Raw genomic sequence first — 115,250 nt, 5'->3', positions numbered from 1 at the left:
CCCAGCAGCCCCATACCAAGCCTGTGATGCCCGCAGCGTGCCCAGGTGCTTGGGATGCAAGCACTGCAGGGTGGGCTGTGAGCCGGCCGTGCTGCCGAGGCATGCAGGCATTCGATACGATGCAGCTGCTGGTGCTCACCGAGCTGCTGCCTTCCAAGCAGTGCTCGTCCTCCGTGCTCGCTTCCCCTGGTACCCTGTTAAAAAAAATCCCCTCCTTCTGCTTTGCTGCAGTTCCAGCTGCAGAGAAACCAACTCAAGGGGTTTTGGCCGACGCTGTTGTATCTTGAGATGTTCGCATGCCGGTGCTGAAACACATTTTGCAATGGAGTAGTAAGAGAGCCACTGGTTTGACCCTGCGAGCGGAGAGGATGATGTGATGTTCCACACCAGCCAAATAGAGGCAGAACAATAGGGCTATTTTTGTGGATGGAGCTCGCAGGAGCCCAGCCCCCTCGCTGGCCCATCCTGCCGGAGGAAAACAAGGCAGAGCTCCTGCACCCTGGCTTCTCCGTCATAGGAATACCAGCTTGAGCAAGGGCATGAAAGAAATCTATTGTCTCCGAGGCTGCATTTCAATATGAAATGCTCTGCTAAGGCCAGCAATCTTAAACCCTCCACACGTGTGCCTATTGTTTGAAGTGCAGAACAATTGAGGGGTGCTCTCATGGGCTAAAGATAGCGAGGCAGCTGGTGCTGTCCTTTTCCCTGTAACTGAGAATAAAACAATACCCAAGTATTGTCTGCATGACTGGAGCGATGACATTGGACTCTCTGCCAAGGGAGCATCTAAAAGATCAATGAAACCCGAGTTATTTATAAATGAGTAGTGTCATTTCTTCCCCAAAGTAATTTCACTTCCTTAGCTCTTCCACCAGGCCTTTCTGTGCCATGGAGCAGCCATGGAGTGAGGTGTAAATAGCACTGAACCGGGCTGCGAGTGATCCAGTGGGACCCAGAAAACCAAAGCATCACCTTCCACCTGAGGTTGGCTGTGCTGTCACTTCCCAGAGAAGAGCACAAGCTCCAGGATGCAGATGTGCACACATGCCTCCCAGCAGCCTGCCCTGGATCATGGCCCCAAATGCTCATCGCCTTCTCCATGGCTCACCAGCAGCCACCACACTGGCCATGTATAGGATCATGGAATAGAATCATGGACTCACCAAGGTTGGAAAAGACCACTAAGATCTAATCTAACCAATCCACCATCACCACACCTCTAAACTGTGTCCTCAAGTGCCACATCTACCCTTTTCTTGAAAACCTCCAGCTACAGTGACTCCACCACTTCCCTGGGCAGCCTGTGCCAATGCCTCACCACTCCTTCTTAGTGGACCCATTGACCTATGGTCCCTGCAGCACCAGGATCTGCCCTCTGGGGTGCTTTCTGGGAGGTTTATTTCACTCAGCAGCCAACAAACAGGTGACAGTTCAGGCTGTGTCCACCTCTGCTGCTGCACCAGGTTGCTCAGGGTAGCCCTATAGCCCAAAAAGCCATGGGACAGGACTTTCCTGGTCCCAGGGGACTTCTAAGGGAAAGCTGCTTTCTGCAAGCTGCCGTCCTAACAGGGTGCATCCAGACTGGAAACCTGGAATTGGGCATACACACCAATCTGGAGAATTAAATGCTCAGCTTGGATCCCTGGATGGAGCAGCGTGCACCAACTGTGGGGGACAGCAGCAGCCCCTCAAAATGCTGAGCAGAAGCTGAGAGGTGCCACCAGACATTTTTGGGTCTTCTGTGACTCAGCCAAGATGCTGTGAATGTATGTTCTCAACACAGGACTGGGCAAGACCCTGCCACATCCTTTTGTGTGGGTCTGGGACACCAGCAGATGTGAAGGATCTGCTTCCCTGGCCAAGAAGGAGAAGTCCTGCCTGGTCACCACAATCTCCTGCTTTCACCAGGTCACAGCCTGCTTGGCAGCCTGGAGTGAGCCACTTTCTTGCTGTGACCATCTAATGGGCCACAGTGATGTAGGGAGGTCTGCCACAGCATGGGGACATTCAGGAATATTGCTCCCTTCCAGATGGCAGTCAGTCTTAAGGAAGAGCCAAGCCTACCAGGTCCCATGAAAAACTCCCGTGGTTGTTGCCACTTTGTTCTGAACAATCGTCCCTTGTCATAAGATAAGCTGAGTTTCATCAAGCAAGAGGCTTGCTGACCAAGCACAATAAGGGGGGAAAGAACTAAGCAGTGCCTGAGCATGCAGCAAACAGAAAACTGGGCTGATGGGCTAGGAGAGCAGAGCCACAGCTTCTGCAAAGCCAAGGAAACAAATGCTGAGGCCATGCAGCACATCCCAGTGCAGCATGCTCAATTCTGTCAGCTGTCTCCTCAGCACGGCTCTGATGGAGCTTCCCATGGAGCAACGAGGATGTGAGAAGTGGAGAGAGCAAGGGCTGAGCAGCTGGGTGCTGTGGGCTCAGCATGTGTCCTGTCCCACACTGTGCAGAAATGTGTTGGAAATCACGACTAAGGCAGCTCATGGACCTGATTTCTAACAGCTGCTGTGTGCCAGGACCTGTCCTTGCAGCCAGCTGCAGTTGAGGTGTTATTAAATGTTCAGATGACTGGGGCAAGAGGCTCTTTTCTCTCTTTTTGAAATGCATTGCCAAAACCCCAAGCATCTTCACTGAAGTCAGCTCACACATTCCTGTGATGTTTGCAGCATTCAGTACAACTCTTGCTGCTAAATAGATGCTGGGTCTTTCAGACCCAGGAGAAGGAAGTCCCTAGAACCTCAGAGCAGGGAAAATCAAAGTGAACAAATAAAACTCTCCAGTTCTCCCCACCTCCAGGTGATCTGCTGTCCGTGCCTGAATGGGAACTTCCCAGAACTCTGCTTGCAAATTCTAGCCAATTTATCAAGTCTTGTTTCCTCCAGATACATTCTCAGTCCTGATATTCATCTTGGATATTCATTTCTTGCATGCACTGGAAGTACAGTGCTCAGGTCCTCTTGCTGCCCAAGCCTTTTGCCACAGCGAGCAGCAGCAATTTCGCATCTGTTCCCAAAGGCTTTTTGGTGAAAAAGTGCTTTGCAGAGCAGGCATTTGCTTTGGAGGGAGCCTTGCAGCCCTAGGCTGACTGGAGGGATGCTGTCGGATGGCAGTGCTGGGCTGTCAGCCCCGCCTGTGTGCAGACATTCCCGCTGGATGGAAATATGCCCAAAATAGCCCTTCTGCAGATTGTCTTTATCTAAACAGCCGCCTTTGCACTCCTCTCCTGTGCATTTCAGGGAGCTGATAGCGGTGATATGTTAAGTGTGAAAACCTCTAACAAACTGCCCAACACGGAGAGTAATTCTCCTTCCTGCCTCTTATCAGCGACCGCTAACGGGAAGCATTCCTCCCATGGGGTCAGGGAGCAGAAGGGGGATCCCTGGGAGTGGCTGAGTCCCCCAGCACCCCATGGATCTCTGGGTCCAGCAAGGAGCTGATCTGACTGCAAAACACTCAACAGTTGGGTGCTGGTGGTGTCCCAGCCCATGAGGAGACACTTATCCAGCCTTCAGGGGCACAGCTGAGGAGCCCCATCCTCATCCATCATCTCACAGGATGCCAACATGTCAAGCAGAGAGCTACAGAAGGAAAAACAGGGGAGCCTCAATGGCTGGAGAGATGCTCACAGTGCTGAAGATGGCTGTGGAGAGCTGTGGGCTGGCCAAGCAGGCTGATAGCCTAAAGCAAATCCTCTCTGCTGCAGATAAAACTGTGGGCTCCCTACTGTGCTGGTGGGGTTCCACCCTGCCGCCCTGCAGAGGATGCTGCTTTGCACCTGTCTGAGCAGGGCACAGCTCAGGCCTGGCCAGCAATGTGAGGATGAGCTTCCTACCACTCTTAAAACCACATCACAAAGGCCAGCTCTGAAAACACCCAAACCCACAGGAAGTGCATTTCAGCAGCTGCCAGTGACCATTCCACATTTTCCTTTCTACAGATCTGCTCAGCCTTTGATGGACCCTGCTGGAACATCTTCAAAGAGGGAGAGAAACTAGGGCGAACAGAAGGAACTGCAGAAGGAATCTCCAAAAATAAAATCTCTTTAAAGATAAGGCAGGGAGGGGGTGAGCAGAGCACGGGACGGGTACGTGCCCTGAGAAGAATGTACAAGGCTTGGGCAGCTGGTAGGCCTGGGCCAGGAGCTCATCCCACTGCCGGGGCACTCATGGCAAAGGTACCAAAGGCCTTGGGCCCCTCCAGGGTGTGGGTGGAAACCTGACTCCGAGCCCAGGACAAAGCAGAAGACCACCAGGGTGACCTCAGAGGAACCCGTGGTCTACAAACGCCTGCTGCTCTTCCTGACATGGCAACACTGCCATCTTGGCAAGGTTTAATGCCTCTGTGACACCGTGGCCAAATGGGATCTCAGGGTCGGTGTTTCCTCGATGGTTTCCCCAAGGGAGGTGCAGTAGTCGTATCATGGATTCCAGCTCTGCATCAGCTGCTCCCAAATCCTGACAGAGTCATGGGCTTCTGGTCCACCAACCTGGTGGGAGGGTGTCCACATGGGACAGGGTGGTGGGGGCTTGTAGACTGCTCCACCTGATGGGCTCCAAGTCATCTCGTTAGTGCCAAAAGAACATGCCTACAGACTCCTCTCCATTTTAATTCATGGGGAAGACTGGTACCTTCCAAAGCCTTTACATTATACTGTGCAGTCAATGAAAGCAATGCCAATCCCTCCCCTCCGCTGGGGCTCAAGCCACAGGGACAGGTCTGCAGTTCTCCTCCATCACTCCAGAGTCATTTAAATGGGTTTGTTTGTCATTTCTGCATATCCAGGACATGACCACTGGAGTGGGGAGCCAAGGGACAGTTCAGCATTGATGTTCCTCCTGCTGAGGAGGGGAATAGCAATCAGCTGTCCCCAGCCAGACACTGTTCCCATCACTTCTCTGGTTAGACTCACTTCTTTCTTCAGAGACTGCCTGCTACCATGGTGGCAAGGCGTTTTGAGCTCATGGTGGTGCTGTCAGGACAGAGCTGTGCTTTGGGTGGTGATCACTGCATTGCCTGTGGAGTCTTTGGAGCCAGCCTGGGTAAAATGATATGGGGGAAACTCAGCAGCCCCTCTGTACAGAGGGATTTTTAATCCTTCCTAGACAGGAAGCAAGCTCCCTCACTGAGGTGTGTATGCTTTGGGAGCAGGGTTTGGGTGTTTAGTGATGGACAGAATCCTCTCAGAATCAGTTCCTGGCAAAACCATTACATTTCACTTACCAGTAAAGCAAATTGTGACTTTTGGTGCTAAATGGGAAGGGTCTGTTGTGGCTGGGTGAACCAGGCAAACCCTTGGGGAAGAAGGCAAGTGGGTAAGCAATAGGGGCCAGCCCTGAGCCCCTTGTCTTGGTTCTCCACTCCTGGGCTGTTCGATGAGGAGCGACTGGACCAGTGCTCAACCAGAGGTTCGGGTGTGCTGACCCAGGGAGGCAGAAAGCAAAGCTCTCAGTGCTGCACTCCTTGTTGGTTTGCAGAGCTGCACTGCCTGCAGGGACTGCAGTCCCTCTCTCTGCCTTTGTGTTCGCCTGACAATACAGGAGTAAAAATAACCAGGCTGCATTTGCAGGGAGATAAAAGCGAAGTTTGCCTTTTGTGTCTCTCCGGGCAGTGGGACAGCAGCACCAATGGAGCTGTGTGGACATGACACATGGGAATTTCTGACATATCTTTTCCCACTCTGACCTTGACAGACACAATAAAAAGGGGCTTTGCGGCATGCACACAGCCACTCAGTCCTATCACTAAGGTTAGTAATAAAGAGCATGTCTGTGTGCGCGCTTCTCTTCCGCTACTAACCCTCCTCACCTCCGCAGGGTGGATGTTTCTGCAGGACGGGGACTGACTGTGGGCACAGGGTGGGATGACGCTGAACCAAGAGCATTTTTCTATAATTTGTGTGCTTTGCCAACATGCCTGCTAGCAGCACTGGTTTTGCTCCTGACAGTGCTGGCATTTCGGCGTCCTGCTGCGGGACGTTGCATTAGATGGATGTTAGAAAGCAATGTTGTAAAAGTGTCTTTCCAAGCAGCTGTCAGCACGGTCCTCTAGAATAGGTCCTCCAAGGGAATCATGCCTCCATTCTTGCTTTTATCATCCTGCAAGATTGCTCGGCAGCATGAACATGGCTCCTTTACAGAGGAGCCTTGTGCAGAGCACCAAGGCTCCAGCAGGTCTGTAGAGCTGGAGTAGCTTTTAGCTGGCTTTGTCAAGAAAATAGGTGCCACTAACGTCTCGCCAAGCCCTAAACACAAGTGTTGATTTTGACACCAATGTGATACAGGCTTGCACAGCAGGGCTGACAGCAGCAGAAGGGAAAGCATGCAGTGATTGTGTTGTTATTATGGTTATTGTTTGCTAGTATTGTCGCTGTCTTCTCTCACTCTCTAACATCAAGAGCATGTTTGGTGACTGCACATCGCTGATAGCAGCCCAGCGGTAGGTGCCTTCTCTGTGCACTGACTTCTTGCCCCTTCCCTCCTTTCAGCGTTCAGGTATCTTTCATTCTTCTTTTGCTGTTGGCAAGTCCTCCTCCAGCCAGACAAGATGTCTATGCTGGACATGAGCGAGTTTGGGGAGGCTGCTGAATACCTCCGGAAAAGCTACACAGAACAGCTGAAGCTCCAGACAATCCCATTTGATGGTAAGCACCAAGCCCTTGGTTGTGGCTCTCAGTGGAGATATTCCCATCCTTTCCCTGGGTCTGCTCCCTGAGATGTTGCAGGTGCTGCAGAATTGCCCCCAGCACCCCAGAGAACAGAAGGATCTCAGAAGGTTTCTGAGTGTCCCCTTGCTGGCTGAGCAGTGGGAGGAGGTGGCCCATCATCTCCTGTGACCCTGTGAGGGGTAGGAGACTGAGGGAGATGGGCTGAAGGACTGGTGGTGGCAAAACCTCCTCCACCTCTATTGGAAACTTGCTCTAAGCCATCCCACTCTGCCCTGTGCCTTCTGACACAGCAAACCAGGGGAGTTTCACTTCTTCTCACCTTCCTTTTTTATTACAGTTTGCCTGCAAACACATGGGAAACAGCAGACTTCATTCATACATTTGACCCAGGCAAAATAAACAGCTGCCAAACATGGAAAAGGCAAAGAAATCCTCACTCCTATCACCAAGAGTGTAGGAAGAAATAATCACTGTTCTTCCACATTATTCACACAGCATTCAGTTGACACTTTAAAATAGTTTTCTACACATCAACATATCTTTTCCCTTCCCTTCCCTTCCCTTCCCTTCCCTTCCCTTCCCTTCCCTTCCCTTCCCTTCCCTTCCCTTCCCTTCCCTTCCCTTCCCTTCCCTTCCCTTCCCTTCCCTTCCTTCCCTTCCCTTCCCTTCCCTTCCCTTCCCTTTACCTCCACTCCCTTCCTTTTACCTCCATTCCCCTTTTTCTCTCTGCTATTCCCTTCCTTCTCTCTCTGCCCTTTCCCTTCCTTTTCTCTTCTTTTCTTCTTCCTTCTTCTATCCTTTCCCTTCTTTTCTCTTCCTTCCCTGCCTCCTCCCCAGGGAAGAAGCGTGCTTGGATCCCGGATGAGAAAGAAGCTTACATTGAAGTGGAAATCAAAGAAAGCACCGGTGGCAAAGTCACTGTGGAAACTAAAGATAAGCAAGTAAGCAAAATACCTTTCCTTTTCCAAGGGCTTGCAACTATGTGTGGAGGGGGGATATGCGTGACAAGATCACGTCTGAGCCCAGCCAAGATGTCCATGAGAACCCATCCCCACTCGGCACTCAGTTGTCCCCCGAGGGCTGCCCATGGGTTTGTCACTGCACAGTGTCAGCACACTGTAGGCCAAGGACTTCCAGTGCGTGCCAGCCGCTCAGCATCCCCCACCAAATGTTTGCTTTCAAACCCGGGGTACTGAGCCAGGAGGGAAAAGGGGACAGCAGTCAGCTCCAGCACATCCCGTTGCAATGCTGAACTGTTGCCTTGCTAATCTTGGAGGTAAAAATCAGAGGTAAGGAGACAGATCTTGCTTGTTTTAGCCTGGATTTGCAGTAGATTAAGCGGCACTGTTTGGGGAACAAAGAACAGGCAAAGAACAACATCCATTACAAATAGCTGCAAATTAATATCTCCTTCTCAGCTATGCGAAGTGCATGGCAACACTGCTGCCATGGAGAGACTCTCACTGGTATAAAATGGGGAAAAAGAACCAGGTGCTGACCTGGCAGTAACCGGTAGATGTGGTTGTGTTTGTTTCTCAGCTACATTTCGTGGCACCGAGAACTGCTTGTGCCTGCCTAACTTAATTACACCTAATTGCCTTTGAAATGTGCCAAGGTTTTGAAAAGGTTTTTGTCTGAAATTGGAGAAAAAAAATAATAATAAAAAATTCCTCCTATGAAAGGTAACTTACTGTGGAGGGGAACATCAATTTGAAATCTTACTTTGCCTTTTACATGCTTTGGTTCAAGATCTTCAGATTCTGCAAACAAAGCAGTTTCCAAAATCTCTGAAAATGTTTGTGTTAAAATTTGTCATGGATTTGCAAAACCTGAAGCTGTACCTGCTGCCTCTGGATCTCACTTCCAACAGAAACAGTTTCAAGAGACCCCACTCTTGTCCTTCTATCTATTTCCCTTCTTTTAACATCTAACACCTTTCAACACCCTGTGCTTAATGCTCACCTATTAAAAAAAATAATAATCTCAGAAAGATTTTGTTTCAGATGCATTAACAAGCCCATTTGCTAAATCCAGGTCCTTGCATCCAGATATGTAAGGTGATAGTTCCTCAAGGCTGGGATTTGCAGGATTAAATGGATCCAGCTCAAAGTGGTGGGGTATGCACTTCAGCTGTCTGCCCAAATAACCACAGACCTCTCTGATGGGACAAGGGGTGCTGAGCACTATACAGGGGCTGTGCCTGTTCCCCCGTCCTCCCCTCCAGGAGGGCAGAAGGATCCCGCGGGGCAGAGGTAGCACCTGCAGGGAAATGTCTCCATAGTGGAGCTAAGATGATGTAGGGTTGGAGGCCGTGCTGGGTCTGAGCCCAGTGCCGCCATGTCGCTCTGGCAGACGCGGGTGGTGAAGGAGGATGAGCTGCAGGCCATGAACCCCCCCAAGTTCGACATGATCGAAGACATGGCCATGCTGACGCATCTCAACGAGGCCTCCGTGCTCTACAACCTCAAGCGTCGCTACTCCCACTGGATGATCTACGTAAGCCACTGCCGCTGGGGGGTCCCCACCTCCCCCCCCCCCACTGTGAGGAGGAGGGCTGCCGGGGCTCCCCGTCACCTCAGCCACCCTCTTCCCACCCACAGACCTACTCGGGGCTCTTCTGCGTCACCATCAACCCCTACAAATGGCTGCCGGTCTACACTGCGCCCGTGGTGGCGGCCTACAAGGGGAAGCGGCGCTCCGAGGCTCCACCGCACATCTACTCCATCGCCGACAACGCCTACAACGACATGCTGCGCAGTACGGGCGGGGGCAATGGCGGCACGGGGGGGGCACTGCCGCCAGCAATGCTGGAGGGTTGGGGGGCAATCCCCGCTGACCACTGCCTCCTTCCCTTGCAGACCGCGAGAACCAGTCCATGCTCATCACGTAAGTCTCTCCCCTCACTTTCCGCCTTTGTTTCGCCCCCTGCTGCCATCTTGCTGCCCTCATCCCGCCCAGTGGTTGTCAGCCTGTCCTCCAATGCCAGGCTCCCTCACAGCGCCCGTCCCTCTGCCACAGATGGCGGCTGTGGCCAGAGGAAAATGGTGGCGGTGGTGGGCGGAGGGGCAGTGGGCGACGTGGGAGGGTGTAGGCCAGGTTGATTTCAAGTGACATATAGATAAGGGCTATATAAAGGACTCGAAAGGACCCCAGGCTTCTGCCAAGAGCCATGGACATTTTTAGCAGCGGCCATAGCCTAATTAGGTAATGCAGGGGCCGAGGAGAGATGCTTGGCTCTGGTCCTGCGTGCTGTGCTCCCCGGCTCCCCCCGCTCTTTGTCATCTGGGATTACAATAGGGAGCAGCTATCTATAGGGATGAGCTCACCGGGGCCTTCGCAGCCTGCGAGCCACCCAAGCCCCTTGCTTACCCGGCCCTGTGTGGGCACAACCTGGGCAGGATCAGCCATGCCGTGCCGCCCTGGCCATCTCCAAGCAGCCAACAAAGCGGGCTGTTCTGAAACCAGCCAGCACTGAATCCCAGACAGCTGAAGCCCTGCGGCAGGGCTGTGTGCCCACCAGCACAAAGCTCAGCACCGCCTCAGTGTCTGCAGGCACCTCCTGACAGCTGTGTGCAGCCCTATAGCAGAGGGGCTATGATGGCAGGCTTGCTCTGAAGGACGCAGTGCAGGTTTTGCTCCTTTCCACACCACATTTGCCCTCCCTTTGAGAACTGCTGCCTAGGATGGCAGGGTGATCATCCCATCCTTCCCTCGTGCTTCACTTACCCTACCTGGCACAATGAGTGGGGTGGTTGGGCAATGCCGGCAGGTTTGCAGAGTCTCTGTTTGAAGTTTTGCCTGTTCTTTGCCTCATATTCTTGATCTGTGTATTTCTGTTACCCTAAGCGGAGAATCTGGTGCTGGTAAGACTGTAAACACCAAGCGGGTCATTCAGTACTTTGCCATTGTCGCAGCCTTGGGCGACACACCGGGCAAGAAATTAGTAAGACCTTCTTTTGAAAGAAATTCTTGCTGTTTTCTTCCTTTCTTCTTCTTTTTTTTTTTCTTCCCCCCCCCTTTCTCCCTTCCCCCTTTCTTCTTTTTACTTTTTTTTTTTTTTTTAAATTCTTCTCTCAACTTTTTGCATTTGGAAACGTGTTTTGGTCTGACCCGCCCAGGGCTTGGCTTTTCCCTGACTTTTGAACAAGCAAGGCTTGAAACTATCTTGCTCAGGGGGGAATGGATTTTTTTAAGCATCTGCTCAGTCTGAGCAGTCTGGAACAGGCAGTTCAGATGCCCTCTTTATCTTCTCTTCCTTCTTCAACACCCCACAGATCTTCTTAAGGAGCTCAAAAGAAATGGAGTAAAACTGCAATTTCCCACCTTGGCTCTTTTAAGCCTTGCTTTTCGTCCTTTTCTCCTCTTTTTTTTTTTTCTTTTGTTCATTTTGACCCTTCTCTACCTTGTGCTTTTCTTGCTCTTGTTTTGATTCTTTGGTGCTGGTTATTTTTGAGCTGCTCTTGCAATTGCTTCTTTCTTCTTGATACATTGAGGCTCCAGCCTGCTTTCCCCTTATAGAAGCAAACTGGCTGCTTTAGATATCAGACAAACAATACTTCAATATTTTCTTTACTCTTACTTGGTTTGGATTTAACTGTTCTTGCTTTTTTATGCATTTCTTCATTTTCTTGAGCTAATCTATTTAACAACTTTTTGGCATATCTTAAAAAGTTTAATCCTCCCATTTTTTCTTGGGCCGTTTTTGGCACTAAATGGCCATGTCCTGCTTTTCTGATCATGCTTCTTGTGGTTCTTGCCTGGCTTTTCTGGATTTCTAAAGACAATTTTCTTTCCTTTCTTTAGGCATCTGTCGCCACTAAAACTGGGGTAAGTGTTACAGACTCTTAATTTTTAATGCTGAGGACAGGGTTCTGCTGCAATGGAGCTATGGGTGATAGGGTGATAGGAAATGCCAGTGCCAACAGTTATGGCTCAGCCATTGGAGCAGCTCACACGTATGCCCTTAACTCCCAGCTCCTCTTTTGGAGCACCAAGGGGCTGCATTTAACTTATACACATGGCCAACTGCATTCCTGCCATTTTGGGTGGGAAATACTCATTAAAATATGAAGCTCAGCCCATTCAGGAAAGCTATGACTAAGAGCAAAACAGTTGGAGGGCTGCATGTGTGAATCTTGGTGTGGCCCATGGGCAGGCAGGGCAATTTTAGATTGGAGGGCTGCATGTGTGAATCTTGGTGTGGCCCATGGGCAGGCAGGGCAATTTTAGATTGGGCTAAACTTAAGAATAACAGATCAAAGGATATCAAAGGAAAAATGCAGCTTGCCACTAAAAACCATGATTCACAGCTGCTCCCTATCTCTTTTGCCCTTTACATGCCTGGAGCTGCAGAGGCAGGGTGCAGTCATGCCCCAGATGTGGTGGTTGGCATCCAGCAGCAGAGCAGTGGGAGATGTCATGGTGTCAGGGTGTAGGCACTGAAAGGCTCTCTCATGGAAAGTGCCACTGTTGTCAGACCCCACTGTCCTTCGTGTGGCTTGGCACAAGTCTCTTGCATCTCTCTTCTAATTCTTGTCCTGCTTTGCCTGTGTTAGGTGGTGCCTGTCTCTGTCTCTTTGAACTACATGTATGAAACATACTATGAACTACGTGTATGAAGCATGGTTATGGAGCTGTTAATCTTGAGGTTTGCTCCAGAGAGATGCAGAGAGGCCAGCAGATCATGCCAGCTGGGAGCCATGATGTGTCCCTGTCACACCGTGGCCCTGCCACGCATTTGGTTGGTGCAGGGAGCTAAGCCTCTTTTCTGCATCTCTTCATTCACAGTGCGCTGACACTTGAACTGTCCAAAACCCTGGTTTGGTGGAAGGGGAAATGTCTGGCAGAACCTAAAATGTTTGGACTGTTGTGACAAGTGTGCTTGCTCTTGGTTTGCATGTTGTAGCAGCCTAGGAGAGGAGCGAAGGACTTCTGGGTGCAGTTTAGGCAAGGGGAATCCCAGAGGGAGCATTGCTGCAAAATCCAACTCTTCTGACCCCAAACCCAGCTGCATCCCCTCGTGAGACAACATGAGACTTCAGGAACAGCAGGCTCTAAAGACATCTAACGAGTGCAGCAGGCAGATGGGCACGGAGCATCATGCTTCATTTCCCTGTGACACTGATGACAGATCCCCTTTGGCTGAGTGGGAGCTGATGCATTCTTTGGTTTTGTTTTCCAGGGCACCCTCGAAGATCAAATCATTGAGGCTAACCCAGCTATGGAAGCTTTTGGCAATGCCAAAACCATAAGAAATGACAACTCCTCACGTTTTGTAAGTGTCTTATAAAGACACTGCTGATGTGCAGGATATACGTAAGCTAAACGCATCATCTATAGCATAATTGCTTTTGTATGGTGTAGGCACAGAAGTAGCTCTTCTTCCTAGCAGGGCTGGACTGCCAGGGCCAAACTGGCTAAACTGGTGCAGTGGATAGCATGTTGGTCAGAATGAATTGTCCCTGTAATGACAGCCTGGAGCTGAAAAGGTCTTTTCCAGGACCAGCACTAAAGGGCCAGCAATCAAAGCTCAGAGTGCTTGATAAACATGTGTCTTTGAGGCAGCTGCATCCCTTTTATAAGCCCAGCCTGGTTCTGCTAGGAGCTGATTGACCACAGGTGGCTTTGCTGTCTGTTCTTGTGCCTTGTGGGGGATGGGGAGGTTGTGGGGCTGAGACTGCTCAGCACAACATAGCCAGGGGGCTGTGGGCAGACTCAGTGTCATAGTGCTCTACAGGAGTGCTTAGCTTTCAGAGCAGGCCTGAGGACAGGGATTTATTTGCTGTGAGCAGCGTTTCTGCATACCAGTGTTTAAAGCCCCAGGTGATACCACCTACCTTCTACCAGAGAACTTCACCCACTTCTCTCTCACAGAGCACAGAATCTTGCCTAACATCAGCAGAAACCTAAGGAGTGGGAAATTGCCAGTGATGCTTTAGCTGTATGAGTTTACTAGGAGCTGCCTAGATTTGTGCCTGTGTAGACAAGCTCGGTGTTTACCTCCCTGTAAATGCTTTCAGGGCAAGTTCATCCGCATCCATTTTGGCCCCTCAGGGAAGCTGGCCTCTGCAGACATCGACATCTGTGAGTAACACGTGCCAGCTGCAGGGGGTGGATTTCTTTCTCACTGTTTCTGCTGATGGTGGGTCAGCTCCAGAGAAAAGCAAGCTCTCTTGTAATCTCTCTGCCTTGTTTGCTTCTAGATCTCCTGGAAAAATCAAGAGTGATTTTCCAGCAACCCAAAGAGCGAAGCTACCACATCTACTACCAAATCCTCTCTGGGAAGAAACCAGAGCTGCAAGGTAAGGCAGCATAGCCTTTACAGTGTGACGGCTTGAAAATAGCCAGAAGGAGCTCTGTTTTGAGTATCAGAGTCCTGCTGTCCACAAGGGCTGAGCAAACCCAGCTCACCATTCAGATCTGGCCCTCAAATGCTTTGGTGACTGTGCAGGATTGTAGGATCATCAGATAATTCAGGGTGGAGAAACCAGTCACTTTGGTCTGAAAACTAAAGGCCTTTCTGAGCTGTCTGGGAGTGGGATAGTGGTCCCTGAGTATGTCTGCAGGGTGGGAGTGCACCTTGCTAAGGTGCCTTGCACAGAAACTCCTTGTTGAGTGATTCTGCACTGACTTCAGCACATGCAGGTAGGATGTATACTCATTTTGGGGTAGGGGAAAGTGTTTTGCAGTCCATTCTGAGCTCCTCCTGCCACCCTAGACGGATGATTTTCTTTCAGGTGAATTTGCTGCACAGTTCTCTTGCTGCAGCAACTCAGGCATAGATGTATCCTAAATGTGTTCCCCAATACAGTACCAGCTGACCCCGAATTTGCCCTGGAGCCACTCTTGTGTGCTGGGCAGTCCTGCCTTCTAGATGCCAGGTTGTACAGAGTGCTCAGGAAACCTTTCCATGCTGCAGAAAGATGGGTGGCACAATGCCCTGGGGAGGTCAGCCACTTGGCTGCAGGCTCTTGAGCCCTCTGTTGGCTCCAGAACAATACCTTATTAGGCAGGTCTGGATTGCTGCACTGTGCAGTAATCTTATCTGGTGGTCACAAGGACATGGATGGCCACTTCTAAATCAGTCTGCAACAAAGCCATCTCCCAAGATAGCAAGCAGGAGAGGTGGACCCATGGGAAGGCCTGCCTAGGCTTGCAGAGATTGTCCTGCTGATTGGTGCCACCTAGTTGAGGCCAGTATGGCTTTACCTCTTCATCTGTGTCCAGCGTTGGCCCTTTGGCACCAACTTTGTCACTCTGGCCTCACTGCATATGTGTCTTCTCACAACAGATATGCTGCTGCTCTCCCTCAACCCCTACGATTACCACTTCTGCTCTCAGGGTGTAACAACTGTGGACAACTTGGATGACGGCGAGGAGCTCATGGCAACAGATGTATGTGCACTTCCTTCATGCCACAGAGCCAGAAGTGGGGGTTTGGGGGAGGGTATGGGCATGTTGGGAGAGCTGGACTCACAGTCAGATTTTCATGGAGCGGGATTCCTCAGCCGGATGTTCACAAACTAGAACACCCTGTCCCACTCAGCCCCAGAATAGGAAAAACACGCTGGGAGACAATGGGAGCACCCACCCTCACCTCAGGGTGCTGATTTTGTTCTGCCTATGCTACTTTGTGTCCCCTCAGCATGCCATGGACATCTTGGGCTTCAGCAATGATGAGAAATACGGCTCCTATAAAATAGTGGGCGCTATCATGCACTTTGGCAACATGAAGTTCAAGCAGAAGCAGCGGGAAGAGCAGGCAGAGGCTGATGGCACTGAAAGTGAGTTTTAATCTGTGCTGCCAGATTCACCCAACCTGAGCTTGGCACCCAAACTCCTCTGAGGGCAGGCTGCGAAAGCAGCCCTGGCCTGGTTTGTGAACGTCAAAGGTTGTGATCCCGAGCAGCTGCAGTGTTAGGACCTGCTCTGGGTACACAGAGGAATGTTCACCTGGAGGCAGGCCTTGTTGTGGTAACACTCGTGGTGGAAGAGTTTGTCTTCATGAGGAATGTCAATACAGGCTTCAGCTGCTACATGGTAATTAAAAAAGACTGTGATCTAGTAGAAATGATTTCTTACAGAGGTGATTTCCTTGCTACAATCTACTGTAAAGAGACAAAAATTACCTCATCAGTCCAGATTTACAGCATGAGAATCTAAGATCCCAGCACTTCTAAACTGTGACTTCTGAGGCAGGAGGTCCAGCCTATAAGAACAGCATGAAATATCCACAATTGGAAATTGCAATTCAGCCATTGGAGCAGACTCTGAAGCAGTCTAGTTAGCATTGATCAGCAAAATAGCTGGTGATTTTTTTTCTTTTCCATGGCTTACTTTCTTGTTTCCTAATGTCTTGTTGTGGTTTTACAGGTGCTGACAAAGCTGCTTACCTCATGGGGATCAGCTCAGCTGACCTCATCAAGGGGTTGCTCCATCCTCGTGTGAAAGTGGGCAATGAGTACGTGACCAAAGGTCAGAATGTAGAGCAGGTGGGTGTTTCAGGACGCAGGCTTCTATACTCATGCTGGTATGCGACTCCTCTGCAGTCAGGCCCTTTGTGCAGTGTTACTTGCTCAGGATGCCTGGTGCTTCAGTTAGGGAGGAGACTCTAGAGCACCATGATAGGATGTATCCACACTTAATGGTTCCCGGTAGTTGGGACAATTGGTTTCAGGGTTGGCAGATAGTTTTGGATGGTAACCAAGGTTTTGGTTACCAGTATCTTTGAAATGTGAGTTGGATCATAGCCAGAAAAGGTTTGGTTTGTATGGGTCTGCTTCAGACAATCACAGTCCCATGAAAGGTTCAGTTCTGGACAATAGAAATATCATCTAAATAAGTGATCTTGTGGAAGACTGTAATGCAGCAAAAATGTATCTGCTCAGCCACGTCATGATTGAGTAACCAAACCTGGCCTGGATGGTCTCAGCCAATTCTTAAGTAAAATTTAAGAGGACCTCAGATATTGACTGGAGTCCTACCCAGAGGCAGTGAGGTGTAGGCTCCTGCCATGCACATCTGAAAATATCACTTTGGACTTGAGCATATATCCTAAGACGTTGGAGGCTGTCTTGGTGCTCATTGGACCAGAGGTGCAGGAACATGCTTGTGAGCTTGTGAAAGCTTATCAGAGAGAATGCTGCAACCCTGAACTCCCTGGATCTGTCAGTCTCTCCGTTGTGCACTAAGAGGAGTGCCCTTCTGCAGCCTAATCCCTGCAAAAGCAGTATGATGCATGGTGCTCACAACCTGCTCTCTGGTTTCCTTTGGCAGGTTGTCTATGCTGTGGGAGCCCTGGCTAAAGCCACTTATGATCGTATGTTCAAGTGGCTGGTGACTCGGATCAACAAGACCCTGGACACCAAGCTGGCCAGGCAGTTCTTCATCGGAGTACTGGACATTGCAGGCTTCGAGATCTTTGAGGTGAGTTTTGTAGTTCCCCTGCAATGGGCTCAAGGGAACGTTGTAAGAAGACAGCTAGGTCCACTACTGTCTTAACAGCTCTATCTCTCCCAAGAAACTGTTGGTCTTGATAGAAGGAGCTCTTGTCTGTATTTATTTGTCTGAAATAAACGGGCAGCTCCACAGCTGCTGCTCTAACACTGCTGTGGAGCCCCTGGTGAGCTCCTGGCTATCTGTTTTGGTAGCTACATGTTTGAGACCAGCAGGGGTTGTTCTTCACATCCAGACAAAGCAGTGACTCTCTTCATCTCTGGAGCTTTACTTGCTGAAGCAGGTTGGTTTTGTTCTTGCAGTTCAACAGCTTTGAACAACTGTGCATCAACTTTACCAACGAGAAGTTGCAGCAGTTCTTCAACCACCACATGTTTGTCCTGGAGCAAGAAGAATACAAGAAGGAAGGCATTGAATGGGTCTTCATTGACTTTGGCCTGGACCTACAGGCTTGCATTGACCTGATTGAGAAGGTAAAGCATGAACCAGGACACAGAATTGGTACTTCTGCTGGACAGCTTGTTTGTAAAGACAGGAACAGTGAGAAGTGCTCTGCTACCAGAAACAGAATTAGTCTCTTCCCAATCAGTGGCAACTGGACAACTTCATTTTCCCTACATTTGTAGCTCAGAACCTTCAGCTCATTCTTTGGACCTTTTTTTTTTTTGACACAAATTTTGTCTTTGTGGGGAATTCTGTTCTTACTTACCAGTGAGCAACAGAACCTGGAGATGGGGGGGAGAGAGTAAAATGTAGGGAACAGAGAATTTTTCCTCTTGAGAATGGTGATCTCATTGATTCTGAGCACCTCTTATAAAAGATTTCCACAATTTCATGGAGGAAACCCACTTTTTTTTTTTTTTTTTCCTTCTAAATGAACAGGGTACTGGAGAGGATTTCCCCTCTCCTGACAGTAGACCACATCTGGGCAAGACCAATGTCTTGTAGGCCTGGCCAGTCCCACTCTCACTGGGTGGAAGAAGCAGCCTGGTGCAAGGGGAGCAAGGAGAGTTTGCCCCATGGTAGATGTCTTGCACTATTTGCCTGAGTGAGGACATGACCTCCCAGGTCAGGCCTTGCCTCACCTTGCCCAGCAGCACAGAGAGTCCTCCATTCTGGGATGGCAGCTGGCAAGAATTAAATCAGGCTTCCTCATGCCACCTTTTCTCTGCAGCCACTGGGAATCCTGTCCATCCTCGAAGAGGAGTGCATGTTCCCAAAAGCCTCCGACATGTCATTTAAAGCTAAGCTCTACGACAACCACATTGGGAAGTCACCCAACTTCCAGAAACCCCGGCCGGATAAGAAGCGGAAATACGAGGCCCACTTTGAGCTGGTGCACTATGCTGGTGTGGTATGTCTCTGCCTGCTCTTCTGCAGCACTCGCACTCCTCTTGCAGGGCTGAGCTTACCTTTGCCTTTCTCCTTTGCCCACAGGTGCCGTACAACATCATTGGGTGGCTGGACAAAAACAAGGACCCCCTGAATGAGACAGTGGTGGCCGTCTTTCAAAAATCCCAGAACAAGCTCCTGGCCTCTCTCTATGAGAACTATGTGGGCTCCAGCTCAGGTGAGGAACAATCTCATCCTTCTTCAAGCTGTACTTTGATCCCTTAACTGCAAAGCCTCATCATACACACATGCAGCTGTAGATGGAGCAGCCTGGGCAAAGGGAGGACCCACACCAGCTCTTAAAACCTCTCACCTGGGTGGGTACTCTGGATGTGCAGCACTAGCCTAGGGGCTTTAGGTGGCTATGCAGAAGCAGGCTGAGCCTATGCGGGGGACTATGTACTGCTGTCCTGGTAGACCTGCAAGAAATGACGTAGGATGTGTGAAGGACTGACCTGTTGCGAAGAGATGGGGGACAACACACAGAGCTGGATGCTGTGGGAGGAGTTTTTGTCAGGCTAAGTCTGCAGCTGGGTGTTACTATCTCTGCTTTACAGAGAGCAGGGGCTGTGGGCATATCACTGACACTTTCAGTGCAGAGGTGCTTGGAGATTCTATGGAGTCCTTCAAAGCAAGCTGACACTTTGCTGATGTACTTAATCCATATTTTAACCCGACAGAGGAACCTCACAAACCAGGGTCCAAGGAGAAACGTAAGAAGGCAGCTTCCTTCCAAACAGTGTCCCAGCTACACAAGGTAAGAGCCAACCCTTCATGTGTGGCCATGTGCTGGGATGCTCTGTACATAAATCCCTTAAGTTCCACTCCCCTTCCAGAACTCCAGGCTATCTTACACATGAGCTCCTTGGTCATGAAGGACCACAAGGGTTCCAGAGAGTTGTCCTGGCTAGGCAAAAGCTCCTGGCATCTTCTACTTGGCCCTGTGCCTGGCAGAGTCCCAGCCCTGTCCCCGTGCTGCTAGGGAAGGATGTGAGGCTCCAGGCTGGGAGAGCCATGGCTCCCTTTGAGCTGGGGCTTGTGCTGCTTCTGCCCACGTGATGCTTGTGCAGCTCCTTCACCCTTGAGGGAGCGGCAGTTAAGACTTGTAGTGATGTTTAGATAATGTATTACATGAACATCACTTTAAGTCTGTGCTACTTCTCTCCTCATTCTTGTCGGCGGGAAGGACAGCCTTTGGGCAGAAGAAGATGGAGGAGGCTGTAATGGGTCTCTGAGCATGCAGCTCTCTGCTCTCCTGTCCATGGAGAGCTACGTGACAGCTCAGGATAACTCGTGCCCCTGATCCTATGCTCACCATGGCATTTATTTGTCCATCCCAGAGTTCAATCAACTTAAAAACAGCACAGAGAGGTGTCTGTAATCCCAAAGCTGTGGTCTGCTGTGACAGCCTTATGGTGGCAGGGTGTTCAAAGAGTCTTACTGTCAGATCCACCCAGAGCTCTAGTAGCCAAGGAGAGGTTCCTCGGGACAAGGCTCCTGAGCAAACCTCATTCAGGGAAGCATGTGGTGCTCTTTCTTCTGCATAATTCACAGTCCCTGGGAAGTGTCTGTGGTGAGAAGTTGCCCCATGGTAGGGCTTGCCAGAGCTGGTCTTGGACTGGCTGAGCCTCTGAGGAAGGGAAGGCAGCCTGGGAAAAAAAAAAACAAGGATGCAAATGCTTTTCCCACAAGAAAAGGCAAGACTGTGAGTCATCCCAGGATTCGGGGCCTCTGACAATGCTCTACTGTAGGGCCTTAATCCCAGGAGCTCACCTCCACTGTCCTGCCAGGGCATGCTGGTCTCCAAGCAGATATTCACAGAGCATCCCTCATGAGCCAGACCCAACACAAAGCTGCTGGAAGAATGGAGAAGGCTCAGACTGGCCTGGCAGGGCCCTCTGTTACAGCCAGAGGGCATGGGCAGCACTCTGGGGTACAGGGTAAACCCCTATTGAGATGAGGGCTGCAGTTGGTATGGATGCCAGCATTGGATTTGTAGAGTGCTGAGGGCAGGGCTGATGGACACCAGCGGAGCTGTATGCCAGAAATGTGCTCAGTCTTGTGTTTCTGGCTCTTCCCTGTAGCAGAACTTCACTTACAAACACTTGTGAGGCACCTGATTCCTGTCTGGCGCAGCAAAACCAGCATGTTCTGGTTGGCATGTCTGCCCACCGTGGTTTCTCTGCTGTTGCACCCACCTTGGCCATGGGCAGTGTCTGCTCTCTCCCTGCCTGTGAGAGGAAGGAGCTGGAGAGAAGCACTGTGGGAGCAGGGACATCACCTCATGCCTCGTCCCCCATGTCTGCCCTACAGGAGAATCTTAACAAGCTGATGACCAACCTGCGCTCCACTCAGCCCCACTTTGTCCGCTGCATCATTCCCAATGAGACAAAGACCCCAGGTATGCATGGACTGAGACAGCACCCTGACTCCTTCTGGCAGAGACTCCTGCCCTGCTCCTGTACCCACGTGCTACCCAGTCCTTTTCTCACAGCGGTTCTGCTGCTGCTGAGACCTGGCTCCATTTCTGTGGAAACCACTGAGACCCTTGTCAGTCTCCTCTACGAATGAAGAAGTTTTGCCAGGCTCCCAGCTGGGCTGTGTGCTGGCTGCTGGGCTGCCTTGCACTTGTTTGACATCAGGCATAGATGAATTTTTCAGACTGACTTCTATCCTCTTGGGCCTGGGCTGCAGCACTGGTGCTCAGTATAGGCTTACAAAACAGCTTAACACCTGTGTTCCCAGAACAACCCCCATAGGCTGTTTGCAGAGTTGAGGTCATGCTTCCCCCATCCTCGTGGGCTGAGTGTTTCCTCTGTCCCTACTCTCACCCTAGGAGCCATGGATGCTTTCCTGGTGCTGCACCAGCTGCGGTGTAACGGTGTCCTTGAAGGTATCCGCATCTGCCGTAAGGGATTTCCCAACAGGATCCTCTACGCAGACTTCAAACAGCGGTAACTCCCTCTTCTCCCCTCCCCAGCATGTGTTCTGGGGAAGCTAAACTCCCAGCTTGTGCAGGGCTGCTCTGAAGCCCACATTATGTGCAGCGTGTGCACAGGTCAGGATAGCTGTTCAGTTGTCTCTGTGGTGCCAAATGATAGTTTTGTGCCAGGCACAATGAGACAGCAGGGGTACTGATATTTAAGGTGCTGAATGCAGGATTGATGCAGTGATTGATGGTAAGGCACGGGACCTTTGGTCCTGGTTCTGATATGCTTCTGCTTTGGGAATCCTTACCATTCCCCAAGTTGACTCCATCCATCCTGCTCAGCCTAGGCCTGAGCCAGGCAAGGTGAGGCCAGTGGCCTCCTCCTGCACAGTCCTCCTCACGTACAGGGACTAAGATATGGCAAGGTTTCCTGGGATCTGCTCTGCAGCAGATCCCAAACTGAAGCCTGGAGCTCCTGGTCCATTCGTGGCTTTAGCATGTGCTGTAGTGATGCGCTGCCAGGGGACTGGCACGACTTGGATACAGGGACAATGATGGAGCCACCAACTCTGTGCTGAGGTTTTCTTGAATGCCCTCCCTCTGCTTTGTGCTTGCAGCTACCGTATCCTGAACCCTGCAGCCATTCCAGATGACAAGTTTATGGACAGCAGAAAGGCCACAGAGAAGCTGCTGAGCTCTCTGGATCTGGATCACTCCCAGTACAAATTTGGTCATACCAAGGTGAGACCAGGCAACTGCTGGTCCTTGGGGGGGTGATCTCATGCTTCCCATCTCTCTGCAACCCCAGCTAGCTGGCACTGCCCAGCCTGCCCTCTGTCTTACTGCAGCTCTGCTGAAGCCCTGTGCTCTGCAGGCTGAACGTGGCTTTCATGAGACTGAGGGAAGCGAAAAGAAGGCTAGGAGGAAGCAGGTCTGGGTGCTGCTGCCTGAGCTCATACCACCCAGTGCAGCAACTGGTCCTACTGGGAATATGTGGGGATGGATGCAGGGCAAGGAGAGCTGGTGTCCAGCTGTTCCCCTCTCCGTAGAGCCTGGGTTCATGCCTTGTTGCTCTGAATATCCCCACTTTGGGTTGCACACAGAGCTCAGACCTGTCTGACACGTCATGTCACCCATGGGCTCTCTGTCACGTTTGACTCTGTTCTCACACCTTTGCCTATAGGTGTTTTTCAAGGCTGGTTTGCTGGGCTTGCTGGAAGAGATGCGAGATGAGCGTCTGGCCAAGATCCTGACCATGCTGCAGGCCAGGATCCGTGGGCACCTGATGCGCATTGAGTATCAGAAGATCATCAGCAGGAGGTAGAGTTGTGGGGGGAGAAAGAGTTTTGTGAGTGCTTCTTTTTTCCTCTGTGCATTTCAGTGGGTTTGGTTTGTAGGGTTTGTCTGTGGCTGGCAGAGGATTAGTATGTGTCCTGGTTTCAGCTGGTACAGAGTTGATATTTCCTTCGTTGTGTCTGTTATGATATTGTGTTTTCTCTTTAGGAAAAAAAAATAATGTTGATAACACACTGATGTATTAGTTGTTGCTGAGCAGTGCTGTACAGAGCCAAGGGAGAGAGGGTGAATGACTGTATGGTGCTCAGCTACCTGCCAGGTTAAACCACAACAGCATGGAAGGGGTGGAGGCAAACCTACAGGGCCTGGCATAGACTTGACAGGAAAAGTCAGTGCATCTGGGCTGGGAAAGTGTTTGGTTTCCATTGGAAGGATTCAGTGGGTGTAGAAGGAGGAGATCTGAGAGCCACACCACCCATCCCACCAGCGCCACTGCAGTGTGATCATTCATACAACAAACAGGTTGCCCAAGGAGGTTGTGGATGCCCCATCCCTGGAGGCATTCAAGGCCAAGCTGGATGTGGCTCTGGGCATCTTGGTCTAGTGGTTGGCAACCTGCACATAGCAGGGGAGTTGAAACTAGATGATTTTTGAGGTCCTCTTCAACCCAGGCCATTCTATGATTCTATGATACTGCTATTTGTCCTGCTGGTGAAGAATGGAGTCAGGTCTCTGCTGCAGTTGAGAGTTGGAGGTGGGGCATCTACATCCATGATGATCCTTGTGCTTGTATTCCTTCAGGGAAGCCCTCTATACCATCCAGTGGAACATCCGAGCCTTCAATGCTGTCAAGAACTGGTCCTGGATGAAGCTGTTCTTCAAGATCAAGCCTTTGCTGAAGTCTGCTCAGACTGAGAAAGAAATGTCCACCTTGAAGGAGGAGTTCCAGAAGCTGAAGGAGGCTCTGGAGAAGTCAGAGGCTAAGAGGAAGGAACTGGAAGAGAAGCAGGTCTCCATGATCCAGGAGAAGAATGACCTGGCTCTCCAGCTGCAGGCAGTGAGTACCTCACCCTCTCCCTGGCAGCATAAACATAGTGCAGGGCCCATGGGGTAGAGGAAGGAGCAGAGAGTGCTAGATCCCTTCTCCAGACTCTTGAAGTTCTGAGACCCACTCATTGCCACAATCCATTTGAGATACAACGATGGACTCAGTGAAAACCTGAAGCTGCATTACAGTCTTGTTGTCTCAAGGCTGCCGTGGGAATTCATGATTCCCTGGCTCTGAAAAGGGTGATCTCACATGGAGGTGGAAGTGATGGGAATGTTTGCTGTCCAAGCTGTGGCTGATGTGTGGCAATTCTGTGCCAAAAAGCGTCAGTTCAGTGTTTCTTGCCTCTGGAGAGTTGGTTGCAGTTAGCTCTTTGGCTCTGGTCAATGCTAGATGTTGTCCCTTGGCCCTGCATGGATCTCCTTTCATTACACCTGATCACTTTGGGTTTGCTCTGTCTTCCACTCCTTGACTTTTGCAAGGACAGTGTGACTGCTGTATACTTTTGGGGCAGTGGATGAGCACCAGCTTTCCTGAATCTTTCTTAGGAGCAAGACAACCTGGCAGATGCAGAGGAACGCTGTGACCTGCTGATCAAGTCCAAGATCCAGCTGGAGGCCAAGGTGAAGGAGCTGACAGAGCGTGTGGAGGATGAGGAAGAGATGAACGCAGACCTCACTGCCAAGAAACGCAAGCTGGAGGATGAGTGTGCAGAGCTGAAGAAAGACATCGATGATCTAGAGATCACACTGGCCAAGGTGGAAAAGGAGAAGCATGCCACGGAGAACAAGGTGACTGACCCTTCCTGCAGGGAACAGCCTAATTGCCAAGATATGTCAGCCGTTGTAGGGGCATGTAAGGGAATTGTTGGGGACAATTGCTAATGTGTGGGAGCTGAGGCTGAGCAGAGTGCAAAAAGGTGTGGCAGAGAGCAAAACCCCACAGTGTCCTGCCTTACTGCATGGGATTGGCATGGGCAAATGATCCTGTGCAATAGCAACTATTCTGGGGTTTTGACCAAAGCCAGCCAAGGGAGGAAGGAGCTGGCTGCTGCTGTGGTACTGAGCTGCTGTCGAACATGGATTCCTGCCTTTCATAGGCCAACCTGCTGTGTTAGCTTTGCATCACCTGTCTCTAAGAAGATGCACTTAATTTTTTTACCTAACTGATCTAGGTTAAAAACCTGATTGAGGAGATGGCTGCTCTGGATGAGATTATTGCCAAGCTGACGAAAGAGAAGAAAGCACTACAGGAGGCCCATCAGCAAGCCTTGGATGACTTGCAGGCTGAGGAGGATAAGGTCAACACGCTGACCAAAGCAAAGGTCAAATTGGAACAGCAAGTGGATGATGTGAGTCATGGCCGGTGACAGTGAAGTGAGAGTGGTTTGAGTCACACACCTTTGGGAGAAAGCTGCCACTGAGTGGGGTCTGGAAAGCATGGTGATTGTTGATTCCCATGCAATAAGGCCAGCTGGTGAGCAACCTCATTGACAAACTGCCCCTGAACCAGAGTACCCCCATGGGGAGCAGCCCTGGGCTGAGGGAAAGGAACAGGAGGCCAATTGGGAAACAGCTATGGCTCTCAGGGCTGAGTGAAGTTCCCAAGCAATGGGCATGGGGGAGGTCAGGCACTACAAGGGCTTCTTTCCCTCCCTAGCCTGTTGCCCTTTGTTCTCCAGCTGGAAAGCTCTCTTGAACAAGAAAAGAAAATCCGCATGGACCTGGAAAGAGCCAAGAGGAAGCTTGAAGGAGACCTGAAGCTGACACAGGAGTCTGTAATGGATCTGGAGAATGACAAACAGCAACTGGAGGAGAAACTCAAAAAGTGAGTGTGTGACGTATGCTGGGCTGTGTACTTTATCAGTGCCTGCTTCTAAACCAGGTAGACACATGTGGGACCTGTTGGGATGTGGCTCTGAGCACTGCTGGTGTGATCAGTCCAAGCAAACGGAGGCCTTAGTTTTAATGGGCACTGTGCAGAGGTGCTGCAGGGGCTGCTCTCCTGAGGAGTTTCTCAGCTGCACAGACTGACAGATCAGGGAGCTGTAGGACTTCCTTCATACGTACTTGTTTGGCAGGATTCTAATGTGGAGCTGAGACCTCAGCTATAAGTACAAACTTCATCACCTTGTCACTTCCATCCTCAGCTCTAGTTGGGGAACTGGAGAGCAGGGAACTTGCAGGTAAAATCTAAGAGCCGGGCCATCTGCCACCTCTCTCAGAGCATCCCATCTGCTGCTCTTCGCCCTATTGGGCACTTTCCTATGAGGGTTAGTTTATTTTTCTTCTGGGCCTGGATAATACAGTGCAGGGAATACTTTTCCTCCGGCTTCAGGATGTGAAGGGCAGGATAGCGTTTGTCTGAGCAGAGCTCAGCTCTGCCTTCTTCTTTTACAGGAAGGACTTTGAAATGAGTCAGCTGAACTCAAGAATTGAGGATCAGCAAGTGACTGAGGCCCAGCTGCAGAAGAAGATCAAGGAGCTCCAGGTACTGTTGGAAGTCTTGTCCTCATAGCCCAGTGGTCCCAAATTCCCATCAGATGTAACGTGCTGGGGGCATCTGCGTGGGTTGTGGGGAGCAAAGATGCTGGAACTTCAGACAGTGCTTGGAGCATCTGCCCCATCCTGTCCCTTCTAGGCCCGTATTGAGGAGCTGGAGGAGGAGCTGGAGGCTGAACGTGCCGCTCGAGCCAAGGTGGAGAAGCAGCGGGCAGAAGTGTCCCGGGAGCTGGAGGAGCTGAGTGAGCGGCTGGAGGAGGCTGGAGGAGCAACGTCTGCACAGCTGGAGATGAACAAAAAGCGGGAGGTGGAATTCCTGAAGCTGAGGAGGGACCTTGAGGAGGCCACGCTGCAGCACGAGTCCACGGCGGCTGCTCTGCGGAAGAAACATGCAGACAGCGTGGCTGAGCTGAGCGAGCAGATCGACAACCTGCAGCGTGTCAAGCAGAAGCTGGAGAAGGAGAAGAGCGAGATGAAGATGGAGGTGGATGACCTGTCATCCAACATCGAATACCTCACCAAGAACAAGGTGGGTGCTCTGCACTGGGCATCTTCATCTCCTTTGTGAATAGGCAGCTGTGACTCTGTCATCAGTGCAGCTCACTGCACTGCATTCTGCACAGCCCTGTCTGTGCACACTTACTCGCTGTGTAGTCTGTCCTGTGTCACTGTGGCAGCACCTGCAGGATGCTTTGCTTGTCCTAGTCAAATCTGGAGGATCTGGGAAGACAGTACTTGTGCGAGTGACTTCAGAATGCTACAGTTAGCTTAACAGGGATGTGAGAGCTCTGCCAGGCTCCTCCTACCTGCACTGTGTGCATCAGGGATTTGCTGAGCAGGGCTGTAAGGTCCCAGGGCCGTGCAGTCACTGAGTCCCTCCTGGGAGGGTTCTCTTCGGGCAGAGCCTTGTCTCACGTAGGCTTTACTTGTTGTATGCAGGCCAATGCCGAAAAGCTGTGCCGCACCTATGAGGACCAACTGAGTGAAGCCAAGTCCAAGGTGGATGAGCTGCAACGGCAGCTGACTGATGTGAGCACGCAGCGGGGCAGGCTGCAGACTGAGAATGGTAGGTGGGGATGTGTGGCTGTTCCTGCACTGGGGCATGTGGGAGCTGTGGTTCAGTTGTGTAGGCTGTCCAGCTCCTCCCCGGGGCAGATATCAGTGGAATCTCCATCTGGAGTAAAGGCGAACGGATGTCCATGGTGTGCATCTGCTCAGACCTTGCAGTACTGTCGTATGGTGTGGCAAGGGAGGGGACCTCTGTAGCACAGCTGTTTTTTACAGGTGCTGGGGGGGTGTATGATGATCTCAGGCATCAGGAGAGGGTTCTCAGCTGTCACACTTAGCCATTAGCTTCTTGGGGACACCTCTGCTCATGGGCCACAGCTTGCCTGACTGGGGGTACAGTTGGCTTCTGAAGTCTCCATATAATTGAAGGCCACAAGATGTGAGCGGGTGTGGGCTCATGCATGGGTGCGCAGCCCCAACAGCTGTTTGGCTCTGTTTGAAACCAGGGGAGCTGAGCCGGCTGCTGGAGGAGAAGGAGTCATTCATCAACCAGCTGAGCCGTGGCAAGACCTCGTTCACGCAGACCATTGAGGAACTCAAGAGGCAACTAGAAGAGGAGACCAAGGTGAGACTGCTGGGACATGGCTGGTCTCTGGGGGGCTCGGAGTGGCAGATGTGGGCCAGTGTAGTACTGAGGAGGTGCATACAGACCTCCTCAGTATGCATATGAGACCTGCATACAGATGCACCAAGGCAGCTTTTAGCCACTGAAAAACAGAATTGCTTCGCTGCCAGCATCCCAGCAGGCATCCAGGGGTCTGGTGCCAACTGCTTATCTCATGAGCTGTTCCTTCCTCAGAGCAAGAATGCCCTGGCACATGCCCTGCAAGCTTCCCGCCATGACTGCGACCTGCTGCGGGAGCAGTACGAGGAGGAGGTGGAGGCCAAGAGCGAGCTCCAGAGGAACTTGTCCAAGGCCAATGCTGAGGTGGCCCAGTGGAGAACCAAATACGAAACAGATGCTATCCAGAGAACAGAGGAGCTGGAGGAAGCCAAGTGAGTCTCGTGCCAGAATTAGCTTACTTGTGGGTGGCAGGTTTCTATTTAAGGATGTGGCCCTCCCAAATCCGAGGCGTTTTGGGCAGGCCAAGGCCTTCCCTGCAGAGCTGCAGGTGGGCTGGCATTTGGGCTGGAAGCGCTTACTCCTTGATGCCGTCTGCAGGAAGAAGCTGGCCATTCGGCTGCAGGAAGCAGAGGAGGCTGTGGAGGCTGCCCATGCCAAGTGCTCCTCCCTGGAGAAGACCAAGCACCGGCTGCAGACGGAGATTGAGGACCTCTCAGTGGACCTGGAGCGAGCCAACTCTGCATGTGCTGCCCTAGACAAGAAGCAGCGCAACTTTGACAGGATCCTGGCTGAATGGAAGCAGAAGTATGAGGAGACTCAGGCAGAGCTGGAGGCATCACAGAAAGAGTCACGCAGCCTGAGCACGGAGCTCTTCAAGCTCAAGAACGCCTATGAGGAGTCTCTGGACAACTTGGAGACCCTCAAGAGGGAGAACAAGAACCTGCAGGGTAGGACTGGGATCAGGCCTTCCCCTCAGACTGTTGGCAGCCTTGGGCCCTGCTGTCATGGACAGCCCATAGCTCCCGTGTCCTCAGCCCTGAGGCAGCTGTGTGGCAGGATGGACATCCATCTAGGCAGGGAGCACTGTGATCCTTTGACAAGAGGGTCTTTGTGGTTCCTCACATCCCTCCTGTGCCCTCTCCCTCCTTTCCTTTGCACTGGCCACAGGGGAACACAGCAGGGCCCAGCAAAGGGGGCTGGTGCCCATTCCCCAGGCACAGCCTCAGCACCCAGGGACTGGGGGAACGTGGGCTCAGCTCGGGTGGGGTGATGAGTATGTCCTGCAAGAGGCTGGTACTGCAGACCTGCTCCTGACCAAACACCTTCTGCTCCTGCCAGAGGAAATTGCTGATCTGACCGACCAGATAAGCATGAGCGGCAAAACCATTCATGAATTGGAAAAGCTGAAGAAAGCCCTGGAGAATGAGAAGAGCGATATCCAGGCAGCGCTGGAGGAGGCTGAGGTGAGCCTGTGTTTCTCACTGAAGCTCACAGATGTCTGCTGCACCTGAGAGCCTCTGGACTCCCTACAGCTCTGGGGAGGTGGTGCTGGGGCAACTGGATGCACTTCTGGGTCCTGCTTGTGGGAGCTGAGGCCAGGCTGGGGTGGCTCGGGAGACTTCCCTGGGGGACTTTTCCCAGAGCTGCTGCTGTCTGTAGGGAGCCCTGGAGCATGAGGAGAGCAAGACTCTGCGCATCCAACTGGAGCTGAACCAGATCAAGGCTGATGTGGACAGGAAGCTGGCAGAGAAGGATGAGGAATTCGAGAACTTGAGGTGCGTGCGGCGAGGAGACAGACTGGGCTGTTACTGTGGGCTGAGGCAGCATCATGGCCACGAGACAAGCGTGTCTGGCTGAGGCTGATCCGGACAGATGTCCCCGGGAGTGGGGCTGACACATCATCCCTCCCGCAGGCGCAACCACCAGCGTGCCATGGACTCCATGCAGGCCACGCTGGATGCTGAGGCTCGGGCCAAGAATGAAGCTGTCCGGCTGAGGAAGAAGATGGAGGGAGACCTGAACGAGATGGAGATCCAGCTGAGCCATGCCAACCGCCAGGCTGCCGAGTTCCAGAAACTGGGTCGCCAGCTGCAGGCCCAGATCAAGGTAGGGGGGATGGGCTGGCTGCCACCCCTGTGCCACCCCTGGCTTCTCCTATCTCTCTCCTCCTCCTTCCTGACACAACTGACCCCATGCTGCCCGGCAGGACCTGCAAATCGAGCTGGATGACACCCAGCGCCAGAACGATGATCTGAAGGAACAGGCGGCTGCCCTGGAACGCCGCAACAACCTCCTGCTGGCAGAGGTGGAGGAGCTGCGGGCTGCCCTGGAGCAGGCTGAGAGGAGCAGGAAGCTGGCAGAGCAGGAGCTGCTGGAGGCCACCGAAAGGGTCAACCTGCTCCACTCACAGGTGAGGGGCTGCAAACTGGCACCTGGGGCACTGCTGGGACTGGTGAGCCACGAGCCTGTCGGGCATGGCCAGTCCTTGTGGCACTGCCTCTCTGCCTGCAGAACACCGGCCTGATCAACCAAAAGAAGAAGCTGGAGACCGATATCTCCCAGCTGAGCAGTGAGGTGGAGGATGCTGTGCAGGAGTGCCGCAATGCTGAGGAGAAGGCCAAGAAGGCCATCACGGATGTAAGAGGGGGCTGGGCATGGTGCTGAGTGGCTTGGCAAGGGCATGCAGCTCTGCTGGATGGGTGGGTGAGAGGAGAAGGTCTCAGAGCTCTTCCAGGCAGGGCTGCCCAGTGATGTTTCTGTGCACTTGGCCTTGCAGGCTGCCATGATGGCAGAGGAGTTGAAGAAGGAGCAGGACACGAGCGCGCACCTGGAAAGGATGAAGAAGAACATGGAGCAGACCATCAAGGACCTGCAAATGCGCCTGGATGAAGCTGAGCAGATTGCTCTCAAGGGGGGCAAGAAGCAGATCCAGAAGCTGGAGGCCAGGGTGAGGGAACAGGGGCAGAACCCTGGTAGTATGGGCTTTGCAGGGCACTGGAACTACACAGGGCAGGCCCTAAGGACTTGTAGGCCTGGAACTATCTCCCAGCCTTTGCCTGGAGTAGCTCAGCCTTAGCTGCAGCTGCTCTGAGCTGGGGAAGTGGCTGGGGCTGGCTGTCCCTGCCTGGGCTCCCATGGCTGAGGTGACCTCTCCTGGCTGCAGGTGCGTGAGCTGGAGGGAGAGCTGGATATGGAGCAGAAGAAGATGGCAGAAGCCCAGAAAGGCATTCGCAAGTACGAGCGGCGGATAAAGGAGCTGAGCTACCAGGTATGGCAGCACCGGGCACAGCTCCAGCCCCACACTTCTCCCCATTCTCTGACCCTCATGTTACTCAACATCCCCAACATCTGTCCTCCTGCTCTGTGTTGGTGGCATGGCCTCAGCTGAGGGCTGGGACCAAACAGGGCCAGCCCACGTGGCATGGAGTTGGTGGATGCAAAGGGCCCCTGAGAGCACGGAGCTGCCTTGGACTGGTGCAGCAGGGCTGAGAGGTCTTGCCCAGCAGCGGGGCCCTGCTGACTGGGGTGGGGGGCACTTGCAGACAGAGGAAGACCGGAAGAACCTGACTCGGATGCAAGATCTGATTGACAAGCTGCAAAGCAAGGTCAAGAGCTACAAGCGCCAGTTTGAGGAGGCGGTAAGTGCATGTCTGCTCTGCTGCTCTTCTCCGGGGGTACTCAGGTCAGTCTCTCACACCTGTCCCTGCCTCTCCCCCCAGGAGCAGCAGGCCAACTCCAACCTGGTGAAGTACCGCAAGGTGCAGCACGAGCTGGATGATGCTGAGGAGCGAGCTGACATCGCCGAGACGCAGGTCAACAAGCTGCGGGCCCGCACCAAGGAGGTCATCACCTTCAAGGTAAGGCCCAGCCCTGCTGCCCACCCTCTGCAGCCAGAGGAGCAGCTGCACAGCACCAACACCCTTCTCTTTCATCAGCACGAGTAGGAGCCTGGCTGTCCGCCCTGCCACCTGCTGTACCTTGAAGGCAAATGGCTGCAACAGTCACTGCCAGCTTTGCACCGAGTTAATAAATGTAGCTGTGCCAGAACCGGCTCCTTTGTGTCTGTGCTGCAGCTGCGAGGTGCAGGGTGAGCTGGGATCTCTGGGAGCATCTTTCACAGCCAGGCAGCAGCAAGAGGCACAGGCCTTTCCTCACCCTGCACCTGTTTGCTCCAGGGGGGAAATAAGAGTCCCCCAAGCACACACTGAGCTGGGGCAGACCAGAGCTGAGGGACTGGGCAAGGCGGAGTGCAGAACAGACCTCATCAAACCATCGTAAGCACAATCCTGCGCAGCGCAGAGGCTGACCAGGGCTTTGGCAAAGGGACTGTGAAAGAAAAGACATCTCCACTAGTTTCTTTAAAATAGATTTCTTTAATAGTTTCCATTTAATATGTTTATTTGCAGTTAGTAAATTGGCATTCACCTGGGCAGCACACACCTCAGCTCTCCGTGGGGATGGTGCAGGCTTCCAGATGTGTTAGTGACCAGGCTCCCAGCTCAGTCCCCATCCTTACACCCACTGCAGCCTCTGCCTGGTCCCAATGAGGAGCACTGCCTGGGGAAGCTGACGGGGAAATGAGCAGCCCCACCTGTGCTGGCCCCTACAGTCCAGCACATGCTGTTGCTGGAAGCTTCCAGCCTGGGCCTCTGCAGCCAGCTCAGCCTGAAGGTGGATGTAGAGCCAAGCTGTCTGGAGCAGGCAGTGCCCAAAAAATGCAGGGCAGAGTGGAAATGGCCACCCTCCCCCATGAGGAGGAAGATTCACCAGCTGGGAGCACAGCCAAGGACAGACAGAGCCTGGCCCCTCACTGCTCATTACATAAATACAGAGATGTAAATGAGACTTTGCAGGTTTATAGCAGCAATCATTGGATACACCAATTAACTAGACTATGGAAAAGGCATCCCTTAACTTAAAAGCCTTTTAATTTGAAGCATTTATTTTAAGTGTACATCTATTACAGTTAAGAAGAAGCAAAGATACACCAAAAACACAAATACCCAAGAACAAAAAAGTACAGATGAGAAAGAAATTAGCTGGGGGGGGGGGGGGGGGGGCACAGGGTGAGGGTGAGCTGATGGAGAGCAGAGGAGCAGCTGCCATAGCAGCAGCACAGTGGAGCACAGCCTCCCCAGGGCTCACCCTGAGCAGAGACTGAATGCCCCAGCCTAAGCACAGCAGCTCTGACCACCCTGCAAGCAAAGCACTGCCTGCTGGTTGGAGCAGGACTCAGAAGTGGGAGATAAGCAAGGGGTGACTTCAGAGAGCAAGTCCGGTACGTGGGGCTGGAAGTCTCCTCCTCTCAGCCAGGTCCCAGCACAGGGACCCCTCAGAGGGGGCTTCATTCTGCTGGCAAGGGATCGAGACAAAACGTCACAGCTCAGGGATGTCCTCAGCCCTGGGCCCCAGAGAGCCAACATCAAATTGTCTCACGTAAGTTAAAAGATTTCTTTAAAAATTCAGATGCATTTTTCAGGAAACAGTTTCCTTTGAGCTGGAGCTGCAAGATGCAATGTTTTGAATTCAGTGCAGTGGTGCAGGATTTCAGACCGTATTTACTCCTGGGAATGTGATGTTCTTGGAGCAACACAATGAACACTGGGGAGCTGGCAGAGTGTGCACAGGCCTGGCAATCACGAACTGTGACTGCCAAAACCTGCTTTCCCCCTTTCCCAACAGATCCTGCAAAGTTATTTTCAACTAGGAGTGCTTATTCCCAGCATTGAACACGTTCTGATTAAAACAGATCCAGGAAAAACTGACGTCTCCACTCAATATTGCACTTAAGATTTATGTGTGTGTTGATATTAAGGACCTAAAGCAGAGACTGACATAAGACTTTCACGCATTGCAGGTTAGCATCAAGAGCAATGGTCCTGAAAGGGATTTTAAAACCAGATTAGTTACCCGAGAAGGGACAAGCCCCAAGTTTAAAAAAATTAGTACATTTTAATGCGAGCGCTCCATGAAAAAGCCAAGGCCTGTTGCAATTCCACCACTGAAATGTCTCTGTGCTCCACAGCACTGTGAAATGCCTTCAGGTGGGGAGGATCTGCAGGAAAGAGAGCAGGAGCAGAGGATCTCTCCTAACGCAGACAGCGGCTGAACAGATTTAGTACCAAATGATCCAAAAGTAGATGATAAAGAGGTGACTGGAGCAAGGGCTCTCAGGAATTAAAAGCACGCGCACACACACACACACACACACACACATACACACTCACACTCTGACCAACCCTAAACCCCTGATTCCAAACCCAAACAGAAGAGTTGCACCTGGAGGGAGCCCTCTGCATGTGGCTGGTGCATCCAGGTCCCAAGCAGACTGGCTCCTTGGAGCTCACATTTGGAGGGCAATTGCTGTGCTTTTCGACTTACTGATAGCCATGGAAAAGAACCATAACTGGTTGGCACACACAGACTATCCTCATCTGGCAGCTCAAAACTCTCCGACCATCCACATTTGATTGGGAGAGAGAGAGAGAGAGCGCGCAAAAAAAAGTGTAAAAGTAAAAAAAAAAAAAAAAGGGGGATCAATTTTTTGCAGGTGATTCTTTTTATCCCAGAACTGGAAAATACATCCCTGAATGTGAACCCAGAGAGCTTTCAAAGTCTCATCCATCAGAGGTCAGAGATAGGGATGGGGTTTGGACAAGGCGGTGACGCTCCGCGGTTCCGAGCCGCACACACACACAGCACAGCGTATCCCTGAAAATCCACGGGCTGAGAGGTACCCTCCGAGCGCTGCCCATCAGAAGCCAGAGCGAAGAATTACTCCTCAGAAAAGTCTCTGTCAATGTCCATATATGCCTCGTCGATGTAGCTAACTATGGCACAGGGGGACGTCCGGTCTGGACTGAGCAGTATAGATACAGTCTCTTTCCAGTAGGTAAAACTAATACATGAGCTCTGCAGGAAGAGATGGAGAGCAGTTAGTGTGGTCAGCAAGCGTGACGTGCAGCGAGACAGGCGTCACAACAAAGGCATTCAGCAGAGAAAACTGAAAATTGCTTCCTATCCAGCCCAGCTTCATAGAATCATTTGAGTTGGAAAGGGACCAGATGGCCTTCAGAGGTCAACTGCCCTGCATCAGGGAACCCACAGCTCCAGCAGTGCTCAGAGCCCCATCCAGCCTGACCTTGGGTGTCTCCAGTGATGGGGCACCCACCACTCTGGGGTTGTTGCCCCTCTGGGCAACCTGTGCCAGTGCCTCACTACCCCCATTCTAAAGGACTTTTCTTATATCCAGTCTAAACTTCCCCTGTTGTAGTTTGAAGTCATTTCCCCTTGTCCCATCACAACAGACCCCACTCAAGAGTCTGTCCCTTTCTTTCTTACAGCCCCTTTAGATACTGAGAAGTCGCTCCCAGGTCTCCCCAGAGCCTTTTCCTTTCCAGGCTGCACAGCTCCACCTCTCTCAGCCTGTCCTCATAGGGGAAGCATTCCATCCTCTGGGGCACCCATAACCCTGCAGAGAACAGCATGGGGTTGGGCAGGCAGAGCTGCCCAGAAGCAGGTCACACTCACAATCCCAAACTCTTCCTCTGCTGCCCAAATCAGGCACAGAGCAGGTCACTGTGGTGCTGCAGATGAAGCCAGAACTGGCAGAGGGGCTCCTGCTCGTGGGCAAGACACAGAGACGAGACATCCTCCCTGCTCACATCCATCTTGTAAAGCCAAAAAGCATCTCCTGCAACAAGCAGATACTAGCAGCCCCATTCTACACTAACCATTGTCTGCTATTTACCCACTGGACAACTATATCTGATTCTACGCACCAAACAGTAGCCCAAGACACAGCATGTACGTGCATGCAAGCACAGTATGGCAGACAACTTTGCTCTCAGCAGCATCTCCTGTCTGCAGCCCAAGAGACCATGGAAGCATCAACGCAAACCATGGCATGAGCTGCAACACACAATGCCTGGCCATTGCAGAGCCCAGGGCACACAGCCAGCCCTGCTCCTGCCAGGCTGTCAGACACTGCTGTAAATGATTCTGGCTACAGTCACAGGTCCACATACATTTTCTAAGCAGGTGCTGTCTTTATCCTTGTTGAGGTAATGCTGTTGCCAGAATCGCAGAAGACTGTGGAAGTTGTTCAGGATGAAGCCTGGATATTTTTCTGTGTATTCCATCTGTTGCAAAGTGCGCAGATAAAATGGTAGCTTTTCTTTCCTCCGGGCCAGCATTAGGATAACTAAACTTGTGTTCAAACAACTGACATTTTCCTAGAAATAAAAACAGCACAAGAATTGATATCTTGGTTGTATGTCTCCTCACAAGGCACGCTCACAGTAAACATGTGGAGGAAGTGCTCCCATTTGTATCAGGAAAGAAGGGACATGGATCTCCTCAAGCAAAGCCAGGTTCCTCCCTGCTCCCAGCCCAGCGAGATAACAAGAAAGTTACTGCCAGCTCTTTACCTGTGTAAGTGTCTGTACATGAATAATATTAATGAGACGGAAAAGAAAGGACATTCTCATGGACATCTGGGACATGTATGTTAACAGGCGGCACTCTGACAGGACTTCTGCAACTGCAGCAAGAGGAAAAAGACACTCATCAGGTGCTTGAAGTTTAGACATGCTGATCACACACCACAGCAATAAGAGCCAGTGGTTAGGCTGTAGGAACAAACATGCATGGCAACGTTTCTGTCTGATACTAAAATTTGTGGAAGTCTAGGCTTAAAATAACCACCATCACAATCGAGCACATTTCTTATCCTTTACCTTTAGCATCAGACTGGCTCTCAAATCGGTCCAGGGACAGCGTGATGCAGCGAACCAGCATGTTGGAGTCAACCAGTGAACTGTTGATCTGGTTTAAAAATATCTGGAACTAAAGAGAAATAATTCAGCATTCCATTAAAAAAAAAACCAAACAAACAGAAGTTGTCCTACTTGGGCACACATAGATGAGGTCACACAGAACAGCATTTCATACATTTTTCAGAATGTGTATGGCCTGCAGGCGTACCAAACTAATTACATCAGTACAGGGGAACTGTGAGCCTAAGCAGGAAGACTATAGAGTTGGGCAACAGTAAGCTCACCCAGATTCTCAACACTGAATGAATACAGTTCTTGAAGGTTATCAGAGAAAAGAAACCACCCTGGGTTCTGAGCACAAACACCTGAAGCATGCACACCACCAACACAGGCATGCACAGAGGTGGACAACTTCCTTTCCAAATGTAGAGCAAGGTTTGAATGCCAAAACACATCTGGTTATTTTCTTCTCACACAAACACTCATTATTTGTGTTAACCCCAACAAAAATAAAAGGAGATGTACAACCCTGGCATTGTAAATACATCTCTGCTTCTATTCTCCAAGATCTGCCAGACCTGACAGCAACCAGAGGAAAACTGAAGTCACATAAGCAAGAATAGGAAGCAACTCAAAACCTACCCAAGAGGTATGCATAAGAGCAAAAAATCACTTTGCAAAAGGAGAGCTGCCCATTCTTGATCTACATGTACAACTCCGTTTTCTACATAATCACATCAGGTGTGACTTAAAATGCCTGCAAGGTCAAATAATATCAAAGAAAATATCTGATAGTGCAAAAAGGCATACAGGCATTTTTAAGTCGTCTCCATTAAGGATGCATTCACTTTTGTAATCAAACTCCAATGAAACTTTTTTTTTTTTGGAGCTGACCGGAACGTCTGTAGTAGCAGGTTAACCCAAATGACCATGACTTCACACTAAGTGCTCTACCACCTCTGAGCCCTGACCTTGGCCCTGCCCCATCACATACCTGTGTATGCAGCAACATGTGAGCTCATTAAGAGATTCTGGCAGCTCGCTCTGTGTTTGCAGTGCACTGAGCTCAGTGGTCAGACCAAAAGCAGCAAACGAATCGGAGTTTCCAAGTGCTACGTTTGATTATAAGAGGGTGTAAGCTGACCTGCTGGTGACAGCTTTTACAAATATTTACCTTCTCATCTGTGTTGATGTACTTGTTGAACCTCTTGAATGCATCAATATTGAATTTCATCAGTTCTCCCAGAAGGTCAAAGTAACTCTGAAGCACATCCCGTGATTTGCACTCACTATCAACAATGCAGTAGAGAATATGCTGGAATGGGAGGAAAACTTGTTACTGTCACAGTGGAGCCCACGTTCTTTGATTTAGTCACTAATTTCAAACACTTTCCTGCAGATTTAGTTCTTAAATTTGAACTAAAGACAAAAATTCAGGAATCTCCTCTATTAAATGGAATTGCTAGTGATGCAATCTATAGAGCTGGCTGCCCTGTGCCTGGTTGCCACGAGAAGAACTCACAAACGCTTTGCGAAACTTGTTCTGTTGCTACAGAGCAGAGTATTTAATGTTGTATTTTTACCCCCATCTGAATTCTTTACAGATAAATCCTTCTCAATTGCTGCAGAGCACACACAGGCAGCTTGACAAGTCATTCATTACCTCTAGAAGTCCTCTCTTTAGCAGGAACATCTGGTCTGCATAGGAGGTGGTGCCTCGCAAAAAACTTTCAACTGCTCTTGCTTGCCAAAACCTGAGTAATGAAAGAAAAGAAGTTTTAATTTAGGAATAAGGATAGGAATTCTATCACAACTACAATTTAAATTTCCTAACCAGTTTCATTCCAATCTGAAGCTGGAGAGATATCTGTTGATCCTGCAGAAAACCACTGCCTGTACTGGGTATGAGGTCCAATGCAAGCTTTGGCACTCTCCCTCACCTGCACTGCCACTGTTAGCCAAGCACAACAAAGCCACATTATCTTCACAGCTTATGGTTTTTAAGCATTTTCAACTGCATTTTCACGTGAGCTGTATGAAAACAGAACAACCTTCCATTCAACTCAAAACAGCACGCTGCAATGCAAAGCCAGCCTACCTGAAGGAGGATTCAGCTGGTTCCTTCTTCATGACCTGAAGCAGTCTGGTCAACAAACCTCTCTTCCCATCACAGACAAGACTCCTAAAACATGGGAAGAAATGACAGTGTGACTGGGAGGCTGGCAAACACTGCACCTTGTACAACACTGAAGTGCTCCAAAAGATAAAGCCCACAGTATTCTATATGCATCGTGAAAATTCAGTAGCAGTTCTACCACTGGCAGAGTTCTCAATGGCTCTGGAAAACTTCTGCAAAACCTGCAAAATGACTTACAGATAAATCATAGAAGAAAAAAATACTCCTTTTCTCTCAACATTTTAACAGTAGGGCGGGTCAGAAGTTGGACAAGATGATCTGAGAGGTCTCTTCTAACCTTAATGATCCTAAGACTCTACACGAGGTAGCCTTCTGCATGCACCAATAACACTATAGAGGCTGAAAGGACTGCAGCACTACTTGTATTAAACAGCATCTCAGCGGAGTACTTTTGTGCAGAAGCAACGCCTTAAACTCATGTATCAAGAAAGGCAACACAGAAACAAAACACAAAGGATGGAAAAGAAACTCATTTTATGCCAGAAACCAAACAATGTTGCACATCTGGCTACACAAACCATTTGAAAGAGGCAGAGCAGGATGCCTCTCACCATGCTCTTACTCAGAACATCCTCAGCAGGTATTCATGCATTAACACGGCCATCCTACCAGCACCTCTGCTGGACAATCAAGTCTGTTAACCAAACCCTTGCGGGAAGTGGCTTACCTGGAATTGTAGGAGTACTCTGACAATCAACCCTGTGAGTACATCAAGTTTATATTGTGTTTGCATATCAGTGTTAAATATAAGACCTCGTTAAACCAAACCAGCAAATCTAACAAATACTCAACCACAGCACTAGAAATTCTGTAAGCAGTTCAACATATTAATCTAATCTTAATCTCATTTTTAGCCAGTCTTAAAATACAGAATTCAGGCAGACACTTTCAGAAATGTTTATTCAGCCCAAAAATTGACACTGTGTGCACAAAGTACTCCTGAATCTCAAAACTAAGATTTATCAGTAGCAGCAATTGATGCATTAGAGGGATCCCAGCTTAATTCCCAGCTGTATTTGCATTGCTGGTAGTGAGAAAAGCCTAACATGCAACCAAGCCGAGAACTTTGTAAGTTTGGGCTCTGAAATCAAAATCCTCATTTTAAATTGCTTCTGTTTTTAAGGAGAGCACAAGTACACCAAGCTTGCTAATGACCATAAACACCACACAAAGCTAGACACTTCCTGCTGAAAAAATGCGACTGAAATCAAAGCAAATGTGGTGGATCTCAAACAGGTGACATCAAATTTCCAGTGTAAGTGCTTGCAGAATGCCAGCAGCTGCTGTCCTTGAAGCCTCTGTCCCTACTCACCTGTCTGTGTTGACAACTGCATCAACTTCAGGGATGTTGGCTTTATGGGAGATTGCACTCAGCTCATTAAGTTCTTGGCTGTTTAGAAGGAGATATTTGTTCCTAAAACAAGACAATTGGGGAGTAGGGGAGAAAAATGTGATGTATCCATCCAAGTGGCAAGCAAACATGCAATTCTATGGGAAGTAATGCCACAGGCCTCTGAGGGCTGCAGAACAAGGCAATCAGTTTTCACCTCTCCATCTCTCACAGCCTTTCACCCTACTACCCTCCACCACAGCTCACTCCCACTCTAGGCCCACCAGCTGCTGTTTTCTGAGTGGTCTCTCACACAGCTTTCAGCACTAAGCAGCTTTGATGCCTGTTCTGTGCTGTTCATCATCATCATATGGATAGTTTTACAAATATTTGCTTCCAGATGGCTTTTGAAAATCTCAGCAACAGTTTGATGGATTTCTGCAGACATAAATAGTAAACTTTTTTCACAGCTTCCAACAGTTTTTCTCCTCCAAATAATGACTATGCTGCTTATCAGTAATTAGCCTCAATTGGAAAGCAGCAACTGCAGGAGTACTCAGTCTTCCTGGTATCTTAAATACCCTGGAATTATTTAAAGGCTTCATAAAATACAGAAAACTGGAATGGATACTGGAAGGAGGAATTTGCATAAATGCTTTAACAAATAGTGTTTTTTTCTTAATGAAAGCCACTGAGTTTCTCTGTGGAAGAGTTGTGCAGAACAAGTCTGACAGTGCAGAAATGTACTGCAACTCCCCCAATTCCAGCATGTTCTCTACTTCAAATTCATCAATAACAGATAACAAAGTGGTACTTTCAAAAAGCACAGAGGAGTACGTGATGCAGCAGTGGGTGTGGGGGGTGTGCAAAGGGAACCTATTAATCAAAACACAGCAATTAGAAAGAAAATAAGTTATTAGACCAGAAAGGTGATAGAGATGCCTTCTTGCTTCAAACGCTATCTTCCAGATTAGTGCCCAATGAGACTGCCATGTGAAGCTTCTTTTGATCTGCATCAACAGGTCTCTGCAATGAAAATACAGCCTCTCTCTCCATGCACAAACAGTTCTGCAAGTTCAGTTTATTCGCCATTTTATTGCAGTCAGTATCAGGATATAAATACTTCCTCCCATTGTGTCCTCAGCTAACTCCTCTAAACTGTGATTTCATAGAGTTCAGGCAACTGCTTGTTTAAAAACCCTAACCAGATTCCACACATACCATCTGCTCAAATGCTACAGATGAAAGCAGTTTTCTGCCTAAACAAGTCTGAGATCTTTGTAGTAGCTGCTTAAGTAACATCATCATCCAGAGAGATTTTATTGGAGAACCTAGAGCGATTCCTCAGCAAACAATGCCTTAATGGAGGATCTGTTCCTCTTAAGTTTTAAAGAAGTTCAACAAATCCCTGGTTCTTACAGCTAATGCTGCCAAATCAACAAGACTGCCACTTGCAGCACTCATATATAACAAGTTTAATGGTACCAGATAAAACCTACACACAAAATGCCACGGCTGGCTGTAAATAAGACCAGCGAGGCAGCAAGTGTAGACGTGCACATTTAGAGCAATATGCCTCAAATGCAGAAGTTTGTATGGAACTTGGAACCATCTTGTAGGGGTGAATTAGAGCAAAAGTACACTGACAGTATGCAAGATGCAATTTTTCAAGTCAAACTAGACCAACAATTATCTCTGTATAAGAGGAGGAATATCCCTTGGGTAAGCCTAAATTAAAAGTCTGTACCATCCCATAACTACTCCAGCAGAACCAAGCTTCATAAGCATGCCTTCTGAATGGAAGCAAACAGAAGCTTTTTTCCTATTTCCAGACTAGTTTCCTGATGACTAGCTTACAATTAATTTTCCCCTAACATTTTCTGATCAAGTTCAACCAGGTCTTCTCCATTGCTGGTATTTAGATGGCAGCGACATCTTCCCAGCATTTTGACAGGGAACATCCTGTCTTTCACCCTGATATTTTAACAGACTTATGTCCACTCACAGGGAAAGCGTCTGATGTGAGCACACTGCTTGACTACCGAGTCTCAGGAAAAAGGTAGGAACAGCACCATGAAAGCTGCAACCTTATTTCTGCAGCCAGAAGTGGTTGCTCATCACATCAATGTTTCACTTCATTTCAATATTAAGCAAAAATATTGCTTAGTTTTAATCATCAGACACACTAAAACCTGCCCACTGGAGAACACAGCCCTCGCCTTTTTGTGTCAGGAGCTTAAACATGAACATCTGAATAGATGTTTAAGGACAGCACAATATTCCATTCACACAGAGCCTGCACCATGCCCAGGACACCTGCTGTAACTGCAACCAGGCAAACAACACCACCGAGCCACAGTGCACCACAGCTTTTCATACTCACTCATGGTGATCACTAAAGCTCTGAAGAAGCCTCAGGAACTGTATCTTTAAAGTGATATCCTAAAAAAAAAAAGAGGAAAGAAACATCAACAAAACTGCTTCAGTATTTTTGGACATCATTAGGCTGACATGAAACAGCTAAATTGGAAGCCCACCCAAACCAAACCCATTTGGACAGCAGCAGAGCAAATGATTTGCATAAACAGGGCAGGCTGCACTTCTCAGGCTTCCCAAAAACAAAACAGAATTGGAGGCTTCCAGCAAGACAACGCATGTAACAGCTAATTCCTTGCTAGACCCATCAGCAATTATTTCATCTTCTCCTAGCTTTGGCCTCCAGGAACCACAGAATGAACATTTTCTTAGTTTCCAATACAGAAGAGAGGGGAGAAGCCAAACTGCCCTCTGATAAATGCTACAATACACCACAGATGAAGACGTCAGTGAAAACAATAATTTGAAGAACCAAAAAACCCGAGTCCTACTGTTTCACTAAGCTTATTATACAGGCATTCCTTTACTCAATACAATTTCTCAGATTTGTATGGTAAGTAACATCAAAATCTGGACAGAACTTAAGAATTTACTCACTGGGCTACAGTCACAATTTTGATTGTGTCCATGCAGAACAAGAGCAGATGCTGAATGCTTCCTCCAGATCAGCTTGTCAAACAAATTATTGAGGCCAGGAATAAGTTTGAACTCTGCTATCATTTTGTGAACCTGGAAAAGAAGAGAAGGAAGGATTCACTCACTGCAGCCTCATATACAGATACAGCACAGAAAACACATCATACTCTGAAAACAGAGAAAGGAAATTCTTTGCCAAACAACATGAGTGTGTAGTACCACAGATATTCAGCATGGTGTGCTGCCTGGTGGGCACAGACAGAACACATACTTTGGGAAAAAGCTGGGATTTGAATTAATCACTGTTTGGACACTGGGAGATCACTTGCAACCCACTGAAAATATGTTCATACATAACTTCTGCGTCACAAAACTAAGCTGCATACATTCTGCTGCCAGTCACCCTCTGAGCATCCTCTGCCTTTCTCGTTCACGCAGCTGAAGCTGAAGTTGCCCTCTGAAGACAACAGAAAGCATGGATACAATTTTTGTTCACACAACCTATAGAGCAGTGGGCAGCTTTCCATACCATCACACTGCAGTTCAAACATTGTGGTGTCCCACACCCAGTGCATCTGAAACAAACTACAGTTACTCGTGTAAACCAATAACCATGGTGTGAAGGGCTGTTAAATAACTATAGTCCAAGCTTTGATACTTCTGATGTAAGCAACCTGGATGATGATGAGGAGGAAAAATACAAGGTGAGATCCTCAGCAGCTGGGGGCCTACGACAAGCAGTGTCCCTTGGTATGTGTTGCAAAAGGAAATCACACAGGACAGCCAAGCCCAACAAGCTGTAAGAATGAAGTGCTCCACGCAGCAAAGACCTGTACAGTTACCTGAACATTAAGTTAGATTGCTCCTGTGACGTGGGATTGTAACTAGCAGTACTTAAGCAGAACATTCCAGCTTTACTTCCTCAAACACCTGAACAAATCAAAAGCATTAAAGCCAGTGCTATTTTACAGGTTTTTTTTTTTGTCAGCAGCAGAACTAATGGGCTTTCTGCATTCCTTTTGGCTATAGCCACAAACTCTTCCATCGACTTGGAAATTGCATTCCCACTTCTGGGAACCTCTGCATCACCTCACAGGAAGCGTCCAGCTCCTTCCCACCTCATCCAAACCACCCCAACAGACTGCAAAGCTCAGAGTCCCTCTGTGCTCCCTTATCTGAAGGCAAGGGATAATACCTCGACCAAGTCACAAGCTTCCAGCAGAAGTAGCTCTGAGGAGTCTGGACAAAGCATTTCCTGCAGCCTGTCTTTTGGCAGCCAGCATAACACAGATACAACAGGGTGAGTGCAAGCGTGGGAGCTGCCTGCAAGAGCCTGGGCCCCTGCTGTGGGAGGAGCTCACTGTGCTTTAACTCAGGAACCTGCTCCTTTCCACGCAGAGCATAACTGCTCATTCCAAGTGACACCTTCCTGATTTGAAATGCATTTGGTTTACTTTCAGTTTGCTGACTTTTTCCCACAGACTCAGCTGGACAAAGCTCCCGAATGACAGCCACTGCCCCTCAGAACCAAACTCACATAACTACTCAATGCAGAGATGCCAAGACAATCCTTGTTCTACACTCATCCTTCAAACTCCTTTGACTTTCCCCCGACGCTGCCCACCTCACACAAACTGCTCTGTTGCTTTCTGCTGCATGCAGTTTGGCTCTCTGTAGCAGAAGTAAAAGAGCTGATTGCTTGTCACAATAGGAACATGCAAGACATGCAATTCAAACCCAGTCCTGAACAATCTCCTGAGAAGAAGAAACCACAAGCCAGTTTTACCCCAACACTTCCCATGAGGGCAGAGGAGGAGTAAGGAGTTTTTCTAGCAAATAAAAACAGGAGTCAGCTTCAAAGCTAACTACTTCAGCAGCATACTTCCTCTGGTTACTATCATGTAGAATTTCTTTCTAACGCAGAGTATCCCTTTCTAGGGTCACAGTGAACAGACAAGTTACTTTGCAGAACTGGACCACAAATACACTTCTACTTTAAATTCAAATTGATATATTTAAAGGATTGTCTATGACAAGCATTTATGACTCCTACAGGGTAAGAGGTTACTAGCAAAGAACAAACTGCACAATAGATGTGCTCAAGCAACAGCCCCCAACACAGCTAACTCTTGCTTAATACTACAGCCCATCAAGGACACAAAAACAACCCTGGATTCTCCCAGTTTTTAGGGCATCCCAATGCCCTGCTATTCCAAGCTGCTCAGCTAAGCTGAGCAGACTGTCAGCATTGGAAATCTGTGAAACCTGCACCAATAGATTGCTTCTCCTTTCCCTCCTTAATATGCTTTCGACCTGTTTAAAACCCAACTACAGCCATGCTGTGATGATAGATTCTCCAGGAGTTACATGAGATAGGGAACAAATTACTTATTTTTCATTTCAAATGCAAGAAATGCAAATGGAATGAACAGGACTGCTATGAAGCACCTAGAACTGGCAAAACTGAAGTACATCTTCTCAGCTTTATGCCTTGAGCTTTGCCCTTCATGTTTCTGTGTCCATGACCTAATTAATGAGTGCTTCAGTCTAAAGGGATATCGACTTCTGCATGTAACCATCCACAAATACTCACCTGATTCCTTTGTCTCCCCATGAGCAACACACAGAGAACATACAACACCTCCAGTTTATACATGATCTCGTGCATGATCTTCATAGACTGTGGAAGCTGTGTTCGTGTTGAGGTGTTGGCCAAACCACTCTCATCGGAAGACTCTGAACAAGATGGCAAAGATGTGAGCCTGAGGCAGTTTCAACAGGAAAGGATTTGATACAGTTATTACTTTTACACTCAAAACACAGCAGTTGTAAGACCAGCGTGCCTGCGTGAATCCTCTTCTCAACTGAAAGCAGTGGCATAAAACAAATAGCCAATTTAAATTAAATGCAAGGGAAGGAGAAAAATACAGCTGAAATTTTAGGAGAAAGTCTGACTTTTAAAATTTAATTTTTCCATAAGCTAAATAACAGCATATGCATTAAAATAAGCAAGATCAACTAATATGAATTAGTATACCAATGAATCAGAAAGAACATGAAAGAAAAGGTAATAAAAATAGGGGTGAGAGCATCAAAATATTTACTATTAATCTACTTGCATTTTGTACCTCAATGCCATTATGTACTTAGGACACAGTTAAGCCATTTTCATGTCCTGTTATACTGCTAAAAGCAGAAACTGGATGCCACAATTTCAAGTGGAAAACACAGAAGTTGTGAGTGACACAGATAAAGTAAATAAGGACAGTGAAACTTGCAGATTGCAGTTCAAAAAGGAATGAGGTCTTTATAACATTCATAACTAAGCTGCAAACCAGCCTGCTAGAGGATAGTGCGAGTGCTTTTTGAAGCCATGTGAAGAAACATTCAGTAGACAAGAACATGGAAGAAGGAAACCATCAAAGGCTAAAAAGCACAGACACCACCTTTGACTCATACATCCCTAAGCCACAAGTCAGTGAAGACTGAGACAGTATTCTGGGAAAGTATGTCTAGCTTTGCCTGCTAACTGATGTTGTGGGTCAAGAGCTGCAACTGAGCACGTTTATGCATACCTCAGCAAAATCGCTCTCTGAAGCTCATTTCAGACTACAGAGCAGTCCCAGTTTGCACCAAAGGGTATAAAGGTACGTACAAGTTGCTGCTGGAACATTCCCATCCTTCTCTTGTGTATGTCTCAGAATTTTTAATAATTTCTACAAAATTAACGAAGCTGGATCGTGACAAAAGCCTCTAAGGCTAAGCTTTCTAAGCACAAAGGCAAATATTTAGATACTAAAAGCTGGAAATAACTCTGATCTCATTAGTTAGTGCTCTGAGTTAAATAAGACATACCTGGCATTTTTGTAACACTGAAAAAACAAACCAGGCCCTTATTTCATAGCTTACTCTTAAGGTTGCACTGACACTTAAGCAGAGCCCCCTGGAAGAAGCTCCCCCACCAACTGAGCCCACCTTGCTGGAGCTACCTCTCCTTCTGAAAGAGGGGGTTGCTTGCTTCGTGTGAAGTATGAAATGAGTTCCATGTGCATAAGTGTTAGAGCAAACCCTGGTAAAGTCACTTACCCCACTTATCAGACGTGTTCTTGTCACCGAGGGAGATTAGTTATGGGGGTGTATAGGATTACAGATAAACGGTGTGAAAAGGAATATTTTTTCCCTTTTCACTAACTTTAGCTCATGAATACTAAATCAATGCTACCTGAGAACAAAACAGGAGTTGGACCAAAATGCTGATATTTCAGTATTTCATGCAAGAAAAACAGAATTGGTACTATTTGAAAGGAAAAGCACCAAATGACAAACACTGAAGATGACAAAATACGCATTAGTTAGTGATGGCTAGAGGAATGCAGGCCAGATACCTGTACTGCTCTGCTCTGCCTCTTCATTTGCCACTCTCATCAATGCATCAAGGACGAGGGCATTGTCCAGCCAGGTGTACCATTCTTCTAGCTCCTGGAGGAAGCTGGAGGTGCCTGTTGTTTCAGACACCTTCCGTGTTGCCAGTTTGCATAATCGTTCAATGAAACCTGGTATATTCAGAAGCGTAGCTGGAAAGGAAAAATTGTTTTGCGGTGATTCAGGATCAGCAATACAACAGTTGTCAAATCCTTTATACCATCAAGTATCAAAACATCTGCATTAGTAATATGGAGGAGACAGAGAAACATATTTCATCTAGTTGAAAAGATCCAAAGATTGAAGACTGATTGCACTCTCCTGTTAAGGACTGGAAGACAGCATTCACACCCTAGGCATAATTCAGCACTGACCTGGTTTATGTAAGACTTACAGTGGATAAAAAGTAGCTCTACCCTACTCTGACTGCTTCTTTCTGGCCAATTCCCTTTTGCCAGCACTGCTGCTTTCCAGCCCACAGAGAGCCAGTATCAAGAAATTAATCTGGCTGAAAAATAAGCAGGAAGAAACAAAGCAGCAGCCCTTCCAGGGCCAGCTCTACCTCCCCCTTCCTCTGCACAATGCCACCTCCAAGTTTTACCTCCTGCAGTCCTTTGCCTCAGAGCAAACTGAACCAACTCAGTTCAGTACCTGGTTGGGAAAGGCTTTGTTCTTTATGTATTAGTTTCCTGAGCTAATTCACCACAGAACAGAACACAAGGGGAGCACATGACACCTGCCCCAAGTTGGAGGATTATAATCATTGCAGAACTGCACCCTTAGAAAGAGCAGTGAGTCCAAGGCCAGAAGTCACCAGTCTGCGAAATCTTTGGGGAAGGGCTTGGAAGGTGTCAGGAGGTACATTTTGTCCCAGTGTTTTCAAAGAATCATAACTGCAGGACCTGTTCATTACAGACATATGTCTAAGCCTTTGCACTTGCAAATAAAGTAGAAAAACACAAAGAATTTAGCCATCAACACTATGCTAAGAGCTGTGATTCTGCCCACTGGTACCATCTTGAAAAGAATAAACTCCCTGATAAAAGTTTTAAAATTGAATATGCTTTATAATCTTACACACAGTTCTGACTGTGCAAACAAGAAATGGTTAGTTAAACATATGCTTGGGTGAACTCAGCTCTGCAGGATCCAAGCTTATTGTTCAAATAATTTAAATTAATCTTTGCACCCACACCAACATATGTCCACTACTGTGTACAAGCAAGCTCTGGTGATCACAGGGCAGAAGACAATACACTCCTCTGAAGTTTCTCAGCTTCTGTCTGCCATATTATGCTCTCCATCTCTCACTATGTGCTCCAGATCAGGCAGTGGTTACAAACAGACTCTATCGCTCATGGCTAATGTGGAATGCAGATGAGAGAAACAGCTCCAAGCCCTCCCCAAACCCCTCTTTTATTTATTTATTTATTTATTTGAGTCCTGAGATGGCCTGACATAAGCCTACAGAAATGCCTGCTTCAGAAGCTCAAAAGCTTTTCAGTATATGAAGAGCTGAAAACATCAGATTCCATCTTTGAGGATATTTTAATTCAAGTATCTTGCCTGGAAGGTTCAGGACTTGCGCCTCTAAGCAAGGCTTCTGCATCTCTACACAGTAAAATGAGAAAATAGGCACTATGTCCCAGGTTTAAGTTCAGATTACACCCACAGATCTCAAGGGCTGGGGTGGTAATTGTAGACAACGTGACTAACATCAAATATACTTTCCTTGTTGATAAAGACAGACATCCTGCTCATGACAACGCCAGAGAAAAATCAGAGAAAGGACTGCTCTGAAAGCAGCAACAAAGCTTGTAGAGATTCAGTTCAGGAATTAAGGGGGACATGAAATTAATGAGATGCTAAAGGAAAGGCCACGGCAACAACCAAGCAACAGAAAACAAATCCAATTATCTTAAGCCAATTCGGTTGATCAAAGAGGGCTAAAATGACAGAACTCAACTGATCCAATTACTGATCACATACAAAAGTGAAAGCTACAAAGTTTCATTACCTGAAAAGACCATTTCTAGGAGATTGGTCAAAGAAAGGAAATAAAAACAAATGCTTTTAAAGATATATCATTCTCAGCATCTGCTAAAAACACACTACAGATCTGACATCAAGAACAGCTACATTTTAAATGGTTGTCATTTTTCTGCATTTGTTCACAACATAACAATTACCTTGATTAACTTCAGCTCGAGAAGGACCCAAGTTTTTTTTCTGCTGGGCATTTTTTGCAAGAAGTGTGTGCTTGTCATCGCTTCCTGTGTCAAGTTCAGAAATTGTGACAGCAAGGATCCTGCAGAAGTTTGCAAGCTGTTGCTGATCAAAACTGGACACAAGGCTTGCAAGATTAGGAATATCATCCAGTTGTATCATTTCCTGGAAGAGACAACATAATCTGCTGAGTAAATCACACATGATATTCAATAAGGGAACATGTCATCTTCATGTCAGTAAAAGAGAAGCAAACAGGCAATGACAAGAGTTTGAAAACAGCTGTGCATCTGCAACTGGCATCACTTATGTTTATCAATTCCAGAAGGATACAAATGCATCCTTAAAGCCTTCAAAGAACCCATTCTTTCTGCATCTACATTGAGCTGCGTCGACTTCTTCAAAATTGTTTAATAAATCACTGGCATTCACAAATTAAGTTTCAAATTTGTTCTCTGCTTCTATCTGCAGTCCCTTGAAGGCTCACAGATGACAACTGACTCCTAGTTTTCTTTTCCCCCCAGTCTTCTTCATTAAAAGACACAGAAATGACACTGAAACCATTTTCAGCATTAACTTTTAAGTTCGGATGAATTAGCATAGTTTCTTTCCTAGGGAAATACAATATCCTCTTCAGTCAGAAAACAAAAAAGCAAAACCAGCAACAGCTACAAGGCCCTGACCCTCTCCACATTAACAAATAAGGTACATTTCCTCAGGGTTACACTCCAGATGTTTTATTTGCACCACATCAAGGGACTAAGTTGCAATGACAACAGCAAGTATTTCAGTGCAGGCTCAAAAACCTGTTTCATGCAGAAGATCTCACTGCCTTCCCCCACTTCCTCACTGTTCCCCCAGCCTGCAGCAAACAATCTCAGGTAATCTCAGAGACATGACAAAGCCCATGGCAAGAGAGAAGTACAAGAAGTCTTCCAGAAGTCAGCAGAAATAATAGAAATAATCAATGTGTAATTAGAAGGAAAGGGCTATCATCCCGTGCAAGTCATGCAAAACCATTACAAGTAGCCACATACATAATTTGGCTTCTGTCTGAACTGTAATTAAAGATAATGTTGGTATAAACAGTCATGCTGCAAACAAGCTACAGGCAGCAAGAATGCTATCTTAAGAGTGCTATTTTCAAAGAAACTGCTGCGTTTCCCCACTGGTCTGAAAAGCCACACAAATATAAGAAACCAGTAACAAACCTTTTTTACTCCCAAGATATCTTCAATGAGCGTTGCAGTTTGTAGGAATGTCTTTTTGTTTGTCATCAGTGTAAACAGGAAGAGCACAAAGTCATTTCTTTCTGCCAGTCGCCTCGTGACTCCCTCCGTCTACAAAGGAGAAGCACAAACAGACCCGGAGTCAGAACCCACCTTGATGAGTCACACATGGCACAGGCACTCACAGAATAGTTTTTTAGAGGCTGTGTTACCAAATGAGCTGCTCCTGCGACCAGAAAACACTGTGTTTATGGTGATCAAAAGTAACTCCAACCCTTGTTTGAAGTTAAAATGGGCTGTGCAAAAACTACAGACTCCAGGATGGGAGGCTCTCAGAACAGAGTTGTTTACTTGCTTAAGCCAAGAGTAAACACTGCATGCCTGGAAACACATCAGAGAGGCTTGCCTCTATTTTCCCATACAAATTATTGTCAGCTCCATTTTACAGTGTGCAAAATTCAGCCCTCAAATTCCTCCTAAACAATCAGCATTGCTTTCAGCAACCAGAATCCAGTGTCAGCCATAACAAATCTAGCAAAGAACAGAAAAGTCATACTAAAGCATGCTGAAGGGTAACTTCTGGGGTCCCCACACACTTCATTGCAGTTAGTTTTTGTGCTCTCAAACTGCTCAGTTTGCAAAAGTTGCATTAGCTTTGGTTTAAGAAAAATAAAATTAGTGTAAGTCAAGTGAAGTGTCATTCCCTCTGTTCTCCTTTCTGTACTCAGATACAGAGTACTCAAACTCTCGAGATAAAGCTGCTGTCTTTGGAAGAGCTCCAGCCCAGTAACCACGTTCTTGGTTTGTTTTTTTTCCATTAAACAATGCTCCCTAGGTTATGACATAATGAACTGTGTGATTAAGTAAACAATGCTGAGGATGTTTCCTGTAAACATAATGAGAGGCAATGCCCTTCTATAGCTGGCACTGATCTGCCATCAACTAACTGGCAATTGAACTGATATTTAGTATATGAAGAATTTGCACAATTGAGCTTAAAGTGTTTGTCAGAAGTGTTACTGAACAAGATGCAACATAGCTTGGGTTACACTGCAGGCTTCCATCCCCAGTTTCAAATTTTAAGCTTGAATGCATGATATTAGGAAGCTTGACACAACTTTCTAATGGGAACATGGATACTCAAAGATCTAAACAAGAGAAGTTAAGCTTGACAACGTGCCTAAGAAAACAAAATATATGAATAATAATCGACAATATAGGATAGTTGTGTCTTTATCAAAAGGAACTGCAATGAAAAGTCTCAGAGTAAGTTCAAATTAAGCCTAGAAGGGTCTGTTATCAAGTATAAAACAATCCTTTCATATAAAACACAACTGGTCAGGCCAGAAGAAACTTTTTTACAGCAGTTGTACTTACACATATACACGTGTTGTACAGTATGCTTAAACAGTCCTTGATGAGGTCATCACTTACTGCAAAGGAGAAAACAGACATTTGCTAGCCTCATGCTGACAAAGAATACCAACATCCAAAGCAGTGATATGAACAGCAATGAAAAGACCAAGAATTTCAGGCTAAGTGCTGGCTTACATCATACCTGCAAATGCTTGGAGAAGAAAAAACAGAGGAAGAATCACTACCTACCCTGCTTGCTTGCTTTCTTCCACAACCACTACTCACCTCTGCCTTGGACTGCAGACAATAAGATGTACCTGAGGTCTAGTGCACAGCTTAGTCACACACGCAAGTAAAAGATAGGGTGTAAGCAAGATTTCAAAAGGGGAGATGGAAATCAGAAATTAAAAGTCTGTCAACTGAAAAACTGCTGACAGACTATTAATTCCAGTTATTAAACATGGGAAAAAAAAAGTGCCTCTTCATGTGGTTTTCTTCATGCAGCACCAGGAATTGTTAGAAAAACTTTCAATCTTATTTATTCCAGCACTTCAATATTTAAGATGTATTTTTGGTACAGACGTACAGGAGCTGCCTCAAGCTCAAGTCATTTCACCTTTGAAGTTCTCTGGCTGATGGGCATGGCACATAGCATGACATTTCCTCAGAAGGGATGCGTGGAACCAACAGAATCACAGACAACATAAATGAAAACACTAAATTCAAGCTGCTCCAGCAGGAAAGCTGCCCTGAATCCATTGCTCCTCGTTAACAAATGCTCTTTACAACATTTTGGAAATTACTAGTCACTATGTCTAGGTTAGGAAAACAGCATAGCTTTCATTAGCTTACAACCCATACAAATCCTATTACATAAATAATGTTACTGGGTTAATAATTGTTAACAGCAGCCAGTTAACAGCCACAGTAAGATGAAAAGTTTCCAGTGGTTGTAGATTTTCTGCATTGAGAAAAGTTATGCTGATAACATGAATACTCCTGAGCTTCATTTTGCAGCAGATGAGTATCCTAAATCCCAATGTGAATCAGCACTACAGAAAATAAAGAAACCAGTGATTCATTTTGGAACAGGAAATCCCTGGCATGGAGAAAAGAGCAACAGAAAAATGGAACAGCTCATGTCTCAGGAAGGGTACACAGCAAGAACGAAGGAAAAGGCAGCACAACTATTTACTTACTTTTTTGTTTCTTTTTCTGTGTCATAAGAGTTGGTCTCATGAGAATTTCTACTAAAAGCTGAAATGACAACAGACACAGAATAAAGGGAGTAATAGCTGGGATACAAACAGCCAATTAATCTGTCGGTGACAAACCCAAACTCAGTCCCACCTCTGCTGAAATCACTAAGATTCACTGTCCAGAATAAAAAAAACAACACTTGTGTCAAAATTAACAGAAATAGCTGTGTTACCCTGAAGAAAGAATAACAGTTATATAAAACAGTCTTCCTATGGCAAACTATTAAGCATGTGATTCTACAAAGAAAGTAATTTCACATACCAGGTAACATGAAGGATGGGTATCACACATCCCCCAAAATAATGAACCTTTAGCAATTTTCAAAGTATTAAAATAAAAGTGCTTTGCATTCTTGTAGCAAATGTACTTCAACAGGAAGCACCACGATTTCTGTTTTAAAAATAAAAAGTATCATTTTAAGCAGTTTCATATTATGCTGCAAATTCATTGGGTAGCTGAAGAACTTTGTCCTCAGTTGACAAGACATTAGCAAGTAAGCCAGCGTTGTTTCCAGAACAATCCATCCTAAATAGATGTTTTTGAAACAAAGGCACGCTGTTGTAATAAGAGTGAATCAGCAAAGAGACTGCAAAAACCAAAAAGTCAGTCCTCTGAAAAACACAAGCCAGACATTTCTAATGAAAGCTAAGATCACAGCGGCTGACGACTGTGAGTTTGAGTAGACTCAGGTATCTGTGTAACACCAAATTGCAACAAACAGAACAAAAGATAAATTGTCAAAACATCTACACATAAACCTAGCAGCCCTTAGTTTTGTGGGTTTTTTTTCCATAGATGAAATGGTGTGCATTGCATGCCAACAATAAACACAGATCATCTTGCTAACAGAGCACACTTAATGTGCTTAAAAAGTCCTCACACACATCCTTCAGTGGTAAATGAAATTCTCAGTAGTTCTGAATACTGCAGTACTTAATCTTACAACTAGAAATCATTTGAAACCATTTCTTAATATCCTACAGGTCTCATAGCTCATTAGGCTACCTGAAGAAAGAATCCAGTCTTTTATGTAAGATGAGAAGTGTCTCTCCTGCACTGAGGACTCCATATCTGGTCACAGTACTGCAGGTGGAGCCTCACCAGCACAGGGCAGAATAGCCACAATTGTAATGGTTAACATCAACACAGTAAAATCATTCTGCAGATTGCATTTAGAAGAGTCTCAAAGATCCCATTTATGGACATATCAATGGCACAACTATTTTGCAGAAATCTTTGGAAAAACAACCAACCTCCCCCCCAAAACCCAAAAAACACAGCAAAACAGACCAAATAAACCATGCTTACATCAACTCCTCCAAACAAGTCAAACGTGTATGTATTGGGGAAAGTGGACTCTTGAGCAGCTTTTCTATCTTCTGTCACGAATGCCATGGCTTCCATTGAAAGAAGTGGAGAAATTTCCTGCGTGCAAGAAACAAAAACAAAAAAAGATGATTCATAAAGAAAAATTCATCTGCATATACACAACTTCCACAGAGCATCCATGTGATCTAGTGGCTAATAATTACATGCATTCCTAGCTCTTATCTACATTCAATTCACAGGTACAATCAGAGAAACAGTTCCAAAAACCACAGTTAGTAAGCATATTTAAAGTAAGCCTTTAAAGAAAGTAACAACAAAACAGCACATGGACTCCAGAAGAACACGTGGTAGACACTACCTTTAAGATGCTTTGGCACTGGGAGAAATCGCTGTTTGGGTGGCTATGCTCATATAGCTTTTGTAACAGCAGGGGAATCCCATTCCACTTTGCTTGTTTATCTCTTTCCTTCAACAAGGCCTCTGCGATCTGCAACAAAGGAAGAATGGAATTCCCACGTGTCCAATGTGTAACACTCAGGAAAACAATCCGTCCATAATAACAATACAGGAACAGCACAAAAAAGTGTGTGCTGTAGACAGTACCACAGCAAAACGCGGCCCCTGTCTCCAAGCAGGGATTTATCCGGGGCTGGCAGCAGAACTGTACAGATGGTTAACGTATCTGAAGTAGGACAGGCCTGAAAGCAGATGTTACTATTTTGAATACTTACTCCTACCCCACAGTTTTATATTGATCACGTTTTTCAGAGGGATCACATTCATCTAGTTCCACAAGTAGACCTGTGACTGACAAATCACTGGAGGAGGAAATTGGTGACCTTGACACTGTCAAAAATGATATGAGACTGAAGTAGAGAGCATGCAATGAAGACAGACTCCATCCCTCTTCCCATTCAGTGTGTAATGAGTACCTCCTCAGCCAACTCCCTGAAGCCATTACTGGTCATAGCAATGTCCCAGACCAAAAGGACTGACAAGCATGCTCCTGAGGAACGTATCTACACCACAGTAAGAATTCCTCCCGCAGTCCTGGGCTGGCCATAAGTGGCAACCAGCACCTCCACCAGCAGGGAAACAGCACTGTGTTATCACTCAGGAAGAAGGCTGCAATCACCAAGAACATCTCAGCATTTGCTGCTACATTTTTGCCAACAACTCCAGTTTTCCTCCTTCTCAAAACATACAAAAATCCTCAATATTTATCACAGTGTTTTACACCTGAAAAAAAAAAAAAAATCAAGCTGCAGCACAACACTGATGAACATTCCACTCAAAGAAGCTGCAGCAAACGCTGCAAAGCAGGAAGGCTTCCAAGGTGATCCAGCAGATGCTCTGAAGGAGGAACTCCTCTGTGAAGTCCCCCAGTCCAGTTAATGCTAACCAAAATGTAACCCCTCTCCTTAACGGTGCTTCACCAGAACTACCTGACAAACCTACAACGAGGACTGACTTTTGTACAGAGAGTAATGGCCAACAACGACAAGATGTCCAACCAGCAAGACTTCTGGCAAAATGTTTTACACACCAATCCCCAGGGAGAGCAGGGCCGTATTTCAGTGCAATGCTAGTGGATTTTCTCTTACCCCAGACCCACACTGGAAGCTGCCCTTGCTCTGTCTTGCAGTCACTCCCTGATCCCTGGTTAACTCCACGCTTCCTTCCATGCTCATTGTTCCAAGCTGCAGCCAGGAAATCTCCTTCCTTATTGTTTCAGCCCAGGCATCCTTCTCAGCCATACCTCAGAACAATTCCAAAGGGCTGCTCAGTTCCTGATTAGACACAATTATATGCAAATATACTCCTATTTCTGAGAATTTAACTCTTTTCTCTCTGTTTAAGACAGTATACAATACATTCAGAAAATTGTCACGATGAACTCAGACTGGCAGCATCTATGAGTCCTCCCCCTTCTTACCTTCCTAGATACACAGGGCTTGTTTGTTTTTCCTTAAATCAAATACTCAAATTGGTACTTAAAGAATCTCAGGGCTCTTAAGGGTCTGTTTTTCTTGTTACAAGGGGTGATCAAAGCAGTATGAACAAGCCTGGCCCATATGCTGCTCTCTTCAGTTTTCAACTTTTCTCATATTTCCAACTTGGAATAAGAGCCATCAACCAGCATTGCTGGGGAATGACGCAGAGCTCCTTCCATGGAGGCCGTTCCTACAAGAAACAGCAGGGCAAAACCAGAAAGTCAAAATGGCTTTGCGTCACTTGGGCTGTGAATAATGGGTCAGCTCCTTTGAAGCCACAGATCCCCATCCCTCCCCCTGCAGCACCCAGAGCACAAGGAGCTCTGCCACTGCCCCATCTCAGCGTGGGAGGAGCACACAGCACCGAGCTGTAGGAAGAACCAGATTAATTGCTGGGTAAAGCGCAAAGAATGGCAGGGAAAGGCTCCAGCTGATGGAGAAGACACTGCAGGCAACACTGAGGGACACGGGCTGCAGCACCAGGTTCCAGGGTGCAGCACAGCACACAGCACCCAGCCCTCAGAGTGGCCAAAAGCCCTTCAGCGTTAATAAAGCCCAGTTCTGGGCTTAGTGTTGCATTTGTTAACCACACACATAATTCTCAGTTTGGGGCAGGATCTCCACTCTCATTTCTGTCCTAGCAGCTCTTCCTCTCCCCAGCTGATGTATTTGTGCTAACCTGCAGAAAACTTCAGACTTGAAATTCTGAAAGACTGTAGTAAATGTTTCCTTGTTCTCATCTTCTGCTTTGCAAGAGAAATTTTTTCTTCTCTTGATTTAAAATCCATCTTTGGTTTTGCTGCAAACTCCAGCTTGTGGTCCCCATTTTACGAGGCTGCCCTGGCTCTGAGTATTTCCATTGTGGCGGGGCTATATTTGCCAACACGAAGATTTTGGATTCCCTGGATGGATTCAAATTCAATTAAATTGTTGGAGTTGTCTTCCTTTGGAACCATTTTGGTTAAGACGTGCACCTCATGATTTCTGTAACAGCAGCAAGTCACCAGTTTTCCCTTATAAGTGAAGTTGGTTTTCTCCTCACTGTCTCTGGGTAGACATCAGTGAGCAGCCATCAGGATTAGTGGTGCTCCATTCCCTTCTCCAACACATTTTTGGTCTCACCTAAGCAGGTGAAACCCAACCAAACATGACTCCTCGAACTCTTCTTCACTTGCTGGACAGTTGCAGAGTATACCTGAGGGATTCCAAAGGAAAGCTGTGAAGTTAGACCTTATCTGAATCTGCCAACCATCCAGCCTGGTGGGATTGTCCCAGCCACCTCCTGCTCCAAGCTGAGGCAGCCTGGTTCTGCTGGAAGGGCACAGACATTCAGGAGGATTTAGGCACTGAGCTGAAATGCAGCATCAAGCCCCCCCAGCACCACAAGGGAGGGCATGCACAGCACTTCTCTTCAGCCTCTCCCAGAGAACTTCAGCCCAGCAGTTCCTAGGAGATCACCCAAGCACCTACAGCTACAGAAGGAATACTCTCCCATTATACAGTTATATACAGGAAGAATTAAACACAAAGTCAAAGAGACCGCAGACAAATCTACATACTTTTTCTCCTTCTTCCTGCTAGAAATCTTTCTGGGTTTCTTCAGGGCATCCATTAGCAATTTCTAACATTCCACAAATACTAACAAATTCCTTCTCTTTCACCACACCATAAGCAGCCCTGTGCTCCTATCTCCCTGAACGCACACCCTATCAGCCTAGCTCCCCTTTCCCTTCTCCCCAGCACCGGCTGCTGCCGTGTCCATGCAGGACTGCAGTGCTCCAGGCACAGTCCCTGCTGCACCACGTGCTGCAACACCTGTTACCTGTCTAAAGCTTCTTGCAGTGATGATAGCTTCGAAGCCTCTGTATGCTTTATTTCCCATTTTACACTTCAAATGTTTCAGTCTTACTCAGCAGTCATTACAGGAAAGTGCTTTCTGTGAGGCTGACATCTGAAAAGGCAAAACCAGTTAACTCAGGTGCCCAGGCATCCTTCACACCACTAAAGGACTCGTTCTGTGACAGATGTTATTATTTGTAGGTTTGGGGTTCTTTTTAGTCCCTTTTTTTGGTCGTTGCAACTGCGGATGAAGCTAAGATTGGAAGTCTCTAAAAAAGCCAAATTTCCATTCCCAGTATTTGTCTCAATCCTTTGTGTAAATGCACATTTCCCATGTTCAGAAAGTTTAAGAGAAAAAAAAATGGGCAAATATTGTGGATCTCACAGGACAGATACAAGCACATGGCCTCTATGCATTTAGAAGGAAACCAAATCCTTTCTATATCCCTTCTGCCAAGCCTTTTAGGCTGCATCTTTGTAGAACAGGAAACTAATATTTGTGCAATTAAATATTTAATTTTCCTCCCCACAGTACTGACTTAGGAAGTTCTTTCTGACACACTGCCAGGAAAATGATTATTCACAATTTTGGTGACCGTCCAGTCATTTCTTCTCTTTATTGCATTTTCCTTCCCAGTCACTACCAAACATTCCTTTGGCCAATCTGTTTCTTTCCTCCTGCTACTTTGCACACCCAACCACCAGGCTAACCCCTGCCCCATCTTTGTTTTCACAAGGCAGCATTACAGACGTACAACCTCAGGCCCGTGCAGCAATTCTGGGAAGTGCTTTAGGAAAAAGTGCTGAAGCCTGCAGCTGCCAGTTATCTGTTGGGCCTTTGGCACACAGCTCTGGGTAAGAACATGTCAGAGGCCCCAATGTTTTATTTGTAAAGGCAACTCCCTGCAGGTGGCACGAAGCTGGCAAAAATCCCCACTGCCAGCCTCCCTGCAGCCCCGAGGTGTGGATCACTCTTTCCAACACTACGGCTCCTGCAAAGCCCAGCCCAAGCCTGCCACCTTCCTCCTGACATCCCAAAAGAGGAGACAAACCTGGAGGCACAGTGACAAGGACAGGCCCTGCTGCAGCTTCCAGCTTGGTGCAGCCATCCCTGTGAACCCCAAAGCAGAGCTTCACCCCGTGTCTGCAGGAAGAGCTGTTCTATGAGACACACGTCATCTACCTCCAAAATCCACAACCCCCTCTGAGAGCAGAACAACTCCAAAGCAGATCTTCAGCAGCAGCTCTTCAGAACTAATACAGGGTACCAGTGTTTATTCTGATGATTTCATGCTCAGAGAAAAAAATAAATCAATAAGATTGTAAAATATTAACTTTTCAGTGATCACTCTTGCCTTGAAACTGCCAGTTTCTTAATCCATTTTGAAAGCAAACAACATGTAAAGATAGCTAGGAAAAGGCAGGAGCAAGGAACTGTTTTCCTCCCACTCACTTTTAGTCAAGCAAAATAACACTCCCAGAGACTAACGTTGCCACTTCTCAACATCATCTCCAGCATATGACAGAGCTCTGCTCCCTGTTACGTAAAAGCCAGTGCAAGCCGTCCAGCACTAGCTGGCTGTGCTCTCCTGAAGAGGTGTAAGCCTGCTCAGAGCAATACAATTAGAGCTGCTAGAGTGGATTATATTCACGTGAACGTCCACTTGTCGTCGTTGTCAGGAGGAAACAAAATTGGTTAGAAAACAAAATATATGCAGAGATTTCACAATAGTAGGAAATGGAAATCTGCATGATAAGGTAGAAAATGCTTTCCTTTCACAGCAAAATAGTTCAAAGTGGATACGGACTACACTGCTAAGCAGAACCTCAGAGCAGCAGATTGTGAGACAGAGCTGGAAAAATGGACTCTCTTTTCCACTCTGATTGTTTCAGCTAAGCCTGGCAGTCCTGTGAGTGTGAGACCAGTGCTGACGATCTGCTCTTGGGACTGCACCAGAAGCATGCTAATTTGCCAGCAAATCTCTGGCTAATCCATTATTATACTGCTTCTCTACAAGGATTCACACTGCTGCATGTAAATATCTTCTGCTTTCATGTTACAGACATGCTTTTCACAGCCTGCTTGCAGCAGATGAGGTGTTTGTCCTCTTGCAGATGGCACGAAGCTTTGCTTTGAGCCTGGTCAGGTGAACCAAAACATTCACTGCAACACAAACCCTGCCATGTGTTATTTACAGTGCCTCTGTGCACAGCACAGCTGTGCCAGGACAGGCACCACAGGCCAACCAGTTCACAAGTAATATTTTCCTTATAAGATGCGTGTCACTTCTGGAAAGTCAGTCTACTGCTTGTTTACTGGCACCTGAAAAGCCCCTTTCACTTGCTCAGTGCTCAGCACCAGGGCAAGCCTTTATATGAGATTATACAATCTGAAACAGAGACTGGTGCTCACATCCAGGGCAGCAACTGATGCTAGCAATGTGGCTACAAAGGAACAAATAATGGCAATGTTTACTAAAACCTGTTTCATTCATCTAACATCTTAACAATAATGCATACAGGCCAGCTGCCAAGAACACGGTGACTTCTGGTAGGTGAGAGCAGCAGGAACACGTGGCAAAGATCCAGACTGTAGAGATTCAGCTGGCCTCGGTGCTGCCAGATATTGACGTAGCTGTTGTCCAAATTATTTTCACGTCCTTGTAAGATCAGGCCGATGAATTTCCAGACATATGCCTGTCAATGTTATCCTTACCATCTCAAGAACCAGCCGCTGCTTTCCTCATACAAAAGAGATTTTGAGATCACCTAAAATCAGTACTCAAAGCTTCATTACAAACAAAGCAAGTCTGCTGTCGCCCACAGAAGAAGAATAATTGCTTCCCAGAGACCAGATGCTGAAGTAGCACCAATCTTGTGGGAGAACAGGGCTCAGATGGCAGGAACCACAACAAGCAATGGCGTTTCCCAATCTCTCTGAAGTAAGTGCTGGAAAAGAGTTTCTCCACAGGACACCAGATGTGCAGCTCACACAGCCTGCAACAGCTTCCCTGCACAGAACAGTAAGGGCACTGTCCTGACTTTTCTTCTAGACCAAACACAGCAGCTCAGAAGCCTTGTGCTCTCAGGCTTTTCAAAGCAAATGAGCTGAGAACCCCACTCAAGGGCTCCACACTGCTACTGAGGAGTCAAAAGAGGAAAACGGTCTGATAAACACTGATAAAAATAGGACTTAAAGTACCCCAAACTGCCTTGTGCTTCTTTAAAGGTTAGGTTAAAGCGTTTTAAATTTAGATCTACAAACAAAAGACTTGCTTCAAGGTAACAGTACAAAGGCACAATTCACAGAGTTGAAAATCATTCAAGAAGTTTTGTTGGTTTTTTTTCCCCTTCAGTCTAAGTAATTCAAAAATGCATTCCTACCACATTTGTGAAGCACTCGGAGCCCTACGGCCCAAGCCTGAAAACTTCTCAGCTCAGTACAGACACAGTGAAATGTATAAAGTAAAACAAACTAAAAAGCAACAAAATCCACCCTGAATTCGGGCCTTGAGAGAAGGAGGAAGTAACTGGCAGAAGCCTCCTTAATTTCTTCAAGTCTGGTCATTTGTGGTCATTTCAAACAACTGCTAACAGCCCTGAATTAAAACACGGTACAACACTGTGCTTCTCAAGTTAAACGAAGCCCAGAGCAGACACAACAGCCCAGCACTTCATGTTGGTGCACAACATGGTTACAGGTTTATTTGGCTTAAATTGCTATGGGAGCCTAGAGCACAGAGGCGGAGACGCAGGTTGGTGAGACAACATAGCCTGTGCCTGCAGAATGCTTTCCTAACACAACCCCAGTGAAATAGCTGCCTGTAAAACAGAGAGTAACAGGGTTAAATCCAAGCAAGCAGTGTGCTTTTTCTCAAATATTAACCAAACTGGCATTCGAGCAAGCAGTAGAACCAGGACAGAGCAGCAGTTTAAAATCACCTCCTGCCTCTTCCACCTACCTCATCTACAGCTTTAAGGATAGATGCTGATTCGAATGAGCAAGTATCCTCCCAGTAATTGCTCAGAAGCTTACTTAATCAAAGAAAACACCCTGATGGCTGAACTAATGAAAAATCACTTAAATCCCATTTTTACCACATTTTAAAACTTAAGATACTGTCAGCTTAATAAAGCGACCACCAAAAAGCAAGTTCTTTACGCCACGTTTCCGTTTCCTACCTTTGCACCTTTAAAAGAAACACCGACTGCTGTTTGCAACAAGAAACGAGCAGTGCAAAACCCGGGGCGGCTCGTTAAGAAAGCAGCACACGCACACACACACACACACGATAGGCAGCAGCCAGGGTGGAGGAGCTGCTTTCATTCTTCAGCGTTTCCCACCATCATCAGCTTCCTCGCAGAACCCAGCACGGCTCTGCGGCCTTTCCCCACTTAGACGAAGGACGGGATAAGAGGAGCCCGCAGGCGGCCTGCCCTACCCCTACCCCTATCCTTACCCCTGCCCCTGCCCCCGCCCCGGTACGAAGCCGATCCCCGAGCGGCCCAGCAGCCGCAGGAGCGCAGCCTCACGGCCGGGCCCCGTGCAGGCCCACAGCGGCACACAGCTCCGCCCGCCCCACGGGGCCCGCGGTCGCGCAGCCCGCCCCCCCGCCCCACACACACACAGCCCTCCCGGCGGTACCTGCGCCCCCCGCGTGAGCCCACGGCCGCTAAGCTGCCCGTGGCGGAGCTGCTCCAGGATGTTGGTGGGGGCTCCGCGCCGCCGGCGGCCGCCGGGCCCAGGGCCTACCGCCGCCATGGCCGCTGCCCCGCTCGGCCCGAGACAAACAGGAAGCGCCCCCTCCCCCGCCGCTTTGTACGGAGCGGCGCGAGGGACGTTCGCAGCGCCCCCTTCCGGGCGCGGCGCGCTTTGCGGGAAGAGGCTGAGCGCGGAGCATGCTGGGAAATGTAGTCCGGGGCGCTGTACGCATGCGCGATGTGCCGGGAAGGAGCGTGGCAGCGGATCGGCGGGGGGGTCGTGTGTGGGAGCGGGCGTTTGCCCCAGCGTGCGTTTGTAAATGCAGCAGAGGCGGCTGTGCAGATGCCGCAGCGAGCCATCAGGCTTAGCTAACAGCCCTCCTCCGCTGCGGGCCTAACAGGCGCTTGAGTTAAGCTCCAAGGACGTTTGGTAAAGCTGCCACGCGTCGTCACGTGTCTGAGTCATAGAATCCTTAGGTCGGAACGGACCTCTGAGGGCCATGGTGTCCAGCTCCCCTGCAGTGCACAGGGACACCTACAGACCAATCATGTTGCCCAGGAACCGATCCAGCCTCCTCCTTAAAGTCTGCAGAGACAGGGCACCAGCCACACCAGATAACCTGTTCAGTGCATCCAGCCTCCCCGTAAAGGATTTTTCCTTGTATCCAACCTAAATCTACCCTCCCAGAGCCTGAAGCCATTTCCTCCTGTTGTATCACCACAGACCCGCTGAAGAGTCTGTCCCCTTCTTTCCTGTCGCTTCCCTTCAGATGCTGACAGGCTGCTCTCAGGTCACCTCACAGCCTTCTCCATGCTGCACAACCTCATCTCTCTCAGCCTGTCCTCATAGGAGAGGTGTTCCATTCCATGGATCATTTTTTTGGCCCTTCTCTGGATGTACTCCAACAGGTCTACGTCTGTCCTGTAATCACTGGCTTGCAGCCCTCAGAACATCATCATCATGAGCAGCGGGCAACCATGCCATAAATAACAGCAGGGAACCCTCAGGTGTAGCTTAACTCATATACTCAGCCAAGGTAATGGTGCAGATGTCCAAAAACCTTCCCTGACCATGCTGTGCAGGCTGCTTACCAGCCCTGCTCCCAGCGCCCTGCTCTGTGCAACACCACAACAGTCAGGACAGAGGAAACAGCTCCTTGGTCAGCACAGCAGCCCAGTTCCCTGTGAACTTAGCTGAGGTGAGCAATTCAGACACAGAACTAAAATCCACAGTGCAGCACGCAAGGAGCTTCTTGAATCAAGTCTAAGACAAAACAGCAACTCACAACCATATGAACAGCACAGACCACAAGACAGACTTTTGTGAAAACCTGCTCTGCCCCTGAAAGAAAAAAAAACAATTGCATTCACACAAACTGCCAAGAAAGTGCAAAACATTACAAATACTTGAGGGCTAATAAAGGAAACAAATCAAAGAGGTCACACCAATTTACAAAGGCAGACACCTAAGAATGAGCTCCTGATTCACATACAGGCAGCAGCTCCTAGAACTTAACCATCACCAGTAGCTACCTTCATCCCTTGCTTGCTACAGCCTGTTTTAGACTTCTAGAGCTGCTACCTCTTGCCAAGCAGAGCAGCCCAGATGGGGTTCTTAAAGAGACAGCCAGGATTGCAGCACACAATCTGGGTGCCAAAATTGCAACCACTTTAAACACAAACCTCAGTTTATATTCTATTTTAACTTGCCCTTGTCATACAAAAAACAATGGGTAGAAAGGAATAAAGACAACAGAGATTAACAAGATGCTTAAGAATTCTGCCTAACCAGTATTGTCTTGAGATCCAGGTGAAGTATTTTGAAGTTTTATAGCATCACATCTTATATCACTAGTCACCACTATGAATAACGATGAAGCATGTGTTGATCACACTTATTTATAGAAACCATGATCTGCTAATGGATGACTTGCTGTTCAGATAAATTGCTGTTCACAGAAAACCATTTAAGGAAATGCAAACATGGCACTCTTCTCACTTACTCACTACTTTATAGGTACAAAAGGCTGCTCTCAGTCTGCTTTGTTACTGCTTTCCCTGCTTCCCTCCCCCGTTGCTTTTTTAGCAAAGGTTTTTGCCATTTGGAATTCATGCAGAGATCTGACTCATTTTCCTCTCTCTTATCCTTGCTTACATCCACTAAAAGATGTTTGTCAGACCTTTTGTCAATCCAGCCACATCCACAGCCTCTCCAACTACAAACAGTAACTTCTGAAATATCTCAAAAAGGTCTGGCCAAGGCTCTGGCCTTTGCAGGCTGCCTACAGTATAGGAAAAAAAAAAAAATAGAGGCAACATCAACAGCAAGTGCTAACTCTGGTTTCTATGCTATTTTTCACAACTCAAACCAAAACTGCAGGTTCCTTCCAGCATTTGACAGCTGCCAGGAGTCCCAGTAGGTAGGACCCAGTTCTGACCTGCCTCATTTGGAAGCCATCAAAAATTTCTACAACCCCACCACTGTGTTTTATGCTCACCTCATTTTGGATTCCTGACAAAACCCCGCATTCTGTTAACACGACTAAGTGCTCACCATATTGTTCAACTGGAGAACTGGAGTTCTCCCTTCTGCTGGAAGATACTGGAAGAGACCTGCCAGCTCTTTGAGAGGCAGATGTCCTTCACTGTGAGGCTCCTGGAAGGAGTGGCAACAGGACTTGTCAAAATGCTGGAGCAAACCAAGACTAAGGTTGTGTTATTCTGTCCCATAACTGATGACAATCCATCTAAGTACTTTCAGCAGAACAGCTGTGTCCAGGTTACTTCTTCCAGCTCCAGCTGTGCTGAGGTAAGGTCTCACCTCCTAATGCTACTACCACATTTCTGCTACTGGAACCTCAGGTGAGGGCAACAAAATTCCGTGGTTAGCATCCATCCACCGTATTAGTGAACTGCAACATATCCTGAAGGTCTTCATTTTCATCTAGCTTGTGGGGGGAGCAGTGCTGAAAGAGAACAAGGACCAAGCACCACGTGCAGCTATTGGAAAACACCTGTATTTTGTTTTTCTGGAAATGGACAGAGAATAGTGTGAGTTATGAACTGCTGGAAAAGAAAGGAAACAGCCTTATGGTTGCAATGAGGAATCACTAGCCTAAGATCCAACAATGCCTCAGTTTTAGGGTGCTCTGCTCTTAATACCTGCATGCCAACAGTTGCATGCACTGTTTCTAAAGCAGCAGCATTCGCCCCAGAGAAACTGAAGAGAGAAGTACACAGCTACAAGTGTCTGTAGAGGTCACTGATGCTTTCAGCCTGTCTACAGATGGAAGGGCCTCTTAGAACAGTTTATTCACAACTGTAACAGGATTTCCATCATCGGGGGTAGAAGTTCAGGCTTCATGTAACTTTATAGCACTAGTGATGGAGAGAAGAGCTCCTCGAATCAGTGTTCCTACCCCAGCAAAGTCTGAGCCTTGATTCAGTTGCAGTTCAGTATTTTACTAGCCAGTTGGAGGCCAAACAGGATTTATTTGTCCTGTACCTCTGGCTCATTTAAATGAAGAAAGCCAAGGCTCCAATACAACTCAGAAAACCACACACTATGTGCCAGATTGACATCATTGTAACAGACAAAACATGGAGGAGGAAAAAAAAAAAAAAAAAAAAAAAAAAAAAGATGCAAAGCCAAACCAGTCATGTCCCCAGGCTGCCAGGGGTGCATTTTAGTCACTTGAGAAACAGCTGTAATATAAACAGCACTGAGGCAGCAGTGGCTGCCACACATGGGGGAACAATTCTTCTGGCTGCTTTAGGTACAATCCGTGCAAAAGCTTCCATACAGGCCAGGAGACACCATTTCATAAGCCATCCACACATCCACTTCAAACTGCCAGCTTAGAGCTTCTCTGAGACAGATTCTGGCTTCTCAGTGCTTGCTGCTGACTGCTCGCCACCCAGCAGGCTTAGAGAAAGCCCAGCATTTTTTCTGCCCTTTTAAAATTTTTTATTTAAAAATAAAAACCTCTTTGCAACCCTACTGCATTTGCTCTTTTTGCTCGTCGCATCCATCTGTTCAGACACTAGCAATGGTTTGAGTTTGCCAAGTCAGCCAAACACCAAGGACTTTCATGCCTTTCACCTGTTGAGACAACAAAGGAAGTGCAGCTTTGTTGCCAGTGCAGGAAGGATCACAAGAAACTCTCACTTCCTGTTCCAGGAAGCAGCTTAAGAACTTCCTGCACCATGAGAGAGTTGCATTTCATTCTAAACCAAGTCACCTCCCACTCTGCCCTTATTACACGCAGAACTCAGCAGGTCCACCTGGAGGCCAACTTCACTATTAGAACTGGCTGATGTGGAGTTAGACAAGCGAGGCCCCAAGGGGAAGTTTAAAAGAAGAAGGAAATGAGGAAATTTCATAGGAAAAGCATATCAGGTTCTGAAGAAGAGAGCACACACTACTGCAGGGTAAATGGAGCCTTTGCTAGTCCACATTACACCTCAGTTTGCAGGTGACATTACCTGGATGCTTACTAAACCAGTTTCAGGTTGGTAGTACTGACTCATGCTGATTCTACACATGCAGGAAGCAGTTCCCCATATCACAAGTGCCCTCCTTCCGCTGAGCCATCCTTTATGCTTGATAGACATGCTAAATCTACAAATCTGAGCCTTCACCTCATGAATCACAAGGTTTTCCTACCAAATCACAGACCTTTCAGGCTAACCACACATGTATAATGAGGCCAGTGAAAAAACGCAGAGTATATCACAGAGGAGAGATTTGTAGTCTCAGTGCTGCAACTAGAGCTTGTAATCCAGTGCTTCTTCCTTATCGACCACTTAGGCTCACTTTTATGGAGCACATAAACACAGTACCTCTCAACCTGGAGAGCCTTTTCCTTCTGAACACCTGCTTGCTATTCAGGCAACCGACAGTTTTGAGGTTAGCAACTTCATAGCATCAACAGCTAACGTGTGAATCACATTTATGAACCAGCAGCAGCAGAATTTAATGTGAAGTTTTTTTCACTTCATACAATTCACATTGTGAGGTATGGCTTTTTCCATTACGAAACTATAAAAATACATTCCCAGAGTCTGGATCAAGTTCAGTAATTTATACTGATAATAAACACATAATCAAGTGTTGTCCAGGAAGACCTGTCCCAGTACAGCAAGTTTAGAGTTAAAAGATTGATTGGGGCAACTCAAAAGGGAGTGTGAGCTCTTCTTTGAGTTTCTTTTCTTTCCACCTAAAGATGCACCTGCGGGGTCTTTTGCACATTCCCCTTCACCACAGTCAGAAGCCTGCTTTAAGGGGAATTTCTTATTTTTCTGAAGTGAGTAAAACTCCCTCATTAAGTCTTCTACTTCCCACTGCTCTTCTTTCCGCTTCCTACAGCAATGCAGGGCTGCAGGGTCAATGGGATGAGCTTCGGTGTTGAAGATGTACCCTCCAGCACTCAAGACGCATTCGCCGTAAGGGGTGATCACAACATCAAAGTCTGATCCATCGTTGTGAATGAAGTTGTCTGGGTCAAACAGTAGGTACAAGTATTTCACTGTTTCAGCCAGAAAGAAGGATTCCATGCGGTTATCCAGTCTGTGATCTCTCAAGTCTTTGATCTACAGAAGAAGAGAGCCAATGGGTTATGTTTATATCAAATTCAAGAACTTGGGGGGAAAAAAGAAGAAAAAAAAAAGTAAAACCAGCTTGCAATTCATCTACATCAAACAGCACAGTATCAATACACCCCATACTTTAGATGGTAATATACAGTATACCAACAAATTTTCATCTGTTTTGAATTAATATGATCCGGTGATTCGAAACAGGAAACTAAGTCAAGAGAAATGTACTTCCTATGGGGGTAAGGAGAATAATCTTCCCATCATTTACCTAACTAAAAAAAACCAAAACCTTTACATCTTCAGAAAACTTTCAGCTGTTTAATGAGTGGATGAGATCCACTAGGAAACTGACTACAGGGACAGACAAACTGATCAGAGCTGGCAACTCTTTAAGGATGCTTTTTTTAGTCTGCAAGAGCTCACATCCTCATGTGTAAGAAATGAAACAAGGAAGGATGAAACCAGCTTGGCTAAGCAATAATCAGCTGGACAAACTGAGATGTTATAACGAAATGTTCCTGCTTCTACTGCCTGTACATGTGGTCTGGGAAGAGAACGTGATGGGATTAGGAAAGCTAAGGCACAGACAGAACTGAAGTTGGCAAGGGATGCAAAATAAAACAAGAAGGGATCCTATAGGGTCACTGGTCAGAAAAGAAAGGCCAAGAAGAGAGTACTGTCTCTGATAAATGAGAAGGGAGAACAGGCTGTAACAGATATGGAGAAGGCTGAGCTACTCAGGGTTTTTGCCTCAGTCTTCACTGGCAGTCAGGCTTCCTGTGTCTCTCAAATCCTGAACTTCTGGGTGCTTTTTTCCATTTGTTTTACAACTGACAGGCAGAGGCCCATTCACTTCTACAGAGCATATGAGCCCTCCTGCCAATGTGGGACTCCTCATACCTACCAAGATACAGGAAAGCTGAGAAGATTCTGATGCTTTTCTAGGTTTTAAGCTCTGGTGTGACAAACTGTTAAAAGAACTTGGCCCACTTTTCAGTCTGTAAGGAAAGTTACTCCCAGAAACACGATCAGCAGTTCAGCTTTAGAGAAAAACAAGGGTTTTATTTGAAAAAGAAGTCATGCTTTAATAGATGTGATCATTTGACTCAAAGCACAACATCACCCCTCAGTACACTCCCTATACTAAAGCTGCTATTTAGCAGCCACACTTACAGTTGCAAACCCACAGTCCACCTTGCTGATCTTCTCTATCGACTCCACTGCATCTCTTCCCAGTTCTAAGAGTATGGGATCTCGTGTGGCACGGTACAGATACATTGCACTCTCAATCAGCTCTGCAAAAAACAAAACAAGACCAACCTCAAACCAAAACTAATTAACACACGGTTGCAAGCATGAAGATTACCAAACCATGCATATGGCGAAGAGAAGATGTTCTCTGAATTATCAAACTGTTTTAATATGACCACGTAAGTAGCTTAGCTTGTCCTGTGCTTCCTCTGGCTAAAAATGCACAGACTTGCTTCTAGTGAAGATGTGCTACAAAGAAATTCACTGTAACCATGTTCCATCAACTCAGGTAAGATTGAATAGTGCTGCCTTCCACATTGAAGAAGAGGAGCACACAAAAGGATAAAAATTCAGTTGTCAAAATAAGCAAAGACAGACGTTTCTAGAAAGGACTACAAATAAAATTGAACCTCTCAAACATAATCTTTAGAGAAAAAGCTGTAAAGCTTTGGAACACAATGAAAACTGTCAGTATAGGAACACTGTATGTAGGCAACACGTGCACTCAAAAAAGTTTTTGTTGTTGCTATAATAGACACTGAAGTTAACATTGGTGTTTTTGGTAGAAGTGTAGGATTTCACCTAAATGCTCTGACCAAAAGGCAATTTATTACTTACAAAGCTTTACTGACCTAATAACCACATGTGAAATTTTTGTCAGGAAAATAAAAGCCAAACAGAAAGATTTTAATAGGAAAGAGATTGCATTGCAGCATTATAAACAACATTAAACCTCTTATGTGTTGATGTTTACTCATATAACTGGAATTAATTTGATTCAGGAACACAGCAGAACTAGAACAGTCTTTCACTTCCTAAATCGAAGGGAATAAGCAATCACATGAACATTTCACATAACTTTAAAATAAAACTACCCTACGTTAGAGAATCTAACACAAACCTGTCATATCTGACACAGGGAACTCAATTCATTAACGGGGCCCCTTTATATAATAACACTACTGTCTGCTTTTTTCAATAGCCCTGCCTTTGTGAATGGCAGAAAGCAAAGCATTTGGCTTTGACAATGGACAGCAGTGGTGAAACCCATGCAGGAACCAAGTCAGAACAAAACTGGGCAGGAGTTTTTAGGTGACAGTTACTGCTAACATCTGGTCTGATCTCACCACTAGAGCAAAACCAGAACTTCATGTTCCTTTTTATTTCATTTCTGCTTACCTGGCCTGAGCGGGTATCCTTCTCTCTTGTCCACTGTATAGCCCTGAGGAATGTTGTAGAACTCAGGCAGCCCACCAAACTGCTTCCAAACAGTGTAATAGTTGAGGAAGGTTCGCATGGCATTATCTACATCCCCAATTAGGCTCTGAGAGAGACAAAAGAATTAGCAAAGCAATGGCACAGTGAGAAAGAAACAGTAAAAAGGTTGATTCAGTAACACTCCCATAGTCAAAACAAGAAATGAGTTGCTCGGCAAGTCTAAATGGTATGATGAGCATTTAGGCACGATGCCTTAAGAACAGGTAGAACTGAAGAGGCACTAGATACTGCTTTTCTCTTGGATAACATTATTTCAGGTGTGCAGAATTCAAAGTCGCCTTGATTTTCAGTTAACAGAAGGCTGGGTTTCCTTTGGAAAAAGATCCAGTTTGTTCCAGTAGGGATAACGATTCCCAGACCAAACATTAGTACTGATAAGAAAGCAAACTTCTCAGTGTATCTCTGTGGGAAGCATTCATGAGAAGAATGTATTTATGTGGTAGCAGCAGAAAAACTGTTTTGTTTTTCCTTCAGGTTCCCATCTAGATTATGAGATCACTATCAGCAGAGTTTGCTACAACAAAACCACCTTCTGTGCTTAGTAACTTTTTTTAATTAGACCACAGGTGGAGTCAACATTTACTCTTTCAAGAACTGAGGACTACTGTAGACATCACCAGAGATTAGAACAGAGCTTTAAACCAGCAGAGATGAGGGTTATATCTGTAACTTTTTATAGATCAACTTAAACAACATCACTGTATGCTACCAATATGACAGCCCTCACCTGCAGGCCTGGCCAGTAAGCCTCCAGAGACTGAAAAACAGGCATGGATACTGTTCCTTTGTACATCTGAACCCAGAGGTACCAGTCATCAAACTTTGTGTAATTTTTGATAGCTTTGTTATATTCTATGTATTAAAAAAAAAAAACAAACAAAAAGAACAAGCATAGGTGAGTAGGTAATAAAACAAATGTTCTTCTTTTTCAGAATGACTGAAGTCCCTGTTTCACCTCAGCTATGAGAAACAAATGAGTTGTGCTTTCCTCCTTGTCAGAACGTGCACTGTGATAACTCTTATCAAAGATTGGTCCAAAGTATTATAGCAAAGACATTGGGAACAGTCCCAAATGGAACTTATTAGCCTTATTCTCCCAAAGAGAACCTTTTACAGGTGAAGCCAAGGGCACATTCCTGGGACCCTTCAGCACAAGGAAAAACAGACAAAACAACCAACCTGCTTACCTAGAAACATGGACATCAGCTCCTTGTCCTGCAGGAGAATGGCTCCTTTAACAAGGTATTCAAAGTAGGAATCCACTCCTGCTCCAATGCCAGCATCTTGGGCCACCCATTTGGCAGTTACCACATCAATGTGGTTACCAACCTGGAGGAGGTGTGGGGAGAAGGAAAGAGAGTGTTAGAGTGGAAATAGAGCCCATCTTTTAAACAATAATTAAAATAATTCCCACAACAGCAACATCACACAAAAAGCCTCTAACCTCCTCTCAGAAAAAGATTCACGGTGACAAAATCAGTGAGTGTTTTCCCTAGTACAAGAGATGTCTGTCAGCACTAGAGAAGTACAAAGCATAGAAAATCATTACTTGCGGATTTTCTGCTTTCAGCACAAACATTGCAGTGGCCAAAACAAAATGTCATGCTACTGTAAAAAAACACAGTCTGGACATCATGTGGCTGGTACTAATTTCTATCTTATGAAAGCATAGAGAAGGATGATGAGGTACAGAGCAGGATGCCAACAACATCGGGGCATGAGAGAGCTGCCATGCTAATATTTAAATAGATCCTTCACACCTGGCAGTCTTCAGCCTCCAAAGAGTTGAAGGAGAATTTAAGAATAATCGTAACTAGCTTTGCGAAGACGGAAAAAAAGTTATTCTGTTTCTTTCCAGCACAACAATCAGGGCATCAAATAAAAATAAACAGACCCCAAAGCAAACAGAAGTGTTTCCAGCAGGCACCAGGCCTGCTGAAGTTCAATGTGGTTTGAATTTTGGGTAGTCTTGCGTGGAGCCATGAGTTGGACTCGATGATCCTTGTCGGATCCCTTCCAACTCAAGATGATCTATGATTCACATAGCATATGAAAACATCTATTATACTTCACATACATTCTAGCTCTGGAGAGCCCCAGAATGCTAGAGGCTAGAAATACCCTGGTGTTCTTATTTCCTTCCATAGGCCAATCTCACACCATGTATTGATAGATCTTTCGTGTAATGTTGTACAGTTGCTGTTACAAAAGCTGCAATGCCCAGCAGAAGGCATTTCTGTCTCCCAGCCACATCTGTTCTGGTGCAAAACAACAGCATTACGTTGAGTTGCACCACTAAAGCAAAGATGTGCATGCTGCATGTCTTCAGGAACAACATCAAACATGCGACTTTCAGCCCCGTTGTTAGCACTGTGGTTATTTATCCAATGCTTTCTCCTTAGTTTATACTTTCAACGCTTAGAATACAGCTTAGAACCCTCAAGCTATACGAAAATTCAAAGGCTATGTCCTCACTCACCAGTCCAATATCTGAGCGGTTTTTCCACAGTGCCTTCAGAGCCTTCCTGGCAACATCCTCAAACACTGGGTCACCAGTCAGGTGGCTTAAAGTGGCAAATTCCACTATAAAAGTACCAATTCCAGCAGTACAGGTAACCGGGGTCTCCCCAGGGTTTACTCCATGCAACAAGTTCACTGTTCCATAAGGCATCCCAGTGGGAGTCTGAAAAGCTGAAACGAAATCGTTGGTTCACATGAGAGCGTTCACTGTTACATCTTATCAGATTGATAAGAAGGTGCTCCCTACAATCCCAGGCACATACAGCAGCAACAAACTGGACTGGAGCCACAGAAGCTACTGCAGATCTACTCTCCCCTATCCAGAGCAGAGGCTGCATCCCTGCACAAACACAGCAGTCAGTGAAACATAACTACAGATGCTGGTCAGCAGCATGCAAAAACTGAGCTCATGACTGCTCAAGGGTAGCCCAGGGAGCATGCAGAGAAGGAAATGGCGTCATGCTGTCAGAGCACACTTCCTAGCATGGCTCACAGAGGGGCAGACGAGGCTGCATCTTCTTGTCTTTGCAAGCTGTTGTTTCACAGTCTTTACAGCATTTCTCATGCATATAAAATATTTCCCACAGCAAGCAATTAACAAATTGCTGCACTGAGCACATATAACACTTGGCACACACGTGGACAACTTGTGTCCTGAACTTACAATATGCCTTCCTGCAAACAAAGTTCACCTCCTTAGAGCTCAGGGAATGTAGGACTGTTTTGCAAACTCACAAATCAAGCAGTGCCATCTTCCTCCAGTGCACCAGTGACCTCAGGAACCACAGCAGCACAAAACAGACAAGTTCTCACCTGGCAGCAGTTTGCGAGCTGCTTCCTCTGCCATCCTCAGGAGAGGTCCAGAGCACGGCCATCCCACCTCCACTTCAACGCCAGCCTTCTTGGACAGCAAGTGAGCAGAAAGGAGGCCACCAACCACTGGAAGGTGCACAGTGAGAATCCCATTAGAAAATGCTGGGACAGAAGGAGAATGAAGTCCCAAAGCAGCTGTATTTTATCTTGACACAGAACAGCATTTATGAGGAAGAAAAGTCAGACGGCACATCATTAAGACTCTAATTCAATGCCTCAGAAGAGTTGTTTGTTCCTTCCTATTTGCCATAGGTACCTGGGTATATTTATTCCATTATATTAGGAGCATCAGATCCCACTTGCCCTCCTGTATCTGCAGTGCCCTGCAGAAAATTAAAAAGCTACAAGTATAGCGGCTGTGACATCCTAAAGTGGAATTGTGTTTCATTTCTTCCAGACAGCTTTATGTCATGTTTCTGTAATACAGCATACCTTACTAAACTTGCAGAAAAAGGCTTAGGTTAGAGTAAAGAATTGTAGTCTGACTGTCAGAGGCTGTGAGTTTTCAGTTCTTTTCACAGGTTTGCCTGATGTCACATAACAAGCATAAACACAGAGAAATTACAGTGCTGCAAAAGCTGGCTCAGTACTGTTTAATAGGAGAAACAACAACAACAACAACAACAACAAAAAGAGCATAACTAACAGCTATCTTCCTGTCTCTCCGTCTCACAGCACCAAAGCAGAGAGGTGCTCAATAGGGTACAACATTCCACTCCACTGAAGGCAAACATCTTTGTAATTTAAAACAAAACAAAACAAAACAAAACAAAACAAAAGACAAGTTTTATTTTACAGCACCAAAGCAAGAGATTAATAATCACAGAATGGCCAGAGTTGGAAGGGACCTCAAGGATCACGAAGCTCCAACCCCCTGCCACATGCAGGGCCACCAACCTCTCCATTTAATAGCAGCCCAGGCTGCCCAGGGCCCCATCCAACCCGGCCTTGAACACCTCCAGGGATGGACGGGGCATCCACAGCCTCTCTGGGCAGCTGTTCCAGCACCTCACCACTCTCTCTGTAAAGAACTTCCCCGACTCCCAACCTAAATCTTCCCTCCTTCAACTTCAAACCATTTCCCCTTGTCCTGCTGTTATCTACCCTCTCAAAGAGTTGATTCCCCTCCTGTTTGTAGGCTCCCTTTAGGTACTGAAGGCTGCAGTGAGCTCACCCCCAGCCTTCTTTTCTCCAGGCTGAACAAGCCTGGCTCCCTCAGCCTGTCCTCGTAGGGGAGCCGCTCCAGCCACCTGATCATCTCTGTGGCTCCTCTGCACCCTCTCCAACAGCTCTCTGTCCTTCTTGTACCGGGGGCTTCAGACCTGGACACAGCACTGCAGATGGGGCCTCACAAGAGCAGAGAAGAGGAGGACAATATAATCTTTCTTCCAAAACAGTACATCAAAAAGGAATGCATTAAATCCACACTGTTTCCATAGAAGACACATTATAGCAAAGCTTAAAACTTGGCAGTAGGATACTGAAAGTGACACGTGTAACTGTGTACACTGAGGCAGGAAGCAGAGAGGTGCCCTGCAAAGACAGAAAGGAGGTGACGCTTACTGGAACTTTTCTGAGCGTCTACACGTCCTGTGACACCACGTTACAGCCTCCCTGTGAGGTTATTACCTCTGCCTGCACCCCAGAGGCTCTCACAGCATCACAAAGCACAGAAAAACCCACCTCACCTCGGATATTTGTCTCGAAGACGGACGCGTTGACATCGATATCGAAATCCAGCCCTTCCTGCAGCACGGTGACCACGCGCTGGAACTCGGTGACATTTCCCAGGATCTGCAGCGTGACAAGAGTGTGACAGCACGGGAAAACTGGGCACGAGCCCACGCTGGGGGACAATTACATGGATACATAGCGGCAGGGGAACGGCTTTAAAGGAAAAGAGGTGGATTTAGGTTAGAGGCGAGTATGAATTCTTTGCTCATCGGGCGGCGCGGCGCTGGACACTCACCAGCAGCGTGTCCAGGGCGTCGATCAGCGTCAGTGAGAAGCTGCGGGGAAGCACGGAGCTGCAGCGCGGAGCCGAGGCCCGGCCGCCCGGCCCCTCCGCGCCCCTCCGCCCTCACCTGCCCCACGTGTCGTGCCCGTCGCAGGTGAGCGGCCGCAGCTCGTCGTAGGGGAACGCGCTCTCCAGGTAGTGCTCGTAGGCGTGGTAGAACATGGCGCGCACCCGCTCCCTGCGGCACACACAGCACAGCGCTCGCACCTCGCCGATCTCACTCTCACCCAGCCCCTCCCGGCCCCGATCTCACCGGTACGAAGCCACGTCCAGCCCTGGGGCGGCGGCACCGGGCCCCGCGGGGATCCGCAGCGCGCAGAGCCACAGCACGGAGCAGAGCGAGCGCGGCAGCGCCATGGCGGCGCCGCCACAGCGCATGCGCACAGAGCTCTGCGCCTCATCCGACCCGCGCCTCCCTGTGCCGGCTTAAAGCCGTTCCCCCTTGTCCTCGCACCACGCAAATAGTTGCTCCTCTTCTTGCTCCAAGCTCAGTACTGACCCGCAGCAAGCCCTCCCTCTGCGCCCGTGGCGCCTGGACGGAGCAGGAGCCAGCAGCGATCGGCTGCAAAGCAGCCATCAGAACTGTAAAGCAGCTATCAGAGCTGCAAAGCAGCCATCAGAACTGCAAAGCAGCCATCAGAGCTGCAAAGTAGCTATCAGAGCTGCAAAGCAACAATCAGAGCTGCAAAGCAGCCATCAGAGCTGCAATGCAGCAATCAGCTGCAAAGCAACAATCAGAGCTGCAAAGCAGCCATCAGAGCTGCAATGCAGCAATCAGCTGCAAAGCAGCCATCAGAGCTGCAAAGCAGTGCACTCACAGCAGTGCGGGCACCAAGCCGGCGCTCTGACAGCTCTCTGTTCAGCAAGACAAGAGGCTGCTGTTAGCGTTCTGCCATCGTAGAATCATAGAATCACCAAGGTTGGAAAAGACCTAAAAGATCATCCAGTCCAACCGTTCACCTATTACCAATAGCTCCCACTAAACCACGTCCCTCAACACAACATCCAGTCTTTCCTTGAACACTCCCAGGGTCGGCGACTCCACTATCTCCCTGGGCAGTCCATTCCAGTGCCTGACCACCCTTTCTGAAAAGTAATACTTCCTAATGTCCAGCTTGAATCTCCCCTGCCGTAGCTTGAAACCATTCCCTCTGGTCCTATCACTAATGACACGAGAAAGAGGCCGACCCCCAGCTCACCACAACCTCCCTTCAGGAAGTTATAGAGAGCAACGAGGTCTCCCCTGAGCCTCCTCTTCTCCAGGCTGAACATTCCCAGCTCCTTCAGCCTCTCCTCATATGGCCTGTGTTCCAGACCCCTCACCAGCTTTGTTGCCCTCCTTTGAACACGTTCCAGGGCCTCAATGTCTTTCTTGCAGTGAGGGGACCAAAACTGGACACATTACTCGAGGTGCGGCCTCACCAGTGCTGAGTACAGGGGAACAATCACCTCTTTGCTCCTGCTGGCAACACCATTCCTGATGCAAGCCAGGATGCCATTGGCCTTCTTGGCCACCTGGGCACGCTGTCGGCTCATGTTCAGCCAAGCATCAATCACTACTCCCAGGTCCATTTCCTCTACGCAGTCCTCCAGCCACACCGCCCCAAGCCTGTAGCATCGCCTGGGGTTGTTGTGGCCGAAGTGCAGGACCCGGCATTTGGTCTTGCTGAACCTCATCCCGGCTTCAGCCCAGATCTCCAGCCTGTCCAGATCCCTCTGTATGGCCTCTCTACCCCCAGGCAGATCCACACTTCCAGCCAATTTGGTGTCATCTGCGAATTTACTGAGGGTGCACTCGATGCCCTCATCCAGGTCATCAATAAAGATATTGAAGAGGACAGGCCCCAGCACCGACCCCTGGGGAACACCACTCACGACCGGTCGCCAGCTGGATTTAACTCCATTCACCACCACTCTCTGAGCCCGGCCCTCCAGCCAGCTCCTTACCCAGCCAAGAGTGCACCCAACCAGCTCAAGCCAGAGATGCTGCGCAGCCCCGCCGTGCTGTCCCGCTAGGTGTCAGTGCTCTCATTGAGGTTCTGGGGCCGTTTATCAGCGCGCTGTCTGCTCTCCGTGGCTCAAGGCTGCAGCGGTATCTCGCTGCGTAGCGGGGAGAATGAAAACACCGTCACAATATATTACCGGCGAGAGTTTTATTAAAGTTCATTTTCCAGACTTAAATTCTAGCAGCGTTCTGCACTGTTGTCATTTACCGCAATTTCTCTATCAAAGTCAGGCTGCGAATTCCAAAAGTTGGCTGAGTGCTTCTGAAGCTGAAGGGGAAGCAGGGCAGAGCCGCGTCCAGCGCGGAGGGCTGGGATGCGCTGCCATCAGGTGGGTGAATTCCAGGGGTGCCGCATGGTGGGCACTAATTGAAGCCTGGTAATTAGTCACTGTGCATGTGTAAGAAATTTTCACTGGAAAAAAACAACACCAAAAAACACCCACAAACATAGGTCCTAGTTATGACAGATTGGAGAAAAAGAGCTTTCTGCCCCTCCAGCTTAAGTTCTTTACTATAAGAGCGGTGAGGTGCTGGAACAGCTGCCCAGAGAGGCTGTGGATGCCCCGTCCATCCCTGGAGGTGTTCAAGGCCAGGTTGGATGGGGCCCTGGGCAGCCTGGGCTGGTATTAAATGTAGAGGTTGGTGGCCCCGCGTGTGGCAGGGGGTTGGAGCTTCATGATCCTTGAGGTCCCTTCAAACCCTGGCCATTCTGTGATTCTGTGATTCAGCTGCAAGGGACAGTGAGAGTTAATGCCCAACCTGCTCTGAGGGCAGTGCTGTCACTGTTCCTGAACACTGATGGACCAGGTGGGTTCTAACACTGTGGGCTGTGAAAAGCCACTGAACGTGTCAGTAATCACACACACAGCACACACAGGACAGACATCAGTTGGAGGTCTGGGTGGTGTCTGATGTGACCATAGGACGCACCAGAGGGACACCAACGCAGCATGCATTCCTCAGATCATGCAGTGATATCTGCACGATGCAACAAATTGCAGGTGGGGGGAGCGGTGCTTTCAAATGGACACAACGCTGCAATATTTCGTCTGCCTCGGAGTTAAGTACTGCTCCACGTGTCTGACTGGCTCCCCGGGCTTTCAGTCTTTATGAAAAGGCCACTGGCAAAATAATACCAAGTTTCACTTGGATGTGAGGGAGAGTGTAATTACAGGGGCGTTGAACACACAGGTTTATGGCATCTTTAGGCTGACGGCTTGTTTACTACTTGCTATTACGGTAAGTAGTGCTGTTGCCCTGCTTGCAATTTTGATGCCCATTAAGATGGAAACTATGTAAATCAGGATTAGCCATTAATATTTATTATTCATGGCGGGATGTAGGAGTTTGTCTGTTATGAGAAGAAACGTAAACAGGAGTTTTATGAACATTGAAAACTGTTCCTAAGGTGGTTCGCTTGAAATAATTTTCCTTTGCAGCCAAACATCAATTCTTAATTTCAGTGGCATGCATAGTGGGATGGAAACAATGATTGATTTTTCTCCAAGTGCTGTGGGCTGCTGCAGTTGAGATTTCACTATAAAAGACCAGACATTTCCAATTGCTTTTTCTAAGTTCAGAATTGATTTCATTTGGTTAGCACCTGACTAACATAAAAGACATACAGCCCAACAGAAGGCACGGCCTTCCTCTTGGTGATCTGGTATTAAGCCATGCTGCAAATTCAGAATGAAGCAACTGGGCTGCGAGCTGCATGGCTGTGGCAGGTAAAGTGTTTCAGCATTGCACTGCTCTGTGCTTCTGGGCAGGAAAACAGTGCATGGCCCACTCAGACAGCATTTGGAAGTGACAGCAGAGATGAGATGAGCTGCTTCTGCAGCACTCCACCGTGCAGCTTCCCCGAGTTCAACTCACTCTCTTTACATCTCCCCATCCTTTCTTTTTCTTTCACTATCCTAACTAACTTAACTAACAAGTAGTTGCAGAAGCTGTTGATAGGCAGCAACCAGAGAATTAATGCAGTGAGAGCTCCTGTAGCAAACAGGCTCATGCGGGAGCTGTTGTGCTGTGTTCTCAAAGAATTGTGGCTCCATATAGAATTGAATATTTTATGCAAGCCTGGCTTACTGTTGAGATTTTGACAAGTGAGAAAGCAAAAATAAAATGGAGTTAACATCAATGTGTCTTGGTTTTTAGTGCAGGGATTGATGGCACCCACGTTACATGACATCCATAAAGTCCAAAGCTGCCAACTGGTGTGAATGAGGTTTCAATTTCTTGATCCAAGTGCTAGTGTTTTCCCATAGGGATTGTGGCTTTGATATTCTTTTACCAGGAAGATTTAGAGCTGGTCGGATGATTGGTGTCTGTAGAATACAGATAGGCAAAGCAGAGGATGGGCTGCATTTTCCTTCTGCCTCAGTTCATCATGTTCTGTGGTCAGCCCCTTGGGCCACATGAGCCTGGGATGTCTGGGGAGGCACTGCTGCATCTTGTTTTTTTCTTGAGGATTCATGCAGAGATAGAGTAAAAAGAAGATGGGGCTTGGGACTATAGATGTTCAGCCCTATAGCATGCATGATGGGAAAGGGTTGAGAAATCCAGCTTGGTTCTTGGCTCCAGATTGACTTGAAAGTTCAAAAAACTTCTTTTTATTTTTCTCTGAGAGAGTAACCCAGCTTTCACATTCACATACTGAACATGGCAAAAAGATGGAGTTTATAGCTGGCAAGAAGCAATGAGTTAATCCTCCTGTGTCTGGAAACACAGAGAGATTGCAGAGACGTTTTATTCCCTAGTTTATGACTGTGTAAAGCAAATTCACTGAAACTTGTCACAGAACAAGGGTCTCCTGCTGCTAGGAAAAGGTCAGAACAAAGGTAAGTTTGTTTCTCGAGGCAGGAGACAAGGGCTGTGTGTATGAGCTGGTAATGCTGCCAAAGGCTGGGTTGTCAGGGCAGGCAGCAAAGTTTCCTCTCTCACTGGAGTTTTCTTCATGCTGCCTGCCAAAGCTGTGGATGAAGACAGATGTGATGGGCAGAACCCACACAAAAGTGGCAGAATTGGCCACTTCTGCAGCAGAGTGAACAGAGGTTCACTGGCAGTGACTTTTCAGAGCAGGGTTGGTGGATAACCACTCTCTCCGGTCAACCAAAAGGATCTGAATGCAGCCTGGCATCACTGTGCCCCAGCTCTTGTCTCCAGGGAGCTCCTGCCCTTCATCCACTGCGGGAGGATTTGGCAGCTGCCATTCATTTTATCTTCCTCTGAAGCACAGGAGATTGCTGAGGCATGATACACGAGTGACAGCGCTGCAGTTGATCTTAACATCTCTTTGGAGCAGTGCTTGTGCCCTTGGATGCTGGCAGTGACCACTGGGCTCTTTGTCTTTCTCTAGCATGCTCTGACCCACGGGAGCATCACTGCTGTGGCTGGGCCCTCGTGATGCTCTGGTCTCCACTCCCATGGCCTGTTCTGCCACTGGCTGTAAGCAGAGGGGTGACCACAGCACTGCAGAGAATGCAAGCAACCAACAGAGCTGTCAACGTGGAAATTATTTCTTAAAAAATCTTGCATTTCTTGTTACAATTATTATGGGTGGTCAGGTGGCTTCTGTGTCACCAGAGGTCTGTATTCCTAGCAGTTCTGCTGCCATCTGAATCCTCAGGTACCAGTGGGCTGAGGGGCTCCTTCATTTCTTATTTGAAGATGGTATTCGTTTCTACTCTTGATGTTTTCTAGAGCCTGATAGAGAAGCTTGGAGACAAGTGCTGGCTCTGCATTGAACCATCTGCGAAGCTCCTGTGAGACAGTGAGGTGACATGATGGCAACGGGCTTTGAAAGCCCATCCTCCAAATCTGAAGATGACAGGCTGGTGTGAAGGGATATGCAGAGCTCTCTGCCATGAGCTTCCAGCTCTACTGAAACAGAAGCAGGTTCCCACTGATGCCAGCACAGCAGAAGATCTGACACCTATGGACGGACCTTAGCTCTGGATGTGATTGAACAGAATGCAAAAGCACCACCTGCCTCTGAGCTTCTCATCCTCTGTGAACCCAACCATTTTGTTCAGCACATACAAAGAAGGAGCCAGCAGTGGTATGAGGGGCATCCCAGCCTCTCCTTGGTCATGACATGGGTACCTGCAGCTCAAAGCAGCCAGAGCACACCTCTCATCCCACACTTTGCACCCTTCCTGCAGCATTTTTAGCATGCGATGCATTTATAACCAACCAGTCTTTGCCTTTGTTAAGTCCCCGTGTCAGCATGTATTGAATCTGCTTTTCTGTGCCAAATGTATCAGTGCTGTGGCTTCGTCTTTCAAGTTTATAGCTGTGATTTCTCAAAAATTGGAAGAGTACCAACAAGCAAATAACAACAACAACATACCAGCCTACTGCAAGAACACACTGTGATTTTGGGACCAGGTTTCTTTGGATGCTGCCAACAGATCTGAAGTGAATTTTGCTTATTGTGAGACCTCGTTGTCGGGGCTCACTCCCTGTCTTTTCCTCTTTCTTATTTTCTTGCGATGTGTCAAAATCTGGTGGAGAATTAGAATTGGTGGGAATTAGAAATGGGTTAGGAATTTACTGAACAATACTTGCTTGTTTTAAAGGCATTTTGGAGAATTTCTTCTTGTACCATTCACTCACAAAATGTAGTAAGCTCAGTAAGATGTAGTTAATATTCAGATGACTAAGCTTGACTGCTTATCTAGATTTAAATCTAGCAAGTCTTTGAGGGCAACATCTTCTGCCAACACATAATTTCTGAATTCGTACACATGTATACAGATGAAGAGCAGCTTTCATAGCTGGAAGGGGAAAACATGACCTGTCCAAAATTCTGAAAGTTTCCCTTGCTCTCTGAAGAAAACAAAATCCAATGGAAAAAAAAAACTCTGAGAGGTTTCTTCTGCAGATGAGGGAGGGATCTATTAACCTTCAGTCAAAGGAAACTCAAACTGCGTTCTGCAAGAGTCCTCAGTAGCCCACGCAGGAGATGATAACTGATCTCTGTATTAGGCTTTGGGACTTTGAAACGAGGAGATGGGCTGCAAAATTCTGAGGTTTTAAAGACTCTAACCTCCTGTTTGTCTTCTCATTTCAGTCTTAAAGGGTCGAACACCAAAACTTTTTCAACTTTCTCTTGCTACCTCCAGTGCCAGAAGCAGAGCATTTTTCTTACTGTCAGCTAAGGTTTCTAACTCACCCACACTGGCTGAGGTTTTAGGAAACAAAGCCAATCTCCTGGGAGCCGTTGGCCTGAGCTTGGTTCTTCTTGAGATCTCAGATCCAGCCGGTTGCTATTGGGCTGCCACCAGAGCATCGCCATCCTGCAGGTCTAGCACTTGTGACTTTTCACACGCTGATGTTACATCCACCGCTCTGTAGCCGAGCTGCAGTGGTGCCTGGGGGTGCGGCAGGCAGCTCATCTCACAACAGCCATCACTGCCGTGCGATCGCGGAAGTGAAGCGAGCAGCGATAGCGATCAGAGCTGCTGGTGCTCCATGCACGAGGTGGTGAGGAGCTCTTCTTCCGCCCTGGAGCAGCCACCTTCCGTGATCTCAGCCACCTTCCTGTGTCAGCTTGAAGTGCAAACGTGACTTTCTGAGTTTTCTTGTGAGAATCGAGGCCTGCCTGCTGCAGTTGAGCACAGCTGGTGGTGAGGACGGGGCTGGGTCTCCTGACGGTGTCACGTCCCCCTCCCTCCAGACCTGCCCGGCCCCAGGTGGTCTTCAGCTGCCTACCAGATCCCTGCTCCTTGCTCTCCATGTCATGAACAAATAGAGCAAAATGCTCATTTTCTGGAGCAGCCAGTTCAAACCTGGTCATCAGCATCCTTATAGAGAGTCTCTAAGCACTGCTGGTTTTGTTTCTGGTTTTAACCAGATTTTCTTTCCAGACCAGAGAAACTGTGTTCAGTGCAAATTTCAGAAAACCTAGCATGTGGCAGGGGAAAAAAGAAGTCTGTTTCAACAAATCCACACTTTCCAAGACAGAGTAATGTTGTCAAATACTTCAAAACAGAGTACCTAGGAAATTCCTATTTAGCTCCACCTGGCTTGATCTTACTAAAAGAGAAAGTCTTGACTTTGCACCTTTACTCCACTAAGGGCATGGCTGCTGTCAGTCTTTTCCAACCTTGGCTTGCTCTTTGGCCAGCCGTGCCATAAACCATCCCCATAAACCGTGACACTGTAGGCTCTGATGCCATGACCTGCTTTGTTTCTAACTGTCCAATCAACTACATGTGTTTTCCTGCCTGAACTGGACATAAGAACAAGCCAAATTATTTAGATAGATACATTCAGTTGGTGGAGCTGCACAAAACGTCACCATCAGAGAGCTGAGAGGGAGGAAGTGAAATGAGGATGTTTTGTTCGCAGTGAGGCCCTTGTTCCTTCACATGGACTTGAGCTGGGCCATGTCCATAAGCTCTTCACAGACCTGACCTTGCTGTTCATTGCCAAGATTTGATGTAATCTATCACAGGTCTGCTTCTGCAGGGACCTTAGTTCCCATTTGCAATGGCTCATTTGGGGACCAATGACCAACCTGACCAGTTGAGAAAACCCTCACTGACCACAAAGAGGAAATGTCAGAGGGGTGAATTTTCATCAAAAGCCATGTGAAGGCTTTTCCTTTTTCCAGTCTTTGTCCTGAGTCTCACTGGACTCAGCCCTTGCTGCAAGACTGTGCTGCCATGGACTGACACTGGGAAATGTAGTTATGTATCAAAGCCAATAAATATGAAATTACAAACAAACAAACAAACAAAAAAAACCAATCTGGTTTTGAAAAAGGCCACTGAGGACAAAAAGCTTCTGGATCTTGTATAATCCCTTTTGTCTGGGCTGGCAGCAGCATGTGAGCTCTGGATCTTTTATCTACTATTATTAAGGCATCAAAGGAGAAGGTGCATTACAAAGTCACGATCGTGTAATCACAGAGTTACAGAATCACCAAGGTTGGAGAAGTATCCAAGATTATTTAGTCCAACCATCCTCCTACCACCAATATTTGCAATATCTGGGCAGGTTCAGCAAGGCTTTGGAGCCTGGTAATGGTTAGTCATTTTGCTATGGGGATGTTTTGCTTTCTCTATGCACATGTGCCCTAGTTTGGCTATATCACAAACCACATTGTGCATACACTAAGCAGGGCACTAGGTAATAATTTAGCAATTAAAAGCTCCAGAACTCCCATTTGCACTGGGCAACAGTGGGATGGTCTCCCCAGGGTGCTTCTGGCCTTTTCCTGGATACGAGCAGGAGGGCTGGGCTGCAGCAGGGAGGAGGGCATGGGAAGGGGTGGAAGACGAAGATCCCCAAACCTGTGGGGAATTGAGACTGGAGCTGGGCCATGGCTTGGGTGAGGGAGCTCCAGGGCTGGGAGCAGTGCCATTGAAGTTCTACGGGACACCCAGCTTCCTTGGCAGAGATCTGTGAAGTTTCCAGCCCTGGTATTGAACCACACAGGTATGAGTATAATGACAAAGGAAATAATTATTCTGCAGCATTTTATTCCTGAGAAACCCATTTCTTCACACCCCAGTACCTGTTTGCAGAGGAGGGCAAGGTTTGTACGTCCAGGCTGTGGGAGTGAACTCAGACTGCTGAACATGGGTTGTTCTGCTGTTTGTGAGAGCGAGAGCTGCAGCAGCCACAGCTTGAGTCCTGCAGACTGAACAAGGTCATCTTGAGGTCAGCACAGGGCAAGAAAATCCTAACCCAAATCCTGCTCTGACAGCTCTTTGATATGTAGTTATACCCTCAAGTCAACCAGCTGCCCATCAAGACCTGCTGAGCACCCAAAGACTTTGGCCATGGCCATCGTCACTAAACTTGCAGTGGGACAGCAGTTTCAGAGAGCTGATCTAGGCCTGGCCACAGGAGAAGCATCACTGAATATGCATCTATCTCAGCCTGCTGTTAGGTGCTGCAATTGTTCTTTGCTGATGGGAAACAAAACACAGCTTTGAAAAAAAAAAATATCCTGGTGATAGGCTTTGTTTTGCATGTCTTTGTGACAAAAGTGATTAAACTGCTAAATCACAGCTGCTTTTTTTTCATAAAAAAAAAAAAAGACAAAGCATCTTTAGATCCCTACATCATTTCAAGAGTTGCAGAAAGCTCAAGGTAGATGGAAGTGATTAGATCTATCTTGGTTTTATCGCTGTGCCTCCTACACCCACAGGCTCCTGAGCTGGGTGTATTTGCTGTCTCATGGCCTAATAGCTTCCTGTGTTACTCATAACTTAAACACTGTGGGAGAGATAAGGGATTGGGTTTGGTTTGTTTCCTATAAGGAGAAATGAACATTAATAAATATCTCGTTACCAGAACGTATCATAGTGAAAGTACAATGCTTTCTCCTGTTTAACAACTGGCTCTTTAATTTTCACCGTGGTCAAAGAACAACATGAAAGCCCTGAAAAATGATCCCAGTCACACCCAGCTGGGTTTTCAATAACTGCAGGATCAGATAGGGCTGAGGGCTGACTGTGGGAGGTTATCAGATAGAGGTAGCAAAATGCTGCAGCTTTTGCTCAAAGTATCTCTCCCAGTGATGCCCATTGAAGCTCTAAAAAACTGCAGCACCTGCAATCTCTGGTGCTTCAGAAAGCTCCCGAACCCTTTGGACCACGTGAGCAGTCCTGGTCCATCCGACGGGGAATCCAGAGTGTAAGAGAGACAGAAAACTGTTGGAGAGCATCCATAGGAGGTTTATGGAGATGGGGAAGGGTCTGGAGGGTGAAGCATGCAAGGAACAGCTGAGTCCCTGAGTTCGTTCAGCCCTGAGCAGTGGAGGGGAGGACTCCTCCAACTCGCGATATTCTGTGATGCTGTGGACTTTTTAACATGTGGGGTTGGAAATACTGTGGGTTATTTGTTACAAATGATTTACAAGCGCCTTCAGAGGGAAATAAATTTCACAAGGGCAGTGCCTTCAGGGAAAATAATATGTACTTGGATGGGTGATCCATCATTCTGCATTAAGCCCAGAAGCTCAGCTGACATTGAAGCATACCTGATAATCTCCTATCTAAATAATTTCCCCCTGAAATCTTCCATCTGTGCAGCTTTGTGCCGTTGATGAGAGGGTAAGCTCTTGGGACAGAACTTCTGGTGAAACTGGTCTGGTAATGGCATGGTTGAGATGGAGAGCTGCCAAATCACGCCCCAGGAGATCTCACTCTGCTCTTACTTTCTCCACAGGAGACACTGGTGGTGCCAGATGACCCCAGGGAGCTGCTAAATCAGGCAGAGGTCGTAGGTCAGACATCTATTCTGCACTTTCTGGAAATCTAGGTCACTACAGTGCTTGCAAGGAATACCCACTTGGTCATCTCCTGGCTTATGATCAGTATCAGAGGAAAGCTTGGAGCTTCCTACAGAGCCTTCACGATCTAGTTTGGCCAATAGAAAGTTTCACCCAGGCTTTAGGAGACAGTGTTTGTCTTTAGCCTGAGACACTTCAGCAAACTTCTCCAAATCTTTTCTTTGCTTCTCTTGGTCTGCTTTATACTTGTTAGCCATCCTGGCATGAGATTAGGCCAATTTATGGGCTTCCAATTTGTCTTCCACTGGTAATGCTGAGAACTATCAGGAAGACCCCAGCATTCTCCCCAGTAAGATCTGATTTTAACCTTCTGGCTTTACTTCTCCGTGGTCTCTCCATTGTGGGATATCCACGGTGGGATATGAAGGTTGCACCATGTCCTCTGGGCCAACTTTCCACGTGGTCTGCATGTGGTTGGCTGGTTTGAGAGAGTAATGTGATGATTGTGCAACAGAAGTCAAGAAATTAGTCACTAATTATAGCAGCCGCCCACAGTGTCCCCATTAATGCACATCTGAGCAGGTCACAAACCTCGTGAATCACCTCTGAATCCACATGTAACTCTGGTAAAATAACAGGAAATACAGGCATAACGAGATGTCACCTCAGTGCTGATGATGCTGATAGCATGTACCACACTTGTTCCTTTGCCATGGAAACAGGTTTGGATGGGACTCAACGGCGTGAATGCTCCTCAGCTGCCTCCCCGGGCTGCAGGTTTGCCTTGCGCCTGGCTTGCAGGGCCAGCAGGGGAGAAGTGTGCAGAAAGCTTCCAAACAGCTCTGAGAGCAGCCCCAGCAGCTGTGCTCAGCCTGCAGGCTCTCAGCTGGGTGAGGAGTCCTTTCTGTCCACCTCACCACGTGGGTGAGATCCAGGACAGAGTGGCAGAGTTGCCTTCCTGGTGTGGCTTGCTGCTGCTGACGCTGCTTCTGTGCCAACACCTGAGCAGCCACGGAGCATGGCTGCCAGTAGGCAGCATCACTAGAGCCTCTCAGATGAGGTTATTTTGTTTTCCTCCCTTCTTCTCCCCAGGGGAAAGCTGCAAGCAGAGCAGAGCTCGCCAAGGGCAGTTTGGCTGTACCGTGAGCAAGAGGTTCACAGCCCAGGGTGCACGAGCCAGCTCAGGTGCCTGCTGGAGACTGATGCTCCACCGGCTGCTCTCCTGCAGGTGATGGGCACCAGAGCTGGGTCTGGCTCTGTTTTGGGCCAACCCCCCACTCCTGAGCGCCACTGGCTCACATCCATGGGGCTGCCTGGCTCCCAGGCTCCCTCCATCCCTGCCAGGAACCCCTCACCCTCTGCCTCCCAGCCTCTCCTTCCTGACACCCCAAAACTGCCTCTCTCCTTTCTCCCTTTCTCTGCTTCCTTCAACCCCATCTCACCTTGCCCACTCCTCCCTGCCCCTCACCCTGTGGCACAGCTCACATGAAATTCAACAAAACCACTTTGGGAGGGCTGGAGGGATCCGTGAGTTTGCTTTGAATACAGCAGCGTGTTTTGGCTAAAGGGAACAGGAGAACATTTTGAAAATGTCAAAATATTGTGTTTAGGCATTTTTTAAACAAAATGTTTCGCTTGGTAGTTGACAAAGAAATAAAGCATGAAAAAATGTTTCCGAATCTCCAAAGTCAATCTCCCATTTGTGTTCTGAGACGGCACCTGCACGTGTGGGTTCAGAACTGCAAAGGCATGCAGACAGACTTCAGATAACGTCCAGACACTGCATGGGAGTTTCTTTGGGGGAAATAAAAATGTTTCCACAGGAGTCAAAACATTTAATTTTGGCTCTGTTTCACTGGGGAAAGAAAATATCCAGCAACAACCCTGTCCTTGTAGGGCTTGCATCAAGGACTCCTGCCTGCTTTTATGTTGGCCACTATGTAGGAGCACTTGTGACAACGGTGGGGCTCATGAACTCATCTCATCTGCTTCTTGGGCTGGAGGGGGAATTGATTCTGGGGCCAGACCCCCTGCTGCATCCCTCCCTCTTTGCAGTTGTGCTCAGTGTTGCTTCTTCATCCTTTATACAGGGTGGGCAAAGTCTCTTCTCTGCGTCCTTTTGCTCCAGCCTGTGCCCTGCCCTGCCCTGCTGGTTTTCCTCAGGTTGTGCTGCAATTTCTTTGGATTTTCTGAGCCCTTTTCATTTCTAACATGCCTGGCTCCCCAGCCCTTGTCCTTCCCTTCCCCTTGAGCACTGCTGATCCCCACAGCCATTCCCTCTTCCCAGATCTGCTCTGGCCTCATCGAGCCCCTCTGAAAAGCAGTGGCACTACATCCCATTCTTTTCTGCTTTTCTAAGGCTGCACTCATCCCAGCTGCCTATTTGTCTTTCCGCCATCTGTCTGTCAGTCCCCCCGCAGAGCTTTTAAATCTGACGACTGATTTCCAGCCAGCTTGTCCAAAGCCTGGGAGGTGAGAAGTCCCCACAAGCGCAGGGCTTTGCCACCTGCCTTGTGTTGCAGCCCGTGACAATATGTGATTTCTGAGCCATGTGGAAGGACGTGGAAAGCTCACAGTGCAGCCTTGTGGGGAGGGTGGGACATAAAGGAGAGACCTCTGCATTGAGGTGAGCAAAGCTCAAGTTTTGGGAACTTTGGCTGCTTGAATTTGTTTCCAGCCAGGTTTAATAATCACCAGACCATGAAGACCCACAGGTGTTTCTCCTCTGTCTCTTGTGGCATTCAGAGTTTTGCAGTGGTTTTGCAGATTTCCCATGGACCACAGTGATGTGACAGGAGTTCTGAGTGTGAACCACTAGGCAAAGAGCCCGACTTTCCTATCAATACACTTAGCCCTTCAAATTCTTGACCTGTTGGCACTGTCCGGTGATGCTCATGTATCTAATATTTCCCTTATAGCTGCAGCTCCTGCAGCTGCAAGCGTGCCAAACATTCCTGTGATTCTGCAGGAATCGGCCCAAACGAGCTGAATGTTTTCGGTGTTACAACTTCAGACCAAAATTGTTCCCATTTTCACATTCTGCTTTCCAGATATTAGCCAAAAGGAGTATGACATACATGGGATGTATGTTATATATGTGTGTCTTTGTATACATAAATGGATGAGCACACAGGGCCCCTATGGGTTCTATGGGGGTGCCGGCAGTCCAAGGGATGCTTTAGAGGTCATGAAGTCCTAAAAGGGCCCTATGGATTCTATTGGGTCTGTGGGAATCCCAGGGATGCTATAGGGGCCACAGAGTCCCAAAAGGGCCCTATGGGTTCTGTATGCACGTCTGTATCAACGCTGTCTGCGCCGTCTGTGCTGCCACCCGCCCCCGTACCGCTCGTTACATCGCACGGGGTTTGTCTGAGCGCCGCTAGAGGCCAGTGTGTGCCTGGAATACTGAGCCCAGCGCACTCATTACTGACTGCCGGTTGGCAGGCCGATGTTTCTCGCAGGATGAGCTCTTGTTGCACACAGGGTGCTGGCCGGGAGCCAGGAGGCAGCTGCCCATGGCTGGCACGAGGTGGATCCAGCCTTGGGTCCGACGTAGTCCTGGAAGCGTTTTGTTGCGCTGTCACAGCCTGAGCCTGGGCTTCAGCCTGTTTGGGACCCGCTTTTCGTTAGGAGGGATTCTCCTCCTTGCTCAGAAATGGGCATTTTCAGTGGGCTGCTCCGGGGCAGCCAATGACAGAGAAAACCAGGGGTTCCCTTCAGCCCTTCATGCCAAACCCTGGGTGTATTTCGGTAGGCATAGCGCACCCAACATTTGCCCCGTGCCAGGCAATTGCCTCTCCTTCCTTTTCTGGAGACCTATGAAAGGAAGATGCCCAGCAGCTCCAAGCGGGATGTGCAGCCCACCACGCTCCCTGTGCTCCCCCAGCACAGGAGGAAAAGGATCTGCAATGCTGTGCTCTGGGCCACCAGAACAAGCAGGGAGCACCACTGAGAGGAAGCAGCATCTCCTCCCTTCCCACCCCTCAGTCCCAAAGCACAGCCCTACAGCCCATCCAAGCCGTGCAGGCACTGCTAAGTGCCTCAGAGCAGTGCTGGCACACAGGGGTTAAGCAGGACTGTCCTTCATCTGCTGGAATCCGCTGACAGAATTGGCATTGAGTGTTCGTGCACTGCACGACGTTTGGGAAAAAAGAAGGCATGAAATATATTTAATCTCTCATTTTGGAATCGCGTTTCACATCTAAGTTAAATAAAATGTTTCTGAGGTCATTAAAAATCAGAAATAGTACAAGATTTGGGTTTACCATAGTTTCAGAATGAATCAGGTTTCTGAACTTGTTTTAATCTCTGTATAATTGCTTTTCTGTATACGGTAACCTTTAGAAAATGAGTTTAATAATTAGTCATCTCAGACTAGTTAAAGACAACATCCTGCCCTCTATTCAGTTTTATTTTCAACAAAAAACTAATGCCAAAGTAAATTCTTTGCCAGAGTTGGAAACGTAGATTCAGGCTCCATGTTCAGCAGGTAAAATACCTTTTGCTAACCTCCCTGAGAGCCTGGAAGTTCAACAGTGCTGACCTTGACTTCCAGGGGAAATGGCTTTTCCCTCTTTCTCTGCAAGAACTGGAAGTGGAAAACAAGTAGCAGCACTGGCACAGAGCCTGAGAGCAGAGGGAGGAGGGGGCTTCACTCTGGGGTGCTACAGGGACCCCTGTCCTGGACCCTCTGCTCCAGGATGGAGGGGCTGGGCAGAGGTCAGGCTGCTCCACAGCACTTTGCTCATCTGCATTAACACAGAACCATAGAATGGCAACTTTGAGTTGGAAGGAATCCTAACTGAGTTGCAAGGACACCCCCAGCAGATCAGGCTGCCCAGGGCCTCACCCAGCCTGGCCTCGGGCACCTCCAGTGGCACCCACACTTCTCTGGGAAGCTGCGCCAGGGCCTCACAGCCTTCTGATTAAGCAATTTCCTCCTAACATCTCCCCTCTTTTAGTTTAAAGCCACTCCCTCTGTGTCCACAAGCTCTGGGCCAGCAGCTCGGTGGAGCTGTGCCCTTCTGCCCACCTCCAGGACATATCAGAATAGAGATGGAGGGGCTGCCAGCCTCTGGGAAGTAGGCAGCTTATCAGAGCTCTTTTAAACCTGGGAACAGAGGAAGATGTAAACTCTGGCTGGTCAAATCTTTCCCACATCAGCTCGCTCCTGGCACACCTTTCACACTCAGCTGATCCTTGGGTGCTGGAAAGCTGATGCCTGCCCTATGCTGCACTGCTGTCCAGGGCTGCTGGGCAGTTCTGATGCTATTTATGAGTGCGATAGAATATATGTGGAACCATAGAAGGTCTGGGAGAGCAGAAGAAATGCTGCTCTCGGACAGGTACTTCTGTCCGTTCACCATCAGCATGAGCTTTTCCTTCTGTGTTGTCTTATGCTTTATTTAAGTTTTCAAAGTGATGAACCTGATGCTATTTCCCCAGTGAGCTGCTCCTCACTTCACACTTTCCTTTTCTTAACTTCATCTCATGATTCCCAGCTCTAAGCTTGTAGCTGATTGCCATCCCTGATGACAGAGCCCCTGGCTGGATTTGCAGGAGCTTTTGGCATCCCTTGGTCAGCTTGGTCCCAGTGAAGTCAGTGGTTTTGGTGGTGCACAAGCTAATGGCAAGTGCTCTGGGCTTGGAGAGACCTTCCTGGTCATCTCCTTCCCCTTGGAGGGGCAACAGCACCATCCTGCTCACCGTTTTCCTGCAGAATTGGGTTATAAGCCCACTCTGGGATCTCCAGGTTCCTGATTCCAGCCCTTAACCACCCACTGAAATGAATGGAACAAACTCACATCAGGGGTAGGATGAGGCCATAATCCCACCCCCGATGTGAGTTTGATTTTGGATCAGGGGCGTTCAGCTCCTTGCAGGCAGTGGGCAGCCCAGCCAGCAGCAAGGGGCTGCTCAAACATCCCTGCTTCTGCAAGGAGCCCTGCACAGCTCCTACTGAGACCAGAGCAAATCCAGGGGAAGAGGTCCACAGGAACCAGCTGCTTTGCTGCAGAAAGCAAAGAGGCTCAGCAGAGTGGTGGATGGGTCTCAGGAGTCTTCAGGAGCTGTGGTGCCATGTGTTTGGATAGACCTGAAAGACCAAATTTTTGCAGAAAATTTAAGGAAAGAAAGCTGATACCCCGAGAGGCAGCAGGAGCTTTCTAGACTTCTTGGTGTGAAACGGTTTCAAACCCTCAGTGAACGCTGAACATGAGGAAGAACAAAACACCCACAGGAAAAGAGCCAAACACAGCACTTAGTGAACATCACAGCAGGACGGCCATGAAGTTGGGCTGCCCGCTTATCTGGAGGACACTGTGTGTGGTGAGACCACTGCAGTGACAGATGTCCAATGGTCAGCATGGGCTGGGGCTCCCCATAGCCAAGGGTGAAAGTGCTGACCTCTTTGTACCCACGGAAGCTGAGTTCATGTGTGCTCAGGCACTTGCTGGTTACTTGCACCTAACATTGGTTTGTATGGTCAGCGGTGGGGATGGATGCACTGGAGGCAGGAAGGGAGAACAGGAATGCCACTGTCCTTGAGCTCATCGCTGTCACTGTGTGCTGGTGTGTTTGTATATGGTCAACGGGCTCCAGAGCTGTGGATGGGGTGTGCCATGAGGAGCTCAACAAAGCCGACGCCAACCCAAGGAAATAATGGGCATGTGCAGCACACTTGGGAAGTCAGTCTGTGGTGTGCAACATCAGCAGAAGAAGATCCCTTCCCCCCTCCTCTGCTACGTCAACATTTGCTTTCATTTTACCGCTGAACAAATGAAGACAACAGCTGTGTTATTTAACAGTGTGCTTTTTACTACCGACAAAGAATGGTCCTTTAAAACATGCAAAATGCTGTGTGCCCCTCCCGTGAAAAGTGGAATTGCAGGTTTGGAACAAATGACCTTAACAAGTGCAGCTGGAGCATTAAAAATATAGGTGGTAGCAGGGGTGGTTTGGCATGGTTGATCTGACTGATGATGGAAAGAATAATCGCATTGACTGAGAAGGAGAGCCATGTGTCCCATAGGCAAATCTTCAGGATTGATGATTATTCAAAGAAGTGATCCAAAATAAAAACCCCATATCTCTATTGCTACTACATTTCTAAAGGCCATCCTGCAAAGGTTGCTTTGTAATGAAGACCTTGGATGCAGTAGAACGGAGGTTGCCATACCTGCACTGAGTGAAGGAGATGGATGCCAGGACCAAATGGGACCTGGGCTGGAAACAACCCCATGGGTACCCAGAATGGTGAAACCAAGACAGCACACCACTTGGCACATGTTCACCCAATATATTTCCCTGTTTTCAGCCTACTGCTTAGGTGTACCTCCCTGCACTGCCTTAACCCCTACATAGCTGTGAGGCCAGGGACAGGAGTAAGCTTGAATATTCATGCTGCTATGGCATGGAAAGTTGTGCAGAGAATAACTCTGTGACATGAATGACACAACACATCCAACTTTTTGTCTGAAGCACTCAGAAATGAAGCTTGAGCATGCAGGGCATTTTGAAACCTAAGTGGGAGCGTTTGCTAAAGCTCAGGTGTCAGTCAGAGGAGATGTGGTGCATTTTTGGTGTAAGTCTGATGTAAATGGGCACTTGCAAAGAATCACAGAATCACAGAAACACCGAGGTTGGAAAAGACCTGCAAGATCTTCCAGTCCAACTATCCACCTATCACCAGTAGTTCTCACTAAACAGAAAGAAAAATGATGGTTGGCCAAAGGCCAAAGGCGAGTGGTAACGTGTGCTAAAAAAGCCACTGTATTGATTGAAATGCATCTAGAAAATATCAGTCTGATGTAGAACATGAGTAATCAGCAAAAGCTAACGGCTATTCAACACAGCTCCAAATGTGTGTTTCTGAATGCCCTTCATCAACAAATTGATGAAATGTTCATGGTTGCGGCGGGTTCAAAGAAGGCTATGGATGAGCTGCTGGGGGAGGTGGCTGCATGTGGGGCTGTGCCTCCAATGGGGTGGTGTGGGGTCCCACAAGTATCCATTTTAACCATGGATACCAGGGGCACAAGTGGCACCAGGGGCCCCCAGGGACACCCAGGGGCACCAAGGCCTCCGTGGTGTCCATCGCATGCAGGGTGGTGGCCCTGGGGTTTGGCTGTGAGAGAAATTTAGGAGACAGGTGCACAGCTTGCATCCAAGAGGGACCTGCAAAGCAGCCTTTAAAAAACGTAGGTTTTCTGATAAAAGTCTGAGCTTCCTTTGCCTGCCCTTGGTGCCTCCATCCCCGCTCCCTCAGTGTTTCTGCTGCTCTCGATGGACTCACACCATTTCTGCTGATGGAAGCATCCTGGGACCAGGCAGGCCCTCTGAGCCCTGAAGAAAGGGCAGGGTCCCTTCCTTTCTCCCGTGCTGGGATCACACAAAGTCCTCGGGAGCTCTTGGTTCCCAGGAAGGGAATTGGGAGTTAAGGGGAGCCCCAGCAGCAGGGTCCTGCTCTTGTGTAAAGCTCTGCATTTTGGACCTTCTGACACAGAAATCATTTGGGAATTGTGGCAAGAGCTCTGCTGCACACGTGATGCACGTGGCAAGGACCACTGAAAGCAAGGTGCTGAGAAACGAAGCAGTTTCCCCATGTTTGGTCCCCTCTTTCCTACCACCACCTATTTGTGCAGTGAAGTAAAGGTTTTACTTCCAGAACTGTGCATTTTTAATATTTTATTTATGTCATTTCTTCCATCTATTAAGATGGATTTTAAATGCATTAACTGCAGCATAGTTACCTCAGACCTTTGGAGAAAAGGAACTACAATAAAGATTCTTGCCTCTCAATGTTCTGGGTTTCAGGCAAAAATTATGCTGTAAGATAAGAATTCTTAAAAGAGAACCACCATAGTTCCACTGAACAAGAAAATCCAGTTAGAAAGAAAATGTATTGGAAAACATCTATTTGCCCAGAAAATAATGTAAAAATAATGAGTCCATATTCCTCTTTGATGTGTGCGGCACATGCTCCTTTAAGGAGAAATTCTGTATTTCAGAGATAGTGTGCATATCGTGGAATGAAACGGTTGTTATGGCAACAACTCTCAAAAGCAAGTACTTAACTGAGAAATGTGTTCCACATAGCCATAGAAAAATGAAAACATGAAAACAGAGACAGGAAGAATGGACAAACAGAAGCAGTATGAGACGACAAAGACATTTCGGATTTTCAAGCGCACAGAAATGCAGAGCTGAACCAGTCTTTGGACTTATTTACTTATATTTTAATTTTTAGCCCAAGTTTAAAGATGCATCTGTTCTTGGAAGGGTTAGTATGTCTTTTTATTTCATGTTGATGATTCAATAATTAAAAAGTGTCATATCATTTTAGGCCACCCTTCTTGCTATGGAGCCGCAGGATGGGATGCAGTCAGGCTGGTGCTTGTTGCTGCTGTATTCAGACAGCCCTGGACATGGGTAGCCTGCACCTCAGGCAGTGCATCCCTAGCATCCCAGCACCCCCAGCGTCCCAGCATCCAGCATCCCAGGATCTCCAACATCCCAGCATCCCAGAATTCCAGCATCCTCAGCATCCTCAGCATCACAGCATTCCCAACATCCCAGCATCTCTAGCATCCCAGCATTCCAGCATCTCCAGCATCCCCAGCATCCCAGCATTCCCAACATCCCCAGCATCTCCACCATCCCTAGACTAGGTCACCTACAGAGGCAGAATGCACCAGGTGTCCTGCTGCTCCTTTTTGCCTTTAAAAACAAGCATAGTGACATTTGGGGAGAGAGTGGTAAAGGCAGTGTGGGTGGGATCTCTGTTGTCCACCCAGCTTCTCTGCTCCAAGCAGAACACTTATAAAGACACAGGAGCCAAAAAGCATCCTGAGAGAAAGGTGGAAAAGCCCAAATCATCAATGGCGCTTGGCATCACCGGTATCTTCTGCCATCACACTCACACCATCTGGACGATGGACTATGCTACAGAGAAAACTCTCATGGTTCATCTGGGAAGAAACTCATTTCTGAGCCCAAATTTAGCTATGGGTTGAACCCGAAACAAGCAAGCTAGGCACAAAATACTGTGGTCCAGTCTTGTTTAATTTTGGAATCCTTTTTGGTTCTTCATTTATGGCGGTCTGGACTCCCTGAGTAATGGCAATACCTTCTGACTTCATAGACTCCCAGTTTCATAAGCACACACTTAACTTCTGCTGGAAGAGCCAGTCTGGTCCTGGGCAGCAGCCTGCAGCACTGCTTTCTGGGCTGGCAGCTCTTTGTGGCCTCCCTCGATCTGGACCCACATCCACTTGGTAACCGAGGTCCTTATTCCCAGAATCTCTACTGAAATAATAATTTCCTATCAGTCTGCGTATGCAATATTTTGTTTAAACCCAGATAGATGAGCTCCTCTGCTGCTGACTGTTTTCTTATTACAATGATATTAAATTAGTCTAATGTGATCTACTTCTGATAAAACCTCCCTGTATTTTTTTCTTTCATTTTGTATTTGCCTCCACGTCATCCAAGGTCCATGTCCTAACAAGGTTTTCTAGGACAAATGGGAGGGCCTAAAAACAGAAGGCAAAACAGCACAGAAAAAAAAAAAAAAAGATTAAAAAACCTCTAGCATTTGAACTAACCCAAACTGGTTGTCCTGATTTCTGCACTGGTGCACACTGCTTATCTGAGCACTTACAGAGATGACCGACGGATAGCCACCAACTGAGATACAAAAGATAATCCAGGGTGAAGCTTGACTTTCTGGGTCTGAATGATGCTGCTGAGCTTTGCTTTGACTCTGGGTACAGGTCTAGGAACAGGTTTGCTGCTGGTAGGTGGCAGCTTGGCTTAATGGCACCAGGGGAGGGCACCTATGGCAGGAGGAGCAGCACAGAACGGAATAAGTTTCCACTCCTCCGCCCCTCCCTGACCACATCAGGCCACGTTTCTGAAGGTGTTGATGTGCTTCAGGTTCACCTCTAGGGCAGGACTCACTGCAAGGCCTTTGCTCCTAGTTACTCATCCCTCTCCCTCTGTGCTTGGTGGGGTGAGGTGGCATCTTCAGAACATGACAGTCCCAAAATGGTGTCTTGGCCTCAGGGGAGGCTGCCATCCTGCTGGAGCACCCATTCCTCTCCACACATTCTCTACATCTCATCACAACCCCAGACTCCATTTGGGTTATGGATGTAGGCTGGCTGGATGAGGTTTATTCCACGCTGCGTGTGTGGTGATGGAAGAGCAGAATTTTTCCACCTAACCCAACGATGGCAGCTCTGCTGAATCCTCCTTTGTAAATAAGTCACTTACATGTCCCAAAGGCAAAGCAAGAATTTGTAAATGAAAACTTTTTCAGATAAATCTTTTGTAGGATTTACAAACCTTCTGATCGGATTTGTAACTCCAGACACAGATTTGTATACTTGCTGGGAGATTTGAAGGATTTAAAAATCCATCTCTTGACTTGTGAAACAATCTAATGTTTTAGAAACCAGGTAGCTAAACCTAAGACTAAAAGCACACAGCACTTGGGGCTGAAGGTTTAGTGACAGGATTTATACATTAGAACCGAGAGATAATGTAACTCAGGTGTATTAAATCCTGATTTATTAACAAACTCAGAAGTAATGGCTTTACAAATAACTCCCAAGACATTTGAAAGAGCTTAACCCTTAGAGCACTAGCATTTGTCAGCCTGCCACCTCCATGACTGCCAAGCAATGTTTTTAAATATACTGGGGAAAATTCCACAGCTGCACCGTAGTCCCTATCACTGGCGTTCCCCCTTCCCAAAAGACTTGCAGGGTGTGGAAAAGAGCATCTCTGAGTGCTGGGCACCTCTGGTGTGTTCCCTGGGGGCATTTTTGCTCCTGGTGTTCTCAGCAGCACCTCTGCCTGCCTGCTGGGACAAAGCATGTCCCTGTGCCACCACTGAGGATGTGGTGATTGGGCCCAGGGATCTCAGCCAGGGGGGTGCTTTGGTGGGCTGAGATTCACTGGGAGAGGGCTGGGAGCATGTGGGGACCAAGACATGCTGTCTTGGTTATTGAGGGCTCTGGGAAAGGATGCTGGGCTCTTTCTGGGGGTGCTCTCCCTGCACCATCTCTCTCTCCTTGCCAGCAGTCTTCTTTTTTCCCCACTTACCTCCTATCTAGACCACATGGCTTTGAGCTCCTCAAGGGATGGAGATGGAGATTTCCATTTGGGACGGTGAAGTAGGATCTCCCCCAGCTATTCAAACACTCTGTGCTCTCTGTTATCTTTCAATCTCATGGCAACCACCAGAACTGATTTCTTCCTGGTGACAATTAATCCTGCAGTAACATTGCCTCCACAAAATATTTTCAAACATAAAGTTGGTTCACTGCAGAACCAACTCTTCTCCATTCGTGTTTATGCCAAAAGCACCAGCATAACAAAACAGCATTTCCACGGCAGTTGTAATTTTTAGATAGAGAAACCGTAATTACCTGGAGGAGTCTGACAGGGCCGCTAATTCCCCTTTCCTCTTCCCTCTGGTGCCCTATTAGCTTTTGTTTAGCATAATTGAGTTCTCACAGCTGCCGTGCCCCAGCGAGCAGCGTGCCTTGGATCTCCCTGGGCACTTGATGAGCTCTGTGGGTATCTGAGCCCTTGTGCACACAGAGGAGCACTGTGTGCTTTCTGCTGGTGAAAGAGCTGGATGCTGTGCGTGTCCAAAGGTGCTTGCAAACAAAATGGCCATTCACAACAGCGTGCTCCGTTATGGTGTAAAGTGCACTAGAAAACGATTGTGAAAATAATAGCTGCTTCGTAATAAGAGCAGCAAGAAGGGCTGGAGTACTGCATGCAGAGAGCTGGAATGGGAAAGACACTTGACATCTCTCTTGGGTCCACCTTGCACAAGCAATTAAGCATTTTAAGAAATGTAACTCTTATTCCCTTTGGTGAGCTCTTCTCTCTTCCTTCTATCTTCCCCTTCTTCTGCTCTTTATTTTTGGAATGCTTTTCCCTCCTCCTTGGATCAGGACTTGTTATTTGTGGTGTGGGAGCACCCAGAAGCCAGGCATGAGGTCATCCACATGAACCCTGCTCTGCCTGGAGCATCTCCCAAGAGGGATTCAATGGACTCAACAGCCCGTGCTTCCATCAACCTCATGGCTTAGGTGACTAGAAGAAGGGAAAGGGTTAAAACCAGAGTAATTAATATAAAAAGACTGTTCATTATTATAAGATGTCTGTGGATCATTAAATTTCATTTGAGCTTTAATTAGACTCTCTCTTTTTTTTTTTCATATAAAAGTCTTTCTTGTGTCAATTAGTTGATTGACTATCATCTGGTTTCTGGGTTAGTGAAACCTGATCTGTTGTGAATGAATTTGTTTATCAGGGAAAAGGGGCCAGAGGATGGAAAAAAAATTCAATTAAATGTCAATGTGTGGAGTGACAAGCAGCATTCGATAGGGCTTTTAGTTTAATTGCTTGTATTTCATTAAGAGATTTATTTATCAAGAGAATTCTTCAATTTCAAAAGATCCTGGACAATTTCTTGCTTGCTTCTGGCTTTTCAGGTGCTCCTGTGTTGTTCACAATATATGGGGAACACTTTTTAATTAGAAAAAGTACTTAGTTGTGAGGAGTCCTAACATTGTCACATCACCGACATGCAGTGAGAGCCTCTTGATCACATCCACGTGCAAATTGCTGGGGGCAGGGTGGATACCCCTGCATGGTGAATGGCTGTCCTTGAGACTCTGCCCCTCCCTCAGCTGCTTCCCATGATCATGGTGTTAATCCTGAAAGTTTAGCGTGAGGAGAACTTCATCCATCTCCCAACCCTGGGAACGTCTTGGAAGATCTGTTTTAAATCTTCTAAATGCTGTACATCTCTTTGGAAAGGGTGGTTTCCATTTGTGTTTTATTTGGATTCCAGCTCATCTCTTGCGGTTGACAAATAAAAATGGAACAGCTTTGGGAGGGGGCTGGCAGGCAGGCACCCTGGCAGTGCAGTGTGCTGGTATTGCCTGCAGTAAGATACCCTCACAGTGAAGTGCTGAGAGCGCCAACGTTTATTCGATAACTCTCTGTTTATTTCTAATCCAGCCTGAAAACCATGAGTACAAAAGCATGCAGTGAAGTCCTCCAGCTACTGCAACTTTTCTTCTTGCGTGGACTTGGTGTTGTGCCCATCAGGGGTCTTTTTCCATGCATCTGTCACTGCACTGAGGACACAGATTCACTGCTGGAGATTGGTGGGGATGGATCCCAGATTGGATGCTCTGCTGGATGTAAAGCAGTGGGACCGTCAGCTTTTGTGAGAAGGGATATCTTTTGTGGGGTAGGTAGGTAATTACCAAACCAAATGATTGGTGTAGTACGTATGGAGGAGAACTGGAGAAAAAGCCCCATGAAACCAGGTCCTGTGTTCTTCTCATGCAGAAAATGCTTTGTCACATCGGTAAGCTGACCAACATCTATTTTAGAGCTGTTTAACTCCATACCTATGGGAGATTTCCCTTCGAGATGGCTTGGGAGCAGGGAAGCTCTCTCCATGGATTTGCTCAAAGCCCAGCAGAAATCCTGGCAGGGCCTCAGGGAGTATCTGTATGATAAGTAGCTCTAATGAGTACTAGGTACACCCAGCACAAGTGATGCAGTTCTTTTCTGAAGTACATCAGTACAGTTCAGCATTTTCTGTCGTGTCTGTGTTTTGTGCCCCCATTTGTTTGTGAAGTACAGCCAGGACAGGTCTGTTCCCAGAAACTCATTCTTTCTTTTATTCTGCAATGAGAACTCACTTTCAGATAAGAAGATGGGAGGCAACACATGAAACAACTGGCAATTACATCCTCCCCAAACATTTTGTCTGCAACTCTACACCAGCATCACAAAAGCGCAAGGGGAGCCTGAGCTGCTGCATGAGCAAATCAGAAGGGCAGGATGTGAGAAATTCTCCAAATTGTCCTCTGTGGGGAAGCTATCAATTTACAAATGTGCTTGGAGAGATCCCAGGTTTGGTCAGAGCAGAGGTGACATGAGTGAATAGTCTGTATTTCACCTGAACCTACTGAAGACGGAAAAGTAAAAACAGACTGGCCTTTCTAGGGAACCATTGTAGCAGCAGAAGAGGAAGAGGAAAGTCCGTGGTTTTTGGGAATGGTTATGATGTATGCTGCTCTTCCCAGCTCTTGGCAAGTGCTCCAGATCATAGAATCATAGAATCATAAAATCCCAGAATGGCCTGGGTTGCAAAGGCCCACAATGCTCATCTAGCTCCAACCCCCTGCTATGTGTAGGGTTACCAACCAGCAGCCCAGGCTGCCCAGAGCCACATCCAGCCTGGCCTTGAATGCCTCCAGGGATGTGGCATCCACAACCTCCTTGGGCAACCTGTTCCAGTGCCTCACCACCCTCTGTGTGATGAGCCAAGGGAGCATGCTATGAACATCACACACATCTCATGCTCCTCCACACCTTCAGCTGGGATGGGCTAGGTGAAATTGGTCCCTTTCTGGAGGGTGAAGGAAGTAGCTTGCAGTCCTTTGGCCTGGCCCTGCTTGGCATCTCACCCCTGTGGGCTGTACAACAATGGACCAAGGCAGCAACCTCCTGCACCCACCTCAAGCAATTTCTCCGGTGACTGTTGGGAGCACAAGGACCTGCAAGCTGCTTCTCTGTGCCCATCAGGAGCCAGATGTACATAGCCAGGGAGCACAGGTTTTGAGCCTGGCTGGGCAAATCTTGGACCTTGTGGGCACTTGTGTCTTCATGAACATCCAGGAACGGACACATTCCTTGCAATATTGGCCAAGGGAAGCAGGGCGACTTGTCATTTGTTAACTGAAGCAAAATGGGTTTTATAAAAAAGAAAAAATGGGAAAAATATCCTAACCACATAACAAAAGTGCTCCTCCTCACTTCCCCTGAAGTAGTACTCACTGGGACATGCCCATACCTTGGTGCTGGGAGAGGTCCCTAACCTGGATGCTGTCAGCTACAGGTGCCAGCACAGCCCCTTTGCCTCTTTGGCAGCATTAATCAAACTCTTGGGGTTAATATCTAGGGTTTTGGCTATTGCTTTTTGATGAAAAATGAAAACACTCAGTTGGGAGAATAAAGATCCTCTAGTTATGTCTCCTCGATGTTCCCAAGGATGTGTGCAGGGTGTTGGTGTTGCTCCATTGTCAGCCTGGGCAGTGCCTGCACTTATCCTTCATGGCTGCTTCACCCACCCTGGATCCTGGGACAAATCAGAGGTGAACAAAGGGAGATATCAGAGCTGCTACATGCTGTCAGTTTTTGGAGTCTCCCCGGGTGGGGGAAGGAGGGACCATATCCCACAGATCCCCTACTGTGTGTCCTCAGCTCAACTTTTGCTCCATAGAATTCCCTGTGCTGCAGAGCCTGTTGGCCTGGCTCCTGCAAGCCTGCAAGCCTGTGGTAGAGACAAGCAATGGAATGTTCTCAACAGGAAGCTATGCAGTGTGCGTAGCAGCTCCAGCCCCTCCATAGGCATTTTGTTTTCATCTCCAAGCAGCTGAAGTGTGCGTGTCTATCACTAAATCTCCATCATCCCAATTGCAGTGTGTTTCCTCAGATAAAGGTGCTGTGTGATGGCAATTATGTTTTCATTTGTTGTGGGAAAACTTAATGCGCAGAGTGGCAGAAATGTTATTCATCCTCCGTTAATTATGAGCTACTTACCGTAGGAAATCATGCAAAAACAAAACAAAACAAAAAGTGTAATCAAATAAAATAAAGGGGAAGTGTGCCTTCACGCTGGGTGGAATTAGCTCCTGCCACCAATTAACACTGATTTAATGGTGTTAATGGCCTCGTGTGTGACCCTGCCCGGGACAGGACTTGTACCAGCTCCGCACGTACCTGCTGCAAACTGCATCTCTGAAACAGAGACACAGGAGGGTCCCAGCATTTTGTTGTGCTTTCGCCCTCCAAGCTGTGTGATGCACCAGGGAAGGAAAAGGAGGGATTGGTCCTGGGGTCTCCGCAGGGTTCAGCAGGGCCAGGAGTGCCTGGGGGCTCAGAGCCAGGCAGGTGGGCCACCCAGATGTGCTCCCACATGGTCTAGCGGTTAGGATTTCTGGTTTTCACCCAGGCAGCCCGGGTTCGACTCCCGGTGTGGGAAATTATTTAATGCGTTGTGTTTTGGGGCTCCACTGGGTAAAATAACATCAACCTGGACAGGAGTTGGTTGCACAAGGACATGTTCTCATTAGCTACCACTGATAATTTTTCTCGCTAACCAGGTGCAACACTGGAAAAAGAGCTCAGAAAAAATGTAGGGATGTCCATTCATGGAGATGTTCAAAACTCAACCAAAAAGGCTCCGAGAAACCTGCTCTAGATAGACTTGTTTAGTGCAGAATGTTGCACTGCACACACGCAGAGCAAACCGCTGAATCGGAAAATTCTAAGATTCCCTATTTCACAGTTTCATGAGCCATCAGCATCCATCTTCTTACCACCAGGGCTTTCAGCACTCTAATTTGGCCAAGCACTCTGAGCATTCCAAAGAGGGAACTGATTAGGATAGGATGTGAGGATCCTTAGGAGGCAGGATCCCAAACTGGGAGGAGCGGCTGACGCAGCAGAAGGCCGTGCAGCCATCCAGAGGGATCCGGGCGGGCTGGAGAAACAGCTTGAGGGGAATCTCCAGGATTGCACCAAGGGGAAGTGCAAAGTCCTGCCCTCGGGGAGGAACGACCCGAGGCACCAGGGCACCTGAGGAGTGACCAGCTGGAAAGCAGCCCTGCAGAAAAGCCCCTTGGCCGCCAACGCTCTCCAAAGCGCACTTGGACGCGGCTTTGGCAAGGGACGTGAAGACTAACAAAGGCTTCCTTCCACAAATACGTTGGCCAGAAAAGGGAGAGGAATTAAAACATTCACCCCCAACCAACCAACAAATAAGACAGGAGATCTGATGACTGACAACTGACATGGAGCAGGCTGAAGGAAATATTAAAGTTCATACCCTGAGTAGGATAACACCCTCCAAGAGGAACGTGCTATAAACACACGACTGATGTTCATGACTCTCCACCCAAGACACGTTAAATGTCACCCCAAAAGGGAACAGATGAGGTTAGGATGTGAGGGAAAGTGCTGGAGGGTGCAGAGGAGGGGCGGGGAGAGAAATTAAGGAGACAAGAGAAACAGAGAAGCTGTGCTGCTCCTTCCCCACCAAGACAGGGATCCCTTCTTGCTAAGCACTGCCCCTTCACTTCTTGGTGAAAAATACCCAGGATAGCATTCACTTTGCTAGCACTGCTATCAAACACCAGCACGGTCACAGCTACAGCACTGATCAATGGCAACACCAAGTCCATTCCATTGGTTGCTTCAATCAATCCTTTATTTGTCACCGCTTGTGAAAATGTCCCATTGAAAGTCCTTGGGTGGACTCGGGCAGGCCAATGCCAACAATAGGAACGCCACGGCAACCGGACAGCAAAGCTCCACCTATGTGCGCACTTGGTGACGGCATCGCAGAGTCACAGTCAGCCCGTGACCTCACAGTGCGCCGGGTGCCTACAAATAGCCAGCGGGCCCAGCCTGCGTTGAGTCTTGCTGGCGACTCTCGAGGTGTGAGCGTCTTCCTGTGGGAGCACGAGACACTGAGACCTTGCCAGTGCGTGAGACAGAGGAGTCTTGCGAGCGATTTGCGAGTGGAGGCGCAGAGGCTGCCGACTGCTCCGCAAGAGGCAGCCTCCAGCGAATCCATCATCCTTGGGGCTCCAAATCCATCCTTGGAGCCCCACAGCGCCAGGGCAGCCGCAGCCATGAGCCAGGAGGCGGCTCCCAACCCGAGGCGCAAGGCGTGGGTCTGGCCGGTGGAGGCCCGCGAGGAGCGGTGCCCCATCTGCCTGGACCACATCGTGGACACCGTCCGCGCTCTGCCCTGCAGGCACATCTTCTGCAGGGTGTGCATCCAGCAGTGGACTGCCAACAACCCCAGCTGCCCCCTGTGCCGCCAGAGGATCTTTGGCAAACAGCGCCTTGACTGGCGCCCCTCGGCTCAGCCCCCGACCCGCCGGCCCCAGGGAAGGCTGCAGCGCACCAGGGAGCGGCGGGACACGAGATCTGCCCGGAGATCCCGCAGCGTCCCAGCACGGAGCCCGCCGCGCAGCCGCTCCAGGTCCCCCCGGCGGCTGGTGCGCAGCTCCTCGTGGCACGGGGAGCTCAACCAGCGCAGCCGCTTCGAGGAACCGCCGCGGGAGGACGAAGATCGTGAATGGCTGAGGCGGGTGGCGAGGGAGCGGCAGATGGGCGCCGGAGAGCACGCGCGGCACCCCGACGGGCCTCGCTTGTGAGCGGGCGGCCCGACCTGAGCCGGGAACCACGAACGGCACGGGGACGGAAAGCGCAGGCGGGGGAGAGGCTGAGGCATCTCTACTTCCCTACGAGGACGGCGCCGGGATGGCCCTGCTGCCACAGAGTGGGCGCGGGGGCATCTGGGCACTGTCAATAAACCCTTTCATGCACCCTAAAATGAGCAGTTGTTGCGTCTCTTTCTTTCTGGAAGGTAAACCATAAGCCTGGAATCCCAGTGCAAAACAGGGACGGGGAACGAGGAAGAGGTCGGCTGGTGAAACCGTTGACTTCCAGAGCCCTGAGAGCCCCAGCTCTGTGACTGCGTGGCAGCACGCACCAGGGGGGCAGAGGGCTGAGCAGGGCTCTGCCTGCTGCTGCAGCACAGCCCGGCCGTGTGGCAGCTGCACCTGAGGCCGCACGGCCACCAGCGACCAGGGAGGGGCTTTGGCACGGCACTTGGGGAGCGCAGAGCCCACCGTGCTGCTGCTGCCTGTCCTCCTCTGGAGCTGCTGCAGACGGGGCCTGTCCTGCCCGGCAGCAGCCACCCACCCGGGCTGAGCCTCAGGGCTGCTTCTGGGGCAGCTCCCCTTCACATCTGCTCCACGGAAGGTGCCGCTGGGGCTCTGCTTTTCAGACCAGCTCCGGCCTTGCCCTCTTGGAGCAGGTGGGGACAACATGTCTTCAACAAGGCACTGTTGTAAAAGAGCTGCTTTTTAAAAATGCAAAGCAGACGAGTTGCCACTGCTTTGAGATAGGAAGACTAAGGCATTTAACTGCAAATGATAAACACAGATATCAAAAAGGGCTCTCATTCTGCTTAGGCTGACCACTGCTTTGTGATGCAACACCATTAAGTCAGAACCACCACACTGTGATGATTTTGCAATCTGGGAACAGAAGAGCGTAAGACTGTCAAAAAGAAAACAATTGGGAAACCCAGATGCCACTACTTTGCAGCACTTTACTCCCAGAACCCTGAGACTCTTACCCCCAAGCGGCAACCACCTAACTGGTGCCAGCTCTCCACGTAGTTTGTCCTGCATGGAACTGTTTATTCTCAGCACCGTGACACCATCGGGCTCAACTCCCACACTAGGAACCCTTCCCTGGGTGCCCATCTCTCTCCTCTGCCCAGTGCCCCTGTGCTGGGCGCCAGCTCTCTGCCTGCAGCTGCCCTGTCGGGGCCGCTGGTGCAGCAGGGCAGCGTGGGGCTGCCACGGAGGTGGCCTTGGCACGGCCACAGCAGAGGCTACCACAGGCACCTGGTAAGACTGAATGTGCACAAGTCCACGGGGCCAGACGACACGCATGCCAGGGTCCCTTCCAACCCAAGTCGTTCGATGGTTCCCTGAAATTTCAGTGTTTTGCTCTAACTCACATCTCATAAGACAAAGCATCGGCAAGGCTGAAAGCAGCACGTTTGGTAACAGACATTAAGCTGGATGCAAACAGGTGACTCCCAGCTGCAACGTGGATGATGAGATTCAACTTCAAGCATGCTTCTAAGTTTTTACAGCACTTCCCCTGTGCAACCAAACGAGGCTGAGTGGCCCGAGCTCCCACCAGAGGCAAGCTGCAGTTTGGTTGGTTTGCCAGGTCCCAACTTCTCTAATCTGGTGCAGAACGGAATGAAATACAGCTCCTCTTTTCTTATAAATGCACGCTTACATGGCACAGAGGAGTACCATACTGAAGACAGAGCAGGTGAGCTGTGCCCGTGGCTTTGTGCAGCAGCACACAGACAGCAGCCCCTTGGAAGCAAGACAGTTGTGTCAGTCAGGGAGTGCTGACATGGCTTATGTTCCTCCCAGAAAACAGACAGAGGTGCTTCTGTAAGCCATAACCTGGATGCACACGATAAGCATTTAATCCAACACAGTGAGCACGAGGCCTGGCATCTGGTTTCCTTGGACAACTAAGAAAAAACTAGGACATGATGTTACTGCAACCTCTTTTTTAATCATCTATGTGTAATAACAGCATTTCCAAACACCTCCCCTCAATTTTTGCCTCCAGAAAGTAAGAAAAGTCGCCTACCCTTGCGTAAATCTGATCTCTGCTGTTGCTACAACACTTGGAAGATGCACAGTGTGAGTGCCACCCTACACACACTTTAGACTAAGCAAACCTCCCTGGGTTTTACTGCCAACAAGAAACACTACAGCTCGACCAACCTCTCACGCCACATTCAGTGACAGTAATTCCCACCACGGCTGTAAACAGCTTACCTTTGGCACTCCGACCCGCAGGCACACAGCCCAGCCCATCCTGCAGCCATCCCCTGCCATCATGGCACTGACTGCCCCACCAAGCGGCTCGTTACTGCTTGTAAGGCTCACCTGCCCATGCAGGCAGGCAGTCTGTACCCAGCTCTGCTTACAAGCAAATCTCATGCCTCTTGCTTCTGGATTCCAAGTCTCCCAGTACTTAAAGGGAGCTTAACAGGAGGGAGAGCAACTGTTCACGCTGCCAGACAGAGACAGGACAAGGGAGAAGAGTCTTAAGCAAAACAGAGGGAGATTTAGGTTCCATGCAAAGAGGAATCTCTTTACTCAGAGGGCGGTGAGGCCCTGGCACTGCTGCCCAGAGAAGTGTGGGTGCCCCGTCCCCAGAGGCATTCAAGGCCAAGTTGGATGGAGCTGTGATGCCCGAGCTGCCGCGTGGAAACCCAGGCCGTGGCAAAGTGCTGCAACTGAGTGGGCTCTAAGGTCCTTCCCAACCGAAGCCATTACGTGAGTCTAAGCATACAGAGAGATGCAGCTCAGAGTTACTACCAGGGAAGTTTGTTGGGAAGGGAAATCTTAAAGTGTCAGACTATTAAGCTGCAGTGATTCACTGCAGAGATCAGGCTACAGGAGTGAAATGCAAGTTTGTGACACGAGGCAGGGACCTGAGGTAGGGAAATGAAGCTGAGAGACAGGGCTGCAAGCTGGATGACCACATTCAGAGGGCAGCATGAGATGCTTACATGCTAGCAGGGCCATCAGCAAGCGTAGCCATCAGGGATACGTTGTAACTGTGCCATGAAACAACTTCACCTGCACCTGGAAAATGACTGGGGGCAATCTGCCAACAATGCAAAGCTGAGATACCTGTGCCCCTTTGCACCTCTACAGATCTGCTGCTCTGCTGAATTTGGAAGAACTGCAGCCACCCTGCAGGCTCTTTGCAGGGGTCAAAAGTGGGTCCAGTCCCCCAGAAGAGCCTCAAGAACCATCTGGGTGACGGAACACAGCGTACCCTCACAAGGCCGCGCAGGATCCCAAACTGGGAGGAGCGGCTGACGCAGCAGAAGGCCGTGCAGCCATCCAGAGGGATCCGGGCGGGCTGGAGAAACAGCTTGAGGGGAATCTCCAGGATTGCACCAAGGGGAAGTGCAAAGTCCTGCCCTCGGGGAGGAACGACCCGAGGCACCAGGGCACCTGAGGAGTGACCAGCTGGAAAGCAGCCCTGCAGAAAAGCCCCTTGGCCGCCAACGCTCTCCAAAGCACACTTGGACGCGGCTTTGGCAAGGGACGTGAAGACTAACAAAGGCTTCCTTCCACAAATACGTTGGCCAGAAAAGGGAGAGGAATTAAAACATTCACCCCCAACCAACCAACAAATAAGACAGGAGATCTGATGACTGACAACTGACATGGAGCAGGCTGAAGGAAATATTAAAGTTCATACCCTGAGTAGGATAACACCCTCCAAGAGGAACGTGCTATAAACACACGACTGATGTTCATGACTCTCCACCCAACACACGTTAAATGTCACCCCAAAAGGGAACAGATGAGGTTAGGATGTGAGGGAAAGTGCTGGAGGGTGCAGAGGAGGGGCGGGAAGAGAAATTAAGGAGACAAGAGAAACAGAGAAGCTGCGCTGCTCCTTCCCCACCAAGACAGGGATCCCTTCTTGCTAAGCACTGCCCCTTCACTTCTTGGTGAAAAATACCCAGGATAGCATTCACTTTGCTAGCACTGCTATCAAACACCAGCACGGTCACAGCTACAGCACTGATCAATGGCAACACCAAGTCCATTCCATTGGTTGCTTCAATCAATCCTTTATTTGTCACCGCTTGTGAAAATGTCCCATTGAAAGTCCTTGGGTGGACTCGGGCAGGCCAATGCCAACAATAGGAACGCCACGGCAACCGGACAGCAAAGCTCCACCTATGTGCGCACTTGGTGACGGCATCGCAGAGTCACAGTCAGCCCGTGACCTCACAGTGCGCCGGGTGCCTACAAATAGCCAGCGGGCCCAGCCTGCGTTGAGTCTTGCTGGCGACTCTCGAGGTGTGAGCGTCTTCCTGTGGGAGCACGAGACACTGAGACCTTGCCAGTGCGTGAGACAGAGGAGTCTTGCGAGCGATTTGCGAGTGGAGGCGCAGAGGCTGCCGACTGCTCCGCAAGAGGCAGCCTCCAGCGAATCCATCATCCTTGGGGCTCCAAATCCATCCTTGGAGCCCCACAGCGCCAGGGCAGCCGCAGCCATGAGCCAGGAGGCGGCTCCCAACCCGAGGCGCAAGGCGTGGGTCTGGCCGGTGGAGGCCCGCGAGGAGCGGTGCCCCATCTGCCTGGACCACATCGTGGACACCGTCCGCGCTCTGCCCTGCAGGCACATCTTCTGCAGGGTGTGCATCCAGCAGTGGACTGCCAACAACCCCAGCTGCCCCCTGTGCCGCCAGAGGATCTTTGGCAAACAGCGCCTTGACTGGCGCCCCTCGGCTCAGCCCCCGACCCGCCGGCCCCAGGGAAGGCTGCAGCGCACCAGGGAGCGGCGGGACACGAGATCTGCCCGGAGATCCCGCAGCGTCCCAGCACGGAGCCCGCCGCGCAGCCGCTCCAGGTCCCCCCGGCGGCTGGTGCGCAGCTCCTCGTGGCACGGGGAGCTCAACCAGCGCAGCCGCTTCGAAGAACCGCCGCGGGAGGACGAAGATCGTGAATGGCTGAGGCGGGTGGCGCGGGAGCGGCAGATGGGCGCCGGAGAGCACGCGCGGCACCCCGACGGGCCTCGCTTGTGAGCGGGCGGCCCGACCTGAGCCGGGAACCACGAACGGCACGGGGACGGAAAGCGCAGGCCGGGAGAGGCTGAGGCATCTCCACTTCCCTACGAGGACGGCGCCGGGATGGCCCTGCTGCCACAGAGAGGGCGCGGGGGGATCTGGGCACTGTCAATAAACCCTTTCATGCACCCTAAAATGAGCAGTTGTTGCGTCTTTTCTTTCTGGAAGGTAAACCATAAGCCTGGAATCCCAGTGCAAAACAGGGACGGGGAACGAGGAAGAGGTCAGCTGGTGAAACGGTTGACTTCCATAAGTCTTTTTAAATCATTGATGCGGATGATTTCTGGCTATCTTACCATAGCCAGACCAATAGACGCTGGGCAACAGAGGAGATTGGATGACTAGGGACAAGGGGACGGATAATATCTGTGGGATGCATGGAAGGGGACATGGGAGCAGGGATGGCTCAGGGTTTCCAAGTCATGGGATGTTCCTATGGTATGGAACAGTGCTATGAGCAGTGGTCACAACATGTGGTCTGGGCAGGGTGAGGCTTCTGCCCTTCCACAGATAATTATTTCATTAAGTTCATCTGTGGCAGGCATTAGGATGATTTAATTTCCCATGGGACATCTTTTTGATGGTTCCCCTTCCTGGCTGAGCTGCCTGAGCTCTCCTCAGCACACTGATGACCCAGAGGATGTCTTCATCCCTGTGCTGGATGACACTGGAGATTGGTGCGGCAAAATTGGCCCTCAGAAGGAGTGAGAATTACACAAAACTTTTACTTGTGGGGACAAGGGACAGACTGTCAAGGAGGCAATGCTTCAGCACTGCTTCAATGATGGATCTGCTGTTTTGGGGCTGTGCCTCTGCAGCTAGCACAGCACTTACAGAGGCCTGGGAAATACTCGTGCATGGGGATAGATTTGTCCTGCTGGTATGAAAAGAATGAACCAACAAGGGTGCAATCTGTACAACTGCTCAGCCACTGATGGGGGCTGTCAGTAATGCATTTTCTGAGCGCTGTAAGCTTAATAGCCTGACAAAATGTAGCAAGCACTTTAATTCCCAAAGCAAGACTTCTTTTCCCAAAAAGTAATAAATAACAACTGCAACATATTTAAAGGAAATTTTACCATAGATCCGTGCCACATCGAATGAGAAAGTTAGTCTGAGTTCATGTCTGGAAGTATGGGAGAAATGGGATGCTGCCTACGTTTTGCATCCCTGTAGGAACCTGTAAGCATAAAGGGAGATATCCACCCAACAGCCCCTGGCGTGTGACAAGACCTGGGCTTCTCTGAGTTCACCAACACCACCGAGCAACTTTCCCTTTGTAACAGAAGTATTTCAAGCTGAGCACCTCAGACCATAGCAGATGACTAAGCAGACCTAAAGCCCCATGAGCATGCTCAAGCCTTGAAATGGACACAAGCTGCAAATCGTGCTAATCGAATCACTCAGTAATGATTGAATCGTTGATTACTCGGATCTTTCCAGGAACGGCCAGGAACAAGAAAAGAATTGAGATTCATCATCTCAGCCCTCAGCTGTGAATTTTTTGCTCAGCTCTGTTGCTGATACTGAGAGCAGATGCTTCCTTACTCTGCAGAAACGCAGTGTGTGAAACAGTATTTTAACAGCTTTATCTGATATTTTATATCTCACTGTCAAACATAGCAGTGATTCTACTTCTATTTGGGTAAGTAATCTGAAAAGAAGGCAGCAATAATCTCTCAGGAGAGCCAAGCACGGGACTAATTATTCCAGCTAGAGATTTGTAAAGACACATTTTCAGTGCTGGGATTTTATCATTCCACAGGGTAATTAAAAGACAGCTCTGTCAAAGGAGGTTTTGCAATCTTAAGTATTCTTTTTCCTCTATGAAGAATAACCCTTTCCAAGCTCAGCAATGGGATGGCTTTATCCAACAGCAACGAAGCATAGTGCATCCTACCTGCCAGCTCCATGCCATGCTCTGCTGTGTGCAGTGGCTGGCAGAGCAGTGGTGGCTTCAGTCACCTCCGAGTGACAAATGTTGGGAAGGAGGGGTGCATCTATAATCCGTATGTGCTTCTCTAACTCATACATGCTCCTATAATCCATATATGCTTCTATAATCTATTTACGCCAGGAAGGTTTAGTTTGAATGTTAAGAAGAAGTTAGCCATTGGAACAGGCTGCCCAGGGACGTGGTGGTGTCCCCATCCCTGGAGGTGTTTAGGAGAGGTGTGGCAGTGGCACTGAGGGACATGGTTTAGAGATGGGACATGGTAGGGACATGTCCATCATGGATGGATGGACAAGATGATTGTGAAGGTCTTCTTCAACCTTGAGTTTTCCATGATTCTGCGCATTTTGTGGACTTGCTTCTCTGAAGCCAGCATCCAGGAGGAAATTGCCTGGTCACTTTGCTTGTGGATGCTGATCAAATTGTGAAGTGCTATTTCTTGACAAGTGCTGTCAAGAAATGGCTAGAGGCAGAATTTCTGCTGGAAGTTTGTTTCTTCAGTGAAGCATCTGCTGAAACCAGGCCGGGGAAACCTGACTGTTGTGGCTTATGGCTCAGCCACATTTTGAGCTGAGGTGTT

The 115,250-nt window shown here is 48.2% G+C and overlaps 3 protein-coding genes, 1 non-coding gene and 2 pseudogenes across 8 annotated transcripts; 2 read left to right on the top strand and 4 right to left on the bottom strand.

The window, feature by feature from the left end:
* The first annotated feature begins 5,614 nt into the window (after positions 1 to 5,614).
* Positions 5,615 to 31,971, top strand: MYH7B (myosin heavy chain 7B). Of its 3 annotated transcripts, XM_010722274.3 has the most exons (43): positions 5,615 to 5,752; positions 6,491 to 6,646; positions 7,508 to 7,611; positions 9,023 to 9,166; positions 9,271 to 9,427; positions 9,529 to 9,556; positions 10,517 to 10,613; positions 11,474 to 11,497; positions 12,852 to 12,944; positions 13,690 to 13,753; positions 13,873 to 13,971; positions 14,961 to 15,064; positions 15,315 to 15,453; positions 16,043 to 16,161; positions 16,946 to 17,095; positions 17,428 to 17,598; positions 18,300 to 18,479; positions 18,563 to 18,695; positions 19,198 to 19,274; positions 20,831 to 20,918; positions 21,354 to 21,471; positions 22,064 to 22,187; positions 22,630 to 22,766; positions 23,544 to 23,799; positions 24,339 to 24,581; positions 24,965 to 25,141; positions 25,472 to 25,617; positions 26,190 to 26,280; positions 26,431 to 26,820; positions 27,231 to 27,357; positions 27,806 to 27,924; positions 28,159 to 28,355; positions 28,522 to 28,871; positions 29,263 to 29,387; positions 29,584 to 29,699; positions 29,838 to 30,030; positions 30,131 to 30,334; positions 30,436 to 30,561; positions 30,701 to 30,871; positions 31,088 to 31,192; positions 31,467 to 31,562; positions 31,644 to 31,781; positions 31,860 to 31,971. In XM_010722274.3, exons 2-43 carry the CDS (start codon positions 6,550 to 6,552, stop codon positions 31,866 to 31,868), a joined length of 5,826 nt encoding a protein of 1,941 aa, XP_010720576.2. In that variant the 5' UTR covers positions 5,615 to 5,752; positions 6,491 to 6,549; the 3' UTR covers positions 31,869 to 31,971. The 3 variants fall into 3 exon arrangements, with proteins under 3 accessions (XP_010720576.2, XP_085097334.1, XP_010720577.3); XM_085241208.1 differs by lacking the exons at positions 5,615 to 5,752; positions 31,467 to 31,562; positions 31,644 to 31,781; positions 31,860 to 31,971 and adding an exon at positions 31,309 to 31,458; XM_010722275.3 differs by lacking the exons at positions 5,615 to 5,752; positions 6,491 to 6,646; positions 7,508 to 7,611; positions 10,517 to 10,613; positions 11,474 to 11,497 and having other exon boundaries at positions 9,026 to 9,166.
* A 306-nt stretch (positions 31,972 to 32,277) lies between these two features.
* Positions 32,278 to 63,719, bottom strand: TRPC4AP (transient receptor potential cation channel subfamily C member 4 associated protein). 3 transcript variants are annotated; one of them, XM_085241209.1, is made up of 19 exons: positions 63,541 to 63,719; positions 55,421 to 55,549; positions 55,042 to 55,158; positions 53,673 to 53,730; positions 52,495 to 52,550; positions 51,100 to 51,228; positions 49,852 to 50,053; positions 47,626 to 47,814; positions 45,834 to 45,976; positions 43,202 to 43,333; positions 42,612 to 42,670; positions 40,211 to 40,312; positions 38,800 to 38,883; positions 38,365 to 38,455; positions 37,876 to 38,016; positions 36,663 to 36,771; positions 36,354 to 36,466; positions 35,952 to 36,158; positions 32,278 to 34,836 (listed from the first exon to the last, which is right to left on the bottom strand). In XM_085241209.1, exons 1-19 carry the CDS (start codon positions 63,655 to 63,657, stop codon positions 34,699 to 34,701), a joined length of 2,316 nt encoding a protein of 771 aa, XP_085097335.1. In that variant the 5' UTR covers positions 63,658 to 63,719; the 3' UTR covers positions 32,278 to 34,698. The 3 variants fall into 3 exon arrangements, with proteins under 3 accessions (XP_085097335.1, XP_010720579.2, XP_031412376.2); XM_010722277.3 differs by lacking the exon at positions 63,541 to 63,719 and adding an exon at positions 56,667 to 56,834; XM_031556516.2 differs by lacking the exons at positions 36,354 to 36,466; positions 63,541 to 63,719 and adding an exon at positions 56,667 to 56,834 and having other exon boundaries at positions 34,689 to 34,836.
* A 4,828-nt stretch (positions 63,720 to 68,547) lies between these two features.
* EDEM2 (ER degradation enhancing alpha-mannosidase like protein 2) lies at positions 68,548 to 77,505 on the bottom strand. Its single transcript, XM_085241680.1, has 11 exons — positions 77,387 to 77,505; positions 77,201 to 77,311; positions 77,086 to 77,125; positions 76,805 to 76,910; positions 75,057 to 75,182; positions 74,203 to 74,414; positions 72,911 to 73,052; positions 72,451 to 72,575; positions 71,625 to 71,769; positions 70,368 to 70,489; positions 68,548 to 69,188 (listed from the first exon to the last, which is right to left on the bottom strand). The coding sequence occupies exons 1-11, from the start codon at positions 77,488 to 77,490 to the stop codon at positions 68,703 to 68,705; spliced, it is 1,719 nt and encodes a 572-aa protein (XP_085097806.1). The 5' UTR covers positions 77,491 to 77,505; the 3' UTR covers positions 68,548 to 68,702.
* Positions 77,506 to 105,405: 27,900 nt separating this feature from the next.
* Positions 105,406 to 105,477, top strand: TRNAE-UUC (transfer RNA glutamic acid (anticodon UUC)). The gene has a single exon. It is a non-coding gene; the product is annotated as a tRNA-Glu (tRNA).
* A 1,098-nt stretch (positions 105,478 to 106,575) lies between these two features.
* LOC146542923 (uncharacterized) lies at positions 106,576 to 111,690 on the bottom strand (annotated as a pseudogene).
* Positions 111,691 to 111,707: 17 nt separating this feature from the next.
* Positions 111,708 to 114,750, bottom strand: LOC146542922 (uncharacterized; annotated as a pseudogene).
* Positions 114,751 to 115,250: the final 500 nt, after the last annotated feature.

This window comes from Meleagris gallopavo, chromosome 22, assembly GCF_905368555.1.
Source record: "Meleagris gallopavo chromosome 22, MGAL_WU_HG_1.1, whole genome shotgun sequence".
NCBI classification, from domain to species: domain Eukaryota; kingdom Metazoa; phylum Chordata; class Aves; order Galliformes; family Phasianidae; genus Meleagris; species Meleagris gallopavo.
Note: the sequence above shows the minus strand (reverse complement) of the source record. Positions and strands in the feature narration are given on the sequence as shown.

Excerpts from the sequence above, each read along its gene's own strand:
- TRPC4AP (XM_010722277.3), bottom strand. The coding sequence starts at position 56,819 with ATGGCTGAGAAGGATGCCTGGGCTGAAACAATAAGGAAGGAGATTTCC. Across the intron at positions 45,977-47,625 it reads GGCAGAGCAGAGCAGTACAG|AGTCTTCCGATGAGAGTGGT; the intron begins GTATCTGGCCTG and ends CATCTTGTTCAG. Across the intron at positions 36,159-36,353 it reads ATGTACAGACACTTACACAG|GAAAATGTCAGTTGTTTGAA; the intron begins GTAAAGAGCTGG and ends TTTTATTTCTAG.
- EDEM2 (XM_085241680.1), bottom strand. The coding sequence starts at position 77,490 with ATGGCGCTGCCGCGCTCGCTCTGCTCCGTGCTGTGGCTCTGCGCGCTG. Across the intron at positions 76,911-77,085 it reads ACGCCCTGGACACGCTGCTG|ATCCTGGGAAATGTCACCGA; the intron begins GTGAGTGTCCAG and ends GTCACGCTGCAG. Across the intron at positions 75,183-76,804 it reads CTTCGAGACAAATATCCGAG|TGGTTGGTGGCCTCCTTTCT; the intron begins GTGAGGTGGGTT and ends TGCACCTTCCAG.
- MYH7B (XM_010722274.3), top strand. The coding sequence starts at position 6,550 with ATGTCTATGCTGGACATGAGCGAGTTTGGGGAGGCTGCTGAATACCTC. Across the intron at positions 22,188-22,629 it reads ACAAATTTGGTCATACCAAG|GTGTTTTTCAAGGCTGGTTT; the intron begins GTGAGACCAGGC and ends CTTTGCCTATAG. Across the intron at positions 30,335-30,435 it reads TCAACCTGCTCCACTCACAG|AACACCGGCCTGATCAACCA; the intron begins GTGAGGGGCTGC and ends CTCTGCCTGCAG.